We start from the raw sequence: 142,847 nt of genomic DNA, 5'->3' as shown, positions 1-142,847 counted from the left end.
AACAAGTTACACCAGCGCTGCTGCTTCCATTCCTTTCATTTAGAACAAGAACACCAGCGCTGCTGCTTCCATTCCTTTCATTTAGAACACCAGCGCTGCTGCTTCCATTCCTTTCATTTAGAACAAGTTACACCAGCGCTGCTGCTTCCATTCCTTTCATTTAGAACAAGTTACACCAGCGCTGCTGCTTCCATTCCTTTCATTTAGAACAAGTTACACCAGCACTGCTGCTTCCATTCCTTTCATTTAGAACAAGAACACCAGCGCTGCTGCTTCCATTCCTTTCATTTAGAACAAGTACACCAGCACTGCTGCTTCCATTCCTTTCATTTTCACACCAGCGCTAGAACAAGAACACCAGCGCTGCTGCTTCCATTCCTTTCATTTCAATCACATCAATGCAGGAAACTGGACTACACTGCAAATATGCAGTAGGCTGCTTATACAAATAGGCTTATGTTCTTGTAGAAGCCCTTAAATAAATGTGGTTGTTTTCTATATTTACAAAGGTTAGTTACTAGCTTTAGGCTTTAAAAAAAAAAAAAAAAAAGTAAGGCTTTCTTTCCTATAAAATCTAATTTATACATTTTTTCTATCACTGACATTAACTGCTTCTTTGATTATTATGCAGTAAAGGCTAAGAGTAGATTTTTATTATTTATTTTAACAGCTGTTATTATGCCCTTATTTAATATCCTGTGACTATGACCTAACATGGTTCATTTCATTCATTCATTTTACACCTAATGATTTGGAGGACAGGTGTATTCTTTCAAAGAAATACACTGATATCAAAGCCATATGAATTTATATTGTAATGTGCACTGGGGGATGGGGAGGGTGAGAAAGAAACTGTGCAGTGTAAAAGAGGTATTACACACAAGGCAATACTGTAACACATTAACCTCTGCCTCACACAAGCCTGGCTCGTGCTGTGATGCTGTTATAGACCCCCAGGCTGCCAGCCTAAACAGGGGGACAATGTTTCTGGAAACTTGTTTTCTTTTGCATATGCAAAAAAGTTGCTGGTGTCCAAGCACAAAAAAAATGAAACTTGAAAGGTGAAAACTTAGCTGCTCTACTTGAGGAGAATTTTAAGCACACCCTGCAGGTTGTAGGCAACACATTAAAATGTCACAAACAAATATACTGAGTGTAACATGAGGAGCATAAAGAAATACATTTTCACATGAGTTACAAAATTTACTGCGACAGTCTCCTTTAGTTCTAATTAAATGTGTTGGATGTTACTGAGTGACTGGAGCTGCCAGCAGGTGGTATAGTTACAGGTCATGGAAATGACAGCTACTCAGCTAACAAAATCTCTTTCATCTTGCCCCTAATTCTGCTTCTCTTTTCACTTTTAACTAGCAGAGGAGTTTTTGATCACAGAAGAACAACCTGCAAACCAAGGAACTGGATTAATAAAAACCTAATTAATGTGAAACAAAGTGGAGGACAGCTATATATTATTCGCTTACCTATTCAACACTTAAAATGTAAATCCAATATTAACATTTACAGCTTCAAACGGAACAGCTCCCTCTGTAACTGAGTTTGCTTAAAAAGCGCCTAATTTCTGTTTCTCTGAATGTTGAATATTTAGCATCTATTTCCTCCACAGCCGGTTTATGTTACAGGAAGTTCTGAAATAGTTGCCTATTATTATATTTATAACTCCAGCCAGTTTCGTACAAAACATCTTTTTTATGAGGCAGGTTTTAAAATATTTTCTTCAAAAGGATGCTGCATTGAGGTTGCATTTTGTAAACACTGGCACCTTACTGACAGATTTTAATGCCTTTTATGAATACATTTAGCATAAGGGGTTTATAAATGTCAAAAGTCATCAGTAAAGGTTACCACCCCCTAGCTCATTCTCATTTTTCACCCTGACAAGATTGCTGCATTGCTCCAACACCACCTAGTGGACACATTGTACACTTTCATTAGAAAATATGCCCTTACTAAGCTGGACAGTTTGACAGAATGTATCCCTTCCTTTTCAGAGACCCAAATGTAGGTTTGTATATACAAAAATTCTGAATCGCTAGTTTTTCTAATTTATGCTGTGCATGATAGGTAAGATTTATGGAATTATTACCTATTACCCTTGTAATTATGTATTTCAAGTTTTACAAATGGGTGTGGATAACAACTATATCTCTAAGAAATATTACATATTGGGAATGAGAAGATGGCCTATAGACCTTTGGGGCTGCTCTCATCACAACTTCTAACATTCTTTCAATAGTTCTAACTTAGAAATTAAGACTTTTGGAATCTGCAGTCACTTGGAACCAGTGGTTATTTTGTATCTCACAGTCCTCTGCTATTGCCAGCCAGCTGATTGGTATTTAATGTAAGGATAGAATTGATTTACTCCTTTTAATGAGCTAAGCTCTTCAGTTTAAGGATTTTTCAACAATTGTCATATTTTCCCCACATGCCTTGAAGTTTATGCGGCAGGGCTGTTAATCTCTTTAGACACTTTTCACAGCTGCTTCTGACAGGATTCTGGTGGCCTCCTGAATCTCCTAACCCAGTCATCAGCACGTACATTAAGAGCTTTGTGCTGAAAAGCTTCTGTTTCCATCCCTTATGGGTCCAAATGCATGCCCTCTTTTTACAGCTACTCATATTGATTCTTTACAGGATTCTGTCCAGCTGAGGTACAATTCTCTATCCAGCCTAACTGATCTTTTGAAGCAAAGATAAGTCCAATAATTAAATTACAATCCATCATCTTAAGCCTACATCTTGAAGAAAATTCTGAAAGCGGATACGATTGTTTGTGTCTTTTATTGTTTGTATCTTTTACTATATAAATATATCCCTATGTTAAATTGCATTTGCTGCTTTATTTAAACAACAGAACCCTGACTGGGGGCATTGACCACACTATTGTACAGTCATGGTCAACTCATGAGGTAATGTCTGATAATAGTAGGCTTTTTTTGGGTAGGGGGTGTTGTTTGCGTTTCAAACATTTAAAATCTCTGATTTACAGGTTTATTTACCCTTTCAGGGCTATGCTTTCCTCAAACTGTACGTTTTGTCTGCTAGGACAATGCAGCGTCCTGATTGGTGGATAGAAGTTCAAAGGTTTCTTATGGGAAGAAATATATTATACCATCATGCAGTTTCATACATTATAAATTGTGAATTATTGATGTTAGCTGAGAAAAAAATCAAATTGGTAAAAAATGCAGATTTCTATAAGCGATATACTGTACATAGATTTTTCCATGCATGTAAAATGAAAATGAAAAGCTAAATAAATGCTACTTTTGACAAATTTAATTTGGTCTTGCATACTATGGGCAGAACCCTTTTGAGTAAAGACAGTCCATCATAATATTCTGTAGTGGTTATATGACTACAGTATATAACTCAGTAGACAATTAGCTGAGACTACCAGACTTGTGTCTATGGATTTAGGCTACTTACCCCCAACCACATTTTACGGAAGTTGTCACATGCTTTATAAATAATAAGTTACAAAGAAACATTAGAGCTGTTACACTGGTATCTGTTTTAAGAATATCTATTTTTAACTAGACATTACTGTCAGAAACTATGACAAAAATTTGCAGACTCATTTCAGTCTTGTGGGCCTGAGCCTACTTTTCAGTGAAATAGAAAAAAAAAAAAACACATAGATATAACCTGTCCAGTATTGTGATGGTCCTGTTCACATCCTATTTGAAGAACAAATCTGAGGCTTTTGGTTTTAATTATAATTATTATTTTATTTATTTAAAAAAAAAAAAAAAAAAAAGAGGCAGAGGTTTTAAGAGGCAATCTTACAATTCACTTCATATTCTAGAAATAAAAATATATTATGGCCTCATGTATTGGTGTGATTCATTATGATTTTATCAATACCGTGTTTCTCTTTACTTTTTACATTACCACGTTATACTCACGTTTACTGTGCTTTTACCATGTTGTAGCACACAGTATCCACTGATATGTGTGACCAGATTTGCATGTTGTTCTAGTAACATCTATACAGGAATCTAATCCAAATTCTCGGTTTTAGCTCAAACCTTAAACCGTGCAGTACCTATTAGATTGCCAAATGGCTATTCAGTCCCATAGTGGGACGATAGAAATATTATTATATACAACAGATGCTATTAGAAGAGTGGATGTTCCTGGAACATTTGGTCCAAGTGTTCCCTTGGGGGTTAAAGAAGAGCCTGTTCAAACTGCCACTTCAATCTCCACTTTCTCTGGTTTTGAACACAATACTCGCACTGTCAAGAAGGAAAAGCCCACTCAGTATACCGGGCTTCTATGGTTTCAGAGGAAACAATCTCTTAAAGCATTATAATAAAGCAGTATACAAACTTTTATTAATTGTCTTCTGGAAAACAATATATTGGTATATCCTACCAGATTGTTTAGGGTGAAGTTCAAGCCAATGGACTAGCTATAAAATACGATAATTTGTTAACAGCCTATCAAGCATTTGCAGAAAGAAATGTGAAGAATTAATCACGGTGGTTTCATTAAGAAGACTATTAGGATTTTCTAACTGACTTCCCTTTTTGGTTCTTTCAACACCACACAGCCTGCTCCCTACTGTGTACACAGTCAATATTTGTAAAATGTTTCTCAAATCAGCATGAGAGTCTGAACCCTGCACTATGGGCTTAAATTAGAACGTTGCTGCAAAAACAAGTTCCCACAAGAAAAAGGAGCCGAGTGGCAAATTGGTTAATTGTCGTCCAGGCTTGTGGGCTTGCAGACGTATTTTAACGGAATTACAAGTCAGAAAAAAAGACATTCCAAGGGGAAATAGAACAGGCTTGGTTCTTTTTTTATTTTTTTTATTTTTGTATGAGTATTTTTTTTAATGTCAAGGTGCAAATGTGATTACCCTTTATAACTATAAACAAATATTCTGACATGCATTATTAATGATAAACTGGTATAAGATTATACATCAACTCAATTACTGTTATTGACGTTAACATTGTTATATTAAATTTCAGAAAATTGCCCTAATTTGGCTTTGCACAATAGCAATCACAAACAGGTGTTCCGTGACTGCTGTACAGAGCACAGGCAGCAGACCTGAGGGGCTGCTTTATGAACACAACACGTACTGTATCTTGTTTTTTTTTTTTTTTTTCGGTGCGAAACGCAAACACTTTATTTAATAAATAATATTAGGGAGACTAGACAGGGCATACTAGGCACCTCATTACTTCTCCGGTGCCTCAATGGCAAAGGAAAAACAGTCCTTTAATTTATATTAAATGTATAATATTTTCCCTGGCATCTTTAAAATGCCAGTGTCAATTTTACCTTGGCTACCACATATTCCACAGAGTGTCTTTCCTGCTGTATACCATTATAAATTACCAACTGTACTATAGTACACAGTACATTACTCCACTCTGATCTTTAAGTGTCCTTTTGTGGCAAAATAAGATTTTTTCTAATAAAATACATTTCAAAAATATATATATATATATATATATATATATATATATATATATATATATATATATATATATTACTGTACTATATGTACTGAGCATCAAAGGAAACTTATTATTTCTATTTGGATAAAATTCACTAGATGTGATCGAAAAATGACAAACTCTGTTTTAGAGCAGTGACTTTTTATTGCTTCTTTAACATCATGAAGATGCTGCAAAATGATCTGTTGATCTTGGACAGATTTTGTAACGCTTGGTCTCCCAGTTTATGGCCTATCATTGACAGAGTGTGTCTGGTTATACTGTCTCACCAGATTTGAAATTGCTGGCTCTGAACACCCAAGACGGCGAGCCACAGCACGCTGCCCTAGTCCAGCGTCCAACATGCCGATTGCAGGAAGGCGCTGCTGTCTTGACAGACGTGGCATACTGTTTTTTTTTTTATTTTATGTGATCTTCTTTATTGCTTTTATTCAAGCTTGTAATTCAACAGCTGAAATCACTCCATATCCAGTGTCCAATCAAGTGTCTTACTAATTAGGTGATTAAGTGCATATGCTTCAATCACAGTCACTCAAGCGTGTCATGGTCAAGGATGAATGATCGGGTGATTAAAAAGAAACAATAAACATTTTGTCAATGTCCATCATTTTCAAGGGCACTGGAACTAGGGGTGCTGGGGGTGCGGAAGCACCCCCTTGGCTTTGCATGGCTTCCATCATATATAGGGGTTACAGTTTTGTTCAGTGGCTTTCAGCACACCCACCAGTGCCACTGATCATTTATATAACTTATTTTTTTCAGAAACAAATGTATTATAATAGTGATAAGTTTATTTTGATGCTCGGTATATATAATATATATTATATATATATATATATATATATATATATATATATATATATATATATATATATGTAATACAGTAATTTATATAACTTATTTATTTCAGAAACAAATAGTATTAATAGTGATAAGTTTATAAAATGATGTTATGTATACTATAAATATATATATATATATATATATATATATATATATATATATATATATATATACATTGAAATACAGTGGCTTGGCTTGCAAAAGTATTCAGACCCCTGACCAATTCTCTCATATTACTGAAATACAAATGGTACATTGAAATTTCGTTCTGTTTGATATTTTCTTTTTAAACACTGAAACTCAGAATCAATTATTGTAAGGTTTTGTGTTGGGAAATATTTTTAAGAAAAATAAAAAAACTGAAATATCTTGCCACTGGCCTCCACTTGTGAACCATTAAAGTTGCTGTCACATTTTCTGGATAAAAAACCCACTCTTGAAGGATCATTGGTAAGGCTGTGAATCTGAAGGAAAATGAAGACCAAAGACCATTCTACAGAAGTTAGAGATAAAGTAATACAAATGCATAGATTAGGGAAAGGGTACAAAATAATATCCAAGTGTTTGGATATCCCAGTGAGCACAGTTGGATCAATAATCAGGAAGTGGAAGCTGCATCACACCACCCAGGCACTGCCAAGAAAAGGCCGTCCCTTAAAACTCAGCGCTCAAACAAGAAGGAGACTTGTCTGAGAAGCCACAGAGGCCAACAATCACTTTGAAGGAGCCACAGAGTTTAGTGGCTGGGAGTGGAGTAATGGTGCACCAGTCAACAACATCAAGAGCTCTGCATAACACTAGCCTGTATGGGAGGGTGGCAAGAAAGAAGTTGTTACTCAAAAAGTACCATCTGAAAGCACGTCTGGAGTTTGCCAGAAAGCATGAGAGTGACCCAGCTGCGATGTGGGAAAAGGTTTTGTGGTCAGATGAGACCAAGATAGAGCTTTATGGCCAAAACTTAAAGCGCTATGTGTGGCGTAAACCTAACACTGTCCATGCCTCAAGACACACCATCCCTACAGTGAAGTATGGTGGTGGCAGAATCATGCTGTGGAGATGCTTCTCATCAGCAGGGACTGGACATCTTGTTACAACTAAAGGAAGAATAGATGGAGCAAAATACAGGAAAATACTGAAGAGAATCTGCTTCAGTCCACTAAAAAACTGAAGCTTGGGAGGAAATTCACCTTTCAGCAGGACAATGATCCCAAGCACAAGGCCAAAGCAACATTGGAATGGCTCAAGAACAAAAAGGTGAATGTCCTACAGCGGCCCAGTCAAAGTCCTGATCTCAATCCCATTGAAAATCTGTGGCACTATTTGAAAATTGCGGTCCACAAGCGTCGTCCAACCAAACTGAACAACCTGTAGCAAATCTGCCAAGAAGAATGGGCCAAACTCACTCCGACACTGTGTGCAAAGCTGGTACATACTTACCCCAAAAGACTTAAAGCTGTTATTGCAGCGAAAGGTGGCTCTACCAAATATTAATGTGTGGGGGTTGAATACTTATGCAAGCAAGATATTTCAGTTTTTTATTTTTCTTAAAAATATTTCCCAACATAAAACCAATGTCACCTTACAATAATTGATTTTGAGTTTAAGTGTTTTAAAATAAAATATCGAACAGAACGAAATTTCAATGTACCATTTGTAATTCAGTAATATGAGAGAATTGGTCAGGGGTCTGAATACTTTTGCAAACCACTGTGTGTGTGTATATATATATATATATATATATATATATATATATATATCTAATTATAATATATATCTATATATATATATCCTTATACGAGGAAATCCATGTGTCTTTAGGTACACAGCAGTTTTCCTTTTTCAGATTGTATTTGTGTGTGTGTGTGTGTGTGTGTGTGTATAAATAGAAATAGCTTGCATCACTTGATTTTCAAGGTGTACAAGAACAAGTACAGAGAAACATCATCTGTAATTTTTTTTAGAACTCCGCCTGACTTCAGTGTCTATTTTAAGCATCTTAGCAACAGATCTTAATGTCGCACATTAGCTATGTATACTAATCCTGCAGGTGTTTTCCACTAGGGATTATTTATTGATTATTTATTTATTTATTATCATCAGTAGAATAAAAATACTGTACATTGAAAAAAACATAGAAAAATGGCTCACAGGGTTAGCATAATAAATATCTCTTACACCACTGGGAGGAGGTAAAGATCACACTAAGAAACCAGAGAAGGAAAACATTTAAGAAGATTGTAAAAAAGGCAATTGAACCTAGCAGTGGAAACTGAGTTAAAAATGATAGGTTATCCTTAAATTATAGATTAATGCTAATGGAGTTTAAAATGTTTTTTTTTTCATAGCCTGCAAACATTCCATATAAAAAACACTATAGTTCTTTCCAAAACTATAGTTACACTATAGTTCTGTTTGTATCACTGTGCTTTAACAAACCATAGAGAGTACCTGGATTGTCATTAAGACACAATTATAAACAACTGATAGGAGATCCTGCACAACCTAGGCAAGGACCCACTTAGCTATTACAGCTTAATTTTTATCGTCCATTCACAAGGATTAATAAACTGTGATTTTCAAACTTTAAGCAACCAGAAGCTTGGCCTATTACAGGTTTCATAAGGACACAAAACATCATTCCCCAATACGAAACAAACCATATATACAATTTTTTAAAAACCACCCGATTATATATATATAATATATATATATATATAACTTATTATATATATATATATATATATATATATATGTATATATATATATATATATAGTTTTATTTATTGGCTATAAATTTGGTATCAGTGTCCAATAAAATAGAATACAACAAATGATATGAATACAGAGAGTATCCTATATCCCCCAGAGTTCAACTTCCAAATGCTTATCACCTGTTGTGGAAACTTACTACCACTGATTAAATGATGATGAATGATGAATGATGACAGTGTGGTCTACTGGTTAAAGTCCAGGGCTTCAATTCTGGTTCTAATTAGGATTTGATTCTGACGCTGGTCTAGAAACAAAGGAAATCATGTCTTTGACAGGACACATTTACAATTTTGTCATCGGCTGGATCCAAACAACACTCTCCCTCAAAACCAGTCAGTCAAACTCCCAACCCTGTTTCAGTTCTTTCCGCACAAGCCAATCCACTCCCTGCCTGCTTGAATGATGCCCCGTCTTCAACAACAAGTTTCGAATCTGACTCAATACTACACGGACTATTCAACAATTGTACATGTCCAGATAAATTATAATAAGAAAGAGTAAGACCCCAATAAATAAATATGTTAGCAATAATAATAATTTTAATAATAATAATATTTTCTCTACGTGTATGTCGTTTTTCTATTCTAATTATGTTAGGACCTATTTTCCTCAGGATTTATGATTTCCTTTACATGAGAGTACTATAGATGTTGAACTTCATGCTGATTTGAAACTCAGCTCTCACCAAGATAAGCACCAACTAAGACATAGCTTTTCAGTAAACTAATGTGATCTATCTGCATCTCCATTCATTTGAGTTGTTTTCCATCTGATGATGTAGATATCCTTCTGTCTGGTGTTGATTGCTGAAGTGTAATGCTGGCTCCAGGAATCAGCTCATTTTGCCTCCCCAGTGCAACAGCACACACAAAGGTTGCGATGTTGGCTCCGGGGATCAACCCAGTGTGGTCTCTCCAGCGCATCAGCATGACAACTGTCTGGATTGAGCTAAGTAGGGTACATCTCTGGGGTCTTCAAGTGGGCACCTTCCATCCTCAGTTTTTCGTTGACTAGCCCATGACACTTCAAGAGGGCTCAACAGTGATTCTGGCGTCCCAGCATCACCCCCCTCTACCCCCTACTCAGCTCAGCCCAGCTTACTTACCTGTACATCAGCGTTGCTTTCTTTCTATTGTGCTTGAGATCACCATCCAGAATCTTTCCTTCTCAACCACAGCCAGTTGCTGCTTCTTTCTGCTGCTTCAGATAAGTTCTTTACTGAGCGACGCAACTCTTGGCCACTGAACCCGATGTCTCTGAGAAACTGGGTTGTAGAGTGTGCCACAAATCCTCGACAACCCACCTCCACTGGGTAAACTCGGATTCTCCATCCTCGCTGTTTTGCTTCAGCAGCTAGTTGAGCATACCGAAGTTTCTTCCTCTCATATGCCTCATCCACAGTATCTTCCCATGGCACTGTTAACTCTACCAGATGAACAAGGCGTGCTGATCCAGACCACAAGACAATGTCTGGTCGAAGGTTAGTGGTGGCAATCTCAGGTGGAAAAATAAGCCTTTGACCAACATCTGCCAGCATCTTCCAGTCTCTAGCAGCTTCCAGTTTTCCTGGGCAGGCTTGGCGTTGAAGCTCCCAGAAGCACTCATAATCAGACCTAAGTAAGTGTAACTGGTGCAGTGCTCCAGTGTAATGTTACCTCAGGGGAAGTGGCACCTGTTTCCTTGAGATCTGGCTTTCTTCTGGAATACCATCTCTGGTCTTGCCCAGGTTTATTGTCAGGTCCCATGTCTGACAGTATTGCTCTGCTGCAGGTCCTGTTCGGTGGGCGAAAACAAGGTCAGGTCATCTGTGTAAAGCAGGAATGTAATTTGGGTGTCATGCAGAGAGTGAGGCCAGGGGCTGCAGACTGCTCCAGCACTTTGGCCAGCTTGTTGATGTAGATGTTGAACAGTGTTGGGCTCAGACTGCAGCCTTGCCTCACTCCACGACCCTGTGTGAAGAATTATGTTCTTTTGTTACCAATTTTCACACTGCACTTATTATCTGAGTACATCAATTTTATGATGTCATAGACGTTACCCCCTACACCACTTTGAAGAAGTTTATAAAATAGTCCTTTGTGCTAAATTGTGTCAAAAGACTTTTTGAAGTCTATAAAGCAGGCGAATAACTTGCCTTTATTAGTTTGGTGGATGTGTGTATTGATTAGGGTGTGTAGGGTGTAAATATGGTCACAAGTGCAGTGGTTTGGCAGAAAGACAATTTACTCAGGACACTGTGTTCGGTAAGGAAGGACAGTATTCGGGTATTAATGATACTGTAGAATACTTTCCCCTTATTACTGCTTACACAGATGCCGCTGTAATTATTGGGGTCTAATTTGTCTCCACCTCAGTAAATAGGTGTTATGAGCCCTTCGTTCCAAATGTCAGGAAAACACCCAGTGCTCAGTGTCGTTAAACAGTGTGAGCAGAAATCTGAGGCAGCTGTGTTTCAGCATTTCAAGACTTTCCTTGACTTGACAGCCTAAAGTTTGTCTCTTTGCTCCCGTATTGTGATGGAGTATCTAATGGGTTTATTTTTTATCGTTGTTTCAAGTTTCTTTAGTATTGTAGTTTGTTCTGAATTAAAAAAAAAAAAAAAAAAATCTTCATTTTTATAAAGTTTGTCAAAGTGTTTGCAGATACTGTTGTTTTGGATCGACAGGTCTTGGACTTTTTTTTGGACTGTCCATATTTTTGAATAGTTCCCAAAAAGTGTTTTGATTAATTGATTCTTCAGTTTGGGTTTGTTTTTTGGAAATGTGGTCCCCTTTTTTCTTTTTTCAGGAGGTATTTGTACTGTTTCACCATTTGGCAAAAGCTGAGGTATGCTTCTTGGTGATTGGGTTCCCTGTGTTTCTGATTTGACAGCTGTCGCACATGTTTTCAAACCACTGTCAAACCATTATTCTCTGGATTTGCTGACTTGTTGAAAATTTGATTTTATTAATTTTATTATTTCAAATATATTAAAATGTTTGACAGCCCAATGTATCTCTTTTTGGTTGTTTTGGTACACTGTTTAGCATACTTTCACTCTCAGCACTGCAGAGTTCTTATGCAGTCTTCATGACTTCTCTCTGTCCATTTGTAACATGGTTTGAGGTTGATCAATTTGGTGGGTGGGATCTGCTCTCTGATTGGCTGGACTTTCATTTTCAGGACTAGGGTTATTTGGCTATGGTCTGACAGGGACGACTGCTGTTTGACTATAAAAGCATCGATAGATTCTGGATCCATGCCTGTTATGACGTAGTCTACGACACTACTACCGGGAGCCAAGCTGTATGTGCATCTACCTAGAGAGTCCCCTCTGGTCTTGCCATTGGCGATGTACAGACCCAGGCCTTTATAAAGATGCAGTACCTGTTTCCCACTTTTATTCACCACAGTCTCATGGCTGTTTCTATGTGAGGTGAAGTGTGTGTGGTACAAAGGGGTGTCTCCATAGAGATAGCTGTTCCCCTCTGTGCTGATGTAGTCAACATCTTTGCCTGTTCTGGTGTTGAGATCCCCACATAGTAGTACAGAGCCCTGTGTCTGGAAATGAGCCGTCTCTGACTGGATGTTTTGAAAACAGTCTTCCTTATGGAAAGGAAGAGTCTGATGGTGGTATGTCTAGTGTACACACATATGTGTATCTGTTGCTAAGATGGTTCCTTTTATTTTGAGCCAATTGTGTTTTTCCCCTTTCTTTACAGGGAATACATAATTTGAGAGTTCCCCTTTGTACCACATAATAATGCCCCCTGAGTCTCTGCCATGCTTAACGTTGGCCTTTTTCCGGGAGGGAACAATTACTTCCCTGCAGCCAGCAGCATGTATACAAATCTGCATGGGATGTCTGCTGCAATATTATGATAGAGTTGTTAATTACATAATTTACAAAATCTGGGTTTTTGGATTTGCAACCAGAAGCTGAAGCATACAGACCCTTGTTATTGATAGAGAAGTACTTATTGTGGATTAAAGGATTGTTGTTGTTTTTTACAAAGAAATAACTGCATTAAATCATTAAATGTACAACCACATGGATCCATTATATATATATATATATATATATATATATATATATATATATATATATATATATATATATATATAGATATATATATATATATATATACACACACAATGCCTATAGAAAGTCTACACCCCCTTGAACTTTTTTCACATTTTGTTTTGTCGGTTTCATACATTTAAATGAGGATTTTTTTTTCCACTTATCTACACACCATACTTCACACTGTTAAGAGGAAAAAAAAGTTTTTATTGAGAAAAAAATTATATATTAAAAATACAAAACTGAAAGATCATAATTGGATAAGTCCCCCCCCCCCGTTAATATTTGGTGGAAGCCCCTTTGGCAGCAGTTACAGCTGTCTGTTGTGTACAGTCTGTTGGGATAGGTCTCTACCAACTTTGCACAACTAGATTTGACAATATCTGACCATTCTTTACAAAACTGTTCAAGTTTAATTGTTTAACTACAGGGGAGACTGGGGACAGTTGTAACAGTTTTTACATTTTGTGTCACTACCCAGAAACCTTTTTGAGCTGGTTTTGTCATTTTTTCATACAAACAACTTACATCTGTCTGTTACAAATTCACACAATGTTATGTTTGTAGAGCTAATATAAAGACCACAGTATTGCTTCAAATGTGGTGTTACAATTGACCCCATAATCAGCTGTAACAGTGGTAGGTGTCAAATGTAAGGCTTTGTAAAGAATAACAAATAAATAAGAAGTTTTATATAACATAAAATGTATATCTTTATTCAATAAGATATATACTGTATATTTATTAAACTCAAACTATGTCTTCAGTGAAGACTCGGGTGGAACAACAGTAGCCTATGAGGTAGTTTAATAGATCCTTCCTCATCTAACTTCCTTCTGGCCTTACAAAATCTGGACAATGTTATATGGCAAATATGAAATGAATCTGCCAGATCGCACTGACTTCCCCTCATGCTTTCTCCAAGATGTATGTGATGGTGGGCTCTTACTTGTCTAACTCTTAGCATACTGAAAGCAAAATAATTAATAAAACAATGAGCTAGTGTTGTACGGGTCTCAATTGTAACACTTGTTACAACTGGCCCAACCCTGGGAGCCATTATTAAACTTTGTGTTCTGGCAAGAAACAACAAAACTAACATCAATCAATGATGTCAATTGTAAGTACACAGATTAGTGATAAAAAATATACAGGTTTGGATTCATGAACTGGGGAACTCTGGAATATATCACAAAAAGTTGGTGCAAAAAATGTACTTACCTACCTTAAAATTAGTTTTTTGTAGATCTTAAGCTTTAACACAGGTAGTTAATTTTCTACAGGCAGACAGGGAACCCAACAGAGCATGTCAAGAGTGAGTTTCATTACTTGTTTCAGATTGGAGAAATTTAAGCTGTTACAAATGACCCATGCTACAACTGCACCCGGTCTCCCCTACGTGTTGTACCCAGTTTGTACAGTACTGTATACTGTAATTGATTCATTTACTGCAGTTCTTTCAACCGTTTTCATAAGGACATTTACAAATAAACTTTGCATAATACTATAATACTGTAAACATGTGAGTTCTGTTACTTAAATATGTTAATACCATGGCTCATGTGGCCTGTGGTTAACCACCTTTTAACTCAGACCACAACTTTTTATAGTTGCAGCAACTTGTGACTACAATGTGACTTGTAATGAAACAACGTAAAACGTCTTATTTCAAATGGTGATAAAGAAGGAGTCTTAAGAACATATGCTTTGGTTATCTATTTGTATGTTTTTTTTTCTTACTGTTGTTTTTGAACATATGAACAAAAATCCATCTTGAAAGCAAGTATGTATCATATATATATATGGGTATATATTATTATATATATATATATGTGTGTGTGTACATTCGCAAATATAAATACTGGTTCGCTTTTGGTATTGAAATTATGTGTTACCGGTGATAAGAACTATTTTTGTTTATTTTTTAGTGTTAAAGATATATGTTTCTTATATATATATATATATATATATATATTAGTATAGATATATCGATATAATTCTATAGGGGGTGGCAATTGGTATATGCCTTATAAGTGAACCATGGAACTTGGGTTGTGAACCCATTCTTTCAGGGGCAATTGCAACCTAAAAGCTGTGCCTTAGACCTAGTTGCTCTATGCCCCACTAAAGACCACATTCAATAAATATAATTATAGGCAGATATCATTCATTGCCATAATTCAGGTTTCCCTTTATGCACCCAGTATGCCAACAAGGTGTATAACCTTCAGCCTCATCACCTCAGAAACATGACAATTTTATTATATAATAACATTTTAGAATCGCAATAACTCATGACATGAAATTGTGCAATTACACAATAATCTTGATTTGTTACTGTAGGATTTGCTTCTTCAACACAACAAGATTTTTTCCACTTTTTGACTGCTTATTTATCCTAATCTATAACATATTTTAAAATTCTATTTTTCATGTGATGTTAGTGTCAAGATCTGTTTAGAAACATAAGAATAACACCGTGTAACAATTTTTTTTTTTTTTTTTTTGGTTCCTGGGTAGTAAATGTTATTTCCTAATTGCTTATGCGTCAAAAGTTTAGAAAATGGCTATTATTCCCCACAAACTTTGCTTTTGTGACCAGGACAGTGATATTTTGAAATGTACCTATTTTTCAGAACATTCCAGATAGACTCAGTGCTGAGTAAACTTGGAGTAACTTCTAGAACTTTCTAGAACTTTCCAGTAATATAAATAGTAGTATAAATACAGGGGCCTTAAGCCAGTTCAGTTTAGTTCCAGCTGCCTAAGTGGATACATATCTGCATTTTCCTGAGATGGCATCAAGAGACTGCAAGCATCCGGCAGACGCATTTTGCTATGTCTTAGGCCAATTTATCAAGACAAGAGCGAAAAAGTACGCCGTGGAAGCATCTGTTAAGATGTGTGAAGCCTACAAGGCATATTTCGGCATGCCTGTCGGGGATCAAGACAAACCCTGGGCACCTCATTTCACCTGCGAGCACTGCAAAAAAACTCGGGAAGGTAAGATGGACAATTGTTGCTCGGAATTTTATGTTATAAAATTTGTTAAGATTTTCAAAATTGTAAAAGTTTTTAATTTTAAAATGTTTTACAATTTTCAATGTTATTGAAAAAAGATATCATATATGAAAAATGTTGTGAGAATCTCTTACACATTAGTCATGGTTGAAATAAATGTCTTTTTGTAGGATGGTACAGAGGGGAAAAGAGAGCCATGAAGTTCGCTATCCCAAGAATTTGACGGGAACCCACTGACCACTCAAGCAACTGCTACTTCTGCATGGTGGACCCTTCCAAACGTCGGACTGGCAAGAATGCACCTGCTATCACGTATCCGGACCTTCCTTCATCCATCGCCCCGGTGCCACACTGCCATGAGCTCCCCGTACCCACTCCTCTGGAGAGAGAGCAGCCGTCTTTAGAAGAGAGCAGCAAGTCAGAGAGCGAGGAAGGCGTTGTAGATCCAGATGACAATTTCAGAGGTGGAGCTGAGGAGAGAAACCCATACTACCCCAACCAAAAAGACCTCAACAACTTGATTAGAGATCTTGGTCTCACCAAGTCCAATGCCAAGCTTTTGACGTCTAGGCTCAAGCAATGGAACTTGTTGGATGAAAGTGTGCAAGTCGCAGATCAGAGGAAGCGTCACCAATCTTTTTCCAGCTTCTTGACCCGTCAAGATGGGCTCTGCTTCTGCCACAATGTGACCAGTCTGTTCGAGGTAATGGGAATTGCCTGTAACCAGAATGAGTGGCGCCTCTTCATTGACAGCTCATCCAGGGGCCTCAAAGCCGTGCTGCTCCATAATGGTAACAAGTACCCGTCTCTTCCCCTGGCTCACTTGGTGCACCTCAAAGAGGATTACAACAGCATCAAGACCTTGCTGGACGCCTTGAAGTATGATGAGTATGGCTGGGAGGTCATAGGAGACTTCAAAATGGTGGCATTCCTGATGGGTCTCCAAGGCGGTTTTACCAAGTTTCCCTGCTATCTTTGCCTTTGGGACAGCAGGGACACCAAGGCGCACTACCACAGGCGGGACTGGCCACAGCGGACCGAGTTCTCTGTGGGGAGGAACAACGTCAAGTGGGAGCCACTGGTGGACCCCCGGAAGGTGCTGATGCCACCACTGCACATCAAATTGGGCCTTATGAAACAATTTGTCAGAGCTCTAGATAAGGAGTCGGCATCCTTCAAGTACCTTCAAGACTTCTTCCCTAAGCTGTCTGAGGCAAAGGTCAAAGCCGGTGTCTTCGTCGGACCACAGATAAAGAAGATCTTGGAGTACAATGAATTCCCCAAGAAGCTCACTAGTAAGGAGAAAGCGACTTGGAACAGCTTTGTAGCAGTGGTTTGGGGCTTCCTGGGCAATCACAAGGCCGAAAACTATGTGGAGCTGGTTGAGACTCTGGTGAAGAACTACAGCACAATGGGCTGTAGGATGTCCCTCAAAGTCTATATCCTTGATGCTCATCTTGATAAATTCAAGGAGAACATGGGAGCGTACTCAGAGGAGCAAGGCGAGCACTTCCACCAGGATATACTGGACTTTGAACGCCACTACCAAGGACAGTATAACGAGAACATGATGGGAGACTACATTTGGGGGCTGATTCGTGAAAGTGATTTACAGTATAATCGTAAATCTTGAAAAACTACTCACTTCTAAATCTTTTGTAGTCATTTTTGTATTACTTTAGTATAAATACATGTTAATTTGGATTCATATGTTTTTTTTCTGACTTTATGAGAACGAAAAGACCCAAATTCGCCCGTTTTCTCATTGGAAATAGGTAAATTTCAAAATATCACTGTCCTGGTCACAAAAGCAAATTTTGTGGGGAATAATAGCCATTTTCTATACTTTTGAGGCATAAGCAATTAGGAAATAACACTTACTACCCAGGAACAAAATATAGTGTAATTATATTTCATGGAACAGGGCTGTGAGGAGTAAGCCCTGGGACTTGAAATAGGAATTATGTGCTTATGACTTTAAGCAGATAACATGCTTTCCCTTTGGCTCGCAGGGAGCCACCCTCATAGTGAGGTGAGACCAAACCAATCAGCTTCCAAGGATGGGAAGCAAGCATTACTTCTCCCCCCAAGGGGAAAATGAAGAGAATGATAGAGGACACATTTCAGACTAACAAGGAACACCTACACTTCAGAAGATCAGCAAGGCCAGACCACAGAGACAGAGTCACATAGGGCAACAGGAATTCGGAAAGAGAAAATGAAATGAACATGCACTGGGGCCAAAGAGGAACACTGGCACGTTGTTAGTAAAAATTGCAGGGTTTTCCCCTTGCTCAGGGAGAACATGCATGCCGGCCCCAAGGGGAACAAGTGATAGAAAACTGAGGTTTGTGAAAAATGGAGGGTTTCCCCCTGGCTCAGGAAGATATTGCTCTCTCAGAAGTGAGACCAAACCCAGGTTGGAGTTAGCTATACATTTCATTTACGGAATTTCTAGATACTGTGTAACAAAAAGAAAAGATAAAGACAGGAGGCCTTTCCAAATATGCCAAAGTGAATATTTACGCTGATCTCAAATTTTATAATAGATCATTTCAAAGGTCTTTGTTTCGTGTGAGATAAGATGGCCTATATATATATATATAACATTCGATTACTGTAATATACATTTATCAATATTGTAATCAGCACTCCAGATAAGGTTTTGGGTCATTGAGTAATTTAATCTCCATTATGGATGAGTAAAATGCAATATTACGTTAAAATAATTTATTTCAATAAATACTGTTTAATGCTTAAACTTATGGAGTATGCATTATCTACAGGCTTACATTTTAACTGTAATATTACTTTGAGCTACTGTACAAAAACTTGGCCTGACAATAAAAACAAAAACAAAACTATTCTTACTTGCATTATTGACCACAAACAATATGGCTGTGAAGCAAATAAACACAGAAACATATTTTTTTTTGTTTTATTCCATCACTTCAGATGGAATATACTTAACAAATAGCCTGCGTGCTCATTCTATGTCTTTCTAACATTTTTAAAAACTGTACCAATACTGCACTAACATAAATAAAGAAAATATATTATTGCATTCCTTACTGATCAACCTTGCTATAGCAATATAATAAAGCAACCCAACTCTCTCCAAACACAATATATTGTATTTATTATATAGATTTACTTTTAAAAAAATAACTTGACAGATAGCTAAATTGGTAGGTTGGGTTGAGGGTGTAAATGGTGACTTGCATTTGGCTATGCGAAGGGCCAGCAGATATGATGCTTTTAACATACCTTCATTTGTTGTTGTTGTGCTTTTAACATACATAATTTGTTGGCGGCATGCATTAGTTTCTGTTGAGACTTCACTTCCTCTTGCGTACGTTTGGAAAATTCGACTGGTTTTTCTTTTAAGTTTGGATGTTTAGTTTCCAGGTGACGAATCATTTTCTAAGGTTTTATAGCTTCCTTGCTCATCCAGCTTGCAATAAACCCATACTTTATATATGCGGCATCATATGTTTGACTGAAGGCTGAGCGTTTCCTCGTCTTTTCCAACCCTTCTTCCCTTTCATTGCATTCCTCATCAGACTCCTCATCTCTATTATGTTTCCCTGAACTTTTACTAGTTCCGAAAAAACGATCCACAGGCCCTTACTTCAACATATCTAATCAAATCATTTCGTTGCCGCTCTCTACTACACACTACTGTACTATTTTTCTGTTGAAAGTTTGCACGCCAACATCATTATGTTCAATAAAGACCCAGAGCGGAGCTCATGGAGTGGAACAGCTTTACTTTGAGTAGTGAGTAGGAATTTGTGAAATTCCACATAGTAAATATTAATATTTTGAGTCACGTGTTTTTTTTCCCTTATTTTTTTAAATACCTTAACAAAAAAAAAAAAAAAAAAGTTTTTAAAATAAAATCTTACATGGACCGGTCATTGAGAGCCACTGGCCTCGCAGATTGTACTCAGTTTAATAAATAGGAGTTTAAAAAATATATTGACTGCAGTTTTCACCTTATAGTGAAAACCTACGGCAGTGCGTGCATATGTCGAGATCACAAGATCACTGATCTCAGGATCTTGATATTACCATTCCACTATCTCGTGATCATTTTTTTAAGGATCTTGAGAAAATGGAAGTCATTACTTCTGTTTTCCTGAGTTAATTTCGGCCTTGTAAGTATATGTCTAAGGTGACGTACACTGATGTGGAATCCATGAATTACTAACAGACACAACTTCCATTTTCTCAAGATCCTGGGATGAATTATCTTTTGATCTCTATATAATAAAGATTTTTTTTTCAATGGACTCAACGAGCCACTGTAACATACAGTACATATTCTCTTACAAATTACATAAGTAAAATCCATAATGTACTAACTTTTACTATTTTGTGACCACTCAACTAACAAACACAAGCAAAAAAACAAAACAAAAACAAGTTTGCTTTTCAAACCTTTATTTTAACACTAAAAGTGCCAAAATTTCGAGCTACCTTTAAGTGCTGCACCAGTCATTTTCACCTGTAGCGTTTTAAACAGCTGAGCTATGATAATGTACCCTCCGTGATGAATATCGCTGGTGATAAATTGTACCTGGTGATGAACTGCTGGTGATAAATTGTTTGTGATGAATTGTTGGTGATAAATTGTCATAGACCCACATGCAAACAGGTATTTTCATTTTACAACTTGATATCTGGTACTTCACTAGGATACATAAATCTCTGTTTGCAAGCCTTGCTTATAGATTTATTTGCACTGTCAACCTTCAGGGTCTTTTTTTTTCCTGTCTGTAACCACCTAGCTGCCTCGCCAAATAACTGACCAGTAAGATTCTTTGACCCCACTGCTGAGGTGAAATCATCCAGGAAGCGTAAGTGCAACAGCTCAAGCAAACCAAGAACTTTCTTTTATCTAGTGTAGTAGTATAAAAATACATGTTTGTGCTATCATATATATTTTTTGAAACAGCACATTTGAGAACTTGGAAGAAAAAGGAAGTGTGCAATTTTTTGAGCTACAACCAGTTTAATATTCAGGTATTTTACTAAGTTTGTTGTACTCTTTAATGGAAAACTTACAGTACCTATGCAAAAGTTGCAACTGTAGGTGAACTTGTCCACTGCAGTACTGTAATATATGCATTTATAAATCTTAGGAAAACCTTGACAAAGTAATTTGTCTTGAGCTTTAAACAGCCACATCACCATTGAGATTATCAGTTAGATAACACACTGACATTATTACAAGCCATGGTTTATAAGATAAGTCTGCTGGACTGGCTGTACACTCATTGCAGAAACTCACTCCAGTTAGAAACATGGCATTCAACGGCACCTGGAAAGTTGACAGAAATGACAACTATGACAAGTTTATGGAACAGATGGGTAAACCCAGTTTTTTTTTTATTTTCTAATGTAAAATAATCGTAATATAAATAATATTAAGTGTAAGTTTATTTTGTTGAACTCTTCAGTTACTTTGTATTATTTTAAATAGAGAAGTGCTACACTGATGAATACTTTAAATAGTCAGCCTTCACAAATTTACACAGGTGTAGAAAATCTCACAGTTAGTATCACAGATAATCTGTCAATATCTATTAGTAAATGCTTGCTAAGCTTAGAATTTTGAAACTCACACAATAACAGGAGCTACTAATGCAATTTAGTACAAACATCTTCATATAAATGTTTTACTTTTCAAACTACATTTTTATATTTTGGCATTTGAGTCTTGAAAATGGTGAATGATTCATTGACAGGTGTCAATGTGGTGAAGAGGAAGCTGGCAGCCCATGACAACTTGAAAGTCACCATCAAGCAAAATGGAGACAAGTTCATTATCAATGAATCCAGTGCCTTTCGCACTATAGAAATTGTATTCACCCTTGGAGTTGCCTTTGAATACAGCTTAGCTGATGGAACAGAGATCGGGGTAAGAATTTTTCTTTTCATTTATTAACATATACTGTACATATCTTCTTAGGTAGCCAGTATTAATTTCATAGAAAGTAATTAATATACAATCATTACCAGCCTACAGGACTACAGCTCTGGCTGAACTGTGAGTGTTGACTGTAACAGTGAAAATAAACCGGATAATAAAATGAAGAGTGAATTTGAAAGTGTTTAGTATTTCATAGCATTTAAGGCAATTGATTTTCAGTAGTAGTTTCTGTAGTTTTAGTAAGACGTATTTATCCTCAACAGTGAATTACACGTGTTTAGAGTGAAGTATTCTTCATGTACACACGCGATGTATGGATTTGAATCATTCTTCATAGGTTGCCTTTACTGCTGGATCAGTATGAGGAATTGTGTCTACACTACAGACCCACAGCTCCGTTACTTAAATATTGAAGCACGCTTGGGGTAGTTAATTGTATCAAGTAATAACTCACTATTTACACACATGACAACATGCTGCCTCCCAGTGCCAGTCAGATATTATTAGCATCTAGACGACCCTCCAGCTATGCTCTGGTAAACTGCAGCCTCCTTAACTACAATCACAAAATGACAAAATACACACTTTACAATTTGTATTTAATGTTTTCTACTGCAAATGCATGAACCTGTTTTCATTTGGCTCATTAAGTGTTGTTTGTTTTCTGTTGTTATTGTTGTTACCATGTAGTAAAGGGCCACTTTAAAAAGCATACTCATACCTACTGGATTTTTGTCTCAGGGCACATGGACCGCGGAGGGAGATAAGTTAGTTGGTAAATTCAACAGAAAAGACAACGGCAAGGAACTCCTCACGGTCCGAGAAATCATTTCTGACGAGCTTGTCCAGGTAAAGTCCATTTTAATTCTTCAGTTAATTTAGAAAATGAAAGCCTTCTGTGCAAGTGCTGTACAAGTTACCTCACGTTTTAAATGTTTTGCTGGTAAGTGGCTTAGATGGTAGGCCCCTATGAGTTACAGCCGAACATGTTAAGCACTGCTTTAATGCTATTTAAAAAAAAAATATTATATATATATATATAAAATACTTGGATGGGCACCGGTCAACCTACACTTAAAAAATGCATATATAAAAACCATATCAATAACACTAACAATAACCAGTGCTTTGACATGTCTGTATCTAATTATTAGGAAAATCTATCTTAAGTTTAACATTTCTTTTATATTTTTTCTGTATCGTTTACAGACCTACCATTATGATGGAGTTGATGCCAAAAGAATTTTCAAAAGGGCTTAGAGATCTGTTTTTTCAACAAAGAGTATAATAACGAGAGAAACCAGCTTACTTATTCCAAAGCACACCGAGTGAATATGAATATGTATAAGAATATGCTGTTTTTTTATACTCCTCTATTTGGTAACATTTGCAGTGTAATGCTTAAACTGTTTGCACTAAAGGTTTTTGATATTTCTGCAATTTTAAATAAATACAAGGTATTCTGTTTGTTCTTTTGCATTGTCTATATTATTCTCTCAATTAAATTAAGTTAATCACAATCACAACCTTGGAATTGCAAAAAGTGTTTATGGAGGTACATGCATCATGCATGTTTTTTTTTTATTCCTCCCCCAATATATTTAATACACTACACAGAAGGTAAAGCAGTAAAAAAAAGACTCCAGGTTGGAATCCTGTTGCATGGGGATTGAAGCATTAGATTTTTATAAGCCATTATTAATGTGAATACTAAAAACGTAAGATATTCGGCATAAATCTACTTAAATTGTCTGCAGTTGTTTTTGCATATGTATTTGTATTTGGACTGCCTCTAGTTATTGTTCTGGTACACAATGTTACAAAATGCTGTGGTCACTCTTGCCAACTCCACAAAGCAGGAAGTCGCCAGAGAAACCTCACGGCCGCTAGATCACTATTTAGCCATTTTAAAGTCGTTACACAATTTACCACTCCTCTCAGAATTGCTCACATTAATGGGATTTATTTTGTAAAGCACAAATGCAACACCGCTGCTACCCAACAAGGAGGGATTAATCATTTTTTACAGAGCACAGTAACAGCAATAATAAAAGTAAAACACATCAGTCTAAAACCAACCCCATCCCCAACTCCCCACACACACAATGTCCGTACAGTGGAGGAAACACAGAGAGAGAGAGAGAAACCAGCAACACAACATAGCCTATTCTATTTCACTTCTTAAATTCCGGTGGTGGATTCAAGAGGAATAGAGATAGAGAGATCAGTGGTAGGGAAGGAAGAAAGAGGAGAAAAGGACATCTGATTTGGAGAAGTGAGATATGGGAGGAGATGTGGGAGCAGTGGGGAGAAAGGAGAGGAAGATCTGGGCATCATCTGCATAGAAATGATACGAGAAGCCATAGGAGGAGATCTGGGGACCCAGGGAGCAAGTGTAGGAGGGGTCCAAGGACTGAGATTTGTGGGACCTGTAGAATGAGCTCAAGAGACAGAGGGAGATCCATGCCAGGACACCCAGTATGTACAATCGGAGTAGGAGGAGAACCAGGCAAGAGCAGTACTGGAGAGTCCCAGGTTAGTGTGGGATGACAGGAGAATAGAGAGGTCAAGGAGAATTAGGACAGAGAGTAGAGAGCTGGTGAGAGAAGAGCAGTTTCAGTGGAGTGTGCTGGGCAAAAACCTGATTGGAGGGGGTTCAGCAGAAAATGTTTTGACAAGAAAGCAGAGAGCTGATGATGTACCACTCACTAGAGGGTTTTAGAGAGGAAAGGGAGAAGGGAGACAGGATGGTAGTTCTGGAGGAATGAAGGATCCAGTGAGGGTTTTTTTAAGATGGTGGTGATGAAGGCCTGTTTGAAGGCAGAGGAGAAACATCCTGAGAGCAGAGAGATTTTGAAAAGAGGAAATGAAAGGGAGTAGAGCATGGGGCAGCAGTCTGGAAAAGGTGAGTGGAGAGGGTCTCCAGAGCACATGTGGTGGGTTTATGGCTTTGGAGCAGGGAGCAAAAATCAGTTTGAGAGGGGTGAGAAGGATAGTAGATTAGTAGGGGTTGCAGAGGTTGATGGGGAGTGAGTGAGCAGAGGACAGGAGGTGGGTGCGGAAAGAGGCAAGGTAATGAAGAATTTGCGGATGTCTGTGAATTGAGGAAAAGGAGGAAAAATTGTCAGCCGAGATAGAGGAAAGTGGAGGGAAGGGGTGCTAAGGAGGGAGGAGAAAGTAGAGAAAAGTTTACGGGGTTGTTGGTAGAAGACTGAATGATAGAGTGAAAGTAGAAGTGTTTGACAAAGGTGAGTGTAGAGGAGAGAGAAGAGCAAGTAAGAGGTCCAAGACATGGCATTGGTTTTGCTATACAGTATTTAACTTAAAAGTGGGTTGTATATGAAATTAAATTGGATTCAAATTAAATTGTCTGTACTGAGTACTTGATTTTTCACTGTAACGTTGAATTTCTTTAATACACTGAGCCAAATAAAATATAACAAACTGCTTCTTTAGTTGCCTTAGTGCCCTATTTTTTCAAACTAAGTACGTAGCTATAATGGTAAACACAGCTCAGATGTCTTCTGTGTTCAGGTAGGTGACTGACAGTGGCCCGAATGAACGGTTGTTCTGTGAAAATTTGTTACATTTACTAAAAAAACTAAATAATAATCAAAAAGCTTTTAAAAAGTCCAAATTCCACTGGGCTTATTTTTTATATATTCTATTGATTTAAAAGTATTACTATGTAGGACAGCTGCTATAAGATTGTTACCTTTATTGTTACCTGTTACCAAGAACACCCCTAAGGAAACAAGCAAAGTACTCTCTAAGATGGAGTTGACCACCAGACAAAATATAAAACTATATAATAACCTATTTATTTATTGTGCATATACTTCACAGATAATAATTCATATAACAGCGCTATACACCTGTGCCTAAAACTGGGGAAGATGCAGTAAATGACATGATTGAAAATTTGCAATGCAAGTTTTCTGATGTATTTGTGCTAGACAAAGACATTAGTATTTTAAGTGCGTCTGCTTTGAAATTTATCACACAAAAAATGATTTCTAAAAAGTGATATATCTGTACAAGTATTATAATGCTATTACAATCCTGACATTGGAAAAAAAAAAAATGCTATGTTGTGATCTGTATTATAATGCTACAATTGTAAACACATTGCTGTTATTTTGCTATTTAAGTTCTATTGAAATAGTTTATTTCCATTTATCACAATCACAATAATATAGTGTGTAAAAAAAAATAAATATATATATATATATATATATATATATATATATATATATATATAGAGAGAGAGAGAGAGAGAGAGAGAGAGAGAGAGAGAGAGAGAGAGAGAGAGAGAGAGAGAGAAATAGTTTTGAAAACTGTCCAAATTGCTTATTTGAGGGCTAAGAATGAAAAGTCTGCAAAAAACCCCCCAAACATTTTTAACATGGAAATTGCCAAAATAAATGGGCAGCTGGGTGGTTAAACTTTGAATGCCTGAGTGTGAGAGAGCAGAAGCCCTGCTAGTCTAAATAGTGTGGGTGATGTGCTTTTATAAGTTTGGCAGGGGTGGGGTTAATTGAAGTTATGGGGAGGAGCCCACACTGCTGAATTGCATATGTCCTTGATAGATGCACGCTGGAATAAGGCCCACAAAGTTGCAAGGCCCCTGGTGGAATGGGCAGTGAGCTTTTCTTGAAGGAGCTAGTTGGCCAGTTCATAGGCAGTCCTGACCATGTCTGTTATCCACTTGGACAGCCATTACTTATTTAGGGCTTGACCATGGAAATTAACCCCATAACAGACAAAAAAAAATTTGGCAGGGCCTGAACTGGGCAGAGCGTACGGAGCTGTTGCTCCCTGTCAGACTGGATAGGAGGTGGATGGAAAGCCTCCGATTCCACAGACTGGATGACATAAAACACCAAGATAATATTCAGCAAGAATAAAGGATTGGTACGGAGTGTGACTTTTGTCCTGACCTCTATAAAAATTAAGCAGGCTTTCATAATAAAGAATGCCTGCATCTCACTCACCCACTTTGTGAAGGTGATAACAAGCAAGATAGCTGGTTTTAAATGATAAAATTTCAGCTCAGCTGAATGCAGGGGCTCAAATTGAGGCTTCATGAGTGCATTAAGCACCACGTTTAACCTCCATTGAGGGACAATATCCTTCATAGGCGGTTAAAGGCGCCAAGCCCCTTTCAAATATTGTCTTGCCAGGAAGTGAGCTCCTGGGGAGACTGAGTCGATCTTAACATGCTCCCTTAAAATAGCTGTCAGATTGACATTAAATATAGAGCAGGATTTCCCCTTGTCGAATAGGTCCTGCAAAAATTGCAGTATTAGTGTCACAGGAAGTCGTGGGGTCGAACCCACAAGGCAGACACCACGTTTGGAAGATGCCCCACTTGTACCCCTATAGCTACCAGCAATGCCCAAAAACGCAGGCCCCTGGAGGTAACTGTAGTTCTGCCCACGGGGCCTTTACTTTCCCACTCTGAGTCAAGGTCTGCAGTCCATATTTGTTTACTGAATCCATCAAGAAAGTAATGTTATTAAAGTTTATTTGGCAAAGAACTGTCCTCCTGACTTTCTCAATGCGGCATTGGAGTTGGCTGAGTGTTGTGTTGGATTTGTTTGAATTTTAGGAAGTCGGTAAACATTGAAAGCAAAGTTTTATGACGATTTTAATGTTTGTAGCATCTTTGTTTTGTAGTAAGTTTTGTAAATTCATTTTCTGTTGCCTGCCATTTTGTTTTGTTGTGTGTAGAGAGGAAGGACGCTCAGCATGATGATTTAATTTGAGGGAGTTTGTAAAACAATTATAGACTGTAAGCAGCGTCACAGGAGCAATAATTGTATTTAGTCTTGGTCATGTGATCAGGTTTTAAACAATCACATAATCTCGAATGAATGATTCTCTCTCTCTCTCCTTATCTTGGCCCAGCTTTTGCTTCATGTTCATGCAAAGTGCAACAGTTTCATGAAAATGATCCCATACATTTGGAACAGGGTTTGTCAGGATCATATTCAAAGCACTGACAGTCTGGCATGATGCAGGACCAAGAATGTCAGTAAAATCACCTGACGGTTTTTAGTTTTGAAGAAATGCAAGGTTGCACCAATCTTGGCTTTATCTCTCACGCTATATAATGACAAATGTGGCAATTATAGCATGTAAATCTTCAATAAAAAAGCACATCTTTAGTGAATGTTCCTGTATCATGATTAAACATCATAAGATTGTGCAGTAAATATGAAACCATTCAACTACACTTGTGTATATTTACACAAGATCTCTCTAACCCACCCTAACTCCCTCCACACTTAGTGAAATTCTTTACTATGCAAAAATAATTTAAAAAGTACTGATGTTAATGTTACCAATTATAATTTGAAAAGCCTTTATAAAATAGAACACTCCCAGAGTACTGAATGTTATTTATTCAATTTCAAGTGTTATTCAAATGTACAAAACAAATTGTAGTCATGTTATAAAACTTCAGAAATCGTTCATATTGCACAAAGAATCTGACTTTTTTTTACAGCTCCATCATTTTACATATAAAAATAGAAAGGCACTGTGGAACAGCTTAGCTATTTATAAATTAAATCTATGAGCACTGACTAGCTAAATATATAGTATACCACAGGTTAAAAAAGTGTTTTGGTTACCTATTAGATAATGCTAGCAATTTCAAATGCGTTTCATGTTTTCAACATCTACATATATATACTATAATCATATATATATATATATATATATATATATATATATATATATATATATATATATATATATATATATATATATATATATATATATATAATACACACATACATACATACATACATACACACACACACACACACACACACATATATATATATATATATATATATATATATATATATATATATATATATATATATATATATATATATATATATTATATATATATATATACACACACACACACACACACACACACACACAAACACACACTATATAAGTTCAAACAAAGTTCAATCTAGAACATTAAGTCTCTCTTATCAATGGAACAGGACATTTTGGTAGTATGCAATAAAATAAGGTTTAAGTTCTTGCAATCACTGGGAGAAAAATAAAGTAATTCTCTATTTATATTTTAGTGCTCAGTCAGTATGTTTTACTAGTGTGTTAATAAATTAATGGAAACAGTATCTTTTCAGCACATTGTATAGAATTATTGTATAGAAATAAAATTGTGTTATTGCTGAGATATTGACAACAAAATAAATATTATGAATAGTTATTAATACAACATATATAAAAAGGTCACAGCTACTGTTATTTGCAACTTGTGTGTTAGACAAAGCACTTTGACAAACTGAAGTTTTAAATACATTATTTTCCCTTTAACGTTCATAATTCTGTCAATGTATAAAAAAAAAAAAAAAATTAAAAAAAGTAAAAGTAAAATGTTGCTACCGAATAACTCAAGCACATTAAAATGGTTTAAGCCACTACAAAATGTAGGAATGCAATTTATGGAAGTGCTTGTCTTACACGTTTTCAAACATTCCTGTAATATATTTTGTTTTGCTTGGGGCTTTGCAATAGAAGGTATTTCACTGCCCTCTACTGGGAAAACATTTTTAACAAATGTTTTCTTCAAGCAAAGAGATACAGCCACAGAAAATGCAATGACGTCAACTATTGTCAGCTATTCTGGAAGACTAATGTTTGTTTTACAAATAAATGATGGTTAACAATAATAATAATAAAAAAATAATTAGTTTCTGACATGAAATGGTTAATAGCAACACTCCTCTTGTTTTCAATTCCCTCCATGTATTGTTTTACCTGAAAGAAATAAAACAGAAAGGTTCAGAATAGCAAATTATGAAAAAAAAATTGTTAGAAAAGTAACTGTTGAATGCTCTGGTGTTCTACAATACTGTTTCTATTTGCATTGTGTAATAAAACCATGAAAAAAACAAAGTAACTTTGTAAGTCATCTATCCAAACATCTCACATTATTCATTCTAAAACCAAGTGTTTTCCTTTTTCAATTTTTCTAATATTTTGTAAGCCATCTGTTTAAATATTTACATATTGTAAGGAGCATAAACCATCCCTTCAATGAAAGCTTTGAACTATCGTTCTAATTAAAATATAGTCCCATCCAAAATATCGGAACTGTGCTAAAGGATTGTCAAGTGCAATCTTGTCCAAACATTACTTTAATGGTGTGCTGTATATATTGGCTTTATTCTGTGTCTTTATTGTCATGTATGGATGGGATAGTTTCTGGTTGAATGTTTTCACGGTAAATACTTATAAATTGCACCTCAAAATGACACTATACTTTGCCTCACACTGAAATCAAAATAACTTGCATGGACCTTTCCTCTTCTTTTACATTCCTTAAAGTTGAAGACACAGGTCTATGCAGGGCAGCATGACAGCAATGGGTATGTGAAGATCTCTGGGATCACATGGAGAAAACCACGGAAAAACTAAAGAATTACTTTTAGTTGTTACTACCTTTTAAAAGTCCAGTCCCCCTTACAAATAGCCCTGTTCGTTCATTCCTCTAGGAGTCACTGGATTCCATTTTGCAGTTGGTTTGTTCATTGCATAGCCTAAAAATAAAATACATCCCATTAAGGAAACTGACTTGTGTGAAAAGTACCATATTCCTTTGAATTTAAGAAATCAATCTTTCTTCTCAAAAATGTCCTACATCTTAAATTCAAGTCTAGCGATGAGTGTATTAAAACAAAAGACTTCACTGCAAACAAGAACATCACTGCCTGATCTTGAATCATCCATGACATACAGGCAGGTATTTTCAAATAAGCGTCATTAGCTTCTGAAGGAATTCGAAAGCTTTTACAATTTCAGTGTTTCGTTATTAGGCTGAGTAATAATAAACAGTACCAGCCTGGACAGATCGGAAATGCTGATGAGACCCCCGTATTTTTCAACATGCCAAGCAATATCACAATCCACAAAAAAGGAGAAAAACAGTTGTGAGTAATCACAACTGAAAATGAGAAGCAGCACATAAATGTAATGCTCTGTGTGACAGCAGATGGCCAGAATTGCATAATTGAGGTTGTATCTTTGTAAATGCATAGTTTTATTTATTTTTTCCTTAAACTGATAGTGAGAAATTTGGACTGCTTCTAAATTCAAGGGTGTTTATGAAACACTGTTTCATAAACTAAAAGTTATTTGTTATCTGCACCACTGGTTTAACAATAAAGAGTAAATAATACAATGGTTTCATTATAAATCTGACCAACCTATTTTACATGCAATAAAAACAGACATTATAGTTAGACCAATGGCAAGTTTTAAATTAATTATGAAACAAAACAGTTATAAGTTGGTGAAATTCAGAAGGTGTGGAACTGGTTCTCTGTCATGCACAAGAGTAGGGCCCACTGCCACTGTACAATAGCTAAAATAATATTAGAACAAATGCCATTGAACACATGTGGCTGGGTGTCAGAGTCGCCTCTTCTACCTGTTTCTTGATGCTCATGACGATATGGGTGGCTCTCATCGCCTAATCCACTCTCACTAGAAAAGTTTTGCTCTCCTCCAACCCGGGCACTGCCATCTTTCATGTACAGCAGGGACTTCTGATGATGGTATTTTGTCTTGTAAGTGTCCGTCATACAGCTGTCTACAGAAAAATACGTAGTCGGCAGAACACCTTCACTTGATCCATTAGAATTGGCAGTGGGTTTTGGTTTGTTGTCGGTGACAGTTTCAGACAAATCCAACCTCTCCTGACCGGAAAACCCAGATTTAGATTGCTTCGGTTGTACTGTCACCTCAGACCATTTGTGGTTTAATAGGCGCCTATCTTCAAACTTATATTTCTGCGGAGGTGTTCTTAAAATTTTGGACGTGTCAGAAGGATTAGTTTGTAAAGGGTCTACTGATGATGGTTTTGTGTTGAATACTGACCTCCTATCTTTAGAATACACCCATGTTTTTTGTGCATATTTCTTTGGAGGCAGCGGTGGCCCAACATTGTGATAGAGGGAATGTGACACATCATAGTTCTCATTCTTGTGTAAACTATAAGTGGCAATTTGTCCTTCATGCATCTTAACTGGACTGAACTCTGAGTGGCTGCTAGGCACACTACATACTGTATATGTAGCATCAGTTCTAGGCACAACAGTCCTTATGTCCTTATGCTGGGGATGTCCAAAAGCTAGTGAAGAAGTCACAACAGACTTCAGTGGCAAAGTAGGACTTGCAGTTTCATTTTTATCACTACCTGTGTACTCAGAGTCTGATGGCACATCTGCACTGTTCCAATCTGTGCTGCTTCTTTTCTGCAGGTGTGAGGTGTTGCTATATTTATAACTTCCATCACTTTCCCCTTCTGATCGTATTTCTTCCAAGAACACTGGATCCGCAGGAGAGGAAAAGGTCCTTCCAGTATGTTCAGCACTTTTTCTGAATGCATGTCTTCTGAAGGAATAATAATAAATACATGATTACACAAAAAAGTTTTAAAAAAGTTCCCCCCCCCCCCCCCCCCCCCTCACAGCAGTGACCAGGCCATGTATTTTTTGTTTCACATTATTCTTCCGAGATTTCAAACAGTGACAACATTATCAGAAGCTGGTACAGTTAAATAGGTAAATACATGTATTAGACATGTATTATTTAAATGACAGACTATTTAGTTAAAAGACAAAACAAAATAAAATGATAGGGGGAGTATGCATTCATAAGAACTATAAAACACTTCATTCAAGAACCATTTGGTGTAGTACGGGGAGCTATGTTGTAGTTTCGGTCTTGTATAACGATATAAACATTACATACCTCTATAACGATATGACATATCGGTGGTTTTAAACCTTTTTTTAAAACTTCACCCCTTTTGCCTGAAAGTTTCAACTCAAGAACCCTTTATATTTTTTGCTTTAGTAAACAGTACCACAGTTGCAGTAAAATTGGCAGAATAATCAGATTAACAAATTAACAAATGTTTCCCCCACTTATTTAATACATAATGTATAGTTTGCGACTGCCAATCTGCTGATTTAGGATAGAATACCAAACAGTAATTATTAAAACTTTTAATTACAAGTCTTTGGATTCACAGAATCAAAAGACCCTATTTGTGAATCACTTTCTATTCAAAGTTATTATAAACAATCCAAAATAGTTTGCACTGTAAATGTTTATTGCTTTACCTTATACTTTCCATCTCAGCACAACTGTGTGTCATTCAAAATGTTTACAACATCAAAAACACGAACCTCAAATTAAAACTCCAATAATGAACAATGATAAACTTTATTAAAGCCATTCTATCGCTTTGCTCTTTCTGTACTCGTTTGTGTTTTCTTCCTTCACTTTTCTTTTGCAAGTAAGCAACTGATACATTTGACCCGAAAAATGATACACATGATAAATCTGGATGTACTCTATGAAACACCGAAAACAATTCCACCAGCTGCTGTTGCTGCTACTGAAATGCAGCCACAACTAATAATAAATCAGAGAAAAAACGCTCAACTGAAATCACACATGCATACAGGTGGATGGTCATTTTGAAACTATAGTCAGACTGTAAATTTCTAAAATGAAATATTTATCCACAATGGTTAAGTGATAATACATTATTTTCTTTGACTTTCATATAATTTTTTGTGCATTTCTGAGTTGTCCTGCGTACCTATGACCCTTAGAAGTACCCCTGGCATGAAACCCCCTGTGATATGTCATGTAAAGAAATACGCAATTAAGACGCAAGAAATACACAATTAATTGGTTCATCAATACGCAATTAATCATTACACCCCCCACTAAAAATAGGGCCCTCTCTGGTCTTTTGTATATTTTTAGAGAGAAATACATGGACATGATTAGACATATGGAGAGCCCTATTTTAATGAACTACTCAGCAGCAGTATTTGGATTCATGACATATCTAAACATACAATGGAAAAGCCTCAAACAGGAATATGCAAAACTCACTCCCTATTTAAAGAGGGCTATTCAGAATTCATGCAAACTGGTTCACGTAGGAAAAGCACTACTGTGAGGCCGAGTGACAGCGGAATGACAATTACCTATAACCTGCCCTCACAAGAACGCTTAGTGTTTCTCATAATGGTGTTAAATAAATGTTATTTTATTGTGCTTTATACATTGAAATATCAGTGCTGGACGTGTATTTCTCTAACTCGTTAAATGTTTTCACTGAGATCTAGCAAATGATGCATAACCCTGTTTATAATGTAATGTATCGGATGTTACTGGGTCCACTAAAAAGGTAGCTACTGTCATTTTAAAGTTCCAGTTCTACTGCCAACTCACACTCAGGTAGTATTATTGTATGAGGTATGAATCAAAAAGGTCATTTCAATGAAGATTATTCACTTTCGATTAAATGTACGTTTCTATATCAAAAATTCCAAACCCACTCTATGGCATATATTTCACCTAGCAAATGTACCATTTTCTACTATTTTGTATGTATAAGTAGTTTATCAACTAAAGAAATACCAATAAGAATAGTCAATCCATTCTCTGAGATCAAGTGCCAAAGATACTCCCCATTATTACCTTTGCGAGCAAGGACTAGGTTTCTGCAAGTATATATCTTGAGGATTGTAATCCTTCTCCGATGCACCTAAAAAGAAAATAATAAATATGTTATTTTTTGGGCTGATGGGTTTACAATTTCAGAAAGACTGCTTTGCTAACCACCAAAAAAAAAAAAAAAAGTCACAGTTGTAGTTCATTACACCCAATGAGTCTCTTGCAATACCAGAAAAGAAATCACAAGGTATTTACAATTAACATGATCAAATTGAGATCTGAAGGAAAATACGATAGTGTACGTCAGGCAAAAATACATACATACATACATACATAAAACATTTCTCCCTGGTCTTGAAAAACAAAAAAAAAAATTGAATGCATATCACACATTAAACAAACAAACAAGTGGAAAGTAACCATCACCTACTAAATCAGGACGTGATATACAACTCCACTAAATCACACATGATTATGTCATACTCCACTGAGAATTAAGCCACACAAATGGTATCCTATTAAACTCTGCATGCCTTAGATCCTTGTGATGCCACTTATATGGGCATAAGCACATTAACTGCCACAGTAAAGCATGTCATGAACGTAGTGCCGCTGCATGCATCACAACAGTCAGACCTCACCTCGCTATACGTTTACAATCCATTCTTGGAATATGTGATAGGTCTGGAGTATGACTCCTTTTCAGTTCATCGTCCAGTATATTTTCCACCGGATGGCCCTTAATGTTCGACACGCTCAGCTTTGCTATGCTGCTTGTGTACAGGTCTCTAAAGCCGGTCCCCTAGTTTGAATGATTTCATGAAAGTTTCCCTTGAAAGGCTAAAGGAAACGTGTGTACCTGCTTCCTGTTTAGTTTTCGGTTAACACATGAGACTGGTGCCTCTGGAAAGGCACTGTAAGCACAGTCTAGACAATACTAACTAGAATAACTATGGCAAAAACCTTTAACAAATAAAGGTGGTACAGTAAAATTAGTTTTAGCTGCTGTAATATATCATTAAGTTCAGAATTGAATCTGGTTTCCAAGTTCATCAAGCTATGTGCAGTATTGAGCTACAGGACCTATATACAAATGTCCTTTTATGTACAAATGAATAACAATCCTGATGACAGAATTAAAAAGGAAGTGTAAAATCTCCTTCTGATCAGAGGAGAGCGAATCACAGCCACTCTACTTACAAGCTGCACTCATATTAGTTACGTGCTAACACTAGTAAGACCGCGCTTACTGCCTCCAGCAACATCACAGCTTAAAAAAAAATGAAAACATGTCATTGCATTTATATGCCTGTGATTGTTTGGTGCTGTTTTATGGACACAGTAAAAACATTGTGTCCTGAATCAGACTAAAACTATTTAAAAAATGAAAACTATTTCCAACACAAGGACAGCAAACAGGAAAAGCTGCATTTCTGGGTATGTACAATATAAGAAAATATATTTCTACAATATGTTGCAGCTTTGGAAATTATTTATGCCAGACAAGAAGAGATACAGTAACCAAAACAATAAAGCCAAATGTATTGCAATGCAAACTGATTGAAAATGATATAAACCTGAAATTCACGCACATGAACATTTCAAACCCTATAAAGTTTAATCTAACATTCTTATTTAAACGTGTAAACTATTATGTAATATTTCACAGAAATCTTGTATACTTCTCATTTAACTGTCCTGTTAAAAGGCTTGGGTGACTAACAATATTTTTGTTCATGCATTTTTGTCTAGACAAACATGACAGGATGTTCACGGTTATTTTTTGCAGCCAAATTATTTAAACTTGGCACTGAAGTGAATCAGATAACATGAATGCATATTTTCTTCATTTTAAATTAAACACTTTTTTTTTTTTTTTAAATTACAGAAAATAAATATTAATGAAAGAAATGTGTTTACTAGGCATAGGAGGGTCAACTCCAATAGCTTCTGAATTGTCAACTGTAATTTAGTTTGCATGTTTTAAATTAAAAGGTTCAATATCCAGATTCAACTGACTCATCCCAAAAGTAATCCAAGATAAGTACACGAGGGAGTGCTGCTTTTGTAGATTATAAACATGTACAATCCCACTTGGATAGTTAACAATCATTAAGGATACTGCATTTAACTGTTCTCTCCCCTTAGCTGTCTAGCCCAATGGTTCTCAGCTGTTTAAAACAGCTGTATAGTAATTACTGCTGAGCCCTCACACCTGTATAGGATCAATATTGGTAAAATTTGTTTCGGTTTAGAATATACTGATATGATACCACTTTCTGTCCTAACTCACTTCTCAACACCAGTACAAGAGCGATACTGGAGTGATACAGCTGTCCACGTTTAAGCCTGTTGATATCGATACACTTCCATCAAAAATATTCTACATTACACCAAAATACTCAACTCCACTGATTCTCTATGAGGACCTCTGTCACATACAGTGCAAAGGGTTGTGGGATATATAGAGAGCTCAAGAGAAGATGTTCTATTGGAGTCAACAGAGAGCTGTTTTGAGCTTATTTTAGCGATGTTTAAAAACATATAAAAACTTGTGAAGTCTCTATTTTACTCTTGCCCAGTGTGTCTTGACAAAAAAAACTTGTGGTAGTGATGACATACCATATATGAAAAATGCAATTTTCTGAATACAGTACCAGAGATAGGGCCCGCGCCTTAAAACAGAAATGACTGTTTCACACAATGACAAAACTTGGATTTACTGGTATTAGCCATCAGTTTTTATATGTTTTTAAACATTAAATGAAATGTCACATCGATCATTTACTATTGTAACATCTGTAAAGATATAAAAAAAATAATAATAATAATAATTAATAAAACAAGCAGGATGGAAGTAAAGGCGGAGTTGAGAATCCTGGTAACATATCTTTGGTGTGAGTGTGCTCCGCATGCCTCAGACTCATCAATTCAGTTGTTGTCCCGATCTACCTGTCCACATTTGATCTGTTGTGAGTCGCATCGCAACTGTAACTGTGTGGTGTTATAAAGTGGTACATTGTCAGAATGTGGTACGCGTACCAAAACTTGTCCGCGCAAAGTTAGAACGTGATCCGTTGTCACACTGAAGGTGATACGCTGTGAGATTTTGGTACAGGTGCAATCAATTGTGATGTGCTGTGTTTTCCTGTTGTCAAACAGGAGGTACATTTACCATTAATTATACCTTATTTCATGACGAAAAAAAGTACAAGACCTATGCACATGATAAAAATGTGCATACTATTTTCTTAATGGTGGAAACATATGATAAATTTTAAAAAGATGAAAAAGACCGAAAATGGCATAATGTACCAGATTTGAATGGACATTTCCGTGTTTTCTAAGCAGATGTTGTTTAGAAGTTCTTCAGGCATGCGCGAGCAAGCACAGTGCACTGCGTACCACTTTTTATCCGTGTACCTGAAAAATAACACTACACCGGTAAGAAACGTGCTCTTGACTGTGTTTCGTATTGATATGGTTATACCAGTATAATGCAGTATAAACTCCAGTGTGAACAAACGTTGCAATATTGTTCCGCAACGATACCGATATAAAAATGCAAGTGTAAATAGGGCTATATTCCTCCATTTTATAACTTAATAAAAAATCATAACTATACCTTTAGGTTCTCCATTTGCAATCTTTTATAATTCCTTTATTGAGTAAACCACTGCCAACAACAGCACCTGAAGAGTGATTATAGGACATCAATAACTACAGGCTTTCCTGTAGCTGTGAACAATCACAGCTGGTTTATTTCTCCTTTTTTTTTTAAACTTCACTCCTAGTCATCACTAGCACACTGTCTCTGTGTATATGTTTGCTTTAAAACAATGTGGTTAACAAAAACTACAGACTGTTTTACAAAAAAAAAAATGGAAAATGTAAGCAAAATGCAAAATGCAAAAAAAAAAAAAAAAATCTTACGTCTGCAAATGGCTCATCCTGAACACTGTCTCTATAATGCACAACATTCATGAGATGTCAACATTTGCAGAAAACCACAATCAGAAAGCACACCACCAGTCACAATCCCGCTTGTAGATGCGTGTTATGTATTATGTCTAGGAGTTTGATTTTGCACAGTGGTCACGGAACCTGCAAATTTTCACATTTGATTCGACTCAGCGTGAAAACAGGAAAGGAGCAGTTCACTTTAGAATTGGTTTCAGTGCAAAGTGAAAGCGGTTAGCAAACGTCAAATAAAGGTGAATACTGTCACAGAACTATTAAAAAAAAAAAAGGGGTGAAATTAAGTTCTAAGCAACCAGCAGAACAATATCCCAAACAATTCCATGAAAGCAGAGGGAGACACTTTAAAGAGAAACAAACTTCAAAATTAACAAAGCTTTTTGTGCAGAAAATACACTTCTGCATACACTTGATAATGCAAAGCCTAAAGAAAGGGCGGTTTGCATTTCAGCAGAAGCATGAACTCCGATTTGCAACTCTTGCAATCATTCCCGAGGAGCTTAAGCTGTCAACAGTGTAAATGCAGAACGATCCTTCTAATCTTTTAATGTACATCTTGTAATACCAACACCACACCTGTGCTTAAATAGACATTAACGAAAAGGATGTTGTAACATTCTCAATTTACAACCAGAACATTTATTTTGAAAAACAAAATTTCAGTGTTCAGATTATTATTTTTTTTTTTTATACATGTTAAAATGAAATGGGGAAGCATATTCCTGTTACCGTTGTTTTTTTTTTTTTTTAAAGTATTGTTAAAAAAAAATTATATATACAGTGCCTTGCAAAAGTATTCAGACCCCTGACCAATTCTCTCATATTACTGAATTACAAATGGTACATTGAAATTTCGTTCTGTTCGGTATTTTACTTTAAAGCACTTAAACTCAAAATCAATTATTGTAAGGTGACATTGGTTTTATGTTGGGAAATATTTTTAAGAAAAATAAAAAACTGAAATATCTTGCTTGCATAAGTATTCAACCCCCACACATTAATATTTGGTAGAGCCACCTTTCACTGCAATAACAGCTTTAAGTCTTTTTGGGTAAGTATGTACCAGCTTTGCACACAGTATTGGAGTAATTTTGGCCCATTCTTCTTGGCAGATTTGCTACAGGTTGATCAGGTTGGTTGGACGACGCTTGTGGACCGCAATTTTCAAATAGTGCCACAGATTCTCAATGGGATTGAGATCAGGACTTTGACTGGGCCGCTGTAGGACATTCACCTTTTTGTTCTTGAGCCACTACAATGTTGCTTTGGCCTTGTGCTTGGGATCATTGTCCTGCTGAAAAGTGAATTTCCTCCCAAGCTTCAGTTTTTTAGCGGACTGACGCAGATTCTCTTGCAGTATTTTCCTGTATTTTGCTCCATCCATTCTTCCTTTAGTTGTAACAAGATGCCCAGTCCCTGCTGATGAGAAGCATCCCCACAGCATGATTCTGCCACCACCATACTTCACTGTAGGGATGGTGTGTCCTGAGGCATAGGCAGTGTTAGGTTTGCTCCACAAATAGTGCTTTAAGTTTTGGCCAAAAAGCTCTATCTTGGTCTCATCTGACCACAAAACCTTTTCCCACATCGCAGCTGGGTCACTCTCATGCTTTCTGGCAAACTCCAGACGTGCTTTCAGATGGTACTTTTTGAGTAACGGCTTCTTTCTTGCCACCCTCCCATACAGGCCAGTGTTATGCAGAGCTCTTGATATGGTTGACTGGTGCACCATTACTCCACTCCCAGCCACTGAAATCTGTAGCTCCTTCAAAGTGATTGTTGGCCTCTGTGGCTTCTCTCACAAGTCTCCTTCTTGTTTGAGCGCTGAGTTTTAAGGGACGGCCTTTTCTTGGCAGTGCCTGGGTGGTGTGATGCAGCTTCCACTTCCTGATTATTAATCCAACTGTGCTCACTGGGATATCCAAACACTTGGATATTATTTTGTACCCTTTCCCTAATCTATGCATTTGTATTACTTTATCTCTAACTTCTGTAGAATGCTCTTTGGTCTTCATTTTCCTTCAGATTCACAGCCTTACCAATGATCCTTCAAGAGTGGGTTTTTTATCCAGAAAATGTGACAGCAACTTTAATGGTTCACAGGTGGAGGCCAATGGTAAGGTAACTGTGTCCTCGTTAGGGCTATTTCATTGGTGCAAACTGGGAGCTTCAACAGCACAGGGGTTGAATACTTATGCAAGCAAGATATTTCAGTTTTTTATTTTTCTTAAAAATATTTCCCAACATAAACCCAATGTCACCTTACAATAATTGATTTTGAGTTTCAGTGTTTTAAAATAAAATATCAAACAGAACGAAATTTCAATCTAATGTTTTGCTTTCTTGCATACGCTGCAACCAATTCTCTGCACAAAAATTTGTGCATACCTGCATAGAGCTGCCCTTGGTCCTAAGCCTAGCAGGGTTTAAGACCCAGGGCAGCTCTGTGCAGGTATGCATTCAGTGCGCGAGGGAAGTTCATATTACAGTACTTGGCAACGCACCTGCAGGTCTGCTGGGAGGGACTGCCTAGTTTTGAGGCTTGCTCACTGCTATTTTTCTTTATCAATAGTTTGTAGTAGCACTTGAAAAGAAAGAAAGTTCGGGTAAGATCAGGTTAGCTTAGTTAAGAGAGAAAGGAGTTGCTCTGTTTCTCTGAACATGCTTTTATGATTCACTGCACTGCTGCTGTGTACCTGCATTGCCGTGCCTGTCTTTCCCTTGTGGATTACAAACTAATGAAGAATGACGATTTAATTTGGATGCTGAAACTCAGAAGATCTCATTGATACACTTCTCTCAAATGGGTGAGGTAAACACAGTTTACTCATTTTTCTTGCTGGACGGCTAACTTGGATATTATTTTTTAAATGCGCATATTTTTTTGCTATCGAGCGTATATCCTGTGTCTTGTATTTTTTTGTTTTTGTTGTACTGGACGATTGCTTTAAACAAACGGAACATTGCAACCTTACGTTCATTTAATTCATGAAGGATGAAGTTTAAATGTACGCTCTCCAGTTAATATTATTCATTCTGAATGAATTGTTTGTTGTGGTTTTTGTTGCATTGAATTGCATGCGCTTGCCTGTGGAAGTTTGTTTAGTTTTTTTTGCGAGCTTGATTTCCATGTCCTTATTGGAGTGCAAATAGTTTTTCTTGTGTTAAACAAATAGTGCAATTTTTTTTTTTTTTTCGCTGTTAATCAATCCTTCTGTACTTAAACATTTTCGATATTCGACTTTGACACAGTAACTAGTTCTAATTTCTGGGAAAGAATATAGTTGGCTGTTATAGGCTAAGGGCTGATTATTACAGTGTGACCCTGCAACAGAGTGCTCCTGTGGAAACAGTGCACCTCCACTGGCATTGTTGTGGGCACATCCTTGTTGCACCCATTGCCAGATTCTGTAACATTCTCTCTCTCTCTCTCTATAAAATAAATTAAAATCACAGGGTTTTTTTTACATCCAGGAGCTGTCACCTAAAACACAGAAGCAGTTTCATTGAATTTCAGCCAGACCACACATTCCATTGAAATACATACTTCTGTGTGGGCTATGAAGAAAATTGTGATTGTATACTAAAATAATACTATTGTAGGCTATACAAAAAAACTGAAAAAAAACGTACTGTATTGTAATACACGTCAAAATGACGGGTCTGGGGGTTCTAGGTAGAAGTGCCGCTCATATGTCGTCAGGATATCTAATACATATATTTAGGAAAACTAACGCCTGAAGTGCACTCTAACAGCAGTTTCGATTTCAGGAGTTACATTTTGTGTTCTGTTTTAGTAAACTTACCATCTGTTTCTTACTCTTACATCTTTACTCGAGCGAATACGATAATTTTCAGTATGAACCAACTCCTATTCAGATTGGGAAACCTCCATGCAGATTCTCTCAACAATTAATTAATAACTTATTAATTTCTTCAATAGAAACTCAGTACAGTCTACTTCTAATGCAGACTTCTCCCAGTAACCAGACCTGCTGCCCCCGCATTACGGAGATCAAAACACCCTCGCCAGCTATTTTATAAGGATCGGCCACTCGCCTAACTTTTAAAAAACAACAATATCAACATTGTGATACTATGGCGTTGTTCAATATTTATTGTACCTTTTTATTCCTGCTACACCATGCTGCCTGCTTCTCAAGCGCACTACCGCAAACTCGCTCGCCCAGAGCTTCAGGACTGGCGGCAGCACCGCCCACCTCTCCATTCACGGTCACCGTCTCCTCCCTGCACAGCAACCAGGAGATGCAACCGAAAGATGCAACCGAGTACAATTTAGAATCAGCAATTGCTTTTGGTTCTCATTCAGACTCTACCATTAGGCACCACACTCTTTCCAAACATTCGAAAGCAAATAATAGAAGATAACCATTTCCACATAGTTTAAACAGTAACATTCAGGTCTTTTACCAAATAAACAATCAACTGAAAAGATTTCAATGCTACACTCAAGACATGTCCACACCACCACCAAGAGCTGGATCAGTATTTATTCTACACTGTCGAGCTTTCAGTTAGATATTTTCAGTTAGACATTCTCTGCTAAAGCCGCCACAATCTCGGCTCCATCTAAACCGTCTTAACACTCAAAGACCAATATCCACATTGAGCAGACCACTGCACACTACCGACGACAGTACACCATTCACTAGTACAGTTATCTGCTCTCTTCCGCTGGGCCAATGCACACTACTGATAGCACTCCATAGGCCTATGGGGTCGAGGGCTGCAACAGACCAGTCAATGAACCCTTTACTATCTCTCCTTTCAGGGTATTTGTTTCTCAGTACCATATTCTGCAGTATTGGTGCAGTACTGGGACAATACTTTTGGATTGCAGTGTATTTAACATGCTGTGCTGCAAGTTTTCCATTACTGACGTTTTAAATCCTATCATTGGTTAAGCTAGTTGACTTATAATAGATTTAAAAACATTAGTTACAGTAGCACTCCCTTTAACCCCAATAATATGAAGGACCGATCAGTATGTAAAAAATATGTTTGTATTTTAGTCTCCTTATGCTGCTACTGAAAGCTATGTCTGTGACTGAGATCGGGGTATTTTTCCATCAGAACAGTATGGGCATGCAAAAAAACAAAAAATAACCATAAAAACTGGTTCATTTTAAAAAGGCGTTTTAAAAGAATTACACAGGGTTGTAAAGGACACAAGAGTGTTTTGGCAAGGACAAAATTAAACAAAAAAGGGCAGAGGTTGCGTTAACCTTGAAAATGCACCGGCCTAAACAAGTTGCAACACATACTATTATCCAGCACAATGTTAACAAGTACATAAATAAATGTTCTCTTTGTGTACTTCAATTTCTGTTTATATTTTTTTCTTAAAGCTATACATTACAGGCTCATTATGCCACAGTCAGTTCCATATGACTATGACCTGGCAGGAAGCTGATGGTTTAGTGGTGTATGGGTTATGCAATTCACTTGTGTAAATAAATCCAGAAAATGACACGGTCAGCCAGTGTATCTGACATGTGAGCTGGAAAAGCCATTTAGATTAGGTCATAGGTAAGCATCTGCTGAACTACAGACTTGCTTTTAGGTACTCCTTTTTAAAATAAAATTACAGTAGTCTTGGGCTAAGAAACACCCCTCGAGAAGCAAGGGAAAATTATAGCTGAAGTGTTTTCCAAGACGGAGTTAGCCATCAGACACAATATGAATCAATAAATAAATAAATACATACATATGTATTACTTGTCATGATGCACGTACATCAACAAATGAAATGAACGGAATAAGTAAATGAAAAGCAATAGGCAAGTGTACATTAATAAACTATAATAATAAAGTAACAGACAAACTAACTAAAATAACTGTCAAACTAAATTAACACAGCACCCCTACACATGTTAAAATGCAGCAGCAAAACACAAGACATGCACATTATTAACAGAATGGTGAAGCAACTCACTAGAACAGGAAACACCACATTGCTCAGTGACTTGTGTCTGATTCAGGTTTTTTCAAGAGCTTGAACAATTTCCAACTTTTTGTAGCATAGCACAGCTGCACATTTTGCCTTTTGTTTACATGCCATGTGGTAGCAATGAGGTGAACTTGTGGAAATCAAAATACAAAACGAGTCAATGATGTGACGGCAGCTCTAGAAAGATTTCATAAACCAATCAGTGTGCTTCAAGACACTCCCACGATGACAAGTCGCTTTGAAAAGACTGGATAAACCACTTTAATTTAAATTTGATGATGAGTTATCGGGTTACAAAATAGTACTGTATCCGTTGTGAACAAATCGCTATCAGTGCCAAGAAGGGGTTCTTTTAAGCGAAGTTCCTGTTCCTTTAACAGGAGCATTTACAATGGGAAAAATCAGTTTCACCACAAGGGTGTTCCCTTAGGCAAAGTGTTCTCTTAGGAGGTGTTCCTACAGCAGGATGTTAGAACGGTTAGAAGGTTAACTACAAGTATAAAAGTACAGGTGGTTGTGTTGGTTATACTTAACATTTTTTTAATTTGTAAAGCTGGCAAATATACATTTCTAACTGCATCATAAAACAGCTTTAAATCTGAATATTGATTTACTGTAAAAAATTGTTATGTTGTCTGTCAAGAGTGTGCATTAATCCTGGTTATCCGTGTATATTTTTTCATACTGTTGTATTTAAGAGCTGTCAAAACAGACCAATAACCACTGAGTAGTTGATGGATTAATTGTAATTGACAGGATGAAGATATGTTATGTTCCATGCTTTGTTTTTGGACACCTTTGAAAGCTTATAAAATCTGTCTAGACTCAATATTTCCTTGCCATTTCTAAATGAACACACTGCACATTCATTATTCTCCTTATGAACTCAAGTATATCCATAAACTGCTATTAACATTCACACGTTATGCTTGCTTATACATTTAAAACAGTCACTTCACACATCACTGCAAATAGAATCACTTGTTATTCACTGTTATAATCTCGTTTACGCTTAATCTGAAAATCTTTACCCAATACCCTATGCAATCATATTATACTGTAGATCAGCTAATATGAAATCAGAACATCTGAACTAAAGTACAGTAGATGAGATGAATCCCACTTCCAAGATGTCAATCGTGAAATTAAGATAGCTATTTAGCACTTACTTTTATATCTGTGAAGAAGCTTATTGTAAAGAGTGTTTCATTTCCATATTACTAAGCATGTTATTAGTGGGTACTGTGAATTGTTTTAATTGCAAAGCAATGGCACCATTCAGGCATATGGAGGCAGCAGAGGTTTACACACACAGACATAGCACACTGTCATAAAGTAGAGACACACACACTGTAACACCAGGAGATCTGCGCACAGTAAATTCCAATACTTTTATAAATAGCTGCGTTATTTTTTCTTTCCTGCTAACCTAGAGATCCATGCATGGCTAAAAGCTGAGAGTGAGCCTTGGTGCAAGTCTCATATAACCCTAAATATGGCTGAGGCTGATACCCGTTTTGGAAGAAACTTGAAGACATGCATGAAGTTACTGTCAGGGTGCCAACATGCCCAAAACAATAAATAAAAGACAACATGACCCAACTGTAAACTCGAAGGCAGGATTCATTCTACTTACGGCTTCTATTCCCCAAGATGCCAGATTGTTTTGGCATAATTTTCTACAGATCACAGAAGGAACATTACAAACCCTGACCTTTAAATGCTGTCTTGTGAATTTATGAGCACACCCTTGTAAATATCAACATAAGTGCTCATTGTTTAAAGACTGACGGAAAAGGGAGATTTTCCTGTCATTGGAATTAGAATGACAATTCATAACAGTACCAGTGCAGGAAGAAGCCAATTTAAAAACAACTTGTTTCCCATTTTAAAAAGAAAGAACCTGGCAAGTACAAATTGCATTGAAAACATGTACAAAACACAGACATTTAAAAAAAGGGCTGATCTGTGCACATGATATAAAACTAACATTGTAAAATTGCTCAAAAGACATGTACTAAAAGGTGGTTTTAAAATGGTGAAACCCCATCATGTGAACATAATAAGCAGGTTATTTGTAACAGCTTACTGCTATTAAAATGGATTTAACAGTTCCTTAATGGATTTCCCTTGTGAAATCAACAGGTGGTTGGTGCTAACACACCTAGGAGTAACAAGCTGCAAACTAATTTGCTATAACCAGTTAATACAGGAAGAAAATGGGAATTAAAGCCAGTGTGATAGTTTAAGCCTGAAACAGCAGACAATAACTTTACTAGCATGTTAAGTTACTACAACTGTATAAAAACCTGAGAGTATGAATTACAGGGCTTGTCTAAACATGTGTTATAATGTGAGGTTCTGTATTCATTTAAGTTACTGAACAAATCTGTATGCGAATACCTTAAGCTAGATAATAAGACACTAAACGTTTGTAGTCATGTCACTGTGGGTAGCAAAACCATTGAGGTCCCATTATAATAGAAATACACATTTTGATATACAATATTCAATTTTAATGTTGATATTCATAAGAAAAACAAATTCAAGTTAGATTTCCAAAATTACTCCCTTCAAAATGGAATGCAAAAAATAAAATAAAAAAGACACATACAATAAAAAAATATGGTTTTCTTTGTTGCCGAAGACAATATTTCTGCATCAGCGGATCTGCTTCAATAACAACTAACCGTTACAACGCAGACAGTATTATTAAACACTGTCCTTTCCAGTTCACTACATCAGGTCATAGCACTTACATAAATCTCCTTCAATTACTCAGGGTGAAATAGATTTTCTAGCTCTGAAAAGAGACAACAGAATGATTCACTGAATGTATCAGGATTAATCCTCCAACACCAGTTTATTAAAGATGTGAAATCATTTTATTTATTTTTTTTAACCTAAATGCCACCCCCTGACATCTGAGCCATTTCATTTTCTAGCTCAGTGGGCACAGCTGGGCGTCACAACCAGTTTATCCCTTCTGTGAGGACACAGTGTGTGTACTCATCTTGTTTTTTTTTTTTTGTTTTTTTTAATAGTAACTGCAGATTAAACTGCAAAGGCTCTGTGTTACTGTTTTTGTAGGCTGATCGACCAGACAGTCTGCTCATTGTGATACCATTGACAACGCAAGAGAGCAGCTTTGCAGTGAAATGAAACTCTCACCCCTATATTATTTCAGAGATATACTCTTTTAAATTAAAAATGGTTTTACAAAAATTTGAGAACATTAAGAGGCCACTCAGCCCATAAAAGCATGCCCCTACTCTAGAGATCTAACCAATTGATAAAATCTTTTTTTTCTTTTATTTCAATTGTTTAGAGGCTACTATATAACGTGGTAGCACATTCCGTGCATTTATAAACTATCTGTGTAAAAAAAAGTGCCTCTAGTTCTATACCATTTATGATTTCATATACTTCAAATGATATAAACATTCACATTTTTTTCATCGTAAACCCATGTACACACACACACACACACACACACACACACACACACACACACACACACACACACACACACACACACACACACACACACACACACACACACACACACACACACACACACACACACACACACACACACACACACACACACACACACACACACACACACACACACACACACACACACACACACACACACACGTGATGCACAGAATCCAGGATTTGGTTTCGGATTCAGCCTGAATACCTACTTTTTGAGCAGGGTTCAAATTCGGCCGAATACTTAGGATTCTGTGAACCAAATCCGAATCCTACATCCGTACATTTTAATACATCCCTCCACTGTGTGTAGTTCTTCTTTAAACAAAAGACATCTGACGCTGGTATTGAATGTAACTGTTGTACAGTATTTAAACAGCAAGAACACGTTTTATGAACTCTGTCGCAGCTCTCTACTCCCTAAATTACAGGTGGTGCACGCACTAAAAACACAGCTGCTTAATGCAAACATACCATTGTATGCAACAGCACCTTTTCATGGAGTGAAGTTATGCAGTAAACCTGTAATATATAGCAAACTGTTGTAGACTTTTGTGCTGTCTGTCAAACATATTCTAGAGATTATACGAAGATAAAAAAATAAATAAAAAATTAGTGCACAGATGTGCAAGACGTTGTTGAACAATATATGCTTTAGTAAATTACATTTTACGGTATTGCAATGTGCCAATACAAGTTGAACCATTTGGGAACTGCTGTGTTTTATTAAAATATTTTTAAAACTATTTCATAGCTTATTTGATATGTGTTACACATTTAAATCAACGTGGGTTTTATTTCACAGGGAGATTCAGGTCACTCATCACGGTAATGTTTTCTTCATAACTCTCAGTCTCAGATCAGGTGACACAGGTTGAAACGTCATTAAAGAAAATAGTTGGTTATGGCCAGTGGTGTAGTCCTAAATCTTAACGTACCGGAACCCCAATTAAAATATAGATTTTTCTAACACAAATGATTGGAATTTATGTTTTATTTGTGCATTGCATATTAATGCTGGCAGTCTTCCCAGCGACAGCGAGTGGAAGCGACAGCGAGTGGGAGAAGTACAGCGTGGAAAAGTACAGAGCAGTTTCGAAGCAGAAAGGAGAAATTGCATCTTGAATTGCTTTAATCAGAAAACAGAGGACATTGGGGAAACACAGCCGCGTGTGTTTTTCTGATAACAAACAAGCTGAAACTCGGAGCAGCTGATTCAAATTCAGCGTCGTTTTGAGACACGGGCGAGGGGAGGAGCCGACAGCACAGCAGAACAACGCAGTTAAACGAGGCAGTCTTCCCAGCGACAGCGAGTGGAAGCGACAGCGAGTGGGAGAAGTACAGCGTGGAAAAGTACAGAGCAGTTTCGAAGCAGAAAGGAGAAATTGCATCTTGAATTGCTTTAATCAGAAAACAGAGGACATTGGGGGAAACACAGCCGCGTGTGTTTTTCTGATAACAAACAAGCTGAAACTCGGAGCAGCTGATTCAAATTCAGCGTCGTTTTGAGACACGGGCGAGGGGAGGAGCCGACAGCACAGCAGAACAACGCAGTTAAACGAGGCAGTCTTCCCAGCGACAGCGAGTGGGAGAAGTACAGCGTGGAAAAGTACAGAGCAGTTTCGAAGCAGTTTGAAAGCAGGTTGACGGCTGCAGAAGAAACTAAACTTCTTCAAAAAAAAAAAAAACCCTCAACATGGTCTTCAAGCCAGTAATCTGTGACACCTGCTTGATGTGGGAAATCCGAGAAAACCCAGCGGAGCTAAACCAAGTGTGCGTAAAGTGCCGCGCGATCCAGGATTTGCATAAACTAGTAAGTATGCTAGAAATGGAGCTGGAAGAAGTGAGACAGCAACAGGATCTTGAGGAACTGGCACACCCACAATTCATGGAAGTCTGCATCACCCCTAACAGACTGAAAGCCACCAGGGAGATAGAAGGTCAGAACAGCTGGGTTCAGGTAGGCAGAAGCAGGGAAAAAAAGAAACTTCGTCAAACACAACCACCAGAAATCAAAACAACCAACAGATTTGAGTCACTTCAGAATTTTGATGAGCAGAACCAACAACAAGAGAATGAAAGGAACAACATCCAGGACCCTATTGACAGTGGTGACAAGACAGTAAAAAGAAGGGAGGTCATGATTGTTGGGGACTCCATATTGAGAAACACAGCAAGTTCAGTTCGCAGTTTGGACCCCCTTACTACAACAGTGTGCTGCCTTCCGGGAGCCTCGGTCAAGCACATCACTGAAAACGTGGACAGGCTCCTAGAACGAACAGGAGACGACCCGGTAGTAGTCGTCCACATCGGTACAAACAACATTGGAAGAGACAGACCAAAATCCCTGCAAAACAAATTCAGAGAGCTAGGAAGGAAATTAAAAGAGAAAACCAAAACTGTGGTATTTTCTGGTATACTACCCGCACCTTGCAAAGGACCATATGGACAGCTGGAAATAATTAATCAAAACCAATGGTTGAAGACGTGGTGCACACGGGAAGGCTTCACCTATCTTGATCATTGGACCACTTTCTACAACGAGGACTATCTGTATAGACGGGATGGACTGCATTTAAATAACAAGGGAACTAGTCTACTTGGAGAAAAGATCCTCGAGCAGGTTCGGAAGCATTTAAACTAGAAAGGAAGGGGGGAGAAATCAACAAAAAAACAGAAGGGAGACCGCATCAAAACAAGAACAACAACTCAGGTAAGACAACCATTAAATGTATTTATCTAAATGCTAGAAGTATCAGAAACAAAATTCTAGAACTTGAAGCTACTGCACTAACAGGTAACTATGATGTGATAGGTGTTACAGAAACTTGTTTATCTGAGAGTGATGGGGACGAATATAATATTTGTGGGTATACACTGTATAGGAAAGACAGGCAGGACAGAAGAGGAGGAGGGGTAGCGCTATACATAAGAAACAGTCTTGAAGCCCAGGTGTTAAACCTGGACAAAGAAAATAAAACCGAATCAATATGGGTCAGAATAACAGACAAAAATTCAAAAGGCATAATAATAGGAGCATGCTATAGACCGCCAGATTCAGACGGTGAGCACAATAATCTGTTATACAATGACATTAGAAATGTGTGTAGCAAAGGAGAAGCCATACTAATGGGGGATTTCAACTTCCCCCAAATAAAATGGGAAAACCCGGTGGGTAGCGCGAAGGATGAAATAGAAATGGTGGAAATGACAAATGACTGCTTCCTAACACAATTTGTGAAGGCACCCACTAGAGGGGAGGCATGCCTTGATTTAGTCTTTTCAAATAACGAAGATAGAATAACTAAAACAGAGGTCAGAGAACCACTGGCAAACTCAGACCACAACATGGTCTCATTTGAAGTGTTTTTTAAATCCTCAAAAGTAAAGACTAAAGCTAAGGTTTACAATTTTAGAAAAGCAAACTATGAAGGCATGAAACAGAGACTAACAGAAGTAGATTGGAGTAAAATAGAGAAAACACCCACAGAAGAAGGATGGTTGTTCTTCAAAAACGTAGTACTAGAGGCGCAAAACAATTATATCCCTAAAGTAGACAAATCTAAATGTAAAACTAAATTGCCAAAATGGTTTAATAGATCAATTAAAAAAATATTCAGCGAAAAAAGGCACTTTACAGAGCATTAAAAAAGGACCAAAAAGAAAGTACACAGAAAGAGTACACAGAACTGCAAATGCAAGTCAAAAAGGAAGTTAGAAAGGCCAAGAGAGAAATAGAAATGAACATTGCTAAGGGAGCTAAAACCAATTCCAAAATGTTTTTCCAATATTACAACAGCAAGAGAACATTCAAAGAGGAGATTAAATGTTTAAGAGATACAAATGGCAAAATCATAGAGGAAGAAAAAAAAATAGCAAATATATTAAATGATTACTTTTCACAAGTTTTTACAAAGGAAGATACTGACAACATGCCCCACATGTCATCCAGTTCCTATCCAGTTTTAAATAACTTTAGCATAACTGAGGCAGAAGTGTTAAAGGGACTAGGAGCTCTTAAAATAAACAAATCCCCTGGGCCGGATGAGATCCTCCCAGTAGTACTCAAAGAAATGAAAGAAGTAATTTACAAACCGCTAACCAAGATCATGCAGCAGTCTCTTGACACAGGGGTGGTACCGACAGACTGGAAAATTGCAAACGTAATACCGATCCACAAAAAGGGAAACAAAACTGAACCAGGTAACTACAGACCAGTAAGCCTGACTTCTATTATATGCAAACTTATGGAAACTATAATAAGATCCAAAATGGAAAATTACCTATATGGTAACAGGGTACTGGGAGACAGTCAACATGGTTTTAGGAAAGGGAGATCGTGCCTAACTAACTTGCTTGATTTTTTTGAGGATGCAACATCGATAATGGATAATTGCAAAGCATATGACATGGTTTATTTAGATTTCCAGAAAGCTTTTGACAAAGTCCCGCACAAAAGATTAATTCTCAAACTGAACGCAGTTGGGATTCAAGGAAACACATGTACATGGATTAGGGAGTGGTTAACGTGTAGAAAACAGAAAGTACTGATTAGAGGAAAAACCTCAGAATGGAGTGTGGTAACCAGCGGTGTACCACAGGGATCAGTATTAGGTCCTCTGCTATTCCTAATCTACATTAATGATTTAGATTCTGGTATAGTAAGCAAACTTGTTAAATTTGCAGACGACACAAAAGTAGGAGGAGTGGCAAACACTGTTGCAGCAGCAAAGGTCATTCAAAATGATCTAGACAAGATTCAGAACTGGGCAGATACATGGCAAATGACATTTAATAGAGAAAAGTGTAAGGTACTGCACGCAGGAAATAAAAATGTACATTATAAATATCATATGGGAGATATTGAAATTGGAGAAGGAATCTATGAAAAAGACCTAGGAGTTTTTGTTGACTCAGAAATGTCTTCATCTAGGCAATGTGGGGAAGCTATAAAAAAGGCTAACAAGATACTCGGATACATTGTGAAAAGTGTTGAATTTAAATCAAGGGAAGTAATGTTAAAACTGTACAATGCACTTGTAAGACCTCATCTTGAATATTGTGTGCAGTTCTGGTCACCTCGCTATAAAAAAGATATTGCTGCTCTAGAAAGAGTGCAAAGAAGAGCGACCAGAATTATTCCGGGCTTAAAAGGCATGTCATATGCAGACAGGCTAAAAGAATTGAATCTGTTCAGTCTTGAACAAAGAAGACTACGTGGCGACCTAATTCAAGCATTCAAAATTCTAAAAGGTATGGACAGTGTCGACGCAAGGGACTTTTTCAGCCTGAAAAAAGAAACAAGGACCAGGGGTCACAAATGGAGTTTAGAAAAAGGGGCATTCAGAACAGAAAATAGGAGACACTTTTTTACACAGAGAATTGTGAGGGTCTGGAATTAACTCCCCAGTAATGTTGTTGAAGCTGACACCCTGGGATCCTTCAAGAAGCTGCTTGATGAGATTTTGGGATCAATAAGCTACTAACAACCAAACGAGCAAGATGGGCCGAATGGCCTCCTCTCGTTTGTAAACTTTCTTATGTTCTTATTGTTGTCTTTGGTGATTTGGTTATTTTTTTTTTTTGTTTAGCTATTTTTATCATGCATGTTTTGTTTTCTATTCTTTTCCGTTATGTCATCTCCAGCCCAGAACCTCAATCACCACACTGTAGCACAGGAAATTAGAGCGGTCTGGCTCTATATAAGCATTTTTATTTAAAAAAAATGGTAAATGTCCTTAGTTAATTCTTAAGTCAAGATTTTGCCTATAGAAAAAAAAGCACCGGATCGTTTTTCAAGAACATTCTGGCTCGAGTACACTACTGGTTATGGCAACGGTGGTGCTCTCCTTTCTTGTAAAGTAAACAGTTCTGCATTTTGACACTTCTATTGTGGGGGGAGGGGGCTAGCGGTAAATTGTGTAAGTTTCAAACTGAAATTTTATTCAGGGATATATATTTCCATTCAGTAATAAAAATACTATTAACTAAAAGGCTCAAAACCATAGATTGTGCGTGTCTCTTGTTAGTAGCTGCCAGTCTGTTTTTCATTCAACAGATTCCTTCAGTTTTCTTGACAGTTTACGTAGATTTGGTATTCGGCCGAATCCCAAAAGCTTGGATTCGGTGCATCCCTAATATATACACATAATGTTTGTATTCTTTGTATTCTTCAAATACTATGTAGTAATACTATATAAGATAGTTGTATTCAATGCAAACAGATTTCCAAAATGATCTACAGAATAATAAAAAAAAAAAGTCATGGTGTGACCCGGAACCAAACTGTTTCCTGCCATTCAAAGATAATGCATACGCAGCTTTTACTGTATTTAAACTACTGGCTAATGCAGCATGAGAAAGGAAACGAATTTCCGTTTTCTAATAACTTCCTCTGAGGGTTGTCATAATGTGATATTTACAAGACCAATTTCTCAGGTTTTATTTGGCAGAATACAGAACACTTTGTCTTCAGACTTTATAAAGACATTGCCTTCCTGCTCTTTGGTACAAGTATTACTGCATCATATTAGTCCAACATTAAAGTAGCTGTTTAACAGATGTTCTTTAAAGTGATGCCGAACATTACTTCATAATAAACTCAATACTATGGATACTTAATGTCATGGCTGGTTTTATACTAGTGACGGTTATTAATAAAATCTGTAATCAGCGTTTCCCTGTCATCATTATTATTATTATTATTATTATTATTATTATTATTATTATTATTATTATTATTATTATTATTATTATTATTATTATCTCTTCTCACAACCCCAGGGACTGTAGTTATTGTCTAAGAGATGATAATTTTACATCTTGACAGACAGATCCTGGAAAATTGAACATGCTCTTAAGATAACAGCCTTTTGTAGTTTGGACATTGATGGTTCTTGGAAGCAGCCCTTCAAGGTCTTAAATAGGGGTCCCAGGGAACCTATGACAATTGGTATCACTTTAGCCTTTCCTCTCTATGTTCTCTCTAATTCCATTCTCAAGGGTTGGTATTTGGATAACCTTTCTTCCTTTGTCATACTTTCATTCCAGGGGCAAGTAATGTCTGTGATAGTACTATTCTGTAGGTTGCACCCTGAACCCTTCTGGATAAGCAGGATATCGGTCTCTCTGGCTTTGACAGGGTTATCCAGTCGCAAGATGAAGATCTTCACTCTCTCATTCTCTGTGACTGGCACAGGTTTGTGTTCCCAGTGGAGGGCACTGTCTACTTGATTGCGTATTTCACAAATCACAGCTTGTGCCATCAAAGGACAGCGGCTGACAATATGCCCAACTTTTGCATCATCTGCATTTGTTAGTAGTGTCACCATGTTAAGACTTGGTACCCCAGCCAGTTGGTATGTAGAGCCTGGCCTTGTGCAGCTATGATGAGGGCTTCAGTAGGAGGATTTAAGTGGGATGTTCTTGGCCACTTTGGGCAAAACTTCTACAAATTTTCAAAGATTCTCCAATTTCTATGAAGGGCTTTTGCCTCCCACTTAATGAGATGCTCTTCATGATCTGTTTGTTTTTCCCTCATGCCTTTCTCTACATTTTTTTCTTTAAAAGCAGGTGCTGTGCTTTGTTTGAGGTACTCAAAAGAGGGGCACACTGTTCCTTAAAACACACAATCTTCAATACTCTTTAACCCTCTACCTCCTTTCCTTCTAGGTGCACAGTCTGACCATGTCTGCTTTTGGATGGAGAGCTCCATTTATGGCAAGCTGTTTTCTGGTGATCCTGCCTAATTGTCTCTTTTTTACATCAGTGTTGTTGATGGAGCCATATTCTAGAATGTCATGGTGCTTGTAGCTATCTTCCAGCGTCAATGTGTTGATGACCTGGTCAGGTGGTAATTTAAGGTTGTCTCCTCTTACCACTTGGCCCCTGTTGATGGTGACAGTGGTACAGTTGTCCACTCCAAACTGCATGTAGATGTTCATATTATTATTATTATTATTATTATTATTATTATTATTATTATTATTATTATTATTATTCTCCCTTTTCAACAAGGGGGGGCTAAAACCAACCCAGCATATGATATTGTTCACTTTTCTATTGCCTGCAGATACAGTATTAAGATAAAACGTTTTTACCTGATGTACACTGATGCCTAGATTTAAATTAGTAACAATTTATAAATTTAGTCTAGTTTTTTTTTTTTTTTTTTTTTTATGGCATCAGCAGTCAGTACGTGTGCAGGCTAAGCTGTGCTTGGGAATACAGATAGAGGTACAGAATATCCAGAATGCCAGATGTTGGGTGAGTGGGGGAGGGGCTCCGTCATTATTTCCTGACAAGTAGAAATTTAGGACATTTGGACATTTAGGACGTCTGTAACAAACTCACACAATGCAATGTTCAAGAGCATACTGAATCTAGGCGAAAAGTTTTAACTGGTCCTCAAGTATCTCTAATGGTCAGGTTTTTTTGCAGCCTGGTGATGATCAAAGAGCAATTTAGTCTCAGAGGTTGTATCGAAGCACTGTCTTGTGTGCACTGCAAAACAAAGCACGTCTAACTCATATATTTAGTCCTTCATTAAAACAAAGACCTGGACTGTTGATGGTACTGGAGGATTAGGGATAAAAACAACTGTGGTCTTGGCCCCCCTTTGGCACTTCTCTGGGAATCGCTTCAAAAAGGATATTTGCTATTGTACCACACAGACATTACCCATTGTTTATTATTATTGCTTCGTTCTGGTATTTTTAAAACTAGCCGACTGATATGTTCAAACATTGCAGTACTAGTAAAGTACACCAGATGAAATTGATTTTTACAGAAATACACTGTGCATAAAAGAAGTTGCATTTAATAACTTACCATAAGAAATGGAGTGATGCATGTTGTCAGTCTTAAAATCATCAGATTTCACTGGTTGGAGTTGGTCCCTAAAATAAATAGTTTTCAAATTTAAATATATATTTTAATTTGATGTCAGCAATTATATTCTTCTGGGCACAAAATTAACAAGCGATAGGGATTGTAATACACAGTAATATTAGAAACCACGCCCCTTCAAATTCAACACTCCCAACCTTATATTTGTTATATTTGTTATATTTCCTTAAACCAGATGTTAAAAACTGACTGAACAGCTGCTCCAGTGCACTGAGTCTATGCTACAATATAACATTTTGAAATCTAACATGAAATACTGTACTAAAATTATGGCTTCCAGTAGACTTTTTCAACATTGTTTTGTAGTTTCATTGATTACATTACATAAAAAGATCTAAATTATATTCCTATTTTTTTTTTTTTTTTTTTTTTTTTTTTTTTAATTATTAAGTTTTAATTCTAAAATTCTAGGTGATGCAAAACTTTTGGCCATAGCTTTATGCTGGTTGCATAGTTAGGCAGAGTGTTGTGTATGAATACAAAAGATGGATGAAACCACAATATGTCAAATCTAAACCTGGAAAACTATTTAGTCTACTTAAAAACAAGATGATATAATCCTCCAACCCTGGAGTCTCACAGTTTCATCCATTCCAGGTTTTAACACAAGCTTGTCCAGCCACATTGTGTATGTAACAAGTTCAGGAGTATCTTGTTAAATAGTAAAAACAGGGATGGATCAAACTGCTATGCAATTATTTCCATTCTTGTACACAGCAGAAGTAAAATGATCAAAAGACCTCAATATAGTAACCCTAGTAACCACAATAACCTGCAGTGGTCTGCAGTATTAGTTACTGTACTTACCGCAGTAGTGGGGGGTTTTCCATTAAACTCACTGCAGGTTCTGTCCATGAATACTCAATTTAAAAAAATCACAACAACTCACCTGGAAAACTCAGCCTCTGGAATACATTTCAGCTCCTTAGAACTAAAGTTTTCTACAATGGGAGAGTGAAGGTTAGTGCAACCATTGCTTAATCTTTCGCTGCTCTCATACCCAGATTCAGTTCTCTGCATCTGGCAGCTGTCACTGCGGATCTTAAGGTTCACCCCAACCTTTGTTTTTTCTTTGTCAGGGTTCCCTTTGCCTTCGGATTCCAGCGAGCTCCTGCTTCCCGTTTCCTGTTTCAGCTCATCTTCGTAGATGGTCATTAGACTCTTCTGCTTTCGTACGTCCTTCGGCCAGTGATTAAAGAGGTGCTCTCTGTCGTACTGCGTGCGCTCACTTTGATTCAGGAGCTTGCGTCTTGGGCTGTGCTGCAGTTTTTCAGTCACATTGAAAATACTGTCGACATTGAGAGTTTCTCGTATGGGCTTCCAGACTCTGCTCTTGCTCCGGCTCCCACCACTCCTCTCTCTAGACTCCTGGCTGCTGTCTGTGTCGTAACCGCTGGTAAACTCATTCCGGAACTTGCCGTGGGCTGGGAGGCCTGGCAGTACCTGTACCCTATTGGCTGGCAACCTGGGTTCATGAGAAGATCGGGCCTGGTGGGAAGTCCTTTCGTGACGGGAAGACCCTTTCCCCTGGCTACTGTACAACCTCTGATCCATACACTGTTTAAATCCATTTTCTGTAGGTGGTGAGGCAGACTTACAGTACAGCCTGCTGTCTGGAAATCTATCTGTAAGCAAAGTAAAAAATAAGTGTCAGATGCTTACGTGAGAGCCTCTAAAACAATGTGGCAGTGAAAAGGATGACATTTATTTTACAAACACTGGTAAAGTAACTTAGAATACAGCTGTATAGTAAATCTGAGGACAAAAACTCAGAAGTGTGCCGCCTATACACAGAGATGGAAATAAGACACCTATTGCATAGCAGTTTCAATCATTTTAGTTTTACTATAAGAGTGATTAGCCACAGTGTGTCTGTAACTAGCTCAGGTGTCTTACTAAACTCATAATAAAAGCAGGGATGGATCAAACTGCCAGACAATTACTTCCATCCCTGTATACAGCAGAAATCAAAAGATCACAAGACCTCAATACAGTAGACATAATAGATTAGATGTTATGGAGATTGCATCTTAGATGGTTGAGATATTAGCAAGTGAAATAGAGACGGCACAGAATTATAGAAAATATAATCTCACATGGTTGTTTATTATTACTATACTGCCAGTAAACAAAAAACAAGAATGGTTTGAAAAAAAAAAAAAAAAAAAAAAAAAATTGCAGCTTTATTTTTTCAGCATAAAAAGTATGGGGGCCAAACTACAGTACCAGTCAAAAGTTTGAGTACACCTGCTTGAAACCAGGTTTTTCATGATTATCTATGCTTTTAACTGTATAAACTTGTCTGTAAACAGTTAATATTTCATTATATGATACATGTACTTATATAAGCTGATAATCACAAGTGAATTGCATTGAAAAAATTAATTGTTAAATTAAAATGTAAATCTTGTCAATTTCAATGAAATGGTCACCCAAAGCAAGGGGATTTCAGTCTGAAGCATGTCAGTTAAAAGTCTGAAATGTGTATAATATGGTGTTAGAGCACTGGCCTATGTATAAAAGTGTCTTTGTTAGATGTTCTCCGAGTTAACTAGCATGTTGCCTAATTAACCCTTTGTCACCAATTATTATTAACAGGTGAAGGTCCATGATTACTATAAATATTAGTAGCATAGGCACAAGTTTGTCATTCCTGAATGTAAGAAAGCAGAAAATGGCAAAATGCGCTCAGTTAAGCAAAGCAAAAAACAGTCTGTAATTACTTTAAGAAATGAAGGTCAATCTTTAAGACAAATCGCAAGAACTTTGCAAGTGTCTGTAACTGCTGTGGCCAAGACCATCAAACGATTTGAAGAAACTGGCACTCATGAGGACCGAACAAGGTCAGGCTGGCCAAGGGTGACCTCAGAATCAGAGAAGAAGTTCATTCGTGTCACAAGTCTGCGAAAGCGGCAATTAACTCCCCTGAAATACAAGCTCAGCTAAATGCTACTAGAAGTAGAGATGTTTCAACATCAACTGTTCAGAGGCGATTGCGTGAAGCTAGCTAACTGGAAGAACTGCTGCAAAGAAACCATTGTTAAGAGTGCAGAATAAGAGGAAGAGACTTGCCTGGGCCAAAAAACACAGGAACTGGACATCTGAGGAAATGAAATCGGTCTTATGGACCGATGAGTCAAAATTTGAAATATTTTGGTCCAATCGGCCAGTATTTGTAAGGCGCAGAGAGGGTGACCGCATGAGTTCTGCATGTGTGGTTCCCACTGTCAAGTATGGATGAGGCAGTGTCATGGTCTGGGGTTGCCTTGGTGACAGAGTTGGTGATCTACCAAGTCCATGGCAAGCTCAACCAGCATGGCTATCACAGCATACTTCAGAGGTATGCCATTCCATCAGGATAATGGCTAGTTGGGCAGTCCTTCATTCTCCAGCAAGATAATGACCCAAAACACACCTCAAAGTTGCGCAAGAACTATCTGGCAAAGAAGGAAAGTGAAGGACAACTCAATCTAATGACCTGGCCTGCCCAGTCTCCAGACCTCAATCCCATAGAACTTGTATGGGACGAGCCGGACAGAAGAGTCAATGCAAAGCTACCCACAAGTGCCCTACATCTCTGGGAATTGCTGCAGAACAGCTGGGAAGACATGTCGGGTGATTTCCTGCTGAAATTTGTTAACCAAATGCCTCATGTGTTTGTGAGGCTGTTATTAAGGCAAAGGGTGGCTATTTTGAGGAATCCAAGATTTAGAGACAATTTTCAATTTTCTTGAACACTGCTTTGATACTCCTTATGTTTTGTTTTGTATATTGTAACATGTGTTTTCATTTTCAAGTATTTACAGACACGTATACAATATAAAAACATTGTCAATTATGAAAAAAAACTAGTTTCCAGCAAGTGTACTCAAAATTTTGACTGGTACTGTATATACTTGCCCCCCCGTCAGAAAAATGCAGAGGCCATGGCCACCCTGGGTCCCCTGGTGGTGACGCCCCTGCTGTGAGGAGATAGCTATATATGGTTAAATACAGGCAAGCTTTGCACTTTGCATATTTGTGGTTTTGTTGGTTTGATACATTTTTATTTGCTAGTATTATGAGTATTTTTCTTCTGTTTTGTATTTATTAATAAGTAATATTTGCACTTGTTACTTGCATGTTTCTATATTGGTACTATCCAGTACAGCAGAAAAATGCTGTATTTCTTGAAGCTGCTGATTGTTTGTACTAATTAGCTGATGTTATATGAAAAAAACTTTACTAATCATACTTGGATTAACCCTTTGCGGTCCTATGTCGGACAAGGTCCGACATTACAATTTTCCCATTCCGGTCCAATGTCGGACAGGAATGGGAAAATTGTCAAGCACATGTCTATAGTCGTTTTTTCTCAAGAAAAAACAGAGAACACCCTCAATGGCCGAGTGAGACCGATAGGAGCCGACAGAAGCGTGGCTGGAGATGCAGTACTGTGTCCCCTGTTGAAATCCGCTTTTCAGAGTATTTTCTTGGGGGAGAGGTCCCTTGCTTTCTCACTTCAACCATTATAATGACAGATATTAATTGTGTCCCGTAACATGCAGGGATTGAAATCTCCCATCAAACGTACAAAATGCCTTGACAAGCATCTACAGCCTTATTATAAGAAACACACCTTAAATCTTGTGATGTCCACCATTTTCAAAATGTTTGCTATAAAATTGCAGTTACATATTGAAGGGTCTCAGGATGCCTATAAACTAATACATTTTAAACTTATTCACAGAGCTTAGGCAACCCTGTACAGGCCCTTCCAAATGAAAATGACTTCTAACCCTGCATGTAACAACTATAAACTTGGTTCACTGGCCACTAGTATGCATATGTTCTGGGACTGCCCAATCACAGAGATGTAGCTATGTAGCTTTGGTGTTATCTAGACTAGTTCACAGTTAGTAGCTGAATCTTGCTTATTTTTACTTAATGATGACTCGTTGGTTAATCTTTCTTTAATTCAGTGTAGAACTTTCTGACCATAAAGCCACTAAAAAGTCAATTTTGCAGCTTGTGGCCCACTCCTGGCTCTGTATGTTCAGGGATATTGTTCATGTAGTGTGGACCACAGCCAGGCTGAATGGGGCCAGACCAGGAATGGTAGAGTTTAGTCTCTGCTGCCCTGGCTGACTTTTATGCAATGCCTGGTTTATATAATTTCCTCTTTTATTATGTACTTATTCTGGGCAAGCTATGGTTTCACTTTATACAGTTTTGTTTATGTGTGACTCTGAATGTATTATTTGTGTGCTCAAATAAAAACAATTGATCCTAAAAAAATAAGTACACACCTATGAGCTCAAACAACTTCATATACAGTAAATGTGTCAACATTGTGCCTAGGCTTCTTGGCTGAAGTAAAATAAAAGGATTAAAAGAACCAGGTTATTGAAGATAAATTATATTTGTAGCTGAACCCACCTGTATGTCTACCAGAGTCCTGTCTTCTCTGACCTCTTTCAATTTCCTTCTTCTGCATTCTGACCTCTCCTGCTTTCTGTGCACATTCTTTGGAGATTTCTCTGAGCTTACTCTTAGGATCCACAGGGATGATTCTCACTAGAAACCAAATGTACTGTACAGTTAAATAAAGCTAACTGTAACCCACCCTAGATCAAGATTAAAATGCTTAGGAATGTAATAGTAATCTACAACTATTATTTATTTTGATGTATAACAGTATCTACTTGTTTTGCACTTATGAGTATCAGGCCAGTGTAGTAGTGTAATGTTCTGGATCACTAAGGACTTATTAAAGAATAAAACAAATTCAATAATGACACCCAAGAAAGAGAAGTCTACAGTTCCATAGTTTATTCAGAAGTAAGTCACAAACCCTGACAGATTGACAGGCTTTTAAAATTAGGGGGTTATGTCTAAAAGGTTAAAGGCATGACAATACAAAAGGTATCGTACCTCTCAATGCAGGGCAACCAAACATCAAGTGCAAGCATTTAAACATTACAAGTTATTTTTGGGCCAGATTGCACTAGAAATCCATTTATCTGTAAATTTTGCTACATTGCGGGGAAAGAAAGTCTGTGCCTTTGACATGCACTTTAAGCATCACCACTGGCATTTATGTGTTGTCGAATTTGTAAACACAAACTAATTAATAGTTTAAAAACACTGGGGGGGGGGGGGGGGGGGGGGGGGGGGAGACAACAACTCTGTTTAAAAATGTGTTGAAATAATACTAAAGAGATGAAGTTTCTTTCTCCTACCTTGTCCTCGGACACCACTTGTTTGTCCATTCCCCCTGCTGAATCCTGAGTTTGAATTATGTTGCAATTTCTGTTTAAAGTTGCTTTGGTTTGAAAATGGGCCAATTCCATTTTCTTTTGGAAGATCTAACTTTTTAACTGTTATGTCTGCAATTCAAAAAGAGGTTACTACTGTTACAGCATCTTCCGTGAGTCAGCAAATGGAATTCAATAACATTGCATTTCAATTTGCCTTTTCATCAGGCCAGAATAAACATAGATACTTGGGATTTTCAGAAAACAAATACCATGAAAATCTTAGAGTAGGTGAAGTTTATTTAAGGAGTATTCAGTTTTGACACCATGTGTTTTTAGATTCTGTACTCAGTCACTTATTTAGCTATCCTAATTATCTTTTGCAAAAGCTTAACTCATGTTTACTTTTTTTCTGAAATAAATCCTTGCAGTGACTACCTTTCACTCAAACAGTTTACAGCATGTAGCAACACATACTGTGCAGTGAACGTGGGCCAGTGTTACCTACTTCCACTGTACAGTACGTGGAACAGCAAGCATATTTTTCGCTCTTGATCATAGCAAATTATCAGAATAAAATGGTGTTCAAGCCAGTGCTAAAAGTAGCATTTGTTTTCTATTTGCTAACCCTCTTTTTCTGAACCGGAAAAACAAAAACCTCAGTAAAAGCCCAACCTCACAGTAATCAATGGTCAGCCCACACAGTTTTCTATGAGGGCATCTTAGGACGGCTGGCAAATTTGAAATTCAATGAAAAACACTCCAACCATAATAAATGAAATGTTTTCACTAAGTGACAGGAACTAATATATCAAAGATATATTCAGAACATTTTATGGTGGTGCAGAATGTAAAGTATGTAAAAAATGTAAACTTCACAATTACTCTACTAGTTAATATTTTAACACACACACAGTTGTAGTAGAAATTTCTCGAAAACAAAGAATTTTAGGAAAAATCTTTTGAAGAAAGTTTTACTTTTGTGGATGAGGAAAAAAAAGGGGTTACAGTAGATGTCTACAATTATTTATTTCAGCATTTTTTAGTTACTTTTGCAAAACTCCAAAAATGATAATTCAGAAGTATTCATACTATGATAGTATTGTCTACAAGTGCTAGAAATTTCAATATAATAATGCATAACCTAATTCTAGAAAATGCTGGATTGTAGATGAACATTCTCAGTGAGTATAAAAGGGTTAAGCATAGGATGATTGCTGTCATTACCAATAAGTCAATATGGGAAAAAGTAAAGAGCTATCTGAAGACCTTAGGCAGACAATTATCTATTGTCAAAGCTGAAGGATACAAGAAGATTCACAAGCATTTGAGTATCCCAATTTCAACTATGTTTTCTATTATCAAGAAGTACAAGACAATACAAGACTCATGGTATTGTCACAACGCTCCCTCGGTCTGGAAGAAAGAAGGTTCTTTCACCAAGAACAAGAAGAAGGATTGTGAGGAAGATTAATAACAATCCGAGAATGACTGCCAAAGAGAGTCAAAGTGAATTGGCTGCAGGTGGGACTGGGGTTTCCATTTCAACCATAGGTCGAGTATTGCATGGTGAAGGTCTCAATGGTTGCAGGCCAAGGAAAAAGCCACAAGGACAATCGCTTAAAGTTTGCAAAACGGCATTTGAATGATGGATATGAGTTCTGGTCAAAGGTTTTGTGGAGTGACGAAATGAAACAAACAAATAAAAAAAAGAGCTATTCGGTCATACTTATGGTCATTACATTTGTTAAAAGTCTGTTGAGGAGCACAAAAAAAAGAACACCATACCTACTGTCAAGCATGGAGGTGGTAATAGCCTTCTATGAGGCTGGATTCCATAATATACCAAAAGATACTGACCAATCATCGGTAACCCACCGCTACAGAACCTGGTTTAAAGAGCAACTAGACGTTCCAACACAACAACAATCTAAAGCAAACATCAAAATCTACTTCAGAATGGTTAAAGAAGAATAAAATGAAGGTTCTGGAATGGCCTCGTCAAACTTCCGATCTAAATCCGATTAAGAATCTTTGGTATGAGTTGAAGAAGTCTGTGGCCCGTCTTAGCCCTAGATAAACAAACGTAGAATTGTTTAGCCACTTAAATCATGCCAAAAGCTTGACCTTCTTAAAACGGAACGTTTCTTACCCATTTTGTTTGTGAGTGATTTTCTTAGTACGGTTTTCGAATAACTGTTTATAGTCAGCACCTTAGCAAAATTTGCTCCAATAATAACACTTTCTAAATCTGTTGAACAGTCCCATACTTATGTAAAAACTGTTTCCTCATTCAAAACCCTTGACAACCGTTTTTTTTCTTTACTTATTTGTTATCGAAAATGTATATAAAGAACATTGATACAAAGGAGTAAAACGTTTTGAAGTCGATGACATTTTTTTTTTTTTTAATAATTTAGGTATATATTTAAAGTTCATTTTCAATTCATTACCTCAGTTCCTAAGAGTAGTTATCTAAATTGTTTGTGTTTAATCATGCTGAAAATGCACACAAAGAAGTCAACTCACCTGAAAACTCACCACTTAGAGGAGATTTATAATGAGACCACAAAGTGGCCTGCTGGAGTGCATCCTCTGTAGATACTGCAGTTCCTTCAGGGTTAGCATAGAAAAGGAGAAGTGGCTGGAAGTGGCCTCGTATGCATTTAGTAACTACATCTTTCCATTTGGATCCAACCTGAGGGGAAAAAAGCAAACAAGGCTATATAAAAGCAGGAATTATTACTTTTTATTTGTTTTACATTACCGGTATACAAGTATATTTCTATGGGCATTCATAGAGACATCTATTTGCAAATTCTATCTGGTGTGCTTTCCAATTTTTTAATATAATATTTTGTTAATACAACAGATTAATTACATGCATCACATTTTTTTTTTCTAAATAATAGATTTTGTTAAAAACATCACAACACTAATTATGTCAAACATATATTTGTCAATTTCATCATGCAAAGGGTATACCGTCCCCAGGCCCTGTTGTCATACACCAGAGCACAGCCTGCAGAGTGAGCTTTGATCTGTCTTTACAGATACCATGATCTTTTTTGAAAACAAATCAATGTAAAATATCAACTTTGTGTCCCTGTTTTTTGAAAAAGATCCAGGCATCCTGCCTGAAATGACCTCAAATCTAATTAAAAACAGTGCTGCTGTGCTGGATCCAAGCAAGAGATCGAAACAGATACACTTGCAGCAATCTGTTTTAGTTGCAGTTTCAGCAGACTTTGCTACTTACTTCTTTAACAGTGGCATCATCAAAGAAGACCCACTTGGAAGATTTAGTATGATAAGCAAAGGCACAGTAGTGTCTACTGGAGTAGCAGACCATTCCAACAAGGTGCAGTTCACTCCTTTTCGCCTGTTCATCTGTGACTCTGTAGAAAAGCTACAAGGCACAAGGGAAAATACAGTGCATTTAGACATTAGGACTTAGCCATTGTGCAATATTTTTAATATTTAAGCAATAAACTTTATCTCACCCATGTAATATATAAATTCTAACCATACTCTTATGAAACCTTATTGTTGTCTTCCTACCTTCCCAATTCACTTGAAATATCACTGATTACTGAGGTATTTTCCTATTAAATACAAGACCTCAAAAAGTGGATTATTTTATTAAGATAAGCCAAATGTTTTCTAATGTCACCGACTCAAAAAAAGTATCGGATATATTAACAAAGCCAAATACCGTAGCCCAGTGAATAAATAATTTACATACGTTTATAGCTAAACGTCATGTAAAAGACTTTTTATTCCAAGCACCAAAAGAATATTATGCATTACAAAGTTTAAAGAATGTGTAATCATGTTATCTAGGTTATTGCCCACAACTCTTTTTTTTTTTTTTTTTTTTTTAAATCGGCACACTGTGCTCCAATGGGTTATTATAAATTTTAAAATGGGATCTTTCTTGGCCCCCAAAAAAACACAACACTAAAATGGCTTAAACTATATATTAGAATACATATTTATGACATACTGAATACAGTGCCACGCATAAGACTCAATTCCACATAAAATATAACAAAAGTAAGTCAACGTATCTTCTAGTAGCTGAGAAAACCTATGTATCTGCGTTATTAACTCCTATGCAGGCTGAAATGCAATTGGTTTCGTTTAGCGCTACTATAAACTAACGTTATTCGCTGGATTATATTTTCCTCTTAGGTTCCTGTTGGCGCAGGGAACTTACCACAGTCAAACTCTACCATATTGGCTATGTCTTAACCACAGCAAAATAACAAATTCTCTTAATTATCTCTGTTTAATGAATTGGATGAGGGGGAAATATGTTTTTCAAAAAATATATTTACTTATGTTTTTATGATGTTTATTTTCACTTTAATAACAACTGATTTTTTTTTTTTTTAGTTTTGTTAAGGTTGCCTTTAAATGCAAATGTCACAGGGACTAGGCAAACATTTTTACCTAGATAGCATGCCTTTTATTCTGAGATCAGGTTAATAATAGAAATTCACTTCAGAACTATAACTAAAATATATGCAAATCTATGTAAACTTTCACTACATGCTGGTCAAGTAAACACATACATGCCACATAGCAAGTATTTATAAATTCCATTAACTAACAAGTCGAAAGGCAATGAAGATATTGCTCTTTTCTAGCCTGAGTGGGCTAAATGGGGATGGGAACCAGTGATTCATACATGATGCTGTCTGATTTGAAGGGAATGTTGCTTACTGTATGTAGTTAATTTGTGGACTAACAACTGGGTTACAATAAAATGGAGGAAAACGCACAAGACATTCACACATTCTTCCCTTCTGGCACTGCATATCTGCCCTTTGTTGTAGCCCTAACCCAGGCAACAGGGCAGAATACAAAGTAAACCTAGAAAGGCATGAGCTCATCAGGGTAAACCGCTTTTACATTTCATGTGGCTATGCAACTGCAGCCTTACAAGGATAAACCACTGACTTATTGCTCAAATATGCTTGCAGAAACAAAACAAAAAAACCAACAGGAAACAGACACAGATTCAAAATGTATCCATAAATTATATTATTCCTTAAACAATAAACACAGTTATGTATCTTCAGCCATAACTGACATTTCATGAATTACATTTCTGTTTTATATATTCTATTTATAGTACATTTTCCACTTTGAAGCTGTGTACGAATGAAACATTTTTTTCCCGTTCACTGCAAATCAGCAGAATCTGGCTACCAAGGGTTTTTTTTTCTGGTTGTTGAATCAGTCTATTTGAAATCAAGGCCATTTAAATGTTCTGTCTCTGTTCTTGTTTATTGCACAAATTGATTGTACTCTACACTACCATGGCTTAATAGGTTATCCTGTGTGATTTTCTGCTCATGCTTTTGTTTAAAAACAAGTATGTTAGCAACATACACCCCACCACAGCTGTAAATACAAAATGAGAGGTATCAGTATCATTAAAAAGTAGATCTTGTAAAAATGTGAGACATACAGATGGAGACATTTATTGTAAAGCTATCACAAATTGGGATTCTTGATACAATGTGTTGTAATATTGATTAGAAATAAGACACACATTGGGAATTAACAGGTATTTTGTGCCAATGAAAGACGAATGGCCATTCCTGTGACTACAGTAAGAGACACCGTAAGAGATTCCCTTATAAAGCTTTGAGCACACCTCAATCCTTTCCTGAACACTACCAGACTACACTTGAACAGTGTGGTAGTGTTGTGATGTGGAAGAATGTTCACACGAGGTTAGTTAGTTCTGAGGCAAATTCAAATTTTGGATAGTGAACAAATACCTTTTAATTCTGTGTTGAACTTGATGCTTACCTGTCCATATTTTTTGTTACTAAACAGCTGAATATTCTCAAATAGATTCAAATAACCACAGATATGCACAATTGTAAAACAAAATTGTCAAAATAAAAAAAGTGATGGTTCCTTTCAATTCACTGTTCTTACCCCAGAGAGATTTATTTGTGGCCCAAGAGACCGAATAACCTCCTCAGTGAGATCAGAGTTCTCTGTGTCCCAAACAAAACCAATGGTCACAATTTCTGGACAGTTCATCAGTACACGTCTGATTTTAATCCTCTGCCCACAGTTACTCTGGAAAAAAAAAATCTTATTATGAGTCTTAGTGGTGGTGTAACCAGCAAGTGACTGACAGAACACTTGAATAAACAGCAACTGATCACTAGGGGTGCGCGTCAGTCATTTCTTACCCTTGAAAAAGATTTTCCATTGCAAATGGAAAACTCTGTCCTTCAAGGAGAAGAAATGATCAGTGCACTAACTAGTGGTAATTTTACCACTGGCCACATTACAGAAATCCCACCTTGTCCAGGCTTACTATGGAAAAACTATTAAATTAAGATTAAAAACACATAATAGGATACTAAACAGATTTTAAAAAAATATTATGCAAATTCCAAGGGAAGAAAGTATTCCTTTATTTCAGGTTTTCACTGTTCATTCCAAAAAATAATAACAATAATAATAATAATAATATTATTAGATGTACCTTGTCCTGGATATTGTTAGTTGTACTGAACTTGAGGAGATTATATATAATATATTAAATATATAATATTTTCACAAATGTTTGTTTTGTGAAAATATTGGAAATGACAAAAAACAGTGGACATACTGCAGCAACTTTAAATTTTACTTTACCAGTCAATAAATATGTTAACTGCGCTTCTTGATTCTTTATCGTGACTGTGTCCTGTGCCCTACCTTTGAATTGTAAGCATTCCTAACTGTAAATGTAATCTACCTACTTGATTTTAAAAATACTCCCTCTGCAATAATGGCTGTAATTCTGCCCCATACCTGAGTCAACACCCTTCCCCCCTCCACATACTTTTGCCTCAACGACAACTTTAAGCTCGGGTGGGATCAAATAATTATTGAGAATTATTGCTGAAAAATAAACTGGAAATGTGAGATTCAAAACAACAGCAAAATGGTTAAAACTAATAGTACAATGGACTTGTCACAAAGATGGTTTTGTGGTGACATGAGATCAGGAAATGGGCACACAGATAACATAGATTACAAATAACACTATTTAAACAAAACAAAACACTTTTAAATAACTGCAAGACAAAACGTCAAGATGGCCAAAATAAACAAACACTACAAACAGAACAGAGGTTAAACTATTATGCAGCTAAGGTCAATAAGATGGAGGTTTCATTCCTGTCAGCTTTTACTTGAGATCAATGGATGCCATTCAAGCTTGACTACAGCTCATTCATACTAATCCATTTTACAAAATGCTTGTTTACAGAAAATAACACATTTTGTGCTTTCCCTCCTATAATAGTCCTATACAAGACTCTTACATAGGATTGTGTAGTATTCTGGCTTATTGCTCATTTAATAAATGTATAAATCCTTTAGTTACAGGATTACAAATTTTGTAATCTACACAAAATTCTACACAATTACATACAGCATAAATATAAAACCTTACAAGTTCTTGACTCTTGCTGTGACTGTGTAAAACAGCATTTTAAAATGTATGATAAACAATGAACAAGGTCAAATATTTCACCTACTGGACAGTTCCTAAGGTCCCCAACAGTATTTGCTGCCTGCAGCAATTCTCCAAACATGTCTGACTTAAGGCGTTCATTTCTCTCCATCATTTTGTCAACTTGATTGCTAGTGGGGAAAAACAAAATAAATGTTTGTTATTAGATGTCTATACCACAGCTACATTCAAAGCTCTTAAATGTTTCATTGGGAGATACTACTTACCAGAGAGCTGCTGTGGATACATAATGCACGAACTCTGTAAAAGGCAGAGGGTCAGACGAAGCCCCACAACTCCGACACACACTCTAAATGAAAGAATAAATAAACACATGTTTTATTATTGGTTTAGGACTATGTAGCTGTTTTCATCAACTTCTTAACACAGAGACACATATGCTGTACCATCTGCAAGAAAACGATTCAATACCATCAGCCAATCAGCTTCCAGCTCTAACGGGCTTCTATCAGGGTTTAGGACCCAGGGGAGTCCTGTAGCAGATATGCAATCAGTGCGTGAGGCAAGTTCACATACTTAGCCACACCCCGCCCCCCCACCCCACTCTCGATTTTGTATTTTCAAAAGTATATGAGACAAGTAACAGATTTCAGTTTACAAAAGCTCCTGAATTTTGAACACTCAATGTTGATAAATATGAATTTGCGCTGAATCGCAGTCATCTCGCAGATTAAAATTTGCGTTTCATAAAACTTTCACAGGGCCGCGACGTCACCGAATTTGACGGAAATTTTAAAGTCAGGCAGCAAACGCAAGTAGCAATTTTCATCGCAAATCCACTTTAGGACACAACATGCCTCTCATACAACTAGCTGGCCATCGATTTGGCAGAGAAATCAGAAGGGAAAGAGTATTTAGGGACAGGTCAAATCCTCCTGATGCATATACAGATTGCCAAGAAGGGAAATAACTAGTCTTAAAGGTGGTCAAACATATTTTTAGATACAAACAGAAACACATCTAAAATAATTTTCTTAATCATTTTTAACCTAACAAAGACATTTTTAAGAAAAACTTAAAAAACACCATCTTGTATTTACTGCATACACTAAACTAACTGAGTTTCAGATAAATCTATTTTTAAGTAACACACACACACACACACACACACACACACACACACACACACACACACACACACACACACACCCCTTATTCCATGTTCCTTATTCCAACCCTCTCTCAATACCAGAAACAGCTACACCCATTATATTTAGACCATTTTCTCCTCCTCATTTGAGGTCTTTATAATCTACCTTCTTTTAATTTTGTTCTGCTCACTAGATCTATCCATTTCTTGCTGCTGGTCTTTGCAACTTGCCGAATCGAACAGATTTATTGTATCAATTTATTCTTTCTAGAAATGGGCTTTCCTTGGCAAACCTGCCATTTTATGCAATTACGTAATCTATTATTGAGTTACTGATTTTTTTCTATGCAGATCGCAAAAGAGTGCTCGCAAGAAGAGGCTTACTGCTTGACAGTACATACACCACACTACATCACTTTGAAATCTCGCAGCAAAGACCTCTGCAAGCATATCGCAATTGCAGAATTTTTATGAAATGGGCCCCTGCTTCATATTGTTTTGATTTCTGACTGGGGCTTTTATTTTATAAAAAGTGTTGTCATAATTAAAAATTCAGAATCAACAGTAATTTTCCCCAAACTGACTTCACAAGGGACAAAAACAAGCCCTACAAGGTAGGAACCCACTTCATGGAAGTTTCCTCATGTTCCAGAGCAGAAATTGAGGGTAAACACTTCTGAACCATCCAAGCTATTCCAGCAAGTACAGTTAAAAAGCAGTTTAAAAACTACTGTTCAAAACAGGAGCTATATATTGGTCATGACACGCAAAGTAGCAATGCTACAGTATTACATTTCCTGGTTAACATACAAAGGCAACACAAATGAGTTGGGCTAGTCTGTGATTAATCACCCCGTTGTGAAGTGTTCTTTTGTTTAATAGTTGACAATTCAGCTTTACGAGTAACTCAGCAGTTCATAAATGTGATGTATAGGAATATAAAAAATTCTCACGAGTATGGGTCTTTGAAACCCATCTATTGTATGAAAAGAAACGATTATACACCACGGGTCTAGAATTATCAAACTTCTTGGAGAACTCAGGGTTAAGGAACTCAGGAGTTTTTTGGGGTTTTTTTTTGTATAGTTTACCTGTTCGTACAAAGTCATTGCAAACTTCTGGTGGGTAATGCAGGACTTGGAAGTGCACATATCTTTTTCACATTCAGGCACTATGTGAAAATGAATCCTCTCAAGAATATTCTCCTGAAAGGCACAAAATAAAAGCTGGTTTTGCATAAACCCATGTACTGTACAACATATGTATACACACTCCTAGACAATATAAGCCTATTGCTCTCTTCAAAGAAAGACTTCAGATCCAATATTGAACATTATCAAAAACACAAAGAAATACCTAGATTAAGGAATTACTGGGAAATACGAAACGTGCCAATTTATAAACCATGTTTAATTGTTTTTACAACATCCCCATCATTATTTTTGACTAAACATCTGCCAATTCATTACACCTGGCATGAGGTTAAATAAAAGTTAGGTTTTATTTTTGTTGTTATAGTTAGTTTAAATTTTTGCATTTTATTTGCTATTCATCGTCATATTGCATTCTATAAATGTCTGTATATAAATATGACTTTTCATAATGCAAAATTATTGAATAATTTAGCAAAAACTGCATTTTTGACTTGCATTTATTCTATAGTTCAAGGTTAAAAGGTTTTACATATGATTTGGAAATGTATTTTTTGATATGCTGCTTAGGCTGGACTACTTCCATAAAATAGTGCTGTAACTAGGGTCTTTTCAGGCATTTTGACATAGACCATGGCTTGGACAAAATCTTGCAGCTCCTCAGCAAATTTTGCAATTATAAAGTCCTACATTATATATTTGTTCTATCTCTAACTTAGAAAGGGGTCAGAATTTGCAGTTTTTTTTTTAAATTATTTATTATTATAAATGTTGTTATGATTTTTCTGGGAACGTGGCTTATGTTAAAAAAAAAAAAAAAAAAAAAAAAAAAAAAAAAAAAAAAAAAAAAAAATGTAATACGTTCCACAACAAAATACATTATATCACTGGAAAGAGCTACATAAGGCCTTTCTGTGGATATATTGGGTTTTCATTTCTAATTCAGGGTTGCCAAACTGAAAGCGATAAAACACAAAGTGGTCATATTCATGTCCGTATATGGTCATTCTATTTAGGCAGGTAAGGGTTAAAAAAAATCCCTGCTGACTAATCAAAGGATACAACACTCTAAATACATTATCTTGTCATTTCATTTCAAACCAGGAAATTGTGTCCTTTTCTATTGCTTTCCACTTCATTGCCTAAAGCAGACAAACAGTATGGTTAATGACAAAGTACTTACAAAGCATTCTGCAGCATCGTCCATGAACCCAAGCTGAAATCTGTGCTCATCTTTGAAACTTTCAGCTAGAGCATTGCGCAAGACATCTGAAGGCAGCGCTCTTTCTTTGCTGTGTTGAAACTGGATAAAAATACTCTGGAAATTGTAAAGCAAAAAATAAATTAACTATTGTGTAAAATGCTGGTAATAAGAACAAAACTCGTTATAAAAACCACTCACAGGATTTTCTGATTATAGTCTAGAGACAGACGGGCCTCTAGAAAAAAACAAAAAAAAAAAAAAAAACACATATTTATTTTACCTTTAAAGCACAAAAAATACAGGCATCACCAAGACAAACGTGCCCAGGCAACTGTCTTAAGCTTCTTCTGAAAATATCGAGGTGCCACAGCACCTGAAGAGAAAGAAGAGAGAAATGGTTAGGCCTACTTCTTTAAGTTTTCAATTTAAGCACAGTATTCTAAATAGAACACTTGGTCTAACCTGCACATTGATATGGACTACCAAGTCACATCCACTAACTTCAGGCATTTTGAACATAGCAAATACAAAATATTGCATACAATTATTTGTACAAATTTTGCTTCTGTTCTGCTTAAGTGAACTTATTTTCTCAACATTTCAATCCTCATCTATTTTGTCTTTTTGCTTCTAGATACAACGAAAGCCCTGAGGGCTAATCCAGTAAGAGGGTCTGACTATTTGATATGTCCATACACTCTAAACTGTTTTCCAAGCACCCTTGAAGTGGTGACAGTAACAGCTATAGCTGGGCACATGTCATAGATTCTGTGAAGCTGAATCACACCTTTCATCAGCAGAGCACTTGCAGTTCAGTAATTTACTTTAAACCACTTCACATTTCTGTACCACAAACATGTATGTAGAAGAGTTCAGTTAGGGTTAAGAAATTATATTTTACAGCCAAGTATCTATTTGGATAGATAACATTTATTTAAGTTAGAAGCCTACAACACAGAGAAATGTTGACACAAAACAGTTCAGTTTCATACTGTGCTTGGGTGGAGTTTATAGAAGTATTTTTCTGACCTAATTGAAACTATGCAACTTTATCCGTAATAGGCAACACATAATAACATATTTAAAAGCCAGTACCTTGAGCTGCACTTAAGTTATGCAAACACAACTGCTAGCATTAACTGATAAAAGACAAAGGGTCCTGTGATGTAATGTGGAAAAAGCCCACTCAGTTGCCTGTTTCATTTATATTTTTGCACTGGCCAGGTCATTGCTACTGGGAACCCACAGACTGTAATGAACCTGAACTAGTCACTGCTGTTCCTTAAAGTAAGACATATCCAAAGATTCCCCACAGTTTAAACTAGTGCACACACATACTGTATAAAAATTTCCTAACAAATCACTTAGTAAGTCGCACAGAACCTGAAAAAAAGTTTCAGATTACAATCAGCTGTATGAGGTTAGTGGTGTATGATAAAAGTTTGGTGACGATCGATTCAAAATCAAAGAAGTTAACATGTTCGTCATGTAGAGTGGGACAGACACAATTCAAGAATGGAATTACAGATCCAATAATGGAATTACAACATCATTTCTAAAGCCAAGAGGTCAACATATACAGAAGTTGACTGGAAAAAAGCTGCAATTTGCCTTGCCACAGTATTTTCCCATTTTAAGGCCAAACACAAAAATAAATACAACATCAATTTATCAAGTTCAGCAATTTGTAATGTATGCTGCGTTTGCACTGTATACAACAGAAAACTATCGACTTAAAAGTCAAGCACTGAACTTGACAAAAAGAAAGTATTTAAATGTAGTAAAATGCTCATATTATTTTTACAACAAGCAAAGCATGTACCCACCAGGGCTGTAAATACTAAATTAGAGCCGTCAGTCTCATGAAAAAGTAAATCATTGTCACCTTGGTACACAAGCTGATCTATTTTATTACATGTGACATTATGGTGCTCTTGACTGATGTATATGTGTGATTGAATTGTGTGAGTATTTTTTGACAAGTCCTGCATTGCGCATGTGAACCGGAGAATGTTTGGTTTCACATTGCAAAAAGCTGAAAAAGAGCAAAGTGACATAGTGCCATAATTTCAAGTGATCTCGGTTCACTTGGTTTGATGCGCACCATGGTGCGATTATGCAGTTCTTGGAGGTTTCACATATCACTCCAAGCAAACCGAACCACACTTCAATCCACATCAATGGGTCAAACGAACTAGAACTGAAAGTGCCTTAACGAACTTAGAGACAAAATGAGTCGAGATCAGGTTAGCAATTAAAGGAATAATTGTAGCTAACAAAATATTTCCATAAATTGTCTCGGCCATTGAAATCCATTAATTTCAAACATGTATTTTCAATTTACTACATGCTAACATTGTACTACACTAGGTTAAAGAAATATGTTTGAAAGCCATGCTTTATTTCCACGTTTCCATGAACAACAGAACTCAGGGATGTGCTCCCTTTTTTTTTTTTTAATTACTAGAGTTGGCTCCCAGTTATCTAATCCAGTGGTTCCCAACCTGCGGTCCGCAAATAAACTCCAGATGGTCCGCAAAAAACTCCCAAAATTTGTTATACAGTTGTAGCAAAAACCCATTTCTACATAATCACACGTTGTGCTACTAATATTACTAAGCAACACCACAAACGGCTTTAACCATGTGACATATAATTATAAGATATGTATGTAGTCTGCATTTGTCCCCTTTATCTGTTTTCTTTTATTATGGGTGTGTTTAATTTAATAAACATTACAGCTCCCATTGATACAATACCTAGCATCGCCTTCAAAGTGAAACAAATACTAAATAAACAGCTTACCCATTAGGCAGGTACATTTGTCATTCAAAATTACACTTTTTTATTATTTTTTTTAGCCAGCATTATTTAAAAAAAAAAAAAAATGCACTGCTTTCTGATCTGTGCTCAGTCTACTGCTTGTGTTTACTCTTCAGGAAAGAAAAAAAAAACATAATCTAGCTGTCCCAGCCTTTTTAGCTCTGCATAAATGTAGCGCTCTGTGAATATTCCTAACTCGGTTGGAATGACTACATTAAAACAAAACATTGAAACCACAGTTTTAGTACTTTTAAATTTTCAACAATACAAAATATGTGCTACAGTGTTGCCAGGGATACAGGAATATACCAGTATGTCCATATGCTTTTGGAGAGGTTAGCTGCATATAGTAACAGAAGTTAATATGAAACAAAAAGAGGCTATATTCATAGCTTGACTTGTGAACTGTACTGTAATAGGAATAATCAATTTCATCTCCATGTTACTATAATGGTTTATTCAGCCAGGTTTAATATCTCACAAGACTATGGGCCTCATTTACAAAAGGGCGCTAAACTTTATGGTGCACGATAATTGCAATTAGTGTGCAAGTTAATGATTTCCCTATTTACTAGGCAATTTTATTCATTATCACGTGTAATACTTGGTATATTATGGCACACACAAAATGTAGTGCTTCACTCAGAATAAATGTGATTTTTATTGTAAATTTTAAGGACGTTAATTTTAAGGTAGTTAATTTTAGTGCGTGCATTAAAGTGATATTTTTTTTTGTGCATATGGAAACCAGGCTTTAGCCACTCACAGGTACGCTACTTAAACCTCTTTTTCTGGTCTGAAAACTAGCGATGTGCAATTCAATTATTTTTACTGACCTGATTTGCTCGATTTGTTCATTCCGTTTAGTGAATAAATTCAACAGATTCACTAACACAAAATAAATACATCCTGCTGAATTACTTGGTTATGAAAATTTGTTTGAATGGAAAAATCTGGCAGCAAGGGCCATTTAAGTTATGACTGTTCACTTGTTGGGCAGCACTGAAAAAAAAAAAAAAAAAAGATTCCGTGAACAAACAATCATCTGGCTAATGATTTTGGAATCTTCTGTGTCCTGCCTCCACCTTTCACTTCTGTGACACCGCCAGCAACTTATTGGCTACTGATTTTAAATTTTACACAAAATAAAATAAATAGTTTAAACAAACCTGTGCTTCACTATCCTAATCAAAATTATATGTGCTGTTCTGTTACACATGTGCGTGAAACAGATCCTCTGCTATTTGATTGGCTATTTTACTACCTATTTGAGCTGTGATTGGCTTAATGGAAATGTCACTCATACAATGCAGACTGCACATGTTGAATATGCGTGTTATATTAAAAGTGGCAGTTTGTTTAATGAAGAATTCCAAAACAATACAGTACATCAATGCAATTTTAGAAACTAAATGGGCAGGCCACCAAAAATTGCCCTGAGACCACAGGCCTATGTTTGACACCCCTGCTTTAGAATATTAACTACACCACCCACAGGATATATCACGGGTGCCGGGGTCCAATATAAATCTGCTAAATATCAAGGGCCGTGATATAGCGAGAGACCCATAGAAAACCATAGGCTAACAAATACTGTTTATCTGGAGCATCAGGGTCCAACATAAACCTTCTACGCAACCTGCTTTTTCTCATGTTCACATTAAAAGCAGCATACCGTTTTAATGTGTACTGTGGAGGGGAATTGCTTCTCATCAACTTAAGTCTCCAATTAATTTCATGAGTCTTCCTCTACTTTCTCAAATGCACAAACCCAATGCATTGAAAGAATCCACTCCCAACATAGGAGGCTTGTTGCTAGGAAGCTGATGTCAATGCCCTGTGACTGTTGCTAGTGCATTGCTGCCACAAGTGAAGTGAACACCTCGTTGGCTAAAATAAAAACCGCTTCAGCAAGTAGACTTTGTGTTATTGTGCAATGCATGTGTATATGATACCAGTATGATATTAATGCTTTGTTTTTATTTGTTTTGTATATTTTTGTTTGTGATGTGCAGTATGAAATACAACTAACAGTAATTGTAAGTACCTATGTATACTGCAGCTAAGGCATGTGCAGTTAGACTGTTAAAAAAATAAATAAAAACGGAACTTTGTCATCAGCAACTTTCAATGCGCGAAACGACAACATTCCTTGCTGGCCTGGTAGCAATGATTCACACAATATCATTAAAGTTAGATATGTTACATACTTAACTTTCTACATGTACTTCCACATATACACATAAAAAAACTAGTTTCAAAATGATGTTGTGAAAAAATGCGTGGCAAGTGATAAGTGGGAAAAATCTAAACCCCTAGGTGGTCCCTACATTGAAAAGGGTTGCGAACCACTGATCTAGTTCGATTTCATGCCTTGGGCTGGCCTGAATTCTAAAGTCTGAATTCTGGCTGGGAGGAAATTGCATCACTAAATGTCAATCAAAAATGTTGTAGGCTGTATAATGGGACATTTTGGCTGGTATTAAATTCGGCGGATTTGCTACCATGGGTATCTTAAATACAAAGCTGAAATGAAAATGCTTTAATTTGCTTAGAAATAATTTCAAACTGGTCAATAGACTAGCAAGCACTGGCATAATCAGCTCAGTTTTATATGGTACTGAACTAATTTATTTTAACACTTTGTTTTGTGTATGGACTTTGCGATACCTGCACTATGGGTGCAGTAATAGTAGTATCTACAATGCACCGACAATAACAATCAACCATTTTGTTACAGACTTTCTAACAAGTCTGGTATAAACAATTTTGAATGTTACTTCATTAAAACACTGCAAAAACATAAAAATGCCTACCATGAAAAAGAACAATCCTACAGGCACAGCAAGAATAGACTAGCAGGCACAGTTTACAGTACATCAGATCAATTCCAGAAATCCTTTGATGGAAATGTCTGGTCTACTTTTAATGTTTTCAAGCAAATTGGCTTCACCACTGCCATCCGACACATCATTTCCCTTGTCCAGTGCTTCTTTAACCTGCTCTGCATACCAGTCTGCCAAGGGCGGGGTCGCTATGAGCACTGTATGCAACCCTCTGATTGGTGTAAGTATTATTATAATACTGTCTGCAGTGAATTCATGTCTCAACATTTAAGTTGCAAGTATTTCTGGTGAAAATCAGTAGCATTTCCTGCCCAACTCTTTGATAACTCGGAAAAGTGCTGTCCAAATTCATTTTTCATCAGATAATTTTTTCACGAGAACGACAGAACCTCACGAATGAAGATCCCTCCTCACGACAAAAGAAATTAAATTCAATTTTTTTTTCGCCAGAGTACTTTCCTTTCACCAGAACAATTATAATTATTTTTTTTTTTTTTTGGTGAGACCAGTGACGAAAATAGATTTTAAAAAGATAAAATAAGCACATTTCCCACTCACAAAATGAAAAGACAACGTTACAGTCAATCTTACAGAGTCTGACGAAAGATGATTAGACCCTCGTGAAAAAGAATATTTTGTCATGATCAAACATCTAACTGCAAGAGCATGCTCAGAATCAACACTTAAAACCCCTATAACTATGTCCCTGTGTAAATTGCAATTTCATGGGCTGCGCAGAAATCATGAAATTATCCCAATAACGCAATATTTACAATATTCTTAATAAATAAAAATTCATTAATTCAAAATTAATTGTATTCCTTATAAAAAAAATCACATTAATGAAACTATACAGCTCTGCTGTGTGCCTGCGTGTACTATTCACTATTATGCTGAGCAGCGATTATGTCATGTCACTATATACAATCTCTACAATATATACAGGAAATTAAAATACTACACACTGTAAACAAGAAAATGGATGCCTCTAAAAAGTCTAAAAATGTGTCCGCAGCAGATCATGTAAAGCAGTATCCAGCAAGAGTTTACACAGCGATGGAGATTAACTCTTGTGTACGTCCTGTAGATCACTACCGAGAATCAGCTGTTGACAGGCATTTAGATTCAAGTATTCACTGAAAGAGAAAGGCAGAAATCCAGAGCAGTACTGTGACTGCTTTACTTGTAAAGAAACAAACAGTGACTTCCATGTTCCAAAAGTCCACTGAACACTGTGAAGCATGAAACACATTAGATTTTGACCTGACAGAGGCATTTGTTTACGCAAATATCCCTCTTGAAAAATTTCAACCAAAAGTTACGTAAATTCTTCAGACGGACTGTAGCAAATGGTGGAGTGATTCCTTCATCAGCCCAGCTGAGACATGAATACTTAGCTAAAGTTGCAGAGAATCACAAGCAGGAGATTATGGAATTGCTAAAACAGTCTGCTTGCTTGTCAGCAGTCACACTGACGAGTTGACTAATGCCCAAGATCAGTATTTGTTTTGCAAGACCTAAATGGTGAAAATACATCTGATGTACTAGAAGTGAAAGCTATCCAGATATACTTTACCTACAGGCTGTTAACTACAACACCATTTCACAAGCTATTGTGAAGTGCTTGAATAACTTTTACGTTGATTTTGATGAAGTCAGTGCATTTACCTCTGTATTTGATGTTTTTAAAAATACTAATAATAATCTGTACACACTTTATAAAATAATTCTGTGCACATTCTGCGAAATATGATACTTTAACCGTGACACTGCTGTTAATTTTAAAGAAAATCTTTGAAATTTTCACAGGGCCTTACCTATAACTCAGGAACAGATTAATATTTTTTCACCAAACCAAACAAAAATTCCAAACCAATTGGGAGCTGGAGACTGACTGACCAAAAAAAAAAAAAAAAAAAAAAAACACAACAGGAAAAAAAACTAATTTTCCACCGTCTGGATCTCGAAATCTACATATCCAAGCAGAACGAAATGGCAAGAGAGCTTACCAAAAGGACCACACATCCAAATTTACCGCACCACTATAATCTGTTTGTGTTTTGCATTTTTTCCTGCAACTTATATATTGCTAGATTTTGTTTAATATCTGTAAGTCGCTTTGGATAAAAAGCTTCTGCTAAAACAACAACAACAACAACAACAACAACTAGAACTGCCAGGCAGTTTTACGGCTTCCAAGCCCCAGTACCAGTATCAAACACTTAAGCAATTACTGGAAGAAGCGGGTTTAGTTAAAAAAAAGAAATGCATCAAATGGCCATTTTGGTTTAAGGTCAACAACATTTTTTTTTAATTGTATTGTATCAAAGCAACTTCTGCTTTGCAAGCAGGTTTGGATGGTGATAACATATACCAAGTGTCAGATCACTCACTTGAACAGTTCCAAAGAAGATGATTTCATGAGGTTTCAAGAAGAAATGTGTCTTACGGCCATTTAGGTTTAACACCAGTTTCTTGTCAGTTGTATTGCTACAGTATCAGGGAAGATACTTGTGAAGTTTGGAGTTAGTCAAGTAAATTGTTTGTCAACTGACGCAGGTTTAAATTTCATATGTAAATGTATAACTGGTGGCCATCTTGTCTTATAAAACATCACCATTTTGACATATTTGTATTCCATTGTTACTGGGGCAATAACTACCGTGTTTGGAGTTTGCTGGTGAAACGGTGTTCAATAGCAGCAGTTTGCTGTTTAGGGCATGTTTCGATAAGATTTGTGGCAGCCATTTTGACATGAAAACTTATCACAGCAACTTCTGCTTCTTAAACTTGATATGGGTTTGGATGCTGATGATATATGGCAAGTTTCAGATCAATCGCGTCAGTGGTTCCCAAGAAGAAGATTTCGAAAGGTTTCTAAGAAAATGCATCACAGCACCAATTGCAAGGATGCAGCTGCAAAATTTTTTCAGCATCAGACAGCCAATGTATCTAGCTTGTTAGCTGCCAAGTCAGAACCTGATCAGGCACACAGCTTCAAAGCAGCAGCAGTTTAAAGTTTTGGGAAGAAAAATAATAATAATAATAATAATAAATAATAATAATAAATAATAATAATAATAATAATAATAATAAATAATCTTATTATTATTCAAATATTTTTTACAATTTGTAACATGTTTGGTTTATAAAAAAATGATAAACATTTTTAAGACAACTTAAAAACGCTCCTTGTAATTGGATTTTTCCACCATTGACTGAGGCACTATGTAAAATGTGCCATTTGGTATTTTTAACACATTAGAAATGTATAGCTGTCTACAGATATTGCTTTTGCATCTTTTTGGACATCTTACCTGTACAGCACTGTTGAGAAAGCAACTGTTCTGTCCCGGTTCGTTTAACAAGCCTTTCGTCGGAGCAAGGGAAAGCATGCTCCCAGGCTGGTAGGTTTTTCCAAGACTGCCGCCAGGCTTCCAGAAGAACTTGACCCATGCCATTTGATTAAAGTTAGACTTTGTGAAGAACAGTCACTCAGCAAAGCAAGTCTACAACAAGCAAAGGTGTAAAGGAGCTGGTGTTCCAAACTAAAAATCTCAGCAATTTTAATATTTTTCCTCCAGCAGCTTTCTCACTGAACATTAGGACACCTTTGATCCCTCAAACTGGCTGAGTAAGCAAAGTAATTCCAACAAATGCCTATGGGAGTGGCTGAATTTAAAAGCCACAAATTAAAAAAAAAAAAAAAAAAAAAACCACTGGTAAGTTGTCCTTTGTACCAAAACCCAAACTTCCGAATGGCGTGCACAGTAATTCAAGTTTACTAAACCATTGCTGTATTTTTTTTGTAGCTCCCTCGTTAATAATCATCCTCGTTGGAGCTAAAACAAAAAAAAAAAAAGCCCTTGTGTGTTAATGCTTATAACCATGCAGCACCTTAACTCTTCGCTCTCACTGCAGCCAATACACTTCATGTTTTCTCTTTTCACTGAAACATTAAGTCATCCTTCAGTTTTGGGTACAAAGCTTTAACCACAGGGAAGCTCAAATATTCCGGTTCCAATCATCTGGAGTCCACTGTTTTGGTTCTGGAAATAAAAAGAAAGAAAAAGAAAAAATATATATATATAATCAATTTTATTGAAAATGTATTACATTTTTTGTTAAAAAGGAGAATTAGTAGTAAAAGTAGGTAATGAAATGACTAGGCTTATAAAAAGCTGAATCCTGCTTTTATAGTAGAACATTTATTATACAACAGAACAGAACTTTAACTGAAAATGTATCTTTGAATTTTGAATTTTGTAACATTATTTATGTTGAACCTGATCCTGGCACTTCCATCTGAGTTGCTTATTAACCACTTCAACACCATGACGTACGCACGTACGTCAAATGAAAACCCACTTACAGTACCATGCCGTATGTGCGTACGTCAAGTTTCCCATTCTATTCTAGAGGTTTCTCAGTCTAGTGTTTCAGGTTTCATTCTCTAAGGCAGTGCTAGAACTGTGGAATGTGCAATGAAAGGTTGGGGTGAGGTGAGGGTGAGGTGACATTTGTATCCAATTGCGTGTCATGTAGTGATTCCAATCTACCTGTGGGTGTTTGGAAGACAGATATATTGCGGGAAGCCATTCAACTATTATAAGTCTGTCAGTCTGTCTGTCTGTCTGTCTGTCTGTCTGTCTGTCTGTATATATATATATATATATATATATATATATATATATATATATATATATATATATATATATATATATATATATATGTGTACCACGTGTGTGTGTTTTAAATGATTATCTTTTGTGTTTTTACAAGTTTTACTTCTTTAGTTATAGTTTATATAGTATTTTGCGAAAGCTAAACACGGCAACATACGCGGAGAGCAACAACGGGAGTAAAGTTGGTTCGGAGGATTTCGATACCAGCAACAGTGATGCTGACTTATCACTCAGCGGTGATGATGAAGAGGATGTGGAGCCAAGAACAGTAAAAACTGTACAAGCAAAAGAGCATTCAGCTACTTCACAGGTAAGTCAGCTGCAAACGGGAAGCTGTTTGGTTTGAAATGGCAGTGCTGTGATGAAATACTATCAAAACACAGGACTGGGTACAAGGCAATAAAGCAGACGTCTGCCTTCACAATGCCTGTGCAAAGTAGCCCTGTACACACATTTGTGACTATCCCTCCAACACAAGGGAAGCAGAGACCACAAAAAAGGTGCAGGGTCTGCTACGAAAATGAAAACAAAAGAAAGGACACCAGAAAAATGTGCAGTGGTTGAGAAGGCAACCCCGGGTTCTGTTGTATTGAACATTTCAATAAATGGCACAGAGCAAGTCAATAATGACACACAAGTTTTTATATAGTTTGATTTTTATTTGATAATTACGGTTTCCTGATTATTGTTATTAGCCGTGTTTTTGTTTTCACTGTTCCAAAAAGTGTTTTTATTTCTATATTGAACAAGGGTATATAGTACACAGGAGCATAAAGAGTTAATGAAAAACACAATTTAGGTCACTTATTTGTTTTTTATTCATCATACGTTAATTTTATAGCAATTGCAGGTTTGAAAACATTATTATTTTCAAAATCTGGTACCTGGGAAAGGGTTTCATTTTTACACCTGGAGTTGAAGTGGTTAAAACTATTTGTATTAAATAAAGCCATGAGAGATAATGCTGGTTTTTGTGCTTTAACTTCAACTTCCAGAGTCCTTAGGAAATAAATCCTTTGACAGGATTAAAAAAAAAAAAAAAAAAAAAACCCTGATGAAGGGAAACCTCTCACTTAAAAATGTATGCTGCTTTTGGCTCTTAACTGTTTCAGTACTACATGAGGCTATAGTGGTCTTGGAAAGATAACACCACTCGTATCAACACTGTACATTGACCTAATCCATAGGGCAGATAGACACCTGCTCCCCATCCCTCACTTTGATTACAGGGGGGGGGGGCAAACGATATATATTGTGTCCCTCCACATTGTTTGCTCAGTGTATATAGGCTATTATTCTAGGTTTTGTTGTGGTTTTGCCTTTAAACCATTTAAAATGAAATGAAAATACGAAAGCCCACATTGATTAAAAACACATACACACACACAATCTTCAGATTCTAGTGCTATCAGAAAATGGATACATTAAAAATAACATTTAAAGTTTGTCTGCTTGTTTGGTTTTTTTTTGTGTGATTTTATGCAGCACTAGTTTTTGTTGCTAATGAACACCAATGTTTTCACGAGTAATAAATCTTTTACTTACATGGCGCGTCAGCTTAGGTACCGCGTACACAAAAGCTAATATGGTTTGTGAACTGTTTGTAAAAATAAAAGTACAGCTTTTTTTTCAGGATTTGAGTGCAGGTTTGTTTAAGTTTCAGTGTTTAAGTTACAGATAGGTACTAAAATCTATAAGCAAAATAAAAAATAAAGGTTTTAATAATAAAAAAATATCTAGTAGTCTACATGTGTTCATGCTGATCGTGCTGTTTGTTCAGTAACTTTTTCTCAGTGTGTTCAAGTTTATTCAAAGTTTCTGCAAGGGAGGTATTTCATATGCAAACCATATTCACTTAAGGTCGCTAATTTTAAGTGCCCCAGCTGGTTAAAAGTACTGCTTATTGAAATCAGGCGGTGTCACAGAACCAGCAGAAGAGCTGCACAAGAGAGCAAGAAGATGCGTCAGGAAGAGAGTACTTTGGACCAGGCAGACTGTGTGAGGAGATGGTAATGACTAGATAAAGATTGAGCACAGCTCATACTATCCTTGTACATAGGGCACAGGAAAATTCACAATATCAAATTCCACAGAAATCGTGCATTTGACTGCCTACCATGAAAACTTTGCATTTTATTGTCTTTACAGTATTTAACATTAATCTTCACCTCCCCTTTTCATTTCATACTTTTATCAAGTCGGCACAGCGCTACAGTAGCTGTACACGGTCCAGCATCAATGCCTTGCATTTGGTTACTACGGCAATGGGTTCAAACAAATACCAGCTTCATAAGTGGTTAAATCTTCATTCTGTACAATGACATAACTTACGAGACAAAGGCAGGAAGTTTAAAAAGGTTGCTTAAATAGTGCTTATTTATTAGCTTACAGTGTATGATTAACATAAAAAATGCACACAGCTGACAAATCAAAGAAAGCTCAATTCATTTCAACAGAATATCGTGTTCAGAGCTAAGAAATGGGGACATTGCATGCAGATGGTGGGACTCTTTTTAACTTGTAATGTGTCTTTGGATCATCTAAGAAAGGTACTATTGACAAGCATCTTGACAGCACAGTACACAAAAACAATAAAATCAAAACTTGAAGAACAATTACCAAACAAGCCTGTCACAATCACAGGACTGTTTAAAAAGAGCACAGAAAGTGGAGAAACACGTAATGGCAACACATTTTAATTAGTGGAAGCCTTTGTGCAGCGAACATACCGGTACAACGGCTGGGTCAATGAACTATTACAAAGTTTTTTAATGAAAAAATTCTGAATTGTGGAGCCGTGCCTAACAGTGAGATCGTGTCTAACTAACCAGCTTGATTTTTTTGAGGATGCAACATCTACAATTGATAATCGCAAAGCATATGACATGGTTTATTTAGATTTCCATAAAGCTACTGACAAAGTCCCTCATAAAAGACTAATTCTCAAACTGAATGCAGTAAGGATTCAAGGAAATGAATGCACATCGATTAGGGAGTGGTTAACATGTAGATATCAGAAAGTATTGATTAGAGGAGAAACCTCAAAGTGGAGCAAAGTAACCAGTGGAGTACCACAGGGATCAGTATTAGGTCCTCTGCTATTCCCAATCTACACTAATGACTTAGATTCTGGTATAGTAAGCAAACTTGTTAAATTTGCAGACGACACAAAAAAATAGGAGGAGTGGCAAACACTGATGCAGCAGCAAAGGTCCTCCAAAACGATCAAGACAGTATTCAGAACTGGGCAGACACACGGCAAATGACATTTAACAGAGAAAACTATTAGGTACTGCACGCAGACAATAAAAATGTGCATTATATATACCATATGAGAGATACTGAGATTGAAAAAGTAATCTATGAAAAAGACCTAGGAGTTTATGTTGACTCAGAAATGTCTTCATCTAGACAGTGTGGGGAAGCTATAAAAAAGGCCAACAAGATGTTAGGACATATAGTGAAAACTGTTGAATTTAAATCAAGAGAAGTAATGTTAAAACTTTACAATGCATTAGTAAGACCTTATCTAGAATACTGCGTTCAGTTCTGGTCACCTCACTACAAAAAGGATATTGCTGCTCAAGAAAGAGTACAAACAAGAGCGACCAGAATTATTCTGGGTTTAAAAGGCATATCATATGCAGACAGGCTAAAAGAATATAATCTAGTCAGTCTTGAACAAAGAAGACAATGTGGCGATCTGATTCAAGCATTCAAAATTCTAAAAGGTATTAACAATGTCGATCCAAGGGACTTTTTCGACCTGAAAAAAGAAACAAGGGCCAGGGGTCACAAGTGGAGATTACAGTGGCTCTCAAAAGCATTCATCCCCCTTGGACTTTTCCAAATTTTATTGTGTTACAACATGGAATCAAAATGGATTTAATTTGGAGTTTTTGCCACTGATCAACATAAAAAAGTCAATAATGTCAAAGTGAAAAATAAAATCTACAAATTGTTCTAAATTAATTACAAATAGAAAATAGAAAATAATTGATTGCATAAGTATTCACCCCCTAGAGTCAATATTTGGTAGAGGGAACTCTGGTGAACAGCAATTTTCAACTCTTTCCACATATTCTCAATCGGATTGAGGTCCGGGCTTTGACTGGGCCACTCCAGGACATTGACTTTTTTTGTTTTTAAGCCACTCCAGTGTGGCTTTGGTTGTATGTTTGTGGTCATTGTCCTGATATAAGATGAATCTTCTGCCAAGTCCCAGGTCTCTTGCAGACTTCAGCAGGTTTTCCTCCAGGATTTCTCTGTACTTTGCTGCATCCAATTTGCCCTCTATCTTCACAAGTTTTCCAGGCCCTGACACAGAGAAGCATCCCCATAGCATGATGCTGCCCTCACCATGCTTTACGATAGGGATTGTGTTCTCAGGATGATGTGCGGTGTTAGGCTTGCACCAAACATAGTGCTTGGCATTGAGGCCAAAAAGCACTATTTTGGTCTAATCAGACCATAGAATCTTCTTCCACTTGGTCTCAGAGTCTCCCACATGCCTTCTGGCAAACTCTAGCTGAGATTTGATGTGAGTTTTTTTCGACAATTGCTTTCTTTTTGCCACTCTCCCATAAAAGCCTGTTTTGTGAAGCACACAGGCTATTGTTGCTGTATGCACAGTGTCTCCCAGCTTAGCAGTGGAAGACTGTAACTCATTCAGAGTTGCCATAGGTCTCTTTGTGGCCTCCCCCTGTGTAAACTTTAGATTCCTCACTCTGTCCTCCTTGGTCGCTGTCACTGTCACAAACTCAGAACCATACTTACTTTTTCTTTCTCGCACCCATATCTATCTATCTATCTATATACATATTATAATAGTGTGTGCACTGCGTGCTGAATTCAGCACGTTGTGACAACCGGTAAATGAATCATTTAGCTTGCTTTATTTGTGCATATAATTAGCTTAGTGAATACAGATACCACTGGTTAATTTTTGTGCACGGTGTGGCTTCCCCCTGCTATGCTATAATACTGCTCATTTACCGCCATTTAGTGAATGAGGCCCATAGTGATCTATTTTCTATCTCACTTTCCAATGAGAAGAAAAAAAATTTTTATATATATATATATATATATATATATATATATATATATATATACACACACACACACACACACAGTGCATATAGAAAGTCTACACCCCCTTTCAAAATATTCAACTTTTGTTGTCTTATAGCCTGGAATTAAGTTTGGTTTTTTGTTTGTTTTCATTTATCTACACATCCTATGCCACTACTTCCAAGTGAAAAAAATTTGAAGAAAGTGTCCACCCCCTTGTAATAGTAATCCTACTGTAGCTCAGGTGTAACCACCTTCAAAATTACACGCCAAGTTAAGTGGCCTCCACCTGTGTTAAACTGTAGTGATTCACATGATTTCAGGATAAATTCAGCAGTTCCTTTATGATCACTCTGCTGGGTAGTGCATTTCAAAGCAAAAATTAAACCACGAGCATCAAGGTACTTTCAAAAGAATTCCGGGACAAAGTTGTTGAAAGGCACAGATCAGGGGATGAGTATAAAAAAAAAATATCAAAGGCCTTGAATATCCCTTGGAGCACAGTCAAGACGATTAAGAAGTGGAAGGTGTATGCACCACCAAGACCCTGCCTAGATCAGGCCATCCCTCCAAACTGGATGACCGAGCAAGAAGGAGACTGATCAGAGAGAGACCAATGGCAACTTTGCAAGAGCTACAGGCTTTTATGGCCAAGACTGGTCAAACTGTGCATGTGACAACAATATCCCAAGCACTCCACAAATCCGGCCTGTATGGTAGGGTGGCAAGCAGGAAGCCATTACTCAAGAAAGTCCACCTTGAATCCCATTTGAAGTATGCAAAAAAACACAGGAGATTCTGTAGCCATGTAACCAGTTTTGTGATCTGACGAAACTAAAATGGAACTTTCTCACCTAAATGCGAAGAATTATGTTTGGCTCAAACCCAACACAGCGCAGCGCATCACCCAAAGAACATCATCCCTACTGTTTAGATTGGTGGTGGCAGCATCATGTTATGGGGATGTTTCTCATCGGCAGGGACTGGGGCACTTGTCAGGATAGAAGGGAAAATGAATGGAGTCAAGTACAGAGAAGTCCTTGAGGAAAACCTGCTGCCCTCTGCAAAAAAGCTGAAACTGGGATGGAAGTTCACCTTTCAGCATGACAACGACCCAAAGCACACAGCCAAAGCTACACTGGAGTGGCTAAGGAACAAAAAGGTAAATGTCCTTGAGTGGCTCAGTCAGAGCCCCGACCTAAATCCAATTGGAAATTTGGGGCATGACTTGAAGATTGCTGTCCATCAACGCTCCCCAAGGAACTTGACAGAGCTTGAACAGTTTTGTAAAGAAGAATGTTCAAATATTGCCAAATCTAGGTGTGTAAAGTTGGTAGAAACCTATCCCAACAGACTCACAGCTGCAATTGCTGCAAAAGGTGCTTTCACCAAGTATTAACTCAGGGGGGGTGGAGACTTATCCAATTATTCAGTTTAAAATGCATGAAACTCTAAGGCAATGACACAGCAAAATGTGAAAAAGTTCAAGGGGGTGTAGACTTTCTATAGGCACTATGTGTGTGTGTGTGTGTGTCTCATTATATATATATATATATATATACACATACATACACACACATATATATACATACACACATATATATACATACACACACACAAACACACACGGCTGTGCAAAAGTCTTGTTGCAAATGTTGACATGCTGCATTTCTCTATTTTGATGCATTATGCGCATCAAGAATTTACTCAAAGCTTCCACTACTGTTTTCTACTATTATAACAATCTTGACTTGCATAAAGAAGGAAAAACATTGAGTGAAATAGGTCGCATCACTTGATTTTCAAGGTGTGATATCCAAAGTATAATCAACAAGTACAGAGAAATGTCATCTGTAATTGAAAAACCCATGACTGGAAGACTCAAAAAGCTGTGCAACAAAGATGAGCAATACTTGAAGATAATGTCCTTAAGGATTGTTTTCATTTATGTATGTTTAACTACTGGATAGTTTGTACTGCATGCATGTAACACATCAAATGAAAGGCCAAAACATGTCTTTTGTAAGTTGTTACAGGATCAGGCAAACTATATGTGGTAGAGATGAGAATATATGTTTTAAAAAATAATAATAATAATAATAATAATAATAATAATAATAATAATAATAATAATAATAATAATAATAATAATAACTATAACTGTCAGGCAGTTTTACGGCTCCCAAGCCCCAGTATCAGTACTCATCTAAGTGTGTTTAGTTCTCAATGTGTCAAGTTTAAAATCAGCAACGTCAACAGTTCCACAGAAGAAGATTTTTAGTTTTTTTTTCAAAAATCCATCAGGCGGTCATCTTGTTTAACGCACAAATGCCATTTTTGAAAATGTAAGTTTTACCGACACAGGCACAATGGTTTTCAAGTTTGGAGTTAATCAAGTGAACCATTTTTAAACTGAAGCAGTTTTAAATATAAGAAGAAAATGTAGGAGTGGCAGTCATATTGTTTCATGAAACCTAACCATTTTGAAATATTTGTATTCCGCTGTCAGCGGAATGATGCCTATCAAGTCTGGAGTCTGTTGGTCAGACAGTTTTCAAATAAAAGCAGTCTGCTCTTAAGGGCACGTTTCAGTGAAATTTGTGGCAGCAATTTTACTATTGAATTGTATCAAAACAACTTCTGCTTTGCAAGCAGGTTTGTATGGTGATAATATATACATACCAAGTGTCAGATCAATCACTTGAACAGTTCCAAAGAAGATGATTTCATGAGGTTTCAAGAAGAATTGCGTCTTACGGCCATTTAGGTTTAACAGCAGTTTCTTAAGTCAGTTGTATTGCTACAGTATCAGGGAAAATGCTTGTGAAGTTTGGAGTTAGTCAAGTAAATTGTTTGTCAACTGACGCAGGTTTAAATTTCAAATGTAAACGCATAAGTGGCAGCCATCTTTTTTCATAAAACATCACCATTTTCATATATTCGAATCTCATTGTTACTGGGACGATAACTACCAAGTTTGGAGTTTGTTGGACAAACTGTTTTCAAACAGCAACAGTTTGTTGTTAGGGGCTTGTTTTGATAAGATTTTAGCAGCCATTTTGACATTAAAATTTATCACAGCAAATTCTGTTTCGCAAACTTGATGCGGGTTTGGATGCTGATGATATATGCCAAGTTTCCGATCAATTGCTTCACCGGTTCCCAAGAAGAAGATTTCGAAAGATTTTATCAAAAAATGGGTTACGGCGCCAATTGCAAGGAAGCAGCAGCAAAAATTTTTCAGCATGTGACAGCCAATGTATCCAGCTTGTTACCTGCCAAGTCAGAACCTGTTCAGGCACACAGCCCCGAAGCAGCAGCAGTTTAAAATTTTGGGAAGAAAAAAAAAAAATTAAATATATATATATATATATATATATATATATATATATATATATATATTATATATATATATATATATTATAATTTTTTAAAATAAATAAAGCTTTTATAGGCTTTCGAAATAAAAATAAAAAGGGTTTAATAGGCTTCCCATAAAAAAAAAAAAAAAGTAAGTTTTTCCAAAATAATCATGTTTGGTCACTGCTGTATACACTGCACCATTGACCCACAATATGAAATGGTGGGGGGGGGGGGGCCTGAGCTTCTATGCTTTCCAACAATGCTGCCCCTTTCAGTCTAGCTGCTACAATGACAGAGCAATAGACTCAAAACAAAACCTAAACTGTGAACTCTGTCACATGACGAGAGGCTTAACTTCAGGCGATCGCAGTTCCGCATACACACACTGAATAAGTCTTTGGAAAGCTCCAAGTCTGTACTTTTAAACAAGCCATGAACCACGTAGGTGGCTTTTGCGGTACCTCAGTAATATGTGCGGAACCTTCGGTGTGCTTGCGCCCCAAAATGAACGAGGCTGAGTTTTAAGAGTTAATGCAAAAGTCCCCGCTTGCAAAACAGCTAGATTGACTTAATATTTTCAAAACTGTTTACTTACTGCAGTGTACTGAGTTTCTATAATCCTGAAAGGCAGAGAATCACGTACAAGAGAAGAAAATATCTAGCACTACTTTTATTTATTTATTTTAACCAGAACTACTCAGAATGTGGCTCATAGTGCTTTCGTCACTGACACCCACTTCCTTAGAGATTGCTGTAGCGTTGACTAACTGTAGCCAGTCTGTTGCACTGCACAATTTGTGTCAGCCTCCTTTGGCCTCTTTCATCAATGAGTCGTTTCCGACCACTGGAATGCCGATGGCTGGATGTCCTTTGGGTGGTGGACCATCCTTGATACACATGGGAAACTGCTGAGCGTGAAAAACCCAGCAACGTTGCAGTTCTTGACACACTCAAGCCGGAGCGTCTGGCACCTGCTACCCTACCCCGTTCAAAGGCAGTTAAACCTTTTATCTTGCCCATTTACCCTCTGAATGGCACACATACACAATCCATGTCTAAATTGTGTGCGTGTGTGTGTGTGTATATATATATATATATATATATATATATATATATATATATATAGTAAAAGATTACACCACTTTTCACGTTCGTTGCCCCTCTCAAAGTAGACCCAGGACACAGAAATGGAATTGATTTAAGCGCTGACGTGCACTTTTAATAAACACCACTCAAATAAATTAAACAAACAAACACCTAGCTCCTTCTCTGGAGCACTAACTATACTGTCTGGAACCTAACTGAACCAGGACAGCTAAGCTGTTTACCTGTAACCCAGACACAACTCACAAGGTTTAACACAGCACTTTACCTTAACTGCTTGGAAGCAGACCACACCTTCTGCCTCCCTACGCACAGCAGCCCCGAACAAACTGCCTGTCTCTCTTAAATACCCTTCACCTGGCTCTAATTTACAACTACCACCAGGTGCAGGGGATTACTAAACAATCAAGAAATTAAACAATTAGACCCAAAAGGGCATTCTCATAAGTTTTAGCAGGGAAGGATTTTAACCCCCCTCCCTGCTACCTTACAATATATATATATATATATATATATATATATATATATATATATATATATATATATATATATATATATATATATATATAAAAATTATTGGGCTTCAGTGAGTTACAGGAAAATAACTCCATCTACGGTTTCTGTGACGTCATAAACAGACATTCTATGTCGTTATCCGTTAGTGCGTCTAGCTTTATTTGGACAATTGCCTTTACCTTGTTGTAATTTCCTGTTCCCCTGATAAACGAATCTACCAGCTTTACATTATTATTATTTGTTTTTTTTAAGTTATTCTCATTTTGTTGATCATTAATGAACATTTCTATACAGTGGGTGTTATCAAGTGATTGAAAAGGAGACATTTTGTTTTGCTTTTTAATTGAAAGTGATGGTCTAGATGAGTCAAATGGGTCAAAGTTCAAGTATATTTTCCTCTAGAGGAATTATCACTTTTTGACATGACTACTGTGGTATTATGCCTTTTTTCAAATGGCTCAGAATGCAAATATAGCCTTCATCCATTTATTATTTATATATACAGTGCCTTGCAAAAGTATTCAGACCCCTGACCAATTATCTAATATTACTGAATTACAAATGGTACACTGAAATTTTGTTCTATTCGATTTTTTTTTTTTTTTTTAAACACTGAAACTCAAAATCAATTATTGTAAGGTGACATTGGTTTTATGTTGGGAAATATTTTTAAGAAAAATAAAAAACTGAAATATCTTGCTTGCATAAGTATTCAACCCCCACACATTAATATTTGGTAGAACCACCTTTCGCTGCAATAACAGCTTTAAGTCTTTAGGGGTAAGTATGTACCAGCTTTGCACACAGTGTCAGAGTGATTTTGACCCATTCTTCTTGGCAGATTTGCTCCAGGTTGTTCAGGTTGGTTGGACGACGCTTGTGGACCGCAATTTTCAAATAGTGCCACAGATTCTCAATAGGATTGAGATCAGGACTTTGACTGGGCCACTGTAGGACATTCATCTTTTTGTTCTTGAGCCACTCCAAAGTTGCTTTGGCCTTGTGCTTGGGATCACTGTCCTGCTGAAAGGTGAATTTCCTCCCAAGCTTCAGTTTTTTTAGCAGACTGAAGCAGATTCTCTTGCAGTATTTTCCTGTATTTTGCTCCATCCATTCTTCCTTCAATTGTAACAAGATGCCCAGTCCCTGCTGATGAGAAGCATCCCCACAGTATGATGCTGGCACCACCATACTTCACTGTAAGGATGGTGTGTCTTGAGGCATGGGCAGTGTTAGGTTTGCACCACACATAGCGCTTTGAGTTTTGGCCAAAAAGCTCCATCTTGGTCTTATCTGACCACAAAACCTTTTCCCCACATCGCAGCTGGGTCACTCTCATGCTTTCTGGCAAACTCCAGACGTGCTTTCAGGTGGTACTTTTTGAGTAACTGCTTCTTTCTTGCCACCCTCCCATACAGGCCAGTGTTATGCAGAGCTCTTGATATGGTTGACTGGTGCACCATTACTCAACTCCCAGCCACTGAAATCTGTAGCTCCTTCAAAGTGATTGTTGGCCTCTCTGTGGCTTCTCTCACAAGTCTCCTTCTTGTTTGAGCGCTGAGTTTTGAGGGACGGCCTTTTCTTGGCAGTGCCTGGGTGGTGTGATGCAGCTTCCACTTCCTGATTATTGATCCAACTGTGCTCACTGGGATATCCAAACACTTGGATATTATTTTGTACCTTTTCCCTAATCTATGCATTTGTGTTACTTTATCTCTAACTTCTGTAGAATGCTCTTTGGTCTTCATTTTCCTTCAGATTCACAGCCTTACCAATGATCCTTCAACAGTGGGGTTTTTATCCAGAAAATGTGACAGCAACTTTAATGGTTCACAGGTGGAGGCCAATGGTAAGGTAATTGTATCCTCGTTAGGGCAATTTCTTTCATCGGTGCAAACTGGGAGCTTCCACAGCACAGGGGCTGAATACTTATGCAAGCAAGATATTTCAGTTTTTTATTTTTCTTAAAAATATTTCCCAACATAAACCCAATGTCACCTTACAATAATTGGTTCTAAGTTTCAGTGTTTAAAAATAATATCAAACAGAACGAAATTTCAATGTACCATTTGTAATTCAGTAATATGAGAGAATTGGTCAGGGGTCTGAATACTTTTGCAAGGCACTGTATATACAGTGTGTGTGTGTGTATATATATATATATATATATATATATATATATATATATATATATATATATATATATATATATATATATATATATATATATATATATACAGCTCTGGAAAAAATTAAGAGACCACTGCAAAATGATCAGTTTCTCTGGTTTTACTGTTTATACGTATGTGTTTGGGTAAAATGAACATTTTTGTTTTATTCTATAAACTACTGACAACATTTCTCCCAAATTCCAAATAAAAATATTGTCATTTAGAGCATTTATTTGCAGAAAATGACAACTGGTCAAAATAACAAAAAAGATGCAGTGTTGTCAGACCTCGAATAATGCAAAGAAAATAAGTTCATATTCATTTTTAAACAACACAATACTAATGTTTTAACTTAGGAAAAGTTCAGAAATCAATATTTGGTGGAATAACCCTGATTTTCAAGCACAGCTTTCATGCATCTTGGCATGCTCTCCACCAGTCTTTCACATTGATGTTGGGTGACATTATGCCACTCCTGGAGCAAAAATTCAAGCAGCTCGGCTTTGTTTGATGGCTTGTGACCATCCATCTTCCTCTTGATCACATTCCAGAGGTTTTCAATGGGGTTCAGGTCTGGAGATTGGGCTGGCCATGACAGGGTCTTGATCTGGAGCATTGTCCTGCTGGAAAAACCAACCTCAAGGTTGTCCTGGAAGAAAACTTGCTTCCTTCTGCTCTGACAATGTTCCCCAACTCTGAGGATTGTTTTTTCCAGCAGGACAATGCTCCATGACACACAGCCAGGTCAATCAATGTGTGGATGGAGGGCCATCAGATCAAGACCCTGTCATGGCCAGCCCATGGATGGAATGGCATGCCTCCGAAGTATGCTATGGTGGCCATGCTGGTTGAGCTTGCCAAGGACTTGGTAAAGATCACCAACTCTGTCACCAGCAAAGCAACCCCAGACCATGACACTGCCCCATCCATACTTGACAGTGGGAACCACACATGCAGAACTCATGCGCTCACCCTCTCTGCGTCTTACAAATACTCAGCGGTTGGACCCAACTATTTCAAATTTCAACTCATCGGTCCATAAGACCGACTTCCTTTCCTCAAACGTCCAGTTTCTGTGTTTTTTGGCCCAGGGAAGTCTCTTCCTCTTATTCTGCACTCTTAACAATGGTTTCTTTGCAGCAATTCTTCCAGTTAGGCCAGCTTCAAGCAATCTCCTCTGAACAGTTGATGTTGAAACATCTGTACTTCTAGTAGCATTTAGCTGAGCTTTTATTTCAGGGGCAGTTACTCACCGGTTTCACAGATTTGTGACTTGAATGAACTTGTTCGCTGATTCTGACCCTTGGCCTGTCTGACCTTGTTCGGTCCTCAAGAGTGCCAGTTTCTTCAAATCGTTTAATGGTCTTGGCCACAGCAGTTACAGACACTTGCAAAGTTCTTGCAACTTGTCTTAAAGATTGACCTTCATTTCTTAAAGTAATTACAGACTGTTTTTTTTCTTTGCTTAACTGAGCGTATTTTGCCATTTTCTGCTCCCTTACATTCAGGAATGACAAACTTGTGCCTATGCTACCTATATTTATAGTAATCAGGGACCCTCACCTGTTAACAATAATTGGTGACAAAAGGTTAATTGTATAATTTTCCACTGCTGCCCTACAAAGTCTTTCAAAACAATAATATATTGAAATAAAATATTATCCTTTTCTGAAAATGTATTACCCAATTACAAAGAAACAAAGTGGGTTACCAAAGCAAAATTAGTAAACTCCAAAATGTATTATTGTGCTACTGTACACTCCTCCATATTGTAACTGCAGAATACCAAAATCTATTATTTTTTAAATAATTGACTGTAGAAATCATTGTATAGGTTGCACTGGCGTAAAAGTCTCTCTACCCCCTTTTTGAGGCTTCAATGTTATGTATTTTATTATACAAGTACAATTGTATTATACTTTAGCTTATTAAAGTAACGAAACAAGTTCAAGAAAAATATTTTCTTTGTTTAACTGAACATTTATTTCCAAAACCATACTTAGATAATAGTTTCAGCTCCCTTGAACTTTACAAATTTGTTGTATTAATTGAAATTTTAAAGAAAAGCATTAAAACAGTGCTGCTTGCATCAATTAACAAAACACTAGGTAAACAGTGCACCATCTAATATCCAGTAAATGAAACAGCTGACATCACAAACAGCAGGTGTTTATATTTGTGTAACAGCAAAGATTTGAAGGCAGTCATCTTCCAGGCTGCTTCACAGAGCAGGATTCATCTAGTTAATGTAACCCACAAGTTTCAGAATTCTGCCTGAAGGGCAGGAGTGAACCGAGAGTCACATATCTGATAACTGCAGTATAATAATGTGTATAATTTGTCCCAAAGTTTGTTTTTTTTCTTAACCAATGTAGGTTAGAGAAAGTTCCCGTCCACCGTTTGCATTAAAAAAAAAATTAAAAAAAAAAAAAAAAGTTCAGTAACATAAACTTTTAACATGCAGTTCAGTCTTGCTCATATATTTCACCTCTAACACAACTAACTTAAAAACCAAAAGAAACAAAACATACTATTCTTAAAACAAACAAACAAAAAAAAAAAGTCTTAAGGCCCAACTTGGTCAGGAGTTGGTCAAGGCACCAATACCATGTATGATCTGGTGAGCATTACTACTTACATAGGTCTATTTGAGCAAGTTTGGAGTTTGTTGGTCAGCGTTCAGATAGCAGCAGTTTGTTGTTAGGGGCGCATTTCGATAAGATTTGTGGCAGCCATTTTGACATGAAAACTTATCACAGCAACTTTTGCTTCGCAAACTTGATGCAGGTTTGGATGCTGATGATATACGCAAGGTTCAAATCAATCACTTCACCGGTTCCCAAGAGGAAGATTTCGAAATGTTTTATCAAAAAATGCGTCACGGCGCCAACTGCAAGGACGCAGCGGCAAAATGTTTTCAGCATCAGGCAGGCAATGTATGCAGCTTGTTAGTTGCCAAGTCAGAACCTGATCAGTCACACAGCTTTGAAGAAGCAGAAGTTTAAAGTTTTGGGAAGAAAAAAAAAAAAAACTTTAAAAATAACAATAGGCTTCCCAGCCTTTGGCTGGGAAGCCTAATAATAAATGTATTATTGTATCAGAAATGCAAAGTCTAACTCAATTGGAGGAGCTTGCTTGGTCTCAATTTTAATAGTCTCTCGCCTAAAAAAATAAATAAATGACAAATGTGTTTTAATAGGATATTTTCACTGCTATTTTCTTTTTTTAAATCTCAATATTATAATATTTTCTGTACAGTTGAACTGTACAGTATATAAGGTATAATCATCAAAAAAGTTTCTTTACCACATTAAGTGGGCTGACAGTACATACAGGGTCTGGTTTTATGTACGTTTACTCACAATTATCTAGCGTTTGACAACTATGTTATCTTGAAATCTTAATAGTGGAATTAAACCTATGAATGTCAAACAAGAATGAAGTGAAGATGTTTGTTATTTTTGGCCCTAATTCTGTAAAAACTTTAATCAAAACTGACAGGTGACAACCTGCCCGTCACAGAAAAGAATTATGTGGATAACACCGATTTTTTTTTTTTTTTTTTTTTTTTGCGGTCTATACAAGAAAATCCGCTGTGACACTCATACTTCCTTTTGCAGTTAAAATGGCCAGAAAAAGATTGGCAATGCAATGCTGAAATGTTAAAATCCAAGTTTTCCCACAATAGGAATGTAGATATTTCCAGTAACAAAGCAGTAGGAGTTTTTTTTTTTTTTTTCCTGTTTAAACTATCAGCCGTTTGCCAGCAAATGTGAACTACTTTTCACATTGAGAAAACCTGCACTGGGCTTCTGAATCACACAGTTCCCAAACAATCACACCAATGGCCTTACTACTCCTAATGGAAATAATCACAATTAGATTGGAGGCCAACATCCCTTTGGCCCTGTTCCGATAAGTTCCTATGTCAACAGCTTTCAACGGATCAGCCAATCAACTAATACCGAACCATGAAATTAAATAAGTGTATTATTTGAAATGGTCATAATAATTCAGAAACAAAATTAACTTTGGTGTCTAGAATTGAGATTCTCTTAAATGGGTTTTTCTGAAATGAGCTCAGGACCTTAAATAAATGTATCCAGTTTGTTTCTACACAGCAAATAAATGCACACACATCACCTTGAACTTGCACTTAACTGCTCCACACTTTGCTATATTCTACTACTGCTCTCAATCATAATTATACTTTCTGTATCTTGTACTTGATTTTACTCTTAAAGGTAACCGTATATAACTGCTCTTAATCATAATCACTCTCAAACGTGACTATTTTAATTTTTTCTCTCATTTGAATTTGCTCTTACGTACTACTGATTGTACTGTATTCTATAACTGCTATCCGTAATATGACACTTCGTAATGTGACACTTTGTAACAACTGTAAGCCTGGATAAGGGCATCTGCCAAGAAATAAATATGAATATATAAAGATAAATAAACATATTTTATACATTGAACACATTATTCAACATTCATGGACCCAGGGCCCAACAGGCATCACAGCCAGTACAGGTCAAACAAAGCAGTTGCTCTCAGAACAGTTCTGGTTAGCAGTCATATTCAACCTGCCCAAGAAGCTGTGCATTGGCTTAAGGGTGACCATTTTCTTACAGAAACAAGGACTCTTCAAATTTAATTTAAATTACATTTTAAACATTTCGGCTACATACTGTACTTATCAGTGCTATTTTATCTTTTCTGTTTTGTACCCAGAAATATTTCACAGTATGTGTAGTATACTTAAAACAGAGGCTTATGTACTTGCAAAAACATTTCAAAATGAGAGGAAGCTTGTGTCCCTCTGTAACCACACATAAGCCAGCTGTAAACAATGTCTTCTTTCTGATTGTGTGTGAAGGCAGCTTAACCCATGAAAGAATGATAGATAATCAGAAACAGTGTACACTGAGTGTAAATTTCATCATGACTTGGCATTGTAGATCAAAAACAAAACTGCAACACTTAAAAAGCAACTGCTCATCTGCAACAGTTTACATAAATAAAAGATCGACCTGTTCTAATAAAACTGTACAGTAGGTACATACATCCTGTAAAGTTGTATCCATGATTATGTAGGGACACGTTTCATGGTACAAACATAGTTTGCGTTTTCTATTGTGTGTGCGTGGGTCCCGTGTAGGATTAACCACAGAGTATGGTTTGACCGATTGGTGACCAATGGTCTTGACCTGTTTTAGGTATATATATATATATATATATATATATACTATATATATATATATATATATATATATATAGATATAGTATATATAATATCTGACAATTTTTTACTCTGACCTGTTTTAATTATTTTCTGAATATTTATTTTAGGCAAACATTCTATTGTCACTCTGGTTACCAAGAAATACGTGATACCAATTACTTGATTACATCTAATCAAAAGTACTGTTATCTAGCCTTATGCTGCTATTTTAGCATACATTTAGCTCAAAAGACTCGGTGTTCTTTTAAGACAATAAGAAACATTTTGCACAAAAAAAAAAAAAAAAAAAAAAAAAAAAACTATTTAAAATGTTAACTGATCACTACACATTGACAGAATAGGACGACAAAACAAATACAACAATGTACAAGCACTATTACAAATGCCTCTTTAACAAGAACATATTAACAGTATTAATTAAAAGTTCTATTATTTGCATACTAGGATGTGTTGATAATTTTCTGTTTTGCTTCCTGAGTTGTGAAACATTTTGTTTTTGCTATAAGTAGTATCATGGCATGTGCATTAAGGATAACAGTGACATAGGAGGCAGGACGGGTTTAAGGGAGTTTGTAGGCATTTAAAAAACACTTTTGGTGAATGTAAACAAACAGGACTGTCAAATACTACTGTTTTAATCAAGTAGGGTATATAGAAGGATATAGGCATAATATAATTTAAAAACAGATAACAGATATAATGGAATTAGTTTTGAATAACACTTTTTTAAACGAGAGACACCATTATAGTACTTTTTAAATAGCAAAACCTAATTGTAGGTTAAATTAAAGTATATTATAATATTTTGAAAAAGGTGTCGGCAAGTAAGAAGAGTTTTAAAACTTTTAGTTAAACTATTTACTCGAGATTCAATAAATCAGTATTTCCACTTTTCTGAGGCTCTGAGGTTATTGTATTTTTATTTTTATTTGGAGTACCTTAATAAAACTAATATTGCTGCTTCTCCTAAGCAGAGTAACACTTTTTTTTGTTGTTTTGTTTTTTTGTTTGTTTACCTCTGCTTCAGGTAATATTAGCATACGCGTACTTATTGGTAAAGCCAAAATGGCGTTGAAACAAAGTCCTTACTGACAAGGTATACATTCAACTGCTTACCTTTATATGGTCAAATGACACGTTTCCAAAACTATTTTCCAACCGTATCCACCTTAGAATGCTTCCTTTTAACTTGCTTCCTTGTACTAATCAGGACCGCTTTCAACTCCCTGGCCTGAAAGAACAGTTCCAAGGTAAAAAAAAAAAAAAAAAAAAAGCAGATCTTCATGGACGATTTTTAAAGCAGTATCTGATTAGGATCAAGAATGCACTGGATCCCCAAAGCGAATCCTTTCGAATATAACCCAAGTTTTAGAAACATGGCACGTATTCCTCTTAGTCGGCTTTTTCTTGTTTCATTCTTCCTGGTATTTACATTTAACGACCATAATGTGCGTTTCCCGTGTCCTAATCCAATCTCTCTGTACTGGTGCTTGGATTCTGTATGCATAAACGTGTTTCTCTCCGGGCACCTGAAACAGAGATGTTTTGATAGCAAGGTCAAACCCCGCCTCTTGTTTATTCTGAGCAGTCCTGCTACCAAGCCGCTTCCACACATATACACCAAGTCATGCGGTTTGGTAAGGGAGGAGTTTATCTGCAATGTCGAGTCACGTAGCTGTTGTAATGATTGCGTAGCCCGCAAACGTAGAAGTTGTACAGTTCCTTACTTCCCCGCTGGACAGTTCATACCTGGTCGCAGGTGTGCGCACTGAGAAGCGTTTTGAACTGGTGATGTTAAACTTGCAAGTTTGTTTTCAAAATGGTGTTATACACTGGTGAAAACACATTAACAGCAGTCCTTTGAGTAATCAACTACAACTACACTATATCTAGAGAGCAAATATTACGCTAATACTTCAAGAGCCCATTCCCAGTGCAACAACCACGGGGCTTCCTCGTCTCGTCTTCTCCTATTTAGTTATTTTCCACTCCAGAGATTTTGTCTTAAGTATATCAGAACTTGCAATTAATATACCCTTGAAGAGTTCTAAGGACAATTAAAAAGAAGGGGGGGGGGGGGGGGGGGGAGCCTCAAACATGGCAAAGGATTAGTTTACTTGAGTTTCATATATCTTGAAAAAAAATAGTTTTAGTTAAAATAGGTATTAGGCAATAACATAAAGAATAGATCATGAGCTGTAACCAATTAGAAAAAAGAACAGCATTATTTAATTGTCGCAGCCCATTTATTTATTTATTTATTTATGTATTTATTTTTAATATAATTATTTTACACTATATAAGGGCAGAGGCTGGATTCCCACCAGAAAGTCAGCATCTTAACCCTATGCAAAAGAGCCAGACTCATCTGCATTTGCAGTTGTATAACTTTTAATCCAATCTTATCTCACTGGCAAGGGACAGCATCTGTAACATTATTACATTACACGACACTGTATGTTACACCTACACAAGAAAGGAGAACATATATTTCTCAGATTATTTATAGTGTTTACCATCTGATGCTTCTCCAATGTTTCTCCAATATTTCGTTGTTTTTTTTTTTTTTATAAGTTTGTGTTTACTTGGCTTTGAACTTGTTTGGAGAAGACAATGTTACATTTCAACTCTGTTAGCAACACTATGCACTGTATGGACACAGAGAGTAGGTGTGGTTAATAGAGTTGAGAAGTCACATTGTTGCAAGATTCAAATGGAATGTGAAAGGCTGTTCAGTCCCAGTGCTTAAAACTGACTGGTTAGTGTGATTTTCAGATATTATTTACAACACCATTGTGGATGGCTCTGGGTTCACTGACAACTGGGTTATTGTATATTGGAGCACCTGTCTCTATGGTTTAGGTTTAGATGAGTGATCCCACAGCAAAATAGTGTTAATATGCAAACATAGTGCTAATATGCATTACATATGAATAAAATTACTTGGTTTTAAATTGGTGGGGAACTATTAGAAAAATGTGAAAAGAGTATTTTGTATTATTTATTTATTTCTTAGCAGATGCCCTTACCCAAGGCGACTTACAGTTGTGTACAAAAAATACGTATCAGGAATTATAGTACAGACATGTTTAAGATATTTGTGCTTCAATAACATATTATCATGCCTTTGCTACACTTTGCTATGCTTTTACCGCATTATACGACAAGTCAAGTTTAATAATTTGTTTAATAACAGACACACATTATGTTAGACATGTTCATTTGTTCCAATGTAAATGAAGCAGTGTCTTCTGCGGGAAGTTTATTCGAAGTGATTGCGACAGAATCTGAAAAGGTCACCCTGCTGTAGTTTGCCCTTAGCCTACTGCTTTCAACTGACAAACTTCATCAGCTTACAGGACACCTTGCTGGGACCTGAACATCACAAAAAGGACAACCGATATAATTCAATGCACTTGTCAATGACCAGTTACATCTATCTTAATCTTTTGGCTGCCTACATGTGGAATTAATTATGTACACAAGTTACAATGATGGTTTTATTTTTACCACTGCTTCCCCTATGCAGTGTCTCTATTTCTAAAGAGCCCAGCAAACACACTGTGTAATGAGCAGGAGAGGCAGCAGGGGAAGAGTAGGGGTTTTGGCTCACAGTCGAGCCTGCATGCAATGTCTCACAATTTTTGCAGAAAAGGTTCTTTTGTAGCCAGTTGGCAGCAATGCAATAAAGTCACAGCCCATTGATTCTACTATTCACTGCATAAAGATAACATGGTAAACTGTGTGAGTTCCATGGCCACTGTCTTCTTTGCTGTACCTCTGTTGTTTACATACAATACAAAAACATTATATTTTAACTTATAACTGCAATTTTTTATGTTAACACTGCATAAAGTGCGCAAACCATCCATTATTGCATTTCATTATACTTGCCGTTTGTTTTGTTATTTGGTACTTTTTAAAGGCTGCTATAAAGATAGCAGCACCATGATTACAATGTAAGTCTCATTATTGTACCACTTATATGATTAGCTATAGGTGGGCAGACTTGCTGGTTGCTGCCTATGTATAAAACACACTCTATGCTGAATGGACTATTCAGATTCAATATACTGTGTGATAAGGTATTTGATGTACCATAACATCTCATTGTAAAGTATTTTACCAATAACACAACTTCTCAAATTGTTCTTTCTGAAGTAAATTGCATTGTCACTTATCCAGTAGAAAAGGGACTCAGTAGCTGGCTTCTTATCATGTCAGTCAACAAGGGTAGCAAATGATTGGTTAATACCATAAGCAGGAAAAGAGATGACATTACCAATGCTTTAAATGTACACAGGAAATAACAGTGCACATGAAATATATACAATAAAAGTATTTTCAGTTGTTTATTTTTAGATTAAAACATTATGTGCAAGATATGATGTATCATAGTAAAAATACAATCGTATGTAATTATACCCAAAATATTATTTATTTATTTTTTACAGTTTTTAGAAAATATCACAATACAAGGTATCACATTGCAAGATATCACATTACAGATAAGAGCAGTTATAAAGTACAGTAAAATCAGTAGAACGTAAGATCACATTCAAATAAGAACAAAATAAAGAATACCGTAAATAATTACATTTAAAAGTGAATTCAACTAAGAGCAATAAACTCATAGTAAAAATGTTTGTTTATAAGAGTAAATTCTATTAAGAGCAAGTAGTAAGTATGATAAATGGATAACAATGATTTTATATAAGAGCAAATTACCAAAAATGTGAATACAGATACCTTTAAGAGTAAAATCAAGTTGAAGATACAGAACAGTGTTATAATTAATAGCAGTAGTAGAATACAACAAAGTATAGAGCAGTTCAATGCAAGTACAAGCTGAGGCAAGTACTGGTACAGCTGGGTGCCATATAATCCAGTATGGTCGAGCGTTTAGAGATTTATAGATGCTGTCTGAACAGTTGTGTCTTGAGGAGGTGCCGGAAGGTGGTCAGGGACTGGACAGTCCTGTGGGTAGATCATTCCACCACTGAGGGACAAGAGTGGAGAAGGAGAGGGCTCTGGAAGCGGGGGAGCTGAGGGAGGGTACAGCTAATCTGCCAGTGGTGGAGAAGCGGAGGGGGTGAGAGCAGGTGTAGGGAGAACTAATACTGAAAATAGGGGAGACCATTTTTAAAAAAAAAAAAAAAAAACTGTATTTATGATGTAATAACAATCTTAACCCATACAGGGAGGTGGTAAATATAATGAAAAAAAAAATCATGACTAAAAAGTTCAAACCATAAATGCAATTGTATTCATAACAAGACAAATGAGCATTCCACCAGTCTCATGAATTCCATTCCAATCCTATTGCAACATGAAAACAGTTAATTACAAGATTGGAATTGGAATCTATTACATAATGAATTGGAATTGCTGTATTATCATGTGACAATTAAAACACTAGTAATACAGGTTTTAGGATTGGCACTTTCACAGTTGGTTGATTCGATGACTTTGGTAAGGAAAAAAAAAAAATCCCATTTTAAATGCATCAAGATTTCAGGTTGTAACACAACAAACTGTGAAAATGTCCAAGGGGGGTGAATACTTATTTACTATAGGTACTGTATCTATTGCTGATCTGATTAGTCTATATTGTTGCTATGTGAAAACAATAGTTTATGAATTACTGATAGAACTGGGTTTATAAACTATAAATGTAGGTTTGTGTTAAAACTCTTAATCGTTTTAAAATACTAGTTTCAGTCTAATGATTTTGACCTAGTAATTGTTTTATTGATTTGAGTTTGCTGTTGTATCTTGCCAATTATCCATGCAGCAATTAACCTAATTTTAATTTTTGCAGTCACTGTGTTCTATAATTGAAACGGGTGTGATTGGTTTTTCACTGAAATATTGTGTGGTTTTCTTTTGGTTGTTATAGGTTGGGTATTGATTTGTTTAGTTACACATATTGGTTTTTATTTGATTGCTTTTATATTAAAGGTTGGTTAATTGCTGTATGGTAATTTAACTTAAAGCCTAGTTTTAGTATATGGCAACTGATTTGAATATGAACGTTGACTTGCTGTATGAATTGATTGGATCAAGACAATATTTTGGATAATTGTAACTGTTTTCTATTGTTCAATTTGCTTGTACTAATTTATATACCCAGAATATTTAAATACTTTTTTGTGAAGTAAACATACTCTTTTACTATAGCTGTTTCCTGGTGCCTCACTCTGTTCCCTAGCTACCGTAATTGTGCAATATCCTGCTTCTGGGGTTATTTATCTGGACCGTCCTGGTTTATCAAAGGTGGTGGCAGCTACCAGGACAGGTTTTGTTACATTCTAAAAGTTTATTTAAAACTCAGTATTTTTTCTGATAGCCCCAAGATATGCATGCAACTATCAACAATTACTAGGCACAAAACCCTAGAGCTGGCACAAGCAGATAACTAAGAACTTGAAGCATATGTAGAAGAGACTTTTAGTGTAAATCACATACCATAAAGCGCTAAAGTGTACATACTGTAAAAGTTGCAACCTTGCTGTTATGTATTTATTATTAATAAATATAGTATTGTACACTTGTGGAAATATGGAAATTGAATTTACCTGTCAAAGTTGTTTTTAGGCTTTTTGTTAATGACAGAAAAGTAGGACAGTATCCCATTACGCTTTTTATCAGACATTACTATCAGTGGTGTAGTGATAAATGAAAGTTTGTTGGAGTTGAACAGATAGATTCAACAAATAAACAAACATGAACAGATTGATTGTTATTGCCCACCCACTGTTATTGTCTTTTCCAATGAGCACGCAGAGAGATTGACGTGACCACTTTCAGATAGCACGAGTTTGCTGTCTCAACGTCCAAAACGAGGCGATGGGGATATTCTTTGATACATTTTCACACGTTTGGTAAAATTCAAACATAGTTTGTTGGAAAAATTTCTATTTATTTTCAAAAAGATTGCAAAAAAATGTTACGGAACTCTGTTCCAGCTACCAAAAAAAAAGTACAGGACTAGAGCACTGTAGAATATACTAAATGGACGGATCAAGCTTATTATGATAGTTTGCAAAATCAGATGAAAGCTTTCAATACAATGGGGATAATACATAATCATTATTTACAAAATCTTGTTCATCTTGTTACTTGTTAACAAGTGTAACTTTATTGCTGTACTACTTGCAAATGGTGTAAAATGGAAGGGCAACCTTTGTGGCATGAAAAGCTAGGGCGTCTGCATTGGAAGCATGTCTTAGGTTCGATTCCCACACAGGGTTTATATTACAAACTTATTATAAATGGACTTTATTTATGTGTAACACACCTTTTATTTGAATAAAATGTAGTTGATATGAATGACACTTTCACTGAACATACATATTTCTGCACACAACTTTAATGTGCATATATATATATATATATATATATATATATATATATATATATAATTTGTGTGTATGTGTATAAGGATTTGAGCCCTAACTAGTCATACTTTCACTCCAACTACATAACCGCTACGCTACACAGATTCACATCTTAACCCTTTCAACAGAATACGCTACTACATTTACCCTATCCAAACAGCAATACATTGCCTCAATGTAGATTAAAGAATTTGCTATTCCTATTATCTTATTATTGTGTTATTATCAGTAATGTGTTAGAATAGCTAAGTGCTTCTGCATTTCACATTGTTTATCAAGTTACTTCTCCAGCCGTGCTTGAGACTTACCAAACATACCATGAAAGTTCTTTGTATGGTTGTTATGTTTTTTTGGGGGGGGGATTTTATATAAACACCAATTCATTTCAAAACATTTCTTGTTTTAAGAAAATACTTGTTTCATTCAGTCTATCATCAATCTGTCAATTGGATTACATTACAACTGATCACTTCTATGGGATTAATACACTCTTCACAAAGTTCAGAATTGCACACAAATTCGAAGAGGAACGGCCCTCCGAACCACTTTGCCCAGTCGTACAGTAAGTGCAAATACTTATACATTTTTACTTTGCTGCATTCCAATCTGATATTGCAATGTCATGTTATCCAACATTTTGTTAAACATATTGTAACATTGAGGCACTGTGCTTAAAGAAAGGAGCTTTATACCAGGAGCCTGGTTCAAATCCCAGCTCAGCCATTAACTCACTGTGTGTGTTCCTGATGAGCAAGTCTCTTAACCTCCTTGTGCTCCGTCCTTCGGACATAAAATCCAGGTCCTATTGTAAGTGACTCTGCAACGGAAGTTGTTGATGCATCGTTCACCCACTCTAATCTTTAAAAGTCGCTTTGGATAAAAAAGTTCGGTAATTGATTCATTATTCTATTGAAACAAACCAAAGCTCCTAAAGTTTTTTTCAATTATTATTATTATTATTATTATTATTATTATTATTATTATTATTATTATTATTATTATTTATACTTCTTTATTATCCGTCATTATTGATGAGGTGTCTATGCTTTCCTGTATCACTTTGTTATACAGCCATCTTTGCCTATGTGAGATTTACCACACTGCCAACAAAGACAATGGCTGGTTTGGAAAAAATCAACATCTTACTTCTGGGGGATTTGCTGCAGGTTTCACCTGTGCACAAGAAATCCACCTTTTGTGCCACTTACTCAAGAGGAATTGTACAAACTGGCTCTATGGCTCTATGTCAGACCCTGTCCATCGGCCCCTCCATTCCTAAATGACTACTATTAGTCTCTACTCCCATAAATATTCCAGCACTAAATAAAGCACTTCAGCATCATCCAGACAAATTGTTCACCTCCTACCTCTTAGATGGCTTGTCAAACAGATTCTTCACTGGACTTTCCAAAATCCCATCATCCTACATATGCAAAAATCTGCCAGCTCTCTCATTCAAGCCGAAATCAATAAAGGCTTCATGACTGGTCCATTCATAGCCCCCCCCTCTCCCCCTTTCTCAAACTCTAGGCAATGTAACTTGCAAATATTCAGGAAAGAAACGCCTCATCATCGACATATCAGCTCCTCAGGGAATCAGTACAAGCAGTATACATTCTCTCATTCCACATGATCAATTCTTCCTACATTATGTCAAGATATCAAACGCCATAAAATGAATTAAAATAACAGGCTCCTGGCTGGCTAAAGCCAACATCACAGACACATTCAAAGTTATGCCCATTTGTCCATCCCTTCGCCACCTGTTCAGCATCTGCTAGGAGGGCGAATACTACTTTGCTATCAAGCATACATTTGGCTGCCGCAGCAGCCCAAAAATATTCGACATGTTCTCAGAAGCACTTTGCTGGATTCTTCTCAACTCATACCATGTTTCATTCCTCCTCCACCTAACCCTTCGCGGTTCTATGTTGGGCCAGGTCCGACATTACAATTTTCCCTTTCCAGTCCGATGTTGGACCCTGTCCGACATCAAAAAGACATAAAGCACAGGTCTCTAGTCATTTTTTTCCAGAAAAAGCAGAGAAAACCTTTCAATGTCCAAGTGAGACCGATAGGAGCTGAATTCAGCCGAAAAAAGGGCGTATCTCATAGCTTCATACATCACATAGATAACACAGACATGCACAAAGGAGATAGCTGCTTCTGCATCCAGCGCTCAAAGAATATCACAGACATTTGCAGAGCTTTTTGGGATGTTATAGTAATAAAATAATGACTTGGATCGCATTATTGAGGAGTTTGGAGATAAAACTGATAAAAAGGATTAATCAGTATGCATGTCTATAAAGAGGTATGCGAAAAATACAGTGAATAAGGGGTGGGGCTTGGCTGGAGATAAAGTACTGAGTGTTCTTTTGCGATTCAATGCCTTTTAAACCTGTTTTACTCTGGGAAAAAAAAATAAAATTAAACGTGTAAAATAAACAGTGCGTGTGAAAATAAATTGGACTTGACGTGCCTGACAAGCACTGAATAAATGGACTGCAAAGGGTTAATGGATGACTTCCTCCTCATATCCCCTCCATTAGACCCTCCAGCACATGCAATCACCAATTTAAAAAAAAAACTATTTTCTGCTGTAGGCATTCCTCTTTCCGAAGACAAAACCATCAGCCCAGTCAAGTCGTTAGAATTTCTAGGAATTACACTCAATACTGAAAAATTTGAAGACAAACTTCCTCCTGCCAAACTAAAATTTGCTGGCTCATTAATAGCTTCCAAATCTCTTCATCCATCAAACAAAGGGATCTACTATCTCTCCTTGGTCACTTCAACTTCGTTCTATGTATCATCCCTCAGGGTAGAACATTTCATAATTCATGCCCATCACCTTCCCGGTACACACAATAATGCAGCTCGTACTCTTTCTCACCTACAAGTATTCTGGTTTCATCCGTTGGTCCTGGCAGCATCCCCATCCCCTCTTCAAACTCCACAACACTGACATCTGCTGTTAAACTAAATACAGCACTCCAACCTTCTGCAGTCTGCTTGACAATACATGACTACAGCCCTAGCCCCAGCAACCAAATCATCATACACCTCAGGCTGAACAAAATTTACAACCTTCTGTGCTCAAAACCACATACTTCTTATCCTTCATCGTTCATGCAAGAGATTCTCTCCATCTGGCTCCTACTACAATTAAAGCTTACATCTCCAGAATCCAGTACTTCTACCACCAAGTCTGTCCCTTCCCCAACTCTCCTATCCATTCCAACAGTTCGCCTGGCACTCAGAGGGATCCTCAGGAGCATCCCCACTGCTTCCTCCCGGCTCCCTATATCAATAGACATTCTTCATTCCTTAATTTCAACCCTCCAGAAAGACTGCTTCTGTTCATTCGATGACCTGGCCATGGAAGTACTCCTGTTTAACAGCTTTTTTCGGATTCCTCAGATACTCTGTGTTTACCATCTCCTCAGCTTCCAGCTTTTCCAACAGCAGGTATCCTGTGATTTGTTTCTGTTCCTGAACTCGCATTTCCATATCTGACTCTGCACCTCCAAAACCGTACAAATTTGTCGCAGGTATTTAATTAAATTATCAAAAATCAACCAGTATGCCCTTACGCTGCCATGACAAGGTACATTTCCTTTAAAAAGCCCTATCTCTCATCAGAACTGCTGTTCACTGACTCCTCCCGCTCAGTCATATCCTGACATTGGTTTTTAGCACATTTAACAATCTCATCTCGCACAATTCCCATCAACATCATCACAGCCCTCCAGAAAATAACTAGCATGTACAGAGTAGGGGCTAGCTGTTAGCCAGGGCTACCAGAGGTTTTCCCCTATTTATAAAAGTTTATTTATTTTTTCCTGCACTGAACGGCAGGTAAACGCATCAACCACCACACACTAACTCTTTCTAACCTCCCTCTGTTTGTCCTGTATGTTCATTTATTCCTTGAATGTATGTTAAGCGTTGACACGTATTCTGCTGTTTGTCTCACGGTGAGATTCTGTGGGGAACCGGGGGTCTAATCTTTGGTGTGTAAGTGAGCGCACATCCCCAACCTCAGGTCAAGCTGTGCATCCTCAATCTTCATTAAAGAGATGTTCTCACCACATGAGACAGAGGGGACCCCCGGCCACACTATCTTTTCACAGCTAATGCGGTTATCTCACCTCATCACATTGAGGCTTTATCCTATATTTAACCTTTCAGGACATGGCCAGATTTAATCTTTCAGTGCTTGAGTCCCAACTAACCCATTGTGGCAGAGTGTCCCACCCATATATATATATATATATATATATATATATATATATATATATATATATATATATATATATATATATATACAGTACTGTACATGTACAGTACTGTGCAAAAGTTTCAGGCAGGTGTGAAAAAATGCTGTAAAGTAAAAATGCTTTCAAAAATAGACAAAATTAACAAAATGCAAAGTAAGTGAACAGAAGAAAAATCTACATCAAATCCATATTTGGTGTGACCACCCTCTGCCTTCAAAACAGCATCAATTCTTCTAGGTACACTTGCACACAGTTTTTGAAGGAACTCAGCAGGTAGGTTGGCCCAAACATCTTGGAGAACTAACCACAGTCTTCTGTGAATTTAGGCAGCCTCAGTTGTCCCAGACAGACTCGATGATGTTGAGATCAGGGCTCTGTGGGGGCCATACCATCACTTCCAGGACTCCTTTTTCTTCTTTACACTGAAGATAGTTCTTAATGACTTTCGCTGTATGTTTGGGGTTGTTGTCATGCTGCAGAATAAATTTGGGGCCAGTCCAGAGCACCTGCTGCCATTTTTCTGCACCCCAGTTCCTGTGTTTTCGTGCATAGTTGAGTCACTTGGCCTTGTTTCCACGTCGAGGTATGGTTTTTTGGCCGCAAGTCTTCCATGAAGGCCACTTCTGACCAGACTTCTCTGGACAGTAGATGGGTGTACCAGGGTCCCACTGTTTTCTGCCAATTCTGAGCTGATGGCGCTGCTGGACATCTTCCGATTGCGAAGGGAAGTAAGCATGATGTGTCTTTCATCTGCTGCAGTAAGTTTCCTTGGCCGACCACTGCGTCTACAGTCCTCATCATTGCCCGTTTCTTTGTGCTTCTTCAAAAGAGCTTGGATAGCACATCTGGAAACCCCTGTCTGCCTTGACATTCCTGCCTGGGAGAGACCTTGCTAATGCAGTATAACTACCTTGTGTCTTGCTGCTGTGCTCAGTCCGGCCATGGTGTATGACTTTTGACAGTAAACTGTCTTCAGCAACCTCACCTTGTTAGCTGAGTTTGGCTGTTCCTCACCCAGTTTTATTCCTCCTACACAGCTGTTTCTGTTTCAGTTAATGATTGTGTTTCAACCTACATATTGAATTGATGATCATTAGCACCTGTTTGGTATAGTTGTTTAATCATACACCTGACTATATGCCTACAAAATCCCTGACTTTGTGCAAGTGTACCTAGAAGAATTGATGCTGTTTTGAAGGCAAAGGGTGGTCGCACCAAATATGGATTTGATGTAGATTTTTCTTCTGTTCACTCACTTTGCATTTAGTTAATTGATAAATATAATCTATTAACATGTCTATTTTTGAAAGCATTCTTACTTTACAGCATTTTTTCACACCTGCCTAAAACTTCTGCACAGTACTATATATATATATATATATATATATATATATATATATATATATATATATATATATATATATAATGTGCACTGTTTTATTATTTGTTGTCTTATTGTTTTGTGTTTGATTTTAAAACCTTGTGAGGATGCGTGACTGATCAGCTACTCATTATTTAACTAGCTGACAGTCAAGCATCCTTATTAATCTCATGCAGATTATGGCCAAGGTGTAACAAGATAATTAATTAATAGCTAGTTAACCCCTCAGCCAGAATATAAAAGCCTGCCTGTCTGCGCTCAAGGTTGAGTGTCAGAGGAGAGACATAAGTCTGTGGAACAATAACAATTGCTAAGCATGATGGTTTTTTATTTGTGTGTTTATTTGTTTGGCCAATGCACCTTTTTGTTTGTGTTGGAACTGGGGTGTTTAAACCTTAATTTTGTTTATTATTTATTAATAAAGTACTGAGCGCCATAGTGCCTCAGTTTGCACTGCCATTCCTCGTTGTTTTGAGTCTGTTTCTGGTCTGACATCACCACTGCAAGACATCCTGTTCACATCATCTACTACTTTTCTTGACAGGTTCCCTGCGGAATGCCCCTCTGCTCATGGCAGGTGAGGCAGCACCATATAGGTCAGGGAACCCTATACTATCACTTCCTTTCAGGTATCAGCCACGCCAAGATCTAGTCTCTCGCCCCACGAGGCGACTCTGCTGTGTCAGAGCTTTCTTATGTCCTTCATGTGGGACAGCTCCCCGGTCGGGGATCTCTTTTCTATCTAGGCTGCAACCTGTTCAGAAGTCAGGGCTGGCAGCCCACTTCTCTAAATCAGGCTTTGTCCGCCCGCTACTGTCTCACTTACAGCTCATTCTCCCTTCTCTGTCCTAAATTATAGTCCCGACAAACTCTGCATGAACTAACTGTTAAAAGGAAATTAGCAGGTCATTGTAACCTAACACATTTGAAAGAGGCGGTGAAGATGCTTAACTTTAAATTTAGGTTAGGTTAGGGTTATAAAGGTCTTAAATATAATGTAATTGCTGTTTAGTTTAGTTTGTTTTCATTTTACAGGTAGTATAGAACAATCATGAAGACAATTTGTCAAAAATGTTAAGTAGTAAGAATTTTTAAATATGATCTAAAACTTTTAAAAAAGAGTGAAAAAAACAAACAAACTTTTAAATGTTCAGACCATGCAGTTCACAAGAACATTTATGAACTTCTTTACACAAGCACTTTTATCAGTTAGTGATAGTGAACATGGACAAGAGATATGTAAAGTAACTCACGACATCATATTATAAACCTCCAACGAAATGTGAGACATTACTGTAAATACTCTACTCAGGGACCACACAGGGCCGTTCTATCAGCACCACATAGAGTAAAGTGAGTCTCTACAAGTATCCACACAGCTGTTGCATGCATTAACTGTCCATTTCTTTGCCTTCAGAGTTGTGAGGTGATGGATGGTAAGGGCAAGCCAGCTTATCTACTTGAGATGTGCTGTTCTCAGAATAACTTTGCTCTAACACAGCTGGTTTTCCTCACAAATGCATGCACCACAGAAGTTAGGGGTATGATCTACATCCTAGCATATTAAAATTAAAAGATTAATATAACATTTTCTTTAGACATCACTCCCTGTTTTAGGCCATACATTACCTACAACATGATATAACAATAGTGTAGTATTTTTGTGCTTCTGCCAGCAAGAAAAGAAGCAAATACACAGTCTAGGTATGAAATCATCAGTCTTCAACTGGGAAACAAAAAGGCTAAACAATGTTATGTGAGGAAGTATCTCTTAACAATGTTTGGCTTCTATGTTTCCTTTGTAATGTATCATACTCCTCTGTCTCTGTGTAATTCACACTTAGTAGGAATTGTTATGCTTTTGTGCACCAAAACCTGGGTTTAATCACATTGTTCATTTTTAATACATACGGCGATTGATAGAGGCATGGTAAAGTATAGCATGGCAAACCATGGTAAACTTTGTAAATGCATGATATAACCATCGGAAAAGCATACAGAAACTGCAAACTTAACCTGCAGATTTACTGTGGTAACATTTTTATGGGGAGCTGTATTTCAAATGTTTTGGGGTTTTTTTGTCTTGTTTGACAATAGCCATCTGAAAGTGTTTTCTGGGAAGTTACCTTCTGCTGTTTAGACTGTACAATTATTTTACCCCAATTTAGAATCTCTGATTATGTTCCCTCACTGCACAATTCCCCACAACAGCTCAGGAGAACTGAAGGTTGCAATTTACTTTTTGCATCTATGGGAGTGGATGTCGACGAGCTACTAGCCTCTGAGTACAAAGGCCAGACCTGCAGATGTCTGCTTGAGCTCACGAGGTGCCTGGCCAGTACAGTCCGCTGTAGCCCAATGCGGAGAAACACTCCAGTAAATCAACAGTGGAAAGTTACTGACTTGGATACTTGTTTTGAGAGGCTTTTTGTTTTTGTGCTCTAGTTTCTATGGCAGTTGGAACTTTCAAGACAGGTAAAGTGTTGTAAAGGAACTCATTGACTTCATTAATTTCCCTAAATAAATTAAATATGCGCACATTTTAAAAATAAAAGTCATTTGCCAGGTTTATAAAATCTGAACCTGTCCAGAGTCATACATTTAAAAAAATTAAATCACTATAATGTATAAATTTTGTAATGCACATGCCAAGAAATATATATATATAAAAAAAAAAAAAAAAAAATGCATTTGTACTGCGCTTTAGTTAAAGGATAAGCAAACACTTCAATTTGTAATTTCTGGATAAACAGGATGCACACATGAAATAGTTTACAGTAGTAAGTGTGCTAGCAAGGGAAAAGACTCTTCTCATTCTCTGCATTTCTTATGTTCTATTTATCCCAGTTAGGCATGCTGGCAGAAATCAGCCCCCAACTCACATTCTAGATTGAATTGTACACTGCAGATGGTACTAGCATCAGTTCCAGTTTGATATCCAACAACAGAATGACTGGAAAACTTTAAATGACACCATGTTGCTAAGCAGATTTGGAGCTTTTTACTAATTCCCGGAATTCTGTTCTTTAATTTAAAACACATTTTCTTTACCGCACATCTTGGACAAGCATTGATGGGCCGAATACTGTCTTCTGGTTTGTAACATTTTTTTTTTCTTTTACTTCCATAAATGTTCATGTAGTATCCTATATTTAACCATTATTAACCTTTTCTGTCTACTTTAAATTCTAATATTTTCCAAAAATGAAAATGTAGTAGTTTACTGTCACTGGGACCACCTAGTGGTCAGCTGTGGTTTATTACCTAGGTCGGATCTCCCCCAAAATCTGTAGTATATTTACTTATCTCCATAGATCAAGTGTCAGGAAGAAGAATTTCATGTTACAATTTGTTGTAATATGTCTGACCTAATTTAAGCTGCAAGGGAGAAAACACATCAGTCAGCTTGATTGATAACTTTCAGATTAGCCAATAAAAGTAATAATTCTTGACACAATGCCACCTGACTGACAGGTCTTATTTGTAACCCTGGGGTTTGAATTGTACAACTCTATTCACTAGAATGATGTTAGATCAAACATTGGCAGTTTACAAGGTACTCTCTATGTAACATCTAGCATCAGCAATACAATTGGGGTCTATCTTAATGATCTAAACATTTTGTTTAATTATATGTTAACTAGTCTCCAATACATAATAATAAAACACAATTGAAAGAGGTCTGCATTTTTTGGGCAGAGGAATCTATAGCCACTGCTATTTAAATTGATAGACACACAAAATCACATATAATAACCAGAAATATTTTCTATTTCCAATACGTGACATTATGTAACTGTAAAGTGCAAATGTGGTCCCAATATCTTAATGCAGGCATTTACTCAAAATCATTTATAATGTTAGTACTCATTGAAGTTTGAATGATACCAGTAGTGTATTGTGCACGGTACCATCATTTTATGCTAAAATAGAGTTAAGTTCTCATATACAAATGTTATGTAAAAGCTATTATCATGTAATTTTATATAAACAAAAGTCATGGCCATAACACACAACCCCCCCCCCCCCCCCACCCCCCGAAAAAAAAAGTATCATACAATCCTTATCGGTAGTATATTTATTTATTTGTAGGTATTTAATAACATGGTATTTAAATATTAAAATATATGTTTATTATAGTTATACAAATTTTGTTTTACTTCACAGTTAGGGCCTTTTGAATTAAACATACCCCCTCCCCCCTGGTAAAATCTATCTAATACATTTAAACAGTTGCATGCCTCTAAATACAGCTTCAATATACTGGGTGATGCATTATGTGCAAACCATCATATTTATTGTACTGTATCAGATTGTTTTGTTATTTTAGCACATCACAGGTCATCAGACTCAGGGATGAAGGATTCAAAAGGCACAACAGGGATGACAATAGGGGTGCCATCTGATATCCAACCCTGGGCCGTCCTGTTGAAAGTGGGCCGCTTGCTAACTATGTCTTGGAAATCTGTGGGTTTTGGGGCAGCATTCATAAAGCTCATATCCATCTCTGGTGCGCTGAACGTGATGATCCTGGAGCCTTTGTCAAAACCACCAAAAGGAGTAGCCACTCTGAAGGTGTAAAAAAATAGAGGATGCCACAGAGGATTTTAAATTGATTTAAAACTAGCAAAACCAGTATTAAATTAATGTTCTGTGTCAGTATGTTATCTTTTAATAAGCATGAAAACAGAAGCCATATTAAGCAGTGCAATTGCACTTGTCTGTATCAGCTGCAATCTTTTTACAACCCATAGTATTAGTCCTAAAATCTTTGTCTAACCTTTAGTATTGGTATCTGGCAGCTTTCGTTCTCTGCAATGACGCTTTCCACAGTGACATTGCAAAGTTGTATACTGAATTTAAAATAAAACTGATTTTGCATGGAGACCTATAACAATACACTACAATATATGTTCCAGTACATTTAAAATTTGGGTTAAATTTACTGACCAAATTCAGAATCAGTGAATTAACCAAATTTCTAATTATCGAAACATTAAATAAACATTGGAGTTGATAAGGCTAAAACTATAAGATGTTTTGGACAAAAGCCCTTCTTCAGCTAGATTCTTTCTACACAGCTGAAATAATACAGTTTTAATCGTTTAAATCTTTTATGTACATCCTGTTTTCTTTTAATGTAATTATATACAGTGCTCACCCTTTATAACACTATAGTGGGTAACCATGACTGTGCTATTTATGTTCAGCCTTATAACGCATATAAAAGAGCTACTGTAATGGTATTATGGAGCAAATGGGAGCCACCACCCTACCGTGTTATAACCGATTCTGCACTATAACAAGGAGCGTTATAATGGGTGAGCACTGTATATTTATATATACCATAAAACGTCAAATAATTGCTGGTCTCAAATACTAGCCAGGCTGCTGGGAAATATGGTAAATAGACACCGGGTCTCTTTGAAATGCTGTGTTATGAATAATATTAGAAAACGATTGATTGCGAACAGCCAATCAGCTTCCAGATCTAGCGGGCTTATATTTTGCATAGATGCCCGCTAGAACGAAGTGTAACTGAATTAAATTTTAAATTTATCCGCCCATGAATATTGGCTTTTTCCCATAACATTCTAATCTACAACTAATCTGATAACATAAAAAGCTACTTTTCATACTTTCTGATGCTGGTCTAGAGACGAGCGAAATCATGTCTGTGACAGGACACCATAAAGAAGGCTCAATTCGCAGCTACTGGACAGCAAATCAACAGGAAAGACATGATTGGTCAACAATTATGTCATCAGCTGGATCCAAACAACACCCTCCCTCAAAATCAGCCAGTCAAACTGCCACCCCTGTTTCAGTTCTTTCCACACCAGCCAACACACTGCCTGCCAGCTTGAATGACACCCCGCCTCCAACAACAAGTTTCGAGTCTGACTCAATACTACACAAACTATTCAACAATTGTACATGTCCAGCTTTTTTTTTTTGTGCATGCAGCTTTTTCATGATTGCATCTGAAGTATTTGCGGATGTTAATGATCTTACATAATAAACAATGAGTCTCAAACAGTCACAGGTCTCCAATAGGTGTTGGGGTTACTGGCAAATATTGTAAATAAACAATGGGGAGTTTATTTAAAGTTTTACAGTATATAGACAGAGAGATGACCAAAACATACTGAAATTAAAAAATATATATATTTATTTTTTATTTTTTAGCATTTAAAACTTTTTTGTACATCCCATATTTTTTTAGATTACAGTCCTATTTGAGGTTTTGTTTTTGCATTCCTACCCTCCTCCATTTCTGAAGCAGATTCTCTCCCACACATCAAGTTCACTGTTGGCACTGGCTCTGCTCCATTGAGCTTCTCTAATCCAAATTGTATTTATATTACAAACTTGACAACTGTTCATCTCAGTAATTATTTTCAGCAATTATCCTTTGATATTACAACTGTAATTGCAGGCCTGTGCGTATTTACCTGTTGAAGCTTTTAAAATCCTGCCCATCCTGCTTTAGTTCAGGCAATGGCATCTTGGGGTGTAAAGTATCCAGCAGGTTAGGATCATTGATGATGGCTTGTTCCCAAGGAGAGTGGTAGGATTTCGGGACAGCTGTGGTATTAAACCTCTCAGGAGGAATGTCCTTCAAGGGTCCAACATATCCTGCATTTGGGAAGAATCACATGTTCTCTCAGTGTGAATGTCAAAGTTAAACATACTAGGCCATCTATTGATTGTCTCACAGTAGCCTTTCTAAATATCACTCCCTTTTAAAATTTTCAACAGGGTCTTCCATGGCGTATTGTATACAAATAGTCTAATGAGACTGACATGTATTGTTAGTGAGGTTGTTTGTTCTAACCTCAGTACAAAAGGCCTATTTCATTTGTATATATTGTATATACAAATACAGGGCGCATTACATTATTCAAATTTGTCTTAATGGTTATTTTTAAGTTTTAATATATTGTTGCTATGTTCAAAAACATTTACATCCTGTTAACAAATTATTGTACATTAATTGTGAATCTGGTCTATCACAATTAACTGTCAACTTGAATGTTTATATTTTTAGGGATACTTTGTACATTCCAAAGGAAATCCCCTTCACAGTCATTAAAACAATAATTTCCCCGAACTAAACATCATGAAAGAAACAAGCAGTAAAGATACAACTGACTGCTCTCTTGGGACATTATTTCCATTCTTCCTGGATCCATAAACTAGTTCCTTAGACATGCATTATTCAGTTGAATATTTTGCTTACTGTATTAATGTGTTTTATGCATATGTAATTGTGTTAGGTTCCCAAAGTGACTATATATTAAACACTGGATATACTACAGTTCTAATATAAAATATCTCCTAATTCTTCCTAAACTTTCAAATGCTAAAGTTAGAGTTTTGCTCAATTCACAGTACTTTATGTAGACTAGGGACTCAGGGAGGCGGTGTTGAACAAAGCAATTGCCCAGTTTATTACAATATATTTTTTAATTTGAAAGTAAATATATATAAAAGCATGACAACCTTTATGTACAAAAATCTTCACTAATATACAATTGAACAAGAACTGTTGAGTATTTATTTTCATTTCGTACAGTATTAAATGTCAGTGTTTATATCTGATAGTGAAAAAGAAATAAATATCAAGATAGTTAAAGAAAATCATAAATGTCTGTGTATTGATTTATGTATTCATTTATTTCAATATTAATTAATTAATTAATTAATTTAATTTATTTATTTATTTATGTTTTACTTTTATCAGATATATAGGCTATCCTTCAGCTAATTCTCAGAAATTAACATTCCTTTTTGTCTAGTGGGGACCAGAAATAGCATTACTCTCATCTACCAGAATCGAGAGGAACAGTACTTCCTTGCACCAATAGGGACCACAGAGATCGTTACATTGACAGGAAACCAACATTTTTTAGCGATCAAGATCAGAGTCCCAGAATGATGATGATGATGATGATGATGATGATGATGATGATGATGATGAGATGAAGATGACTTAAAAAACCTCCATAATCTCCAAAATGTAAAAAATAAGCCCTGAGAATTTTCAGTGGCTGACTTCATCTTTCAACATACTGCTTGTTTTCTTAATTAATCATGTATAGCACTGATGATAGTAACACAGCACGCTTGCAAACCATATATATTTCAGGCAAATGTTCCATTTCAAAGCATAAATAAATAATTTAATATAAATGATACAGATGTAAGAATCAAATAGTCCTGTAATATACATATGCATGGATAAAAGTGTGTGGGGTCTGCAAACATCTGCAAAAAAACATGAGGAAAAGGAAAGGGTATTTTTACCTTACTTTGGCAACTTATTTCTCTTCTGTATGACAGGTAATTGACTTGTTTTCTACAAGAATGTTGGGAACTACAAATTAAAAGTGAAATGGTGCTTTTGGCTGATTTACTTTTGCAGAGCCAATACCCTGAATACACTAAACTATCCTTTTCTGTATAGACAGTCTCTGGCAGTTCTCGCTGATAACTTTGCTCGAGGAACTACCATTCCTCTCAATATTCTGATTATTTTCCACATGCCTGGCTTAGCTGATGCAAATTTGATGACATACATTGAACTGTCCTGAAACTAGAATTTATAGTCTAATTTACCAACCTGGAGCAATATTGTCTGGGTTAAGTGGGGTTCTGGGGTCAGGTGTATTTGGTGGTGTTTTGGGTGAGTGTCCAACATCCAAGCTGTTGCCATCTCCTTTACCATTTTCTGTTGCTTCGCTATTCTGAGCTTGAAGAGGAACACCGTTCTAAGGAGAAATACAAAACTAAAGAATAATTTGGACTCATATGGGTTCATATGTAGCTGTCACATGATGGCTTATGTGGTGACGTCAGACCAGGAAATAGATGGACACAGACCTCAGTGAATGCACTGTTGCGCATATTTAATAATAAATGACCAATTTAACAGGTTAAACAAAACACATACAAAACAAACGACACATTGGCCAAAATAAATAGACAAACAAAACAGTGGGCAAACCTCAAAACAAGTATTGTGCTGGTCATTCCAGCACAAGTAGCAATTGTTATTTATTTTCATTATTATCTCTCTCTCCCTCAACTGCAAGCACACCAACCCGAGTGAGTGATTTGTGCATCTGTGCCGGGATTCAATTTCTAATTAATCATTCTCTTGAATCACAGCTTGCAACCTAATTTGTGCCATCTCCATGCTCACATACTACTACACATTTTAATGTGCATGTGAAGTGATTGGGCAATCCCTGTGCCTAAATACAAATATACTGTTTACATCACTCGTGCTACATATCCAACATTATATCCCGTGCACCCATATATATATATATATATATATTATATATATATATATATATATATATATATATATATATATACACACACACACACAAACAATAACAAACTACATACAACACATAAACATAAAATATGCACAGGGCGGGCACCCTGCCACACTAGCTCACAAAGATTATCACTCATCGATTAGCCTGGAAATCTATAGATTAAAAAATTATGGGACAAAATGTATTTACAGTACAATGTATGGCAAAGGAACCTGAATGAAACAGCTAACAGGTGAGTTCCGCTCTGCATCTGATTAGAAATGCAATAAAATTTGGAACAGTGTGATTCGGCAATTCGTTGTGTTGTTGGATTTGAATGGAGTTTGCATCTGAATGAAATATCTTAATTGCTTACATTCATTTGCATGTTGGTTTCATTCTGGAAGCTTTCGAAAGTGTATTTTTCAGATCTCCGCTGACGCATTTTGAAGAGCCTGGAGCCCCTGTTGGATTGCAAGGATAGCTCTTCCAACATGATGTCTTTGGGCGCGCTGATCTTTTTTCCAAGGTCCATGGTATCAGAATCTAAAACCAAACACTAGTGATCACACAGGCTCACACAAGAATTGATGCATGCCACCACCAAGATACATGTTTGTTCCCAAAATAGTCAAATTCACTGACATTATCTGTACCTTTAGACTATATCCTTGTGATTTAGTTTCTCCTGTAAATCAATTTTCCAGACCTTGCTGTAAATTGTGAATGTGTAACCTAGCGGACATGCCCATTATTTGTAATCATCTACAAAAATATCCAGTTCTGAATGTAAACTATGTGTTGTGTAGTTTTTTTGTTTGTTTGCTTTTTACAACATCCTGCTGAAGAGACAGTATATATATATATATATATATATATATATATATATATCGAAGATTATATATATATATAGAGATATATATATATATATATAACATTTAAATTTTGAAACTTTGGTTAGCAGAAGAGTGTTCCCTTGAGATCTTTATCTAGAGGAATATTTTGTATCTGCTTAATTGAACACTACACACTCAAACACAACCATAGCCAATGATATACCTATATGTAGTTTAAGTTCTGCAGTTGCTCTTAAATCATTGTTTTACATCATCAAAATATAAAGAACAGTGCATCAGTTTTAGCATCAGACAAGCAAGATGTTAATCTCAGACCACTAATCTTATGTAATTAGGGTGGACTGTGAAACTCAACATAGTAGAGGTTTATTGCTTAATCAAAGAGGGGAATTCAGTCAAAAATACAGAGCCATTTTGTAAATTACATTATTTCCCTATTCTATGGAGCTTAAAATTAGTTGTATAGTGTTGTTCAATTCTGAAAAGGTCCCTTTGTCTTTGTTTAAAAAAACTGTATTGTGAGTTAGCCAGGAAAAGAGACTGTGGTAATATGGTTATGTATCCCTGTTTAACTATCTAACCACAAAAAACAGTTCATCCTAGTGGCCCTATGCCCTATTTCTAGTGCTATGTCAGGTGTTCCTAATTCCCTATCCAACTCATGTATATGTGTACAGTATGTGTGACTGTATGTGTGTTCATTAGATACCATATCGCTTCCAACGAACTGCACTGAAAGGATTTCAAAATTGTATTTATAGAGAGAGATGGTGTCAGTGGCCTATCATGTTTAATCCACTCATGAGAATTTCCATAATCTACTGTTCCAATGCCAAATGAGCTATATATCATTACTAAGTAGTTCAAACGCAATGTTGCATTCCATGTTACCTTTAAGGGAAGCAATAAAATAGTTATAATTATGGATTGTTGCACTTTCTTGTAAATCATTAGTCCATGCATGCACTTGGCAATTAACAGAAGCACTGAATTTATACAGTAGCATATCTTTCCTGGTTAGAAGTGCACTTCATTTTCTCAATATTTTATATTTTACTCAAAGCACACTGAGAAAAACACTGTGGTACCCCCCACAAAGTAAGTGTCATTCAAGCACACTCCTGCATTCGTATGAAGCACATAGGTCAATGAACCAAACACACCTGCCTCTTAAATTAAACCTCAGCATTCTGTAGTGGTGTGGCCCATTCACAATTATTGGTCTTGAGTTAATAGAACTGGAATATAATATTTTTTTTCTTTTTATTTATTTATTTTTTAGTAAATAAAATAGTGAATTAAATCCTTACAGTTCCTTTATTATAATCTGCAGGGGTTACATATACCCATATGTACATATACCACACTTATCAGTTTTGCATATTTCTAGAAAATTGTTTGTTCAATTGTGATGAAATTTGCTAAGGCCTAAATCTGTTAATTTGTTGAAATTTTCTGAGTGGAATCAAACCTAACAGAAAGAAATTAGAAAGAAACAGTGTAGCTACAAAAAGGAGTAGTTATTTCTTCTTGATAGTTACTCAAAGATCATAGTCCTCTCTGATGTACTTTGGCTTTTGAGTTTCAAAGTACGGCCCCAAATTCTTCAAATAATTCAAATAACAGAACTTATTTTTAATAAATAATAGCATGTTATAAATTTGGTTGCTGTAACCGAGTGTTTTGCCTGACTTCACTCTCTAGGACACTTAAGTAATCAAGCTGCTCAAGAGTTTATCCAGCCAAGCTCTGAATATTAAACAGTTAAATAAATATTCCATCCTGATAATTATTAAAATTCCCTGCAGCATACCCAAATGAAATGCGTGAAGTGCTGATGTCAAAACCCAATCTAGAACTGAAAGGCTGTCCACAAGGAATGTTCATCAGCTGTCATAGAGCTTCATCCTTCCCAACAGCTACAAACAGTTGTTCATCTCAAAAATAGCATTCAAAGGACAGAGACAACTACAAAAGGATTAGTTACCATAGGTAGTAAAACATCCCATTGACTTGTTTATGGCAAAGAGCACAAGCAGGGTCAATGGCATTTGGAAGCTGAATTAAAGGTTAAAAAATGTTCCTAGGAAATGTAAGTGACATGGCAATGCGGACTGGATTGGCAGCATCATACCAGTTCCTTTTATTTCTCTCACAATGGCTGCAGCCTGCATCTTCCTCTCCTTAGTTGTCATCATGCTGTGTGACAATTTTCTCTGATGTCTGTTAGGTTGAAACAGTGAAAAATAATGAAAAGCAATACTGAATAGTTTATTCTTAAAATGTAGGTGTGCAAGATTCGTAGCCCAACTCACGGATGATTGAGAATACCAGCCTTCTGTATCAATATGTTCTTATACCAGTAACTCCAGACTGGTTGGTTTAAACTAATCCTAGGAACTTGCATGGCCATATTTGATCGAGATGCTGTTAAATGATGGCTAATAATTGCTGGCCATTACAATGAATTGGCCACCACTCACTCCAGAGAATTCAGAATGTACTGTATGCACTGTTGTATCTAAAGGTAATACAGTTGTAAGTGCTTAAATATGAACAAGAAATAAACCTGCATACAAATATAGATCTAAAACTTCTAATAATTTTGACTATATGAAATTAAATATTATGATTCAGCAAACAAACTTCCAAGTAAACTTCAGTGCTCCATATGTGTCAGCGATTACAAGTATTTATACATGTAATATTCTATATTTATGGACTCCTAAAACAATATATTTGAATCATGTCTGCGATAAAACTCTAATGTAGTATTATTGTAATGGACAACAGCAGTGTTATAGTCAGATATCAATACCAACATATCTTTCCACCTCAAATGATTAACACAATGTCAAAAACTGAAAGAATTAAAAATATTTTATGCAAGAAAAAAGATTACCTTGGAAAACTAAATTGAAAACTGAAAGGTAGAAATTTGTTTATAATAAGCAACAAAGTACATAGCTATACCAGACCAACAATGATCTATGTTCAAGGTGAATGTCTGGGGGTCAGAACTATTCTGTTTGTGTGATATACACCAGTGTAAAAAGGTAGATACTGGATATATTAATTAAACAACTTACCAGTCTATAGGTCCTGTTTGAGCTAGGCTGGGTGTCCCTCCAAGGTTTAGGCAGGGACTTAGGGGTCAGCCTTATGTAGTTTGATCTGCATGGGTCTGCACGATACCCAGTACTGAAGTAAACTGGGGGTATGTCAGTCTGTCCAAAGTTACTGGCATGCAGCTTACATCAACCGACTAAATATAGACCCAAACACTCCAACCACTCGCATTTCCTCAGCTGCAGGGACATGAGGAGGACTGGGCTGCAACATCCTATCTTTTCAGAGGACTTTTTGACAACTATGCCTAGGAATATTTATTTCAATAACCCATGCATGTTTCTTTGGTTCCATAGAAGCCTTACTGCCTGCATTAAAAGTTGTGAAATAAATCCACTGATACAGAATAGTGACAAGGTCATGCAGTGACTGTGGCTTCCCACTTCACTGATTGTTTCTGTTATGTAAATGTTCTTGGATATCAGCAGCCAGCAGCACACCACTGGAGAAGGTTTCTATTTGAAAGGGGTTGTATTCGCCTCTCATTTTCTTGCTTTTCCAAGATAAAACTGTTAAATATAATAAAGGTTTCCTTGGGTGTGGTTCAACGGGCAGGAGCTATGGCTCCTCCCCCATTCTGTCAATCTCCCTATTTAAACCTAAAGTCATGTCCTTCTTCTCTGTCTTGATTTTTTTATTTTTCTCCATCCTTCACTTCCCAACCATGCTGGCCTCGTCCTCTGCCAGGAAGGGTCTAAGCGTGCCAGAGGAGACCCCTGACCAAATTTATACTAACTCTTTCCTGTTCTCTCCATTCTAGCTTCCCTTTTTGGGAATTAATGCTTGTTTCCCAGCCAAGGGGAAGAGGAAGGGGAAACTCTGTCCTAAGTCACAAAGCCACTCTCTCACATTTTCAATTGCTGAAATTTTTCCTCCACAACTGTCTGTAAAGATGACCACTAAATCCCATTTTGATGCCAACACTTGTCCACTAGGTCCTCCAGTTAGTTTCCAAACACTTGGCTCTGCCTTTCAAATCTACAGCAAGTTTGTTTGCATTTTTGTGCATGCTGTATTTTCCTAAAATAAAAAAAAGTTTGATCCATTTAAAAAATGTTAAAAACATGGCACATTTATAGGCAAATACCTGTTAAATTTATAGGCAAATACCTGTGCATTGTTTGCTGTTAAATCAACATCTCCATAACACCTTTCCCTGAGTTCATGGTCTTTACTAACTTTGGTTTTACACATTACTAAATTTACACAGGTTGTACAAGGTAAGATAGCTATAACTTAAGGGTTAGTTGGCCAGTGGTGACGTCAGACCCGGAAGAGAATACACACAGGTGGTACTGGCGGGACAAAATTGAAAGTTATCAACAAACTAGTAGCTACTAAGTGAAGGCTTAGTGAAGGCTTTATGTGTTAACTTACAGACAAACTTATGCATAGCTGGTGCAACCCAGCCCAGATCCAGTGCACTAGAGTGGCCATTTTGAAAATAGCTTTGAAACGGACTTCAAAGTTATAAGTGTAAAATGTTGTCAGGATGTTAACAATGAAAAGAAAAATGACAGGTTAGATTATTTAAACATGTGTAGCAACATGTGGGGGTGGGGGTGTAACGCTGAACTTTTTGTAACCCTGTTACTTACTCTTTAAATTGTATTTATTGGCTTTTAGTAAGCCATTACCAACTACTTCTGGGGATCTGATTTCTTGTATGATATATACATCTGTTTGAAAACATGATTGAATATCATCCTCAAGTTTTTCTTTTATAAAGTAAATAATATAAACAACAGAATGCAAAGTAGTTCAGAAAATGTTAATAGAATGCTACAGTAAAACAACTTAAAAAATGATGCAATGGCCTTGGTTTTCACATGATAAAAGCTCCCAATGCACACTACAAGAGATTAGACTAAAATTAAATAAGGGTCAGAGAACTTGACATGGACCAAAAACAGTTGTGTGTGATCTTTTAAAACCAGATAAATGTCTTCCATTTAATTTCTCTTGAGAGAGCATTTCCACAAAGAGTGGCATAGCAGACGCAACCACAGATAGACTGTAACTTTAATTCAATGCTGTAAGTTTGGAGGCTCTCATCAATTAAAATACTCTCTCTGGTCAAATGTTGTTATACTGTAAATGATAAACTTGAATTCACACTTTTCCTGTTGAGGTAACCTACCCAGCAAAAAGTGTGTCACAGTACTTATATACCATATTACAGTATTTACCTTACATTACTTACTTTTCTTATTTAACTTTACCCATGCTTCACTTTATTACTGTTGTAGATTTATTGATCAATCACTCTTGTTGTAATGTATACATCATCAGCAACACTATAGCTGTGATCTGTGTACCTTTTGTTTAGATGAGCTTCAGTTATCATGCACATTACATTTTATGCTGTTGCAGGACAGGAAATAGTCAATCTGCATTTGTTAAATGATGTTTGAAATGTGGTGTCTACACCTTTAAATTACAGGTTTTAATGAATGCGACAGATGTGATTGAGACTTGTAAGCATGTAAACAATTGCACTATCCCTTTGCTCTGCACACCTCCTAATGCCGTGTGCTCTTCCAATTAAGCCTTTTCAACCCACTTATTGTGTATCGACAATGAAGCCTCCCACTGTCATCCAAGTTTTGACACCTGGGTATATTTAGCTGTGACAATAGTATAAATGTTACATTTTCTATTTGCTTTTCTATATTTGGTGTCAGTATTTTTTTATTTGTATTTAGTTAGCTACAAATTGAATTCAGGTTTTCAAGTAGAAATGGATGACAGCCTGTAGTGTTTCAGGGGAGAAACGTATTTCTTAATTTCAGTTAGAATGACATTCTTTGTTTACTTTTAGCCTGCATCCTAGCAACAGGCTCCAGTGCCACTTTCCATTAGCAAGGTGAAGGGAATGTTAATGTTACAAAACTGGCAATAAACAGCTAAAGTACCAACTGACTAGAGAATTCAACACTGAATGAAAATAATTTGTGCAATTTTGTAAAACCAGTTGCAATGGAAGTAATAGTGGAATGAATGCCTACAGTGTAAGAGCAGTAAGAGCTCCAGAAACATCCTACCATGGAACCAATACCAGTCAATGACACTGAGGAGGACCTATCCTTGAGCAGGCCAGGAGCTACACAGGTGACCTCAGCAGACAGAATATGATATTGTTGTACGTGGGATGTAACCCTTGACAGAGAGGTAGCTTGGAGAGCCATTGTATTCAGTGGTGTGCCCTTCCAACATAGTAAGACTTTGGTTAAAAAGTACCTAATTGCACAGTTGCAGTGACATCAAGTGCTGCTGTTGACCTGCATCAACTATGTAGTCCAGCTGTCTTTCACAATTCCCAGTAGTACTGGCAGCCAGTTTAGATGTCTTTCCAGAAACCACAGCTCTAATACAGTAGTCTGTTGCGATGTTCCTACCACTGGTAACTATCTAATGGATGTTCCACTCCAGCAAGCTTTAGCCAACTCATGGCTCTCAGCTTGGATGTGTTCACACCACCTCAAACTAAACCTCTCTAAATCTGACCTCCACTTTCCTTTTGCTTCCTTCCCCTCCTCTGACCTCTCCATCTGACTCCCTTGACTATCACTCTCTCCACCTCCTTCTGCTAATAAAATAGGTGTTACTCTTGACCCCTCCCTCTCCTTCTTTCAACACATCTCCACGTGACGCACTTGCTGCTTCTTAGCAGCATGTATCGACTCTGTCCTTTTATCACTACTTTACTCAACTCTTGTACTCTTCAGATTAGACTGCTGTAATTCTCTCCTTGCTGGTATCCATGTTTCAGCTATCTACCCCCTTTAACTCATTTAAAATTCTATTGCTCATCTTGTTTTCTCCCAACCTCGCTACTGTCATGTTATCCCTCTGCTTCACACTATCCACTGGCTACCTATCTCTGCTCACAATCAGTTCAAGACCCTTGTTCTTGCCTACTGCTGTTTTCACCACACCGCCCCTCCTACCTACACTCCCTCTTGCGCTCTCTACTCCTCCTCTACAGGCCGACTGGTCATGCCTTCCCTGCACTCTCCCTCCTCCCTTGCATGCTCCTTCTTTTCCCTAGCCCCTCTGTGGTGGAACCAGCTACTGGAGAACCTCAGGACTGCCCTGTCTCTCATTGCCTTCCACCGCTTCCTCAAGACTCACCTGTTTGGACTGCATTTGTAGACCTCTTGATCTCCCCCTCCTACTATGTACTGTATTCACATGACCTAAGCACCACGTTACTGGATCCTCAGCTGATGCATTGTTCTTGCACTGTTCCATTACTACTATGTCATTGTAGATATACGTTGTTGTAGTCCTAATCTGTTGCATCCTATTTAATATAGTAGTATAATTTGCACCTACTGTAAACTACTGTATTTAAATATTGACCTAGCAGTGTAATTCTGTACTGCCCTGTAACACTTGTAAGTCACCTTGGATAAAGATGTCTGCCAAATAAATAAATAAAAAAACACATAAATAAATAAATGAATGAATGAATGAATTAATTAATTATTAATAATAATAATAATAATAATAATAATAATAATAATCATGGCAAACAAAATGGAAGTCTACCAGGATGAATTTCAGATGAGATTTACATATAGTAAGTAGGGATTCAGGTGTTAAATCTTACAGTGTTTTTCAGAAAAGTATGCCCATGTCTTTTTTTTTCCTTTGACTACTCCTTTTTAAGTTATTAGAAACAATTTCAATCAAGGTAACATTCATTTTTAATTGATCAGATGATACTGGTCCCATTAATACACTGAGGCTTTAGGGACTGAGTGCAAAGAAAGTTGTATTAATGCTCATATTTGCTCAAGAGACTCGAAGAACATGTGGTGAGACATATGGTCCAGTGATAGTCGTGTTATCAATATATGAAATCAGTCCATGTGTCCTATCATTATGCATTTTATTTTATTTCAGTCAGCAGCAGCATGTGAATTATTTGACCCCCTAATGTGAGCCTAATCCTATAGTTAATTGTGTATGCATGTATGTGATTATTTTTTCATTTTTAAAAATTATTTATTAATTAATTAGATATAGCAACCACACAAAGAAAAACGCATTTTAAGCTTTTATGGAAGTGTTTAATGGAACAATCTCATGCAGTGAACAATCATTTTCGCGTGACATTCCTTTTAACTGCTATCAATGGTTATTCAGATATTGGATGTTAAATTGATTTATCATTCATTGCTGTTTATGAGTTCCATAGCCCTTGTCATCTGCTGATATACACGTAACACTGAAGCTATGGTCAGGATTGTACATTGGGCATGCTTTTAGGGCAAGATTTAAAACAAAAAAAGAGGTTTCCCATCAAATTCTTCAATTTCTATTAGAAACTTTAAGCCTCTTAATGAGGGCAGTGCTGAGATTATTGGCAGTGCTGAGATTACTGGCAGTGACGCAGGACTTCCGAGGAATTACTGGAACAGCAGTAAATCTGTACATAATGTAGGCAGTAATACAAAAAGAAACATGTATTTAATTAAGGGTTTTTAAAACAACAAAAGGTCCAATATAGTAAAACATGACACATCAATTGGGCTTAATAGCAATACAAGTGATACATAAAGTAAATCAGTCATTCTGTATCATATTTTTTTTATGTTTTCTACTTAAAATGTCGACCACCCATTTTCACCTCAATAGTTGTTTTTTAGATTGTCACACTGTACAAATTCAACAATTATTTCAGACTTATCATATTAAAACTATACATATACACAATTAAATGTGTCTAGAAACATTCATTTTAGGACCAAATATATATTTTAATAGATGGCTTTGTGATGGTGATCCACTATGAAAGGTGCTATATAAAAATAAAGATGATTATTATTATTATTATTATTATTATTATTATTATTATTATTATTTATTATTATTATTATTTGAGGTGAATGAAACCACTAATGTTGTATTTTACTTAACTAACTATTTAAAACATTTATTCCCGTTATTGTAATAAGTATTAGCGATAAAACACACAGGTGTTTGTTCGTTAACCATTGATGACAGAGTAAAAGTGTAGGTGCCTTGAAAATAAAATCAAGATATTGAACAGCTTGTGACCAGAATGGAATTGTCAAAACATGCATTGAGGATACAAACTCTGATACATAAAAATAATCAACTAAACAAACTAATAGAGACAGCTTTCCAGGGAATGTCTAGCATACAACTTGTTTCATGATTGGCCTTGAAGGGTACTTTAGTTTGGGAAGTACATCCATTTATAAACCAACAAACCAGTACCACATCTGTTTAAAACAATTCCTCCACCCTAACTCATACCATAGCACTTTACAATGACCAACTTATGACCATAGTTTACACAACACTTACACAACACTTACACAGTGATCTGCCCAGGATTTCATAGATGGACTCCCACCAGAGGCGGGAACATATGATTAATACAAATCAGTCTAGACAGGCAGCTTTTGTGATAATGTATTGAAGATGCAAAAACAGTTTGTCACCCTTATAAACAAGAACAGAGCAGGTATAGTATATAATTATCCACCCACAGATACGTTTAATGGCTTGGGACAACTAGTATATACTGTATATTCAGTTAGAATATTAGAATATCAAGATTAAGTTTATCTTTTCATTATTTACCTCAATGTTTCCTGTTAGCATTTTTTTGTCCCTATAGGTTGTATTATTCTCTAAATCATTTGATATTAATTCCTTTGAACACACGTGTTGCAGTATTTTCAGAAATGCTGCCACAATAGCTAAAAATGTTGCTTGATTAGATCCATGCCTTAGTATTCAATTCAATACAGAGTGCAAGGTTCTGAGCTCACTGAGTAAAATACCAGGCAGAAAGTGCCTCCCAGGCAGACCATTGCTTTAAATCCCTCATCCGCAGATAGTATGGCTTGTTATTAACAGAAACACACAGATATAAACAGAGCTTTTAACTAAAATTATTATTTTATGAAATACACATTTAACCAGCATATGGTGTCCTAACATTTTATTGGTCACAAGGTTACTAATGAAACAGAAAATCGCTCAAACAAACTAACATCATTTAAGTCTACTGCACCACTGAAGGCACAACTATCACAGCTAACACATCATATTCTAAGAAACCTGCTATACAGTCAAACCGAAAACTCCCTTGACTCCATGTCAGGGCAGCAGATCCATTTGAGGTTTTCTAACAGCCACATATCTGGTGTGGCTCATGATAGTAATTGAAGATGTGTTTATTCTCTATAGTGGGATAAGCTTATTAGCCACACCTGGTTAGGGCCTGTGGAATGGAATACGTAGCTTTTCTTGACATGGAGTCTAGTGAGAAACCAGAAACATAATATATAATGTAAATATTTTATGTGAAATATGCTATGATCCGAAACTTCAATATAGCATTATGTTGGTGTTCTTCTACTTTACCATTGGATGTTAAATGGTTATCGTGATGACTGAAATCACACATCTGATGCTTAAAATTGCATACAGGTACAACAGCCTTCAAACACACTTCACAGGGTGAACATTTTTACTATGTGTGACAGGGCAGAGCCCTGCTTGTAAATAGTGTTTGTTTGTGTGTGGTGGTGGTTGGTGGGTTAATTCCCATCCCTGCCAAATAAATGAGAGAATGGGGCTGGAGCCTTAATTGAATAATTGAATAATCCTTTGTTTGAGAAAATGTGTTGAGAAAGCAGTGAGGTGAGTTTTGCTGGGTGCTGTGTCATTTTGGTTTTGGTCTGGGAAGGCGAATGCCCAGCCGAACATAAGTACTGTTTTATTTTGTGTTCAAGACTTGTTTTTGTTTAACCTTTTTGTTTTGCTCTGTGAGCAGTGTTTGTGATTTTATTTTGATTGATAAATGTGCGCCCCAGCGGTTAAACCCACAGCTACTGTCTGTCTAACGACCCTTTGCCTTACTGTCACGCTCTGTATAAAACTAATTATGTTTATTTTTTTATTTATATTTTACTAAACATATATCTTTCCCATGCAAGGCAGGTACAAAAAAAGTCGCTTTGAAAGCTTTGTTCTAAAAATACTTTACGGACTTGTGTTCACGAAGGTGCAACATAATTATTTTACCACAGCATTCAGACCATGAGGTCAATTTTAATTTGCCAAACTATACACTACTACACACAACCACCCTCAAACTCAAATGATGCTCTATAACATATCTTTTGTCATCATATGTTTTGCTATTGTATTTAGTGATGTCAGCAGAGAGCAATAAAACCCCACTGATTATTGCAGAGTTAAACTGTGGTGGTGCTGAATTTAACAGCACTGTCTACCCGTTTCATACCTCTGAATGAGTGAAAACGATGGCACTGTTCTGTTAATTGTGAGTCACCAAATGCCTTCTCTACTAATTTATTATTTCATGTCTATGTTGTGTGCGAGACTGCGTGTGCACTGCATAGTCTTATCATACATATAATTTTAAATTTGCCAACTTGTTTCTTGTTAGTCCCATATTTAATCTATAAACTTTTAAATTAACTCATCACCACGTAACTTTCCCATTCCATATAAAACTACAATGCATTCTAGAAAAATACTAACAACATATTTTAAGATACCAACAAAAATACCTTGACATTTTTTTTGCCTGTAGTGTCCTGTACTATTGACACGTATTAGATGGTAAAATCTGGTATAAATACAGATTTTAAAAGTTCACATTACCATCTCATTAACTGTGTGGTCCTACTTTTATTCAGTTGAAAAGATTAATTATTGGGTGGATCACAGAGGTCAAAAAATTGTCCTTGGTCAGACAAGGCTTAGCATGAGCCTTCCGACTTCGCTGGAACCAGTCGGCTACACTACCATCTTATTTATCTTACTCACTGGGACTTCTTGATGTCAAGATCAGAAATATATCACTAAATCAATATAACTGTTTTACAATAAGAAACTAAAATGGTTTTGTGTAGTATTGTATGCGGTGCCGTCGGGCATAATATTTATTCTTGTTTGTGCACATAGATCATATATTGAAAGGCATACATCATATATCGAAAAGGACACACTCTACATTGAAATGGATTCACTGACTATTGAATTATTATTTGATGTATAGTGAAATGCATATGCTGTTTCATACACTTTATACTGAAATGTATACATTAGCTATTGAAACACATACACTATCTATTGAAACACATACACTATCTATTGAAACTCATACACTGTCTTGTGAAACTCATACACTGTCTATTGAAACACATACACTATCTATTGAAACACATACACTATTGAAACACATACACTATCAATTGAAACACATTCACTATGTATTGAAACACATACACTACTGAAACACATACACTATCTACTGAAACTCATACTCTATCTACTGAAACACATACACTATGTATTGAAACACATTCACTGTGTATTGAAACACATACACTATCTATTGAAACGCATACACTATTGAAACACATACACTCTATTGAAACGCATACACTATCTATTGAAACACGTACACTGTTTATTGAAACACATACACTATGTAGTGAAACTCATACACTATCTAGTGAAACTCATACACTATCTATTGAAACGCATTCACTATGTATTGAAACATACACTATCTATTGAAACGCATACACTCTCTATTGAAATGCATACACTATCTATTGAAACACATACACTATCTATTGAAACACATACACTATCTATTGAAACGCATACACTATCTATTGAAACACAAACACTATTGAAACACAATCACTATCTATTGAAACCCATATACTAGCTACTGAAATGCATACACTATTGAAACACACACTATCTATTGAAAAGCATGCATTTACTACTTACTATTTAAACGCATGCACTGGCGTTCAAAATTAGAATGACTGGTGGGAGCGATGTAGGTGGGCGGTTGTGACTGATGACTTTCACTAGTGAGTGTATACGTTTCAGTAGTGAGTGAGTCAATATATGATGTATGTGCACAAGCAAGGATGAATTATGTCCCTAACAGCGCCTTATTATTGTATTATTGTAAAACACCTTCCTTATTATAAAAGAAATTTATTTCTCTCACGTTTACTGTCTCCAGGCAGTGGGATATGTATTATAATTGGGGTCACTCCCGGACTTGCCATACACCCCATAGTGAGATCCTGAACCCTTGTACTGGATGTCGGATTCAGTCATTGACCGCTGTTGGTTAAAGGAGTGTTTGACTGGAGACCAGTACTGAGCTGTGGATGCCGGAGCTGAGTAGGCACTTTTTGACGGGGAAGGGGCAGTTCCTTGCCCCAGGTAGCTGTATCCACTTTTTGGAGGTGGTACATAGGACACCCTTTCCTTCCATTCGGCTGGCGGCTCTGGTCTTGTTTTCCTCTGTGCTGCTGAAATAACATTGGAAGCTATGGACTCTTGGATGTTTTGGAAGGTAAAAGCTTCATCTACGAAACCCAGAGGGTTCCTCGCTGCAGCCTGCCAAGGTGTTGGTGGCTTGTGGTCTTTATCCAGCAAAGAGCTTTGTCTTTCTACCGGTCTGTTAGTAGGCAAGAATACAGGGGTAGCGCAGGGGGAGCTGTGCTGGTAGCCTGGTGGTGATGTCCTCCTAGGCAGGATAAGTGAATGACTCCTTTGAATACCCTGGAGGGACAGATGTTAGACATTATATAATATAATATTTCTTATATGCAGTGGCACTGGAACCATTTTTAAAACAGGGGTGCTGAAAGCCATTGAACAAAACTGTAACACCTGTATATGATGGAAGTCATACAAAATTTCATTAATATTGCAAGACAGGATGCTACCACATCCCCAGCACCCCTAGTTCCAGTCTTATAATCATGTTTCTGTATATTTCATTAGGTTCTGAACCGTCATTTGACTGTTTATAAATGAAGGTCAAAGCAGGCAGAATGCTTGGATTAATGAGATATGTTTGTTATTGTTTTTCAGGTAAAGCATAGGACGTTTGGTTGTATAGTGTATGTAATGGATATTTGTGCTCGAATTACCTTGGGCAGTGTTGCAGGCATGCTGGGGTAGCAGTGGATATTCAGTAATGCTCTGACTGCCTTGTTGTAATCATGGTAAAAATGGACCTTTTTGATTCTTGAAAACCTGATTACCACGACAGGATAAATAAGTACATCCCTTCTAGTGCTTGCATCAGTACAGACATATTCGATTACATAGCCAAGCTCTGTTATATAACATTTTACAAGAAGCACAGATGAAGTGGATGTTTGAACAATGACTTATAAGGTACATTTCTTAAATAAGAAAAGTAACTGGTAATATTACTACTATGACTACCTGTTTCGGCTCTGCACAGAGACACACATAACAATGGCTCCTCATAAGGGAAAGGAAAAGAAGGAAGAACAGGTGATCAACCTCGGACCTCAGGTTGCTAAGAGCGAGAATGTTTGCAGAACCTGACACATCTTCACTTCCTTCAATGATACTTTTGTTCATGTCACTGACCTGTCTGGTGAGGAAACAATCTGCTGTGTGACAGGTGGCATGAAGGTGAAAGCTGACAGAGATGAGTCCTCTCCTTATGCTGCTATGTTGGCAGCTCAGGATGTGGCTCAGGGGTGCATGGAGCTGGGTATCACTGCCTTGCACATGAAACTGCACAGAACTGGAGGCAACAAAACCTAGACCCCCGGACCTGGTGCACAGTCTGCACTCAGAGCCCTGGCTCATTCTGGTATGAAGATCGTACTTATCGAGGATGTCACCTCGATCCCATCAGACAGCACCACAGAAAGGGTGGACGTCGCCTGTAAAACGTTTTCTGCTACTGTCAATAAAAAAAAAAAAAAACTACTATGACTGCTATTACTACTACTAATAATGAACTAATTATTAAATACATTGATATTTTTCATAATTATTGTGATCAGTCAGAGATGTTCTTATTGCAATTACTCATATTTTATTTTCTTTGTTAAGTCTTTGTTAAAGTGCTTTGATTATGATTTTATTATGAGATCAGTTTCCCTTTGTTTCGCCAACAATAAAAAGATATGTACTAGAAGATGCTACCAACAACAAACACAAAAATAATTTGGCTGATCAAGCACCTTGTGACAGGGAGAGCCCTGTCGCTGGTTCCTGTGTAAATGTGTGCAGCTGGGACGTGGAACAGGAGAGGCGTTGCTGTGCTCGTCTGGCGCTGAGCTGATTGTGAGGTCCGGATCGGCAGGGGTGTCCAGGAAGGCTGCACGGAGATCAGAAAGGGTCTTCACCACAGCTCAAGGCTAGTTGCTACACAGACAGGTGCTGAGCGAAAGCTTGCACTTGTTGACAGTAAGGAGGAGAGTGTCCTCTCCACAGAATTAACTACTAAAGAACCCTTCAACTGCAAGACGGTGATCGTGAAGGCATTGCTCAGCGATGGCCGTCTGAGGGATGCTCGGACTCGGGGAGCCCAGAAGTAGGTTAGTTTAGGAAATACGGAGCGCCATTTGTGCCAAAACTATCCGGCTTTTAGTTTGTCAAATTGTTTGTTAATTCGTGAATTTGTCAATTTGTTTTTCAATCTGAGAATTGCTGAATTCTTCCGTCTCACTGCACGCAAAGCATTGTGGTATATAGAGTTAGGCAAAAAAAAAAATTCTATGGAGAGTCAATGCAGGCGTATGAAATGTTGATGGTTTTCGCCATGTTAAAAAAATGCATCCAACTTTTCACATTTGACCAAGGCCTTTTGAAGAAAACTACAACATTAGCAAATTACGTAGTTATTATGAAAAATTCTATTTTCTGAGCACTGTCCCATTCGTTGGCACATGCACAGAAACATTGCTCTGAAGAAGCGTATTGATTAAATCATTTAACAGTCCGGTAACACCGGTTACTTTAGAAATATATAACATTACAACATAAAATATTAGACACAGCAATATAGTACAGTAAACAAACTACCAGATTTTTTTTTTTAACATAGCGAAAACCAGCAACATTATGTATGCCTGCATTGACTCTCCACAGAATTTTTTTGCCTAACTCTCTATATACCACAATGCTTTTCACGCAGTGAGACGGAATCAGCAGAGTCAAGTATCTAGTTAAATAGAATATATTTTGAAACGGCCTTCTAAATATTTTTGGCTGAAGCAGTTTTAAGTAAGGCTGGATTCTCATTGATTAAAATATTAATTCCATTGGCTAGAAAGGTTGCAGTGTTTTCGGCACAGTATAAGATTGACAGCTAGAAGTTTGTCTGGTTGTTGGGAAGTTTGTCTGGTTGATTGGAAATTTGTAGGTCGGTACAGCCTTTCGTCTTAATCAATTTACAAATTAATTAATGGATTATTAGATGAATTAACAAATACATTTATGAATTGACACATTTATGGACAAATTGCTGGACAAATTGACCAATTCACAAACTGACAAATTCACGAATTAACAAACAAATTGACAAACCAACGGCCGGATAGTTTTGGCACAAATGGCGCTCCATAAGGGAAGCTTGATCCTGGAGAGAGAGGGCTTTTATTGTGTAGTAGGTTCCTGGACCGAGAGATCTCATTTAGTGAGATTGTTTTGTTTTCTTTATTTAATGTGACACTAGGGCTACCATTGTTGGTACCCTAGTATCAGCACTTGTGTTTATTAAATATGCGTGCCTGTGCAGCGTGCCGACACCCAATGCTCTGTGTCTGCCTCAGTGTTGTTCAGTGATGACCCACTCACGTAACAAACCCAGTTACAACCTTACCACAAAACAAACTGCATTTTAGTAATTTCAATAAGAAGCAATCAGAATGATTGTAAACATCGTAAAATGGTAAGTGGACAGTAAAAATAAAGAAAGAGAAATGGTACATTTTAAACTTGGGCTTTTGTGTGTTCTATTGCATGGCTACAATCAGGCAGATGCTATGTACCATATCATTCTGCCAACTTGAGCAAAGGTGCGTGTTTGCCTTTAAGAGAGCTGTACAAGTGCCTGTCGACACGTTCCCGCCAGAGAATGCGTAAAGTGCAGCATGTGACCTTCTCATGCTAACAACTATTTTTTAAATAACCTGCAGTTTAATGTAGTGCCAGATATAAACACTTTAATAGGTTAACCTGCCTACCCAATGTCAAACTACTGACTTTTAAATTAAAAATAGCCAATAACGATATTTCCAATAAATAAAAAAGTATCCACCAGCCCACACATGTGACCAATAACTTTTTTTTTAACCACAAAACCTGCCAGTTTTTATATTAGAACAATATATGAATTGAGTGTTATCTTCTAGGGAAGGTGCCCATGCTCTGGTAAGGTCAGCAAGACTTGACAAGAAAATAATTCCAATGTAATTACATATGAACTAAACTTGATCCCCCGCCCCCACCCCCCACCTGCTCTATAGCACTATTTAGTCTTCCAACCATA

At 36.7% G+C, this 142,847-nt stretch overlaps 4 protein-coding genes and 1 pseudogene across 9 annotated transcripts in view; 2 read left to right on the top strand and 3 right to left on the bottom strand.

Moving 5' to 3' along the window:
* The first annotated feature begins 21,915 nt into the window (after window positions 1-21,915).
* On the top strand, window positions 21,916-23,705 carry LOC121327891 (fatty acid-binding protein, intestinal-like). Its single transcript, XM_041272205.1, has 3 exons — window positions 21,916-22,123; window positions 22,877-22,984; window positions 23,345-23,705. The coding sequence occupies exons 1-3, from the start codon at window positions 21,929-21,931 to the stop codon at window positions 23,393-23,395; spliced, it is 354 nt and encodes a 117-aa protein (XP_041128139.1). The 5' UTR covers window positions 21,916-21,928; the 3' UTR covers window positions 23,396-23,705.
* Window positions 23,706-29,506: 5,801 nt separating this feature from the next.
* On the bottom strand, window positions 29,507-103,731 carry LOC121295466 (inactive ubiquitin carboxyl-terminal hydrolase 53-like). Of its 5 annotated transcripts, XM_041220113.1 has the most exons (19): window positions 103,205-103,730; window positions 83,829-83,980; window positions 83,249-83,440; window positions 74,543-74,635; window positions 74,242-74,376; window positions 72,999-73,112; window positions 71,024-71,106; window positions 70,822-70,927; window positions 69,218-69,364; window positions 66,519-66,668; window positions 65,789-65,957; window positions 63,245-63,391; window positions 62,442-62,579; window positions 57,913-58,648; window positions 56,946-57,013; window positions 34,694-34,760; window positions 32,385-32,581; window positions 30,629-30,726; window positions 29,507-29,944 (listed from the first exon to the last, which is right to left on the bottom strand). In XM_041220113.1, exons 3-18 carry the CDS (start codon window positions 83,390-83,392, stop codon window positions 30,650-30,652), a joined length of 2,571 nt encoding a protein of 856 aa, XP_041076047.1. In that variant the 5' UTR covers window positions 83,393-83,440; window positions 83,829-83,980; window positions 103,205-103,730; the 3' UTR covers window positions 29,507-29,944; window positions 30,629-30,649. The 5 variants fall into 5 exon arrangements, with proteins under 5 accessions (XP_041076047.1, XP_041076056.1, XP_041076038.1 ...); XM_041220122.1 differs by having other exon boundaries at window positions 32,385-32,578; window positions 83,249-83,980; window positions 103,205-103,731; XM_041220104.1 differs by having other exon boundaries at window positions 83,249-83,980.
* Window positions 103,732-119,254: 15,523 nt separating this feature from the next.
* On the bottom strand, window positions 119,255-128,562 carry myoz2b (myozenin 2b). Of its 2 annotated transcripts, XM_041220086.1 has the most exons (6): window positions 128,431-128,562; window positions 127,476-127,564; window positions 124,861-125,030; window positions 123,779-123,926; window positions 121,608-121,791; window positions 119,255-119,721 (listed from the first exon to the last, which is right to left on the bottom strand). In XM_041220086.1, the coding sequence occupies exons 2-6, from the start codon at window positions 127,537-127,539 to the stop codon at window positions 119,487-119,489; spliced, it is 801 nt and encodes a 266-aa protein (XP_041076020.1). In that variant the 5' UTR covers window positions 127,540-127,564; window positions 128,431-128,562; the 3' UTR covers window positions 119,255-119,486. The 2 variants fall into 2 exon arrangements, with proteins under 2 accessions (XP_041076020.1, XP_041076028.1); XM_041220094.1 differs by lacking the exon at window positions 127,476-127,564.
* A 9,738-nt stretch (window positions 128,563-138,300) lies between these two features.
* Window positions 138,301-142,847, bottom strand: part of LOC121295443 (synaptopodin-2-like) — a 47,547-nt gene continuing 43,000 nt past the window's right edge. The window contains exon 5 of the mRNA XM_041220058.1: window positions 138,301-139,084. Coding sequence (XP_041075992.1) covers window positions 138,524-139,084 — 561 coding nt within the window. The 3' untranslated portion in view covers window positions 138,301-138,523. The remainder of the gene's footprint in view (window positions 139,085-142,847) is intronic.
* Window positions 139,139-140,948, top strand: LOC121295449 (annotated as a pseudogene).

This window comes from Polyodon spathula, chromosome 2 (assembly GCF_017654505.1).
Source record: "Polyodon spathula isolate WHYD16114869_AA chromosome 2, ASM1765450v1, whole genome shotgun sequence".
Taxonomy (NCBI): Eukaryota; Metazoa; Chordata; class Actinopteri; order Acipenseriformes; family Polyodontidae; genus Polyodon; species Polyodon spathula.
This window is presented reverse-complemented; position numbering and strand designations above follow the sequence as displayed.

Excerpts from the sequence above, each read along its gene's own strand:
- myoz2b (XM_041220086.1), bottom strand. The coding sequence starts at position 127,539 with ATGATGACAACTAAGGAGAGGAAGATGCAGGCTGCAGCCATTGTGAGA. Across the intron at positions 123,927-124,860 it reads AAACCAACATGCAAATGAAT|AACGGTGTTCCTCTTCAAGC; the intron begins GTAAGCAATTAA and ends ATTTCTCCTTAG. Across the intron at positions 121,792-123,778 it reads CCCAGACAATATTGCTCCAG|GATATGTTGGACCCTTGAAG; the intron begins GTTGGTAAATTA and ends TCCCAAATGCAG.
- LOC121327891 (XM_041272205.1), top strand. The coding sequence starts at position 21,929 with ATGGTGAATGATTCATTGACAGGTGTCAATGTGGTGAAGAGGAAGCTG. Across the intron at positions 22,124-22,876 it reads CTGATGGAACAGAGATCGGG|GGCACATGGACCGCGGAGGG; the intron begins GTAAGAATTTTT and ends TTTTTGTCTCAG. Across the intron at positions 22,985-23,344 it reads TTTCTGACGAGCTTGTCCAG|ACCTACCATTATGATGGAGT; the intron begins GTAAAGTCCATT and ends TATCGTTTACAG.
- LOC121295466 (XM_041220104.1), bottom strand. The coding sequence starts at position 83,392 with ATGGCATGGGTCAAGTTCTTCTGGAAGCCTGGCGGCAGTCTTGGAAAA. Across the intron at positions 66,669-69,217 it reads CACAAATAAATCTCTCTGGG|CTTTTCTACAGAGTCACAGA; the intron begins GTAAGAACAGTG and ends TGTGCCTTGTAG. Across the intron at positions 63,392-65,788 it reads TCTAAGTGGTGAGTTTTCAG|ACATAACAGTTAAAAAGTTA; the intron begins GTGAGTTGACTT and ends TTTGAATTGCAG.